The 144,179-nt window shown below is 38.7% G+C and overlaps 1 non-coding gene across 1 annotated transcript; it reads right to left on the minus strand.

Annotated features, from left to right (window-relative positions):
- Positions 1 to 31,502: 31,502 nt before the first annotated feature.
- Positions 31,503 to 31,605, minus strand: LOC121137317. The gene has a single exon (XR_005874575.1). It is a non-coding gene; the product is annotated as a U6 spliceosomal RNA (small nuclear RNA).
- Between the last annotated feature and the right edge of the window lie 112,574 nt (positions 31,606 to 144,179).

Consider the following 144,179-nt stretch of genomic DNA (forward strand, 5'->3'; position numbering starts at 1 on the left):
TCACTAGTGCTGGGAATACACATGCAGGCTCTATGCTTGGCTCTCATGTAGGTTCTGGAGACTGAACTCAAGACTTTATGCTTTCATGGCAACAGGAACTGGTTGAGCCATTTCCCTATCCCTTCATTTTTTGTTATTTTGACAAATCACTGAATTATTTCTACATGGATAGCAATATAAACTAAAACTTCCTAAGAGCTATGCCATCTCCATTATTTTAGTTAGATGCTGATGAAATGCCATATATATTTTAAGCAGACTTTTATTAAGATTCTGCATTGTAATATTGAAGACCATACAGAGAGGGAGAAAATACAAATTTGTTTGGAAAATGATTACCTCGTCTGAGGGGTAAGTAGTATTCACTAAGCTGAGCTCGGGTAGTAACTGTTCATATCTCAATGGAACTGAGCTTAGTCTACCCATTGGCATTTAATCTCCAATTGCAATTAAGCTTCTGAAAATAAACTTAAGTCGATGCCAACTAAGTTGTATAATCAACATCAGCTTTGACATTTACAGCAATCTCACTAAGCACAAGTTAACATGGTTCTGAAAGCTATGAGTCATGTTGCTTCTGGCACCAGAATGAGGAGTCAGTCTCTCAAACTTCAGAAAGGGATAGAGAGAAAGGCAGAGGCATGAAGATACTTGTTCTTGAGAGGATGTGTCTATTAAAAATGATCAATCCCATCAAAATACCTGAATTTCTGTTAAAGTATCATTGGGGTTGAATTATTTATTCTAGGGGCTAAGGAATCAGCAATACTGACAGTGTGTTAATGAGTTGGCATTTTATAGCATTATCAATGCTGTAACTCATTTGGGGACTTGATATGAATTTAAGATGACAACTGCATTTTTCTACTACAGATATCTCAAAATTCACTACGGGCTAGATGTAATCATTCAATTCCTCTCTGGGTGCCCTGGGTGCTTTTCATTTGTCTCTGTTTTTTAATATGTCTGTTTGTATATGAAAGGTTACTATATGTACATATGTACATGGATATGTATATGTTTCCATAAGGTTACATTCAGTGTCATCTACAATTATTCCCAACCTTTCTATATTAAGACATGTTTTTGTTGTTGTTGTTGCTTTTTGTTGTTGTTGTTGTTGTTGTTGAACCTGGAGCTCAATGATTCACCTGAACTAGCCAGCCAATGAGTCTTAGAAATCTGCCTATGTCTTTCTCCCTGGCACTGAGATTATAATTTTATGCCACAATTACGGGCTTTTAAAGTGGATTTTTGGAAAAAAAACTAAGTTCCTCATTCTTTCATGGCATAGGTAATCCCTCCAGTCCCTAGCTGTGGCGACTGTAAAGATAATTGACAGTTTTTAATCAAGGAAATAATGATAATAGGAGTCCAGTCTCAGTCACTCGCTAGACCTAAACATTAGTCTATCTTTACTAACATGGTATATTTTAGTTTTCAGATAAAAGTTAGAAATAAATCATCTGTTGTTCCTATCTTTCTATAGGGATTTACTAAGAAAGACATAAGAATCCAGGATGCTTTAGTTTATCATTATGGTAGCTCATCCTCAGCCAAATGGATATGATGTGGGTCTATTTTGGAATTGGATTCCTGGTAGAGGATCTTAAATGAAGCATCCTTCCTTCCTGAGGAGTGGGAGAGTAAGGCTGGGAGCCAAATTCCTCATATGAACCTCAAGGCTGTCCAAGACTAGCAAGCCACAGTTCCGTTCTCATGTCTGCAGCAATTGTGCAGCCACAAAGTTGATGGATATATTAGAATAAAAACAAAGAATGGGAGGTGGTGGTTAAAAGAAGAGGCTAAATTTAGCACACCTGTATTAACATTAAAAGGGAACACTACATCTATGGACTCCAGCTCTGACAGTCATGTGTGACAGTCAAAAGATGCTTTGCTGCTCGCTTGCATGTGGCATTTCTCAGGAACGACTGCCTCAGGCATCCTCACATGAAGCTTTACACATCTTCCCTGGCTGGCTGTGCTGTGCAGCAATTTGCTTTTATTCTATTTCATTTTCGCAATGACTTTTTAATATTAACTCATGAAGTCTGACGTGTCTAGAACTGTTTCGATACCTCCCTGGGTCCATGTTGTGTTACATCTGTTTTTGTTTGTCTACATCCTTTTCTTTTGACATAATTGTATTTTACTAAATTAATCCAATTTTCTTCCAATGCTATGAGAATCATATGCTATCAAAATTCATCTGTAATCTAAGGAAGTGGTTTGGCTCTTTTTTGTCACTTCAAAGGAGAGTTTGGCTTTCTTTGATGTTAGAAACAGCTGCTTCAGATAGAAATTATCACTTAGCTGATTTTTTTCTACATAGCAATGGACAACTTATATATTTCCATACTTCCTGTTTCTATGTGTGTTTGTGTGCAAGGAGTGTGTGTGTGTGTCTGGGTCTCAGTGGGTTGTGGTATGAAAGCAGAGGTCATAGAACAATTTCAGGTGTGGCTATTCACTATCCATCTTTATGGGGACAAAGTCTTTGTCATTCTACTGTGTATGCATAGCTTCCAGCAATTCTCACATCTCCACCTTCTATCTTAGCTCAGGGGTGCTGAGGTTGCAGATGCTTCTGCTATTGAGTCTGGCTTTTACACGGTTTTGAGATTTCAAACGAGCCCTCATTTTTGTGTGACAAGTTCTTTATCCCATCAACCATCTCCCCAATCTGATTTCCAGTTTTCCTCCCATCAAAATAGCAAAATAAAATAATAATAATAATAATGGTAAAATTGTTTTAAAGCATACAATAAGAATACCTTAATATAAAGAAACATTCCAAAACCTTTAAAGGAAAAAGAGGTAAGAAAATGACAATTCATTTTCCACCTTTCAAATACAGTGCTAAACATAAAAAGATGGGTTCTGATTCTGTAGCTACCAGGTGCAAAAGTAAACTCAGAGACAGGGTGTTATATTTTGAGTCTGAGTATGTTTCGCTAGAGTCTAAAGTGCAATAGCCATTATCTTTCATTATTCCTTGAATTTAGACTGCAGTTTTCAAGATTCCTTCCTCTATCTCTAGCCACCAAATGCCTTCTTCAGTGTTCTGTCTTATTATTAGTGTCCTTTATTCCCACATAACTTCCTAGTCAGCTAGAAAGTCTCTGCTTTCCCCCATCCTGGTTATCTTAGTAAAGGTTTGATTGTGCACCCTGCAACAGGGTATATTCTTTTATGTCCTTGGAAGTTTTTCCAGAATGATCTGGGAATTGGCAAATTAGCAAGAAATAAAGTATTCATACTTGATTAAAATGTGCATGTCCACTGGAAATATAAACCATGAAACACACAGAAAGGATGAGATGATGGTTAAAGCTTAAATACTCCCTCCGGAGTGGAGAGGGAAACATGTAGGGAGGTTTACAGCTGGATTTAAAGAAAATGGCTGAGCACAGAGAACTGATAATAGCTTAGAGGAGTCCTTTCTGTTATGGAGTAGGGGAAACCAGTTATAGAAAAATAAGCCCTGGATGATCACTGTGAACAAAGGGTAAACATGCAAGGTCTCCCAAAACTGGGCTCAGAATCATGGACAGACAGCATCATAAACCAGATTTAGAACAGAAAATCATTCATTTTCTTTTGCATGTGGAATCCACACTTTAAAAAATTTCTTGTGTACGTGTGTGTGTGTACGTGTGTGTGTGTGTGTGTGTGTGTATGTGTGTGTAGAGGGGTGCTCCCATGTGTGAGTTCAAGTATTTTTGTGGCATGTATATGTGTGAGCACACATGTGAGTATGTGTGAAAACCAGAGTGTGGTGGTTTGGATAAGAATGGCCTCTATAAGCTCATATGTTGGAGTACTTGGTCCCTAGTTGGTGAACTGTTTATGAAGGATTAGGTAGTATAGCCTTGCTGTAGGAGGTGTGTCGCTGGGGAGGCCACACCAGGCCTACTCTCCCTCTCATTATGCTTGCTGCTTGAGAATCAGAAACTAAGCACTTACCTATTGCTCCAGTGCCATGCTTGCTTGCCTGACACCATTCTCCTTACCTTACGGACATGGAATAACCCTGTGAAATTGCAAATGAGTCCCTAATGATATTTTGTTTTATAAGCTGCCCTGGACATGGTGCCTCTTCACAGCACTAAAACAGTAACTAGAGCAGTGTTTCACTTCTCCACCTTATTTCAAGTTAAGGTCTCTCATTAAACTTGGACCTTACCAGGTGACTGGCCGACTGGTCAGTGTTCCCAGAGATCAGCCAGTCTCTGATATCCAGTCCCATCAGCACTGGAATTACAGGCACCCAGTGTTGTACCATGCATTTGTGCACTGGGTATGTGAAGCCAGGATACGATGCATATGCAGCAACTACTTTCCCGCTGAACTATCTTTCTACACCCTGGAACTCAGATTTTATATATAGTCTAAGAAAGGAAAAGAATCAAAGATGGTGAGCATGTCAGGCGGCTGGGGGGAAGCTAGGGAAAAGATCAGAGACATGTGGTTTCTGAGACTATTTTTCTGGCTCAGCAGGTTAGAGCACCATATTTTAGGTATCATATTCTAAGCCACAATAATCATTGCATTATTTATCAGTTGTCTCTAGACACTGGTTAGATCAGAGGAAGTCAGCTGTATCTTATTATAAATATGGAGGAAAACCTTATTAAAAAACAGGACAATGCATTCAAATCATTTTAGGTCTGCAGCCAGCAGGGTTCGTTCACATCTCAATAATTTTTCTACCTACTGCAGAGTTTATATGTGGAACTTGAAAATTTTGTGTTCATTACATTTTGTGGTGTATCTGTGCAGGCAGACTTGAGATCCCTTATGTTAGCCTGATTTTTATGACTTAGGCTCCTCTTAGATTATTGGAAACCGAGTGGGTTTTCCTCATTTTCCTGTACCTACCTTTCCTGTACCTGTCCAACTTCCTAGTGTTGCTCCTTCCTCTCAACAGATGGATGTTCACCTAGGAATCTCCTAGCCTACAAGAGCTTCTGAGCCCCAACTTTAACAATTAACAACTGAAGCAATGTCTGTAGGAAGGTAGGAGGCGCCAGAGTGGTAGATCTGATGAGGTGATCCCCTAGTACACACAGCCAGGGTTGAATGACTGTTCAATACATCTAGACTGGTTTATTAATAAGGAGAATGGTGCCAAGAAACTTGGTTGAGGGCTAAGTTTAGAGCACAGAGAGAGAAGAATCAGCCATTATGGTGATGTATGAAGTAGAAAAAATGAAATATTATTCTTGCTATAAAACGATAAATCACCCCACCCAATCTTTATATAATCCATGAAAAAATTTAAATATGCTTATGTGTTTTGGGAAACATCATAGATTCAATGTCAATATATAACATGGATTGGAATGTATGTACATGTAACAAATAATTAGAAACTTTAAAAAAGTAATAGATATCATTCTAGATTCTATACATTATATTTTGAGTTTAAGTAAAAATTTGTGCCATATCATAAATTAAGAAAATGTGCTGAAATTCTTTATTTTGAAAGCAACAAAAGAAGTCAAAATGAATCTGAAAATAGGGATCATGTGTGCAGGTACTGGAGAAACTCTATCTTTTAGAGGTGTCATATTAAATTTATCAATAAAAGAAGTCAAAATGAATCTGAAAATGGGGAACATGTATACAGGTACTGGAGAAACTCTATCTATAAAAGGTGTTATATTAAATTTATGGGAAAATATGATAGACTTTCCAAGAAAAATTCCCTAAGTTATTATGGACAAGTTGATTCTAAAATTTATATCAGAAATCAAGTGAGCAAACAAACAAAAAAATGTGCTACAAGAATCCATTTTCCATCAATGCTCAAGTTCCCCAAAATGTATTGGCTTAATATGAGCCACATCACCAGGTGTTGGTGGCACACAACTTTAATCCCAGCATTAGGGAGGCAGAAGCAGGCAGATCTCTGTGAGTTCAAGAGCAGCCTGGTCTACCGAGTGAGTTCCAGGACAGGCTCCAAAGAAACCCTGTCTTGAAAAACCAAAAAATAAAAAAATAAGATGAGCCACATGACCTACAGTTTCTATGGGATAAGTATGTGGGAAAAGCTTAGCTGTGTTTTTACTCATTCTGTCAGACTGAAATCCAGATATTAGATTTTATTCACACTTTGTAACCATGAATGCACATTAATTGATGGAAACTCAAAAATACCGTTGACTAGGGAGAACCCAGAGAGATGACTCAGTGTGAATAGATGATTGTTGCCAAGATTGATCCCACCTGGTAGAAGGAGAGGATTGACTGATTTTCATGTATCATACAGAATCATTTGCATGCACCTCTACACACACACACACACACACACACACACACACGTAAACTAATGTAAATTTTAAATGTTGTCCTCTGACGTCTACACATGCACTGGGACAAATATTCACACAGAGATGAATAAATAAATAAATGTAATTACAAAAACATAAAAAATAAAAGCATCCACTGGAAGACAAGGTATTTCCATAAGAAAATGATTTCTTGGAAAGCCAGTGAAGATTCAGACATTGGCCTTCTCTCCATAACTGATTGTTTCCTTCACTGAGTCAGTAAGGAAAATCTGTTAATATCAAGGAGAGAGACATTTCATACTCCTGGTCATATTCAGCTTGTTAGAGGCAGATCAGAAAGCCTGCCTGCTATAAGGTTATTTCCAAGAACATGGAGAAAGAAGAATGATGCATGTCAACAGCCTGCAACAGATCCCAATTCTGAACTTGAAGTACAGTTTCTGCTGATTATCACTTCAGAACCACGTTAATGTTGAACCATCATAAGTTGATCACAGTACAAGCCAGAACCATCTCTACATAGCAGCTTTATTCATATCTGTCCAAACTAGAGACACCCAATGTCCTTCAGTATGTGAGTAGGCAGGCAAACTGAAGAGCCTCTGTTGAATAGAATGCCATTCAGCAACAAAAAGAAACACAGACTATTCATAGCAACTTGGATGCCACTCAAAGATATTTCAATAGCATAATACTGTGTGAATGAAGCCATTCTTAAAGGTCTTACACTACATGATGCCATTCATCATTCGCAAATAAAAGTCAAGTCAAAAGAAAGTAGAGTCAGAATTAGAAACAGCATGGGAGCCTTTGTGGAATCATAGTGCTCTGTATACTAAACATAAGGATCATGGTCAGTTCTACACATTTGTTAAAATGTAAGTTCCACACAGAAAGCTAGCCTATTCTGCTTTGTTTCTTTTAACTTGTAGGTATAAACTTGAAATTTCAGCAAATATTTATCCTGAAATAACCTTTTAAAGAGTTGCATGTTGGCAGAAAACCCTAATCAGCCAGTGGAAAAGTACTCTTACCCCTACACAGGGAATATGTTGCTCCAGGGCACTGAAAGAATGTAAGAGCCAAATGACGGGGAGCTATGCTGCCCCCAGAAGTCCATGGCCACTGACTGTACCTATGAATTCACTGAAAGCTTTAGCTGTTTTCACAAGATGGAGACGAGGTCATGAGGCTGCACCTCGCCCCTAGGGACTATTGGAAATTAATTGTAGTTGGGGGAATTATGTCATTTTATATATTGGTATAACCACAAATACATTTCCTTTGTCTAGTACAAAACCTCCCACCCATGTTCAGGTAAGAAATACCTATTAAAATCTATGGGTCACACACAAAGGAAGACATGAAAAAAGGAGGGAGACTTGTTGAGAAGAGTTTCAGCTGGAGAAGTGGGGGAAGGAGAGACCAGAATGATGAGACTAAAGAATATTGGTATTCATTATGTAAATGATGGACTCTCAAACAATAAAAGGCTGCTTCTGTTTGTTTAATAATATACTGGGTCCTGGGTTAAGGATTAGTATAAGGAGATTTGAGGCTGAGAGTATCATATTTTCTAATGGAAGGTATGGTAGAATGAAACTGTTAAGAATTGAATATTAAAGGTCAAACTTAGGTCTATTCTACAGAAGATGTCCCCAATTTAATGTACTTGGCAAGAGCCATCATTGTGACTCATTTAGTAACTTTTTCATGGACATTTGAGGGAACATTATAATTCTGCTATAAAACACTATCATATTAGGTGTCTATAAGTATTTTCAGGTATTATGGAGAAAGAGATTGTTTTTCTTAATTGATCTTGTTATAGTGTATTAATTAGTTATAGATATGTGTCTAAAAACTCAGTGCTTAAAGTCAAGAAGACTGAATGGTTGTGATGTGGGAGGAGAAACCTACGATGACATTTGATTAAAACAAAAGCAATCCAAAGAAAACTTTAGGCAGTGATGAATATATTGTTTGCCTTGACTGTGGCAAAGATTCTATGTTTGTATACATATGTTCATTTTTATGCATATGTACACATTTATACCTATATAAAGCTACTGGAAAAAGAATCCATCATTATTATGGAGCTGCTTGGGTTATTCCTAGTTCAGTAAAACTACCATAGAACATTTAAGTTATTTCTTTGTGCTAGGAACGTAGCTGTGTTAAAACTTCAAGTGTTTAGTCTCCGAGAATAAAAGGTTAAATTACACAGTTTGACAAGATCCACTATAAAGAAAATCTGGTATTCAGACAGTAGGCCCTGATTCCATCATTTCATGAAAGTTGCAGCTCAAGGAACATCCAGCAAATAAACACAACCATAGCCAGAGTCCAGGATAAATAACAATTACTTAATATCTTTAAAGGTTTCAAATATGTCTTGCATTATGCCAGGGGAAAATATGTAATTCATCCTTACCAGTATCTGGTTCCTAATTCTATACTCCAAAATCTTTAAGACACTCTTCCCGTTCATTGGTCAATAAAACAAGTGACTATGGCTATTTTGTAGTATCCCTACAGATACTCAAAGGATAGTAACTAAACTGCCAACAAGCTCTGGCCTAGGCCATGGAGGAAAGACACAAGCAAAGCATGTAACTTCTCTTTTAGGGAATCAGAACATGAGAGAGTTTTATAAAGTATTTGCAGAATAATACTTGACATAGTTGCAAGTTTTCAGAAGAGAACTATATTGTATATTGTATGATATTTATTAATGTTCATGAATCATGGGTGATAATTTTTTTCCTCTTTGGGCAAAAAGTTAAACACATAAAAGTAGAGAGAGTCATGCTAAGGATATTACAGAGGTTAAGCCAAGATCACCTTTTCCCTAATCCATTCCCTTCTACCTGCATATCACAATAACCAACTTCTGAGAAGACGCATTGAATTTTAATCCATCTCATGACTGAAATGTTTTGAGTTAATTATGTTTAATAATGAGTTAAGGTCTAATATGCACAATGTCAAGAACATGAGACAAATATTGACAGGGAAATGTGATTGAGTCAGTTCATTCTAAACGTGCCTTTTGTGGGGGATGAGGGTGAGGTAGAGATGACAGAGAAGGGGTATTATATTTTTACAAAACTACAGTGTACTGAAATTACAGAGATCATTTCCATTCTATTTTCAGGGCAAAACCACTTAATACCGACTCGGTGTGCTCTTATTAGAGAGCATTTAGCGAGCTCCAATATTTCAAGGCAGATGGTATTCCTCAAGGAAGTGAGCAAGAGATTTCTAACGGCATCCTGAATAAATACTGGTAATTTCTACCATCATTATATATGTCTTTTCCTCCCTAACCAAGAACTTAATACAATAATGACACATATAATTAATGTCAGTCTTAATTCTCTAATCTTAAGAGGCTTATTCACTACAAAATCACATTTGTCTACAGATGATTATCTTTTCTCCTAAACTAGCCTCAAGAATAAGCTGCTATAATTGAAATAAATACTCATAAATTCACTGTCTCTTTTGCATTTTGGATGCCATAAATTTACATGTGTTTCAGAGCTTCCTATATTATTGCAGCAACTGGATTTCAAGAAGAGCATTAAGGTGGGCTCTCCTTCTGAGATAGGTACTGCAATTATTGAGATCTTTGGTGTCTCACACAGGCCACAAGGAGACGGATCCATATGCTGTGCATACGTACTTGTCAAGTATGATTGTGTGGGGGATGAGGAATATGTGTAAAATCAATCTGATAAGATATTAAATTACTTCTTCATAGGATCCTGCTTTCTGCTGTGTCAGAGAGGGAATTTCTGAGTTTGGGTTAAGAGAGGTGGGAGGACCCCTTCTCAATGTGGGCAAATGTGCTGGGGACCTGGGCTGAACAAAAGATAGCAAACTGAGAATAAGCATTTGCCTCTCTCTGCACCCTGATTGCATATACAATATGACCAGGTACACCGGGCGGTGGTGGCGCACGCCTTTAATCCCAGCACTTGGGGGGCAGAGGCAGGCAGATCTCTGTGAGTTCAAGGCCAGGCTGGACGAACAGCCTCCAAAACAATACAGAGAAACCCTGTCTCATAAAACCAAAAAATAAATAAATAAATAAACAATATGACCAGGTGCTTAGGTTTCTTCTACCATGCCTTCCCTATTTTTATGGACAATACCTTCTTAAACCATGAGTCTGAGTAAGTTCATCCTTCCTAAAGGTGCTTTTGTCACATATACTGATTAACACAGTAGTGAGAAAAATAACGAAGACACTCAGTTGTGTATCCTCCTAAGTATGGCCGCAGAACAAGAGCCAAGGGGCTACAAAACTCCCCTCCCACCCAATCTCCTGCCTTGCTATTGAGGGGAACTTGGCATAGGAAGATGGTTTTCTTACCAAGGTGCCACCATGTGAAATTACTGTTCTTGGAACTGGGTACTAAGATAAATAAATAAAACCAAATGACAGCAGTAACCAAACCATTAACTACTCTATAAATAAGGCAAAGCTGTGCCAGGGAATGTTGTATACTAGTGAATGTCGTATGCCAGCTGCATATACAGGCAGCAAAGACCTGCATAATTCAAGTCTATGTGAAAGTTTAGCTGTAAAACAACTTCAGACACATGTCTTCCTCTAGATAAGTTCTGAAGACCTTCCAGAATTAAAGGACTTACACAGGTTTGTAGACAACAGGCTGTGACATGAGTAAGATCAGAAGGCCAGGCTCTTATAGTAAGTAAGGTAACCTGGACCCAGAAAGACATTCATGCATGTTCTCACCATCTGTGGTATATAGCTCCAAATCTTCAGACAGCAGTATATATCCTGGAGTAATCTTAGAAATGAAGAAAGTAAAGGAGCCAAAAGTATCGAAATAAGGAGTTCTAGAGAGTGAAGTATCAGGATACAGGTTATATGAAGGGGAAATGGGGAATATTAGTCAGGCTTCTCTAGAGTCACAGAACTATGGAATGCATCTCTCTATACGTACATACATACATACATACATACACATGCATACATGCATGTATAGACATAAATATAGATATAGACGGGAATTTGTTAGAATACAGGCTGCAGTTCAATGATGGCTAGTTGTGAATGGGAAGTCCAAGAAACTAGTAGCTGATCAGTTGTAAAAAACCAAGTTAATCATCCGATCTTCTCATAACTCAAAGAAGGAAGTGAATATGCTGAATGAGGTGCGGGCAAGCATTTGAAGAGCACTCCTTCTTTCCTACATTACTCTTTATTGCCACGTACACTGTGCAGCCTGTGTCTGAGAATGTGCAGAGGGTGTCTGGGATTGACAACACATAGACCCGAAGGCTCCTCAAGAAGGCTCTTTTTTATTCCTATTCTGGCTTGTTATTATATACCCTGACACCAGAGTTGGGGGTGGGTGGTCTGAAAAGGTAGATAGTCTTTGGGAAGGTCCAGGTCAGGGTGGTTCCCTTGGGCCAGCCCTTTTCAGGAACTTATTGCCCCAGGCATTGAATTGTTTTTAGTAAACATGTTTCTAGTAAACACTGTCTTATAGCTGCCTCCTCCCAGGCCAATGGGGAAGTGGGTCTCTGCTCAAGGTCTGTTGTCCCCACATTTTATAGTCTTACAACAGAAAGTGTGACCCAGATTAAAAGTATGCCTTCCGTTTTGGATTAAAGATGTATGTCATCCACCCTCAAGACCCAGGTCAAAGGCATGTTGTCATCCTGCCTCAAGATTCAATCACAAATATACCCTTCCTTTCTGGATTATATTTCATTCCAGATACAGTCAAGTTGACATCCAAGAATAGATAACACTGCGGAGGATTAAAAAGAGCATAGGGGAATATATTATTTGACATTTATCTAAAATTATATATATATATATATATATATATATATATATATATATATATATAGTGTGTGTGTGTGTGTGTGTAATTAACTTGCTCCAGATGGAGTAATGATATTCTCAGTAAGAGCCATAGACAACTAACAAAATTCTAAGTACCACTCAGAGAAAATCTTTGGAATTGTTGGTGAGGGAAGACCAGAAGACACACAAACAAGTATTGGCTATTTCTGGTGCCCTTACTTGCTTTGGAGAACTTGAATGTAAGGCCCTATGTTTCAATTCATGGCACACCAGACACAGGCCTTGAAGGATCAAGCTGGATCTGACTCAGAAAATTCTTCTCTAATGAATGCATTAGTGTTGGGGTACCCGAAATTGAGGGGTGCCCAAGCTGGATTCATCACCCCAAGAATCAAGAGTCCATGCATCAATTGATGCAACACGCAAGAGGCTTTAATTAGGCATCAGCAGATGGGCCTCTCGGTCAGCTTTTAGACCGATTGGCCCCAAGGTTCAGTTACAATCAGCATTTAAAGACAAAAACCACAAGCCTTTGCGAGGGATCCCTATCTTGTGACGGGGGGGAGGGGTACGTGACTATTGACCAGGGGAAGTAGATGTCTTCCTGACCTACATGTTGTAAATTCCTCAAACCTTGGTATGAGTTAATCATCTCTCCCTAAGTAAATGGTGGTTATCATCTCCTTGTTTCCCACGAATCTTGTTTGCCCATCTCTGATGCCCTGGTCAGTTCTTCACAGGTGGTCAGCAGCCCGGAATTTGGCCTTTTGTGGGTTTACAGCCCTTCTGCAATTAAGGTTGCTAAACCATACATCCCATTCTGTGGTTTGGCCAGTTCCTGGGATGTGGCCCTTTGTTTACTTTCTGAGTTCTCTAGTGGGGTGCCCACCCTGTTTAAGCTTATATTTTATTTCTATAAATTCGGGGTCTTTCATTCCTCCCTTTTCTCTAGGATATAGTTTTAATCATAAAACTTTTTAAGGGGGCCTTAATGTTAGATACAGCTTGATATTGTTGGGTACCAGATACATAGAGCCCATGTTAGTTTTGTTGTAGGAGGGTTTGGTTACAGAGGTCCTGGTGGGACCTGGGGACATTTCCCAAACATGTGCCCTTTCCCGAGACTTGGGTGAGGGTCAGCTGTTGGGGAGCATGTGGAGTTCCCTCAGTTGGGGTGGGGAAATGCAAAAGCATTAAGCATAACAGGACAATCAAGCAGTTTGTGAGAGTCTTAGCTTGAGCGGGTTTTGAGTGTGCTGTAACCTCCATTTAGTCGACCTGTCCTCTGCTGAACCTCCGCTGGCCATGGCCTTCTTGGCGTGAGAGGCATGGATCCATGCTGTAATCCCATCTACTTTGAGAGCCATGGGGGTCATCAGGATCACAGTGTAAGGGCCTTTCCAGCGGGGTTCAAGAGTCTTAGCTTGGTGGCGTTGGACATACACAGAGTCCCCAATCTGGAATGGGTGGGGCACTGTGGAATTTCCGGCCTGGTATACTGCAGCCAGTGGTTTCCAGATCTGATTCTGAATGAGTTGAAGGGCATGTAACTGGGCCTGGAGGGATGGGGGGTCAATGGAATGATTAGGGTCTATGGGAAGTGTACTCAGGATAGGCAGGGGCCCTCCAAATAGAATCTCAAATGGAGTTAGCCCATGCACTGAAGGGGTGTTCTGAACTCGGAACAGTGCCATGGGTAGGAGTTATACCCAGTCTCTAGTGCCAGTCTCTATGGTCAATTTGGTTAAGGTCTCTTTAATTGTTCTATTCATTCTCTCTACCTGTCCTTTACTTTGGGGTCTGTATGCACAATGTAGTTGTCAATCAATCCCCAATGTTTTGGCCACCAAAAAAAACCATTTTGACTCACCTGAGAGACAAAGGCAGGTCTGTTACCAGACCCCATTACCTTGGGTAGCCCGAATGGTGGGAAGATCTCGTTAAGGATTTTCTTGACTACCACCTGTGCAGCCTCACACTTGGTGGGAAATGCCTCAGTCCATCCTGAAAAAGTGTCTATGAAAACCAAAAGGTACATGTTTCTGAGGCTTCCAGGTTTGATTTCAGTGAAGTTGACTTCCCAGTTAGTTCCTGGTGGCTCCCCTCTGACTCTAATCTCCTCAGGCAGCTTGAGCTGCCCGTCCTGTGTTTACATAGGTGCAGGGAGCCCAGGAACTGGTGATTTGTTGAAGGAGGCTGTTGAGGTTGTGGATGTAATAAAATTGGTCCTCTCGTTGTAGAAGGTCTTTGAGTTTCTTATGTCCGAGGTGGGTCCATCGACGTAACTGGAGTAGGAGTTCTTTGGATGTTGGAGTCCCTCAAATTGAGGAGGGGTCCCTGTAGGAGGAAGTCTGTATGCCGCCATTAAACATGTGACTTACTAGAGGCGCATACAGATGAGGTAATAAAAGGGCGGCTTACCACACTGCTAACCACACCCACTTTAGGCATGACTAAAGACATATACGGCCAGACGTAAAGACGTATACGTACGTAGGAGGTGAACTATTTCACTAGCCAGGCCCACTTTTGGGCATGGCTAGGGGGCGTTATGGGGGAAGGCATAAAAGACAGCACTCAGGAAATCTCGGGCTCTTTTCCTGGAGTTCGGCTTCCGGTTCGGCAGCGGAAAACTACGTGGCTCATCTGGGTTATTTGTTTGGTATCTTGTGAGTAATTTCTACAATAAATACTTAGTTTTACTTTCAGTAAGTGTGTTGCTTATCGTTACAGCATCCTTTGGAGCTACAGGTCCCCAAGCTGGATTTAGGAATGTGGCTGCCCCAAACTGCAGCTTGTCACGGTTGAGGAGCAGCGCCTGACATTTGTGCATTTGAAAGTCAACTACCGGGTGGCTGTCGGCCACAGCTTCTATTGCATGAGGGACCACCACTGTGAGTGGCTGACCCAAAGTCAATTTGTCTGCATCTTTGGCAAGGACAGCCACTACAGCCACCATTCGGAGGCATGGGGGCCATTCTGACGCTACATTGTCCAGTTTCTCTGAGAAGTATGCTACCAGTCTCTTTCATGGCCCAAGATGCTGGATTAGGACTCCTTTTGCCAGTCCTACCCTTTCATCCACATAGAGGATGAAGGGCTTGCTTATATCGGGGAGACTCAGGGCAGGTGCTGACAGCAAGGCCCGTTTGATATTGTCAAAGGCCTTCTGGTGCTCCTTTTTCCATACAAAGGGGACCATAACTTTAGTCAAAGGGTAGAGTGGGGCTGCTAATTCTGCAAAGCCAGGAATCCAGAAGCAGCAGAACCCCATGCTACCCAGAAACTCACACACCTTCCTGGAATTTTTGGGTGGGGGAATCAGGGCTACAACCTGTTTTCGTCCCTCCATCAGCCAGCACTGACCGTCCTGAAGCCAATATCCTAGGTAGGTGACTTGCTTCTTACAGAGCTGAGCCTTTTTTGCTGATGCCCGATACCCCAATTCCCCCAACCTTTGTAATAACACCCCGGTACCTTGGAAGCAGTCATGTTCTGATTCTGCGGCCAGAAGGAGATCATCTACATATTGGAGTAAAATTATTTTGGTGTTCTGGACCCAGAAGTCCACCAAATCTCAGTGCAGGGCTTCACCGGAGAGGGTTGGAGAGTTCTTGAACCCTTGAGGGAGTTGCACCCATGTGAGCTAGCCAGAGAACCCGGTCCGGGATCTTTCCATTCAAAGGCAAATAGGGGCTGTCTCTGAGGGCTCAGTCTGAGGCAAAAGAATGCATCTTTAAGGTTGAGTACTGTATACCAGACGTGGCTTGTAGGCAGGTTGGGTACTGTTGGATGAATGTCCTCTGTCCTCCGATTCACTTCCGGGAGGTTCTGCACTGGCCTATAGTCCCCCGCGTCTGGCTTCTTCACAGGGAGGAGGGGAGTGTTCCATGGACTATGACAGGGTTTAAGGATACCCGACTGCATTAGCTTTGTCTTGCTTTGTCTCCCAGGTCTCTTGCCTGTCTAGGCCTATTTTTAGACTCCTGCACTACGGTGGCCAAATTTTTGTTAATTTCTGATTGTGCTTTCTATCTCTCTTGTCTGCTCTTTCTCCTGCAACTTCCATAGCCTCTCCTCCTTCTCTTCCTGCATCTCCCTTTTGTTAAAAATCTTTTCAGCCTCCTTTACTAAGTTCTGCAGGGTATATCCCTGCAGCCCCTCAAGGCATTGTAACTTAGTGCGTATATCAGGTGCTGACTGTCCGATGAATGACATGATTATGTCAGCTTCCCTCTCCTGGGCCTGGGGGTCAAAAGGAGTATACATTCTGTAAGCCTCCATGAGGCGCTGTAGAAACCCGGCGGGGTTTCTTCCTTACCTTGAGTTACTGCACGTACCTTGGCCAAATTTGTGGGGCGTCTCCCTGCCCCTTTGAGACCTGCCAACGGAGTCTGGCAATACAGACTGTGACGTTCCCTACCATGTGGTGTATTGAAGTCCCATTCCGGACAGGTTAAGGGAAAGTGTGCCTCTATCTCATTGGGAAGCTGGGTAGGTCTCCCGTCCGGCCCCAGGACGTTCTTTCTAGTTCCCAGGAGGACTCTTTGCCTCTCCTCTCTTGTGAGGAGAGTTTGTAGTAGCTGCTGGCAATCATCCCATGAGGATGGACTCGATGAGACCTGTTAGGGCCTGGGGGTCTTGTGAGAAAGAGGGGTTATGAGTTTTACAGTTATAGAGATCAGCATAGAAGGGCCAGTATTGGTAGTTCCCTCCCCCCCCCCATCTAGCGGAGTGGGAAAGCCTGGGAGGTCCCAGGCTTATCGACTCCCTCAAGCTGTTCGAACTTTCCATGGCTGCAGCCTGGTAGAGGGGGGTGGGTGACGATGTAAGGGACCTGGTCAGGATGGCCTTGGGGTTTGTGTTGAACAACCCGAGCTTTAACCTGCAAAATAATGGTGATATTAAAGGTACCATCCATAGGCCAGCCCACATTAAAGGTGGGCCATTCTGAAGAACAGAAAGTTCGCTATCTCTTCTTTCAAACCTCCATCGCTTCATCGTGGGCCCAGTCCAGGACGTCTGGCCGATGATCTAAAGTCAAACTTAAGGGGGTTGTTAGAGATTGTCCCATGGGTACAGATGAAGACAAACAGTACGAAAGATGACAGACAGGCCATGGCTATAAAGGAGATTCTGGTGCGGGCACAAAATACAGGTCCTGCAGTCACTTCAGGTCCTCACGACTTTCATCTGAGGCTCAAATACAGGTCCCTAGCACCTCCATCAGGGGCACAATACAGGTCCCTGGAACTTTCGTCCCAGGGCACAATACAGGTCCCTGGAACTTTCATCCCAGGGCACAATACAGGTCTCTGGGGCACAAAAACAAAACCCGGGTAATACAGGCCCCCCCAGAGCACAAATACAGGTCCGGCACCGGTATAGACTCAGACAGGAGAGAACACACAGAACATACATTTTGAGCTCAGTCTTACCTCCAATTGGCAGTGGAGTTCAGTCTGGGGGACACAATCTCACTGGGGCCTCCAATGTTGGGGTACCCCGAATTGAGGGGTGCCCAAGCTGGATTCGTCACCCCAAGAATCAAGAGTCCACTCGCCAATTGATGCAACACGCAAGAGGCTTTAATTAGGCATCTGCAGATGGGCCTCTCGGTCAGCTTTTAGACCGATTGGCCCCAAGGTTCAGTTACAATCAGCTTTTAAAGACAAAAACCACAAGCCTTTGCGAGGGGTCCCTATCTTGTGACGGGGGTAGGGGTACGTGACTACTGACCAGGGGAAGTAGATGTCTTCCTGACCTACACGTTGTAAATTCCTCAAACCTTGGTATGAGTTAATCATCTCTCCCTAAGTAAATGGTGGTTATCATCTCCTTTTTTCTCATGAATCTTGTTGACGCCCTGGTCAGTTCTTCACAGGTGGTCAGCAGCCCGGAATTTGGCCTTTTGTGGGTTTACAGCCCTTCTGCAATTGAGGTTGCTAAACCATACATCCCATTCTGTGGTCTTTCAATGAGGTATCCAACCACACTGATAGGTAGATTTACAACACCACCCTTCCATTTAAGGCTCTGGGAAACTCATGGAAGAAAGCATAGCATGGTAGTAAGAGCCAGAGGACCAGAACTTCTTTTGTGAAGTTGTATCTCTTATGTGGGACAGAGATGTTGCACCCATGAAATCACAATGTGGCTGCCTAAACAAAACATAAACAACAACAGCACCAGTTGACATGGTAATGAAAATTGAGTATATATGTGTATTTAAATACACATATATGCTCTGTTGCTTAGTGAAAACAATACTAAAGATATGGCAGATTATATATGTTTAAAAGAGAAAAGAGGTTAATCTTTGAGAGGAGTATGTAAGGAGGAGAGGAAGGAGAAAATGATGTAAACACAGTACAGTAGGTTCTTTATGGTAAAAGAGATTGCTTAAATATTTGGAAATACATGTGTGGTAAACAGTGCAAACCGAGTCTGGATTTTCAATGGGGACATGGCATTTTCCAATGTTTCTTGAGGTTGCTGTTAACTGACTTTAAATGATGTCACAGTCTTACAACTCTATGGGATGAATAGGCTATACCTTATTACATACAGAAAATGAGATAATAGAAACATATAAACTATTCAAAGCCTGTTTAGGAGGCTTAATCATTCATTCTCATTGGGATAGAAGTTGGGCAGGGCATTGCGGTAAATGGGTAGTTAAAGGGAAATCTGTGATTTCTGGTGGTTGAAGTCTTTTGGGATACCTGAGCAGGATTGTTCAGATGTCAGTCTGATTTGGAAGGAAATGCTACTGGCAGGGATGTTATGTTTGAGAGTTCCTTGGGTCAAAGAGCATGAGAAATAATATGATCAGGAAGAAAGGCAAAGGACATAAACCAATTCTCAAACTTCAGCTACTGAACCACCAGCAGCAGCAACTGAGAAACTTCTAGAAATGCATATCCTTAGCCCATCCCTGGCAAGTCATGGAGGAGGCTGAGTAGAGCTCAGTAGACTGAGTCTTATGAGACCATGGTTGTCCCCATACTTCCTCACTGTTGGAGATTCTGTACTAATACATGTCTTTATTTCAAGGACATCTTGAGTGATTTAATTCTGGATGAGGATAAGGTGCTTCAGGAAATGAGTAAAACATTCAGTACCTAGGATGTCATGAAAAGCCCACGGATGTTCATTGACTTTCAGGTGAGAAATGGAAACCAGAACTTCTATCACATCTCTTTGTTTTTGCATGAGTGCCATATCATATGCGCACAGGCTAGTCTTTACCACAGTGTTAGTTATTTTCCTATAGGCTTGTAAGCATCAGGGTTGCCTTCTGATGTGGCTGTTTTCTTTATCTGGACAGATCCTTTCCTCAGTGTGTGGTGAGAAGAAGAAAGTAATGATTGGAGGGAGATGGAGGAGGGCTATAGATGCATGAATGAGCCACTGTTCTCAGATGCTTTCCTCTTCACAAAATGACACTATTCTTTCCTGATTAGATGCTCATTCTTCCACCCTCATCTGATAATAATTATCTTGAGGTAAGTACTGTCTCACATCTGGTCAGAGTGCTGGGAAGAGGTGACTATTGAGTGGTCATCCCCAATGAAGATTTCTGTATCACCCTTTTCAATATGCAGGTAGCATCACACAATAGAAGGCAGAAAAGATTATAAACAGAGCCAAAAGATGAACAAGAATGCTCTGGAATGCTGTTTTCTGGATAGGGAATGGCCAGCACAACCATGAGCACAAATGAAATGTGGGTATGAAGTAGACTGAGTGGGAAGAAGGACATGAAGAGGGGTGCTAGATGGGTAACATGGAGACATGAGGGAGTTAATATATTCAAAATAAACTTTATAAATGTATACAGATGTCAAAAATTACATATGTGCATTCATATTGAAAAGAAATAGTATTTTACTGTATGAAGTTCACATGAACACAGTTTAGTCAATAATGACTCTTTTTATAGACTTTCTTTACAAAGAAAGCATTTGAGTAGCTAAGACACAATGAGAAAGTCGATGTTCTGGAAAACAGATTTTTCTCTCATTACTTTTGATGGTTTGCTGAGCTTAACTTTGGAAATTACCAACTACCATTTTGGAACTACCTAGACTGCATAAATTAGGTTGTCTTGGAGTGAGATGTATTTTGAGCATAAAAGTGTCAAAAATGTGCTTAAAATATTTTTGGAAATATAAAGTATTTACTACCTGATGTTTTTAACCCACTGAATAAGTAATTCCTGTTTTGTCCTAAACAAGTTAAAATGTTATTTGCTGTCCTTTATAGATTACAATTCAGTCAGAAGCAACTTTGAACTAGAAAGTGAATCCTCCCTAAGAACAACCATAGGGTCTTTCCCCATCTTTCTATGAAACTACTTCATTGTTCTCTAGATGCATACCAATTTACTGGCACTTCCCCATATACACTGAAGGCATAACTACTTAATTCCAGACCTGAGCTATCTCTTCCTACTATAAACAGCATGAATTGGAAAAACTGAAACCCACCTGTGAATATGCCAACTGCAAGGATTTCACAGATGTCTTAGTGTATTTTTCAGTTGTCATACAAACAAATATTTATGACTGAATAATTTATAAGAAACAGAGGTTCTTTGGATAAGACTTCATAATGTACTAGTCAGAATTTGGTGGAATAATGGAAAGGGGAACAGGAGCATGCCGATGAAACAGAATATAATAAGCGACCTCATTGCATAAGAATCCACTCTTGAGATCTGTAAACCAGTTCTGGGAGGAAGGTTATTTATCTTCCTTTTATCCTAGGACCTAACTAACATCTGATGACACACTTTTAGTTCCGCTTAGGTTTCAGAGGGAATAAATCACAATGCATCTTTAGCTTTGTCAATTTGACACAACCTAGAATCACTTGAGATTCTAAATATGGCGATTTATATACTGGGTTGGTCTGTATCTGTGGGGCACTTTCTTAGGTTAATTGATATTTGAACTCTGGCCCACCTTAAACAGCGCCATTCTCTGCATGGGCTTTCCTGACCTGTATAAAAGGGGAGAAACAGAACTGACTACAAGCAATAAATTTAATATATATGTGTATATTTTCTCTGCTTTATATGTGATATGACTGTTTTGAGTTACTGATTTAGCTTCTACTCAGTGGTAGACAATGACATAGAATTATAACCCAAATAAACTCTTTCTCCCTAGTGATAGCTTTTCTCAAGGTAATTTGGCACAGAAATAGAAATAAAACTATAGGAGCAAGACAGATTAACTCTGAAGTCCATGCTGGTGTTGGTAGTCTTGGAATGCCAAGACAGCACTGTTTGCAAAGACAAGTCCAGTTGTTATTACAGCTTGACAGTGGATGGGGAACAAAACACTTACTGCTATTACAAAAGGCTGCCTGACTACCAGCTCTTTGTCTACAATGGGAATGAAGGTTGTACTAGTCTCCCCACTTCTAGCTTTGCTTGCAGCTTTCATTCCTTGCAGATAGTTGAAATTATTACTCCTAGCCTTTTAGTGAAGGAAATCTCATGTGCAAAACTATCTTAATTTTTTTTTCTTCTTTTAAAATGTGTGTGTGTGTGTGTGTGTGTGTATGTGTGTGTGTGTGTGTGTGTGTGTGTGTGTGTGATTGGTCTATATCTTCTTATCTTGAGACAAAGGGCATTATTGATTGCGGATGCATCTATCAGGCTAGCTTGCCTACAAGCTTCCAGGGATTTGAGGATCCTCATATTTTGTTTTAAATTAGGAGTACTGGCTTTTCAGACATACTCTTCTGTATGCCAATACTTTCATTGGCTCTAGCGAGCCAAATTCAGTTCCTTAATCTTGTACTGCAAGTGGTTTCTCCACATCTAGATTGCAATTTATACATTTCAAGTTTCCATAGGCATCACAAGATACAACACTCAAATTGTATTTTGCTTTTTAATAGGAACTATATAAATGGCCTCTTCAATAGGGTTTTGAGACTGTGGCTTGCCTCCTTTATTGTAGGGTCCTTTCATATCAATAGAGACAAAACTAAATTACAAGGTTGGGAGTAGGTAATTAAACATGTGCTTGCACACACACACACACACACACACACACACACACCAGTGATAATAACAACAAAACCTATGTTTGGAAATACTTTAAATTTCAAAATAGTATTAAGGAAATATTATTATGATAATAATATTCTTTAGAAAATACTGTGTAAGAGCAGTCAGTGGGTGGTGATGTGTTTACACTTAGGTATAGAGGCATGAGATGAACACCTTGTCACCTGCCGTGAGATGAAGCCAGTGTGAAATGAGATGGTGAAATTGGACAGCTCATTAAGGAGGAGGAAAAGAGAAGGCCTGCATCCAGCTGGCTCTGGACATGAATTGCTTGGATATTACAAAATTATACAAGCAAATTTTTCTGGTCCTTTGTCAGCATTCCCAAGAGCAATACAGGAAATTGAAGCTCTCAGCTATGTCTTCTCTGCTTCTTCAAGAGAAGTCAGTAACAAAAGTCTTAATGCTCACAATGACTCTGATATACTCCATGTTCAACTAATAATATTTTATCTGAGAAAGATGTATCTGATATAAGTTAAACAAAACTTCATTTTTACATGATTGCTCTATTTCTGATAATTGGGATTAGTATTAGAAAAACAGATTTTAGAGGTAAGCAGGGTTTGTGTGTGGGGTGGGGTTGTTTGCAACATCACTAGTTTGAGATACTAGATTTGTAGGAGACTTTGTATCTCTGTGAGAATGTGGCCATGTATATAAGGTAGGGTACCCACAGAAGCTGGTACAGAGTGTTGTATCCTTTGGAGCTAGAGTTACAGGCTGTAAACTCGGTGCCATTTCTAGCATTATAAAGGAAAAGTGGGCTTAAGCATTTTTTTTTATAATTTTCTCCCTTTCTTTTAAATTATACATTTAGATGCAATCTTATCTAAAGAAAAATGGCTTCATATAGAAACTAGGACTACCTGAGCAGAGATGGCACAACCATTCATGGATGGGGACTCGGTCCTCCCTGATCAATCACTAATTAACTAAATACCCTACAATCACATTTTAGGAAAGTATTTTCTCAATTGAGGTATTCTTATTTCAGATAAATCTAGTTTGAGCATCAAGTTGGAATAAAAGTAACCAGAACAACTGATCCCTTTTCAGCTCAACACACAAACACATCACAAAGAAGTCACACCTTTCCTATTTATCCCCAAGATCTCCCATTAAACATATAAATAACTTTAAAAGTCTCACTGGGGATATTAAGTCACACTGTGGACACTGAGTTTGTATTTGTGTTGATTAAATAAAATTATCTTTGTAGTAAACCAAGTCATCTGAAAATGGATTGTAGCTGAGGTGTTCCTAAAAACAATGTATTTTCCAGAGATAATCCAAAAAGAAGGTCCCAGCCTTCTGGATTAGGAAGAAGTTGTGACAAATGTAAGCATTGAACTAATGAATGAAAATCAAGGAACAGGCAAGGTGACCCTTTGTCATCTGTGATTGCCTTCAGTGCCCTCTGGCAAACCCCCAATGTAAAATTTTATTTAATCATTTCCTGTCAACACTGGGGGAAAAAAACTCCATAGGGCAATTAAAAGACAATGCATGCTTGGTCATTCAATTCTAGCTACTTTATAAGACTAAAAAATTTCCTTTCATTTGCTCAGGTAAGAAAAACATATTATTAAATTTATAATACTTTTTTTCTGTTGCCAAAAAATATAAATGAAAAACAGCTCCCCAAAGTTAGTATTGTGAAAAGGTTTCTTTTTTTCTTTCTAGGGGAATTTAAACATCTAACTAAGAAATCTGAAAACCACTAGACAACTAAGACATCTAAAGTACAAGGATAAATCATCTCAAGAAAAAATGTTCCAAGTAAGGGATTAAATTTGGCCCAATGATATAGCATATTTCTGAAAGGATAATTTCATAAATCTTTCCAAATATTTGTTTCTGCTGCTCTCAACAAGCATAAAAACCAAATGGCCTTTTTATGGTCCCAATTCAATTAAAAATCAAAGCTGTCTTTGGAGTTGGAGTGTAGCTATCACCTTCTCTAAACCAAAGAATGATTATTAATCATAAAATCTACAACCTCTGTCCTATGTCAGAAGAGCCATCTGATATGTAACATAAGAAAAACAAAATTATATGTTCTATTGTCACTAACCTCATAACACTTTGGTTCTATTTTGACTCTTTAAAACTTTTCTTAAGGCTGAGACTGTCCAGCCTCACATACTACTTAGCCAAGGCTTTAGATAAGCCTACACTAATCCATCACACAGAGACTAAACAAAAAAATACTACAGCTAGATTTCCCAGGACATTACCATTATCTTAATTTTCTTGGGGTCCTCTAAAGGTGCTGTTTTTCTTAGACAATGGGAAGTAACTTTAAGAATATGGCACCCACATTACCAAGAGGTGGAGTGGGTGGTATTTGATCATTTGATAGGATGTGAATGTTTATATCACTTAAGGGTGGTGTGTTGGTTGCAAGTTGTTACTGGTAATGGTAAGGGAGGAACCTAAGCAAGGAGGTTCGATTGAATGATCTCTTTCTGAAAAAAAAGGGGAGGCAGTATGGAAAGGATAGGATAAAAGAGTAATCTACTTTAAATTAAAAAACCACAGATTTTTGTATATTGATAGAACATACTCTATAACTTTTGCTTGTATTTAAGATATTTATGTATACTGCTGCAAATATAAGGTTTCTACTTTTGTGTCAGGTATTGCACCTGTGCAACTCATTTAGAAATGTATGATTAAGAAATGAAAGTTAGTTGTTAATCATTTGTAATAATCAACCTTGTATTTATGTTAGGTTTGTTTTCAAGGTTAAACAGAGAAATATTTCAGATATATAGGTGGTCTTCAAATACTTCAGAGTTTTACAGAATATGGTATTTGAGATGCTTTAACAATTTAAGGCTTTTCATGACACTGAGACATGTCTGCTCCTTACAAGACCAATATACTTTGAAAAAGGATAATGGGCATTGAAGTACCTCTCTATGTAGTTTGCTTTTATTGTGACAATGTTAGTCACTTGACAAGAAATTGCCCTTGCCTTCAATGCTGACAGTATACTGTCAAAATTGAACAAGCAGTAAACAAAAGAAGGAAACTGACAAATTTTGCCAAGACAAGGTAGTACAGTCTTTCAAAATTCCTGATTCACAGAAAAGTCTGTCAGATATTTTAGGCCTGCATACTGAAGATGGATGCCCCAGTGTTACTGAGAAAATGTGGGTGATATCTGGGCATCCAGCTGCTTCTGTCATTTCTATAGTCTTGAAGTTGTTTGCTCTGCACTTTCTGTTTGCTCAGGTAGTATATCTTTCTTGGGTCTCTGATGGAGTAGAAGACACAATAGTTATACTTACATTTTTCCCAGTTACTAAATTCAGAAAAAGAAACTTTCAAAAAAGGTATAAGGTGTATAAGTTTGAGAGATATAAAAGCTTAAATGGTTTATTTAAGAAAATGTTTTGTGGTCTAAAAAGATAGTTTGGGTTGGTAATACAAGTTAGGATAGAAAGTGAATTAGGTAAAAAAAAAATGGATTCACCAAGATAGGGTAAATAATAGAGGAGCTTCAATGAATTTGCCGAATGCAACCAGACTAGACATTGTGAATGTAATTCTTATATTATAGTTGTTTTACTTATTTTTTATTTTTATTTTATTTTCCAGTTTAAATTTAGATAAGAAACAAGGTTGCTTCACAAGTCAGTTCCAGGTCCCTCTCCCTTTCCCTCCCCTCCTACCGTACCCTCCCCCCAACCCCCCCCGTTATCCCCTCATTCCCCCAGGGAGGGTGAGGCCCTCCATGGGGATGTCCATAGTCTGTCATTTCATATAGGGCAGGGCCTAGACCCTTCCCCAAGAGTTCAGGGTGAGAGTGCACCTCACATTGTTCTATGGGAGTCCAAAGTCCGTGTGTATACTTGGGAGGGGTACTGATCTGCTGCCCAAGGCTCAATAGATTACCTAGGCCTCCTCACTGACACCCAGATTCAGGGGGTCTTGATCAGTCCCATGCTGGATTCCCAGGCTGATGCCTGGGATTCAAGAGAACCTTTGTCTTGTCAGCTGTTTCTGGGGGTTAAACCAGCCCAGTCTTAATCCCTTTGATCATCAGTCCTCCCTCTCTGTTACTGCCTTTCTTGAGTTCAGCTCAGTACTTAACCAAGGGAGTCTGCCTCTTCTTCAATCAGCCACTAAATGAAGTTTCTGTTTCCCAGACTCTCTGGCCATAGGATTGTAGGCTGGCACTCCCCAGATCTATGTCTAAAATCCATATATGAGAGAGTACATGCCATGTTTCTCTTTTTGTGACTGGGTTACCTCACTCAGGATGGTTTCTTCTAGTGTTATCCATTTGCCTGCGAATCTCATGATTCCATTGTTTTTTTTCTGCTGAATAGTACTCCATTTTGTAAATGTACCACATTTTCTCTATCCACTCTTCAGTTGAGGGACATCTAGGTTGCTTCCAAGTTCTGGCTATTACAAATAAAGCTGCTATGAACATAGTGGAACAGACATCTTTGCTGTATGAATGGGCATCTTTTGGATATATGCCTAAGAGTGCAGTTGCTGGGTCTTGTGGTAGGTTTATTCCAATTTTTCTGAGGAATCTCCATACTGATTTCCAAAGTGGCTGAACCAGTTGGCACTCCCACCAGCAATGGAGGAGTGTCCCCCTTTCACCACATCCTCTCCAGCATAAATTGTCATTGGTGTTTTTAATTTTAGCCATTCTGACAGGAGTGAGATGGTATCTCAGAGTTGTTTTGATTTGCATTTCCCGGATGGCTAAGGATGTTGAGTACTTTCTCAAGTGCCTCTCAGCCATTTTAGACTCCTCTCTTGAAGACTCTCTATTTAATTCTGCAGCCCACTTTTTAATTGGGTCCTTTGATGTTTTGGAGACTTGCTTCTTGAGTTCTTTGTAAATTTTGGAGATCAACCCTCTGTCAGATGTGGGATTAGTGAATATTTTTTCCCATTCTGTGGGCTGCCTTTTTGTCTTGCTGACTGTGTCCTTTGCCTTACAGAAGCTTCTCAGTTTCAGTAGGTCCCATTTATGAATTGTTGATCTCACTGTCTGTGCTACTGGTGTTATGTTCAGGAAGCTGTCTCCTGTACCAATTCGTTCAAGGGTATCACCCTCTTTCTCTTCTAAGAGGTTCAGTGTGGGTGGATTTATGTTGAGGCCTTTGATCCATTTGGACTTAAGCTTTGTGCATGGTGATAAACATGGATCGATCCGCATTCTTCTATATGCCAGCCTCCAGTTATGCCAGCACCATTTGTTGAAGATGCTTTCTTTATTCCATTGTATATTTTTAGCTTCTTTGTCAAATATCAGATGTTCATACATGTGTGGGTTAATACCCGGGTTTTCAATTCGATTCCATTGGTCTACCTGTCTATTTTTGTGCCAATACCAAGCTGTTTTCAGGACTATAGTTCTATAATAGAGCTTGAGGTCAGGGATGGTGATGCCTCCGGACGTTGCCTTGTTGAACAGGGTTGTTTTGGCTATCCTGGGTCTTTTGTTTTTCCATACAAAATTGATTATTATTCTTTCAAGGTCTGTGAAGAATTGTGCTGGGATTTTAATGGGGATTGCATTGAATCTGTAGATTGCTTTTGGAAGGATTGCCATTTTTACTACATTGATCCTACCTATCCAAGAGCATGGGAGATCTTTCCATTTTCTGAGAGCTTCTTTAATTTCTTTCTTTAAAGATTCAATGTTCTTACGATACAGGTGTTTCACTTGGTTGGTTAGGGTTACCCCAAGGTATTTTATGTTGTTTGTGTCAATTGTTCTTATTGTATATATTTTTACTAAGTTACGTTTTCTTTTATTTAGACAAAAAGGGGGAACTACTGGTGAATATCCAATCATACTGTGAACCACACAGTTCACTTTTACGTTGATTATATAAAATTAACCTTTGGTCAGAAGGTTGAGTTAGCAATTATTTGGAGAATGTAATCACAGGATATTAGAGGTCAACCTGGAGAGGTAGAGAGAGACACACAGGAAATAGTTGGGAGGGATTTAGAGTGACTCTGTTTTTTTCTGATTTGATAGAGCAGAAGCTTAATCTTTCAGAGAAGCCAGCAAAGAGCTAGCAGGTTTCACCCCAGTCTTTGAATCTTAAGTCTTATTTGTAAATAGAACAATAGAGATTTAGTTTAAGCTACCTTTAGCAGCAGCAAAAGAGCTGGCATCTGCAGGAATAGAATTCCAGACAGGCTAAGGCCTAAGCAACCAGGCTGATGCTAATGAAACAGGCCAGCAACTGTGGAGTTGCATTTGCTGGCTAAAATAATAGATTGGGAAATAGCTCCTGTGCCAAAATTAAAACAATACCACTGTCTTTACAAACTGAAACAAATGAAAATTTCAGTGTCTTTATAATATCCAGTCTCTCTAAAAATCCAAAATCTCCTTTGAAACTTCAAAGTCATTCAGCTGTTGACTCCTTTAATAATCAAAACATAATGCCTTCTTCAACAAGGAAGTACTAGGGTACAGTAACATCCTGAACCGAATAAAACTAAACTCCAACACTGTAAATAACTCAATGTCCAATTATCTAGGATTTGCTCACCATCTTCTGGGCTGCTCCAAAGAGCTTGAGTCACTTCTCTCGCTCTTCCCTCAGCAACAACACAACTTGTATTCTTGCCTCCAGCTGGCTCCATTCCACTGATGCTGCTGTTTCAGCAGTCATCCCATGACACTAGGCTCCGCAAAACACTGGAGTCTTGGGCTTCACTTTCACCAAGAGCTTGTCATAGGCTCACTTCTTGGTGCCAAGCTTCAATATCTTTTAATGACCCCTTCAGTACTGGGCCTTCAACTGCCACTAAGGTTGCACTTTAACCAATGGCCCCTCCTGGCCTAACATAATGCCAAACCTTGGGTACTCTCCATGACTCTTTCATTCCTTCAATACCAATACACCCCCTGGATGCTTCTTAAACTACCTGTTCAGATGCCAGAGTAACTTGCAACCTTGGTCTCCTCTGGAACACAGTTTCGTGTGATGACTCTCAGGAAACACTTTCCAGAAGATTTCACCTCAGTGATGCGTGGACCTTCTGGATCACCACTAACTTCTCAGGTCCAGCTAACCAAAATCCGTGATCCCAGCATAGCAAAGGTCTCACTTTAGTACTGAAGAATAACAGCTGATTCTTCAGCCCTAGCTAACGAAAACAACGGAATTTTGAATCCTACTAGGAAACAGTCCTGATAGTCTTTAATCTTCCTTCTGAAAGGGAGTTCACAAGTCTATTCCCTGCCCCCTGCACTGTTCTCAATATTCTTATCATCCAAACTCCTATGTAGCATCACACAGAGTTCTCCATACTCTATACTTTGGGCTTTTCTTGCCCAAAATTCCAAGGTACTTCCACATTTCTCCACAAAACATGGTTAGGTCTATCACAACAATACCCCACTTCAATGGCACCAAGTAGCTAATGTTTCTATTTCTGTAATAAAACACTGTGACCAAAAACATGTTGGGGAGGAAAGAATTTATTTAGCTTACACTTTCTTATCATTATTCATCATCAAAGAAAGAAAGGACAAGCACTCAGACATTGTAGGAACCTAGAAGCAGGTGATTATGCAGAGGCCACAGAGGAGTGCTGCTAACTGGCTTACTTCCTTTGGCTGGCTCAACCTGCATTCTTCTATAACTGAAGACCAAAAGCCCAGGGATGATACAATCAACCACGGACTGCACACCCCACTCCTCTCATTGATCACTAATGAGAAAATAAAATGAAAATTGTGGAGGCATTTTGTCAGTTGAGATTTTTTTTCAGATAACACTACTTTGTGGCAGTTTGACATAAGGTTATATGTTTTTGTTTTAAACTATGGCTGTGCAACATATCTTAATATCTGTAATTTTTAGTAATAATTTATTATTTTATTATTTTATTAGGATTATTTTGGCTATATAGGTTATTTTGTGATTTCATATTAATTTTAAGATAGTTTCCTGTGAGGTGGGATGGGATTCAGATTTAGTTTGCAATGAATCTGCAATAGTTTTTGGTAAAACGATCATTTTTACAATATTAACTCTATGAATCCACAAGCTTGGGATGCCTTTCTGTTTATAATGTCTTTTTCATTCTCGTTCTTTAGAAGTTTAATATTTTTATTGTAGAGATTTTTTGCTTCTTTTGTTAGGTTTATTCCTAGATATTTTATTTTCCTTGAGGCTATTGTGAATGGGAGTATGGCCATGGATTCTTTCCATGTTTTCTTGTTGGTAGTGTATAGAAATGTTATTCCTTAGTGCAAGTTGTTTATCTAACCTGCTACATTGCTGAATTAATGATTTCAAGAATTTTCTGGCAGAATTTTTAAATTCTTTAATGTATAATATTATGCTATTTGCAATATGATTAGCTTGACTTCACTGTTTCCCTATTTGTATCCTTTTAATTTCCATTCATGACTTATTGTTCCAGCTAGTATTTCAAACAACATATCAAAAAAGAAGCAGAGATAGTGAATATCACTACCTTGTTCCTGACTTCAGTGAGATTGCTTCAACTTTTTTGAGGTTTAGAATGACGTTTACTGTGCATTTCTCATACATAGACTTTATTATGCTGAGATATGTTCTCTCTATTCCTATATTCTCAAAGATGTTTATAATGAAAGCACATTGGATTTTATCAGATTCTTTCTCTATCTTTTAAGACACTTAATTATTTTTTCATGTCAATTCATATGTTTTGTTGTATTTATCAACTTGAGTATGTTGAACCATTCCTGCATTTGAAGGAGAAAACCAACTTGATCCTGGTGAATAATCTTATTAACGTATCTCTGTATTGGGGTTACTAATGGGGGAATGTCTTCTGCATATATTTCTCTTGATGAATAATTCACAGATCAACTGTTTGGCCAGGCAGGAAGTATAGGTAGGGCAAGGAGATGAGGAGGATTCTGGGAAACATAGGCAGACAGAGTTGCCATGTAGGCCACCAAAGGATTAAGAGGCCCAAACCCTCCTCCAGTAAGATAAGACCATGTGGAAATATTTGGTTCATAACAATGGGTTAATAATTAAGACAGATCTAGCCAATAAGAAGCCCTAGCCACCACCTAACAGTTTTATAATTAATATATGTCCTGTGTGTTTATTTGGGGCTCAAGTGCAGTGGAACCAGGCAGGACAAGAAAACTTTCATCAACATGTTTACAGGTATCATAGTGAGCAGTTTTTAATGTATATTTGCAAGGAATATTGGTCCATAACCAAAACCAAGTAAAGACAGAAAAAAAAAAGAAAATTAAAGTATGGGATATTTCAAGAATGTGTGTGTCATCCTTGCACAGGGGTCATGCTAACCCTCTTTGTGCCATTCCCATTGTAGATATATGCCATTGAATGAACTTTACATGTATTTTAAGTTTAAGAAACATTGTAAAGCCGAGTGTTGGTGGAGCATGCCTTTAATCCCAGTACTTGGGAGGCAGAGGCAGGTGGATCTCTCAAGGCCAGCTTGGTCTATGAAGCGAGTTCCAGGACAGCCTCCAAAACAATACAGAGAAACCCTGTCTTAAAAAAACCAAAAAAAAAAAAGAAACATTGTAATATGTACGACTGTGCATACACTTAGGTATGTGACTATATACATGTATTTACAATATTTATAAATACTTATCAGCTTATCTATTGATAGACACTCAATGCTGTTTGTATCTCTGAGCTTTGGTGATGTGTTTTCAAAGTACATGGGTGTGCAAATAGCTCTTTCATATCCTGCTTCAATGATTCAAAACTTGCTCAGAAATATAATTGCTTGAATAACTGACAATTTTCTTTTTAATAATTTGATAAGCCACTGTGTTTCCCATAGCAACTGTACTATTATACATTTTTTTTACAAAGAGCACTTAGATATTCCAATTTCCCCATTCTCACCAACATATATTAATGAACTGTTTGGTTAGTGCCTATCTTGACAAATATGAAAAGACATTCTGTTTCTTAAGAATTAAGGAATATATATTTTTTCATCATATTCTTAGCATGGGCTTAAGCTTTTAGAAAGTGTTTAACAAAATAAAAAATCAATCACTAAGAAATAATTAATGAAGGAAATATTTTTACAGAAGTATGAAAATAAAAGATAAAACTTATAAACTTCAAAAATATTCCTTTTCAATTGCCGTATTTCCCATTCTATCTAGGACCACTAGTTCACAATGCGTATGACTTAGGAACAATTCAGGAATTCCTTCTTCATTATTCATCTCTTGTGGATATTTTCATGCTTCTCTATCTGATCCATAAATGCATGAGTTCTTAATTTAATCTGATGTCATTTGCTAAACTGATTCAGAACATTCTTGCTGTCTCACTCAGCGAGGTCAAAAGTCACTGAGAATAAAGGCCTGAGGATGAGTAGTTATTTATGGTCCACACATAATGACCATGCTGTTGTCAATATTAAATTTATAAATACTATATTCTCTCAGTCATCTATGTATTATTTAATGGAATCTCTGGGTCATTTCAAGCACATGTCTTTTGCTCTAGCAAAGCTGAGACTCACTAGGTATACAACAGAGCAAATTGCTCAGGGAGGGTTAATTTTTTATGCATGCTTTATGCATAAGTAAATTGGAACATGGAGATTAGATCACACTCCAGCTGTTTCTTTGTAAACTGGGTTGTATCTTTTGTGCAATTCCAAGACAATAATAACCTTCCATCTCCAGGGGTTAGACATGAACACAGCCCCCAAAAAAGATATTAAACTAAAACACATATGCAAATTGCTGTAGTGATTTCCTCAGGCAATGGTCCCCACAAATGCCTCCCATTACAGGTGCCATGAAATGGTCTCTGGGCTGTGTATAGAGTTCATTTATAAAAGAACAATTCAACATTATTACGCAAATCACCCATGGCTTTTTAGCCTGCTTCTGGATCAGGTATTACTATTTTATTCAGTAAGTGAGTTAAGCCTTTTCTACTCATAACCAGGTTATACTGAATGGAACACAAATGGTTTTCTCTTGAACCATTTTCATTCAAATCAGTATAAAATTTGTCTTTTGTGTGTTTTCTCTAGAAGGAATACTACAGAAAGTGATAGACATAGAAAAAGACCAATCTTTATATAAGAGTCTTAAAAAGAAGAGAGATGCATATAGGCATAGAAAGACATATATTAGATATTGATTGATGGATTAATGAATAATGGGTATTGCTTACCAATCTGCATTGATGATTTAAAGTATGCTAAGTAAATGTGGGCATTTTACTTTGAATGTGAATGTGTCACATAAGCTCATATATTTAAACACTTGTTCACTAGGTAGCTGTACTGTATGGAAAAATTAGAACCATTAGTAGGTGGAGCCTCACAGTAAGAAATAAATTATTAGAAGTGGGTCTTGAGGTCTTACAGCCTGTATTCACTTTCTGTATGCTTTCTGATTCTTCTTTCAAGACATGAGGGAGCCCAGTTGCTCACTCTTGCTACCATGGAGTCACATCCAACCATGGCTTTCCCATCAGGAGAACCTGAAATTGTAAATAAAAAGAAACTCCTCCCCTTCATTTGCTTCCTGTTAATCACAGCAACAATAAAAAGGTGAGTAATGCACATGATATGCAGGTTAATTGATTACATTTGTTAGATCTAGATCTAGTGAGAAGACAGGGTATTCCAAATACAGGCATCCTATATATAATCATTATTTTTCAATTGTGGTTTGAGTCAGAAATGTCCCTCACAGTCTCATATCTTTAACACATGATACCCAGCTGCTAATGCTGCTGCTGTTTGGGAAGATTGTGTAATTCATAGGAAGTGGAGCCTTGATGTGGGGAGTACATCACTGAGGGCAGGTTTGAGTTTCTATGGCCTGGCCTCACTCTCAGATGTTTGTCTGTGAATCCTGCATGCAGATAGAATGTGGCAGTTTCTTTCAACTCCTGCTGCCATATGCATCTTTTGCCATGCTTTCTCCAACATGGTGGAGTACATCACCTCTGGAACTATGAGATTAAATAAAATCATTATTCCTTGATTTTGTTACGGCATTCTATTATAGCAACAGAAAAATAATTAATACACCATTCAAGGGACACTGTATATAATGCCTGGCTTCTCCTAGTACCTCAGTTCTTCATCTGACTCAATGCCACACCCAAATATTGTACTTCTCAAAATGTCAAGTTTTATCCATGAGATGTAGAGAGGGGATTATTGAATGTTTAAATGTGATTCAAAATCTTCAGATTTGCCTTCTTAGTGAAGCCAAAAGAGTTGTGAATAAGTCAAAAATGAGTACTGTGCTATGCCTCATGGGTATATGAGAATCAAGATGTTTCATATGCAATCAGCATCCAATAAAGTGACTATACTACATCAATAATGCAGAACCTGTACATAATTTAAGGTATTCCTTAGGAAGCAGATGATTACACCCAATAGAGAGTTAAAACAGCCACTTCAATATGCTTCTTCATTTTCCTTGGCAGTTATGGTGAACCCACATCTGCTTGCCATTTTTCTCTTACAATCTGAAAGGTTTTCCATGTTTCCTACTTAGAACTTATAAGACCAGCACCTCTAGCAAGGATTGTCTATAAACATTTAAAGTGAGTCACCACTTTACATTCAGAAGCAGAGATTTCCTTTCTATAATTGTTACTCACTCTACCACCTTCATGACTCAATATGGGTCATTCTTTCATTATCAGTGAATACCTCTAATATGATTTTCTATGGAATTTTCATTGTATCACTGAGTATACATCAAAACTGATGTATTGATATTTTCAAATGTCTTGGTGATTTGTATGAGGAAAGTTTGCAAAACTCTAACTATCTGGTGCTTTTAAGTTAGACTAAAATAAGTGAAATATTGAATTATGCATATTTGTGAGAAATCTTCAAACACATTATTTATTCATCTGTGACTATTGTAGTGGGGAAAATTTGCAACAACAAAATAGTCATTGTTTTCAAAAGGTTTGTTTATTTGCCTGGAAAACCAAAATACTGAGCCACTTAGATAAATGAAGCACAAATAATGTTAGCAATAAACTACAAAGCACTGCTATGGAGATTTTTAAAAAGAGAATTATAAAATAAATTCTAAAATATAGAAATATATTTTATGTGGAATTTTTCACAATTAATTTTATTTTCAGCAGACCAATCACATTTTTCTCACTCCTCCCAGCCCCTTCTCCTTTCCACATCCACTCATCCTTTCTCTTCAGAAAAGGACAGGCCTCTTATTTATATCAGCCACCATGGCATATAAAATAGCCATAAGACTAGCACCTCCTCTCCTAATAATCTGGATGAGGCAACCCAGTAACAGAAAAGGGTCCCAAAAGCAGGTAACAAAGTCAGAGACAGCCCCTGCTCCCACTCTTAGGAGTCTCACAAGAAGACCAAGTTGCACAACTGTAACATATGTCTAGATTCATCCCATGAAAGCTCTCTTCTGGTTGACATTTGAATACCTGTGTGTCCCATGAGTCCAAGGTAGTTGATTCTGTGAGTTTTCTTGTAGTGTCATTGGGCCCTCTGGCTCTCACAATCCTACCCCCCCTTTCAGAGGATCCCTTTAGGTATGCCTAATATTTGTCTGTGGGTCTATGCATCTATTTCCATCAGATTTTGGATGAACAGTATCTGATGACAATTGGGCTAGGCAATGATCTATGAGCACGTCGGAATGTCATTAGGAAACATTTCAATGACTTTTTTCCAGTAATGTTTGATTCTATTCTAGTTCTCTGGGCTGTCCAACCTCTGGGTCCTGTAAGTCTAAAGCAGTTTCAGGGGTATGCTTACTCCCATGGTATGGGTCTCAATATGGGTTAGTCATTGGTTGGCCACTCCCAAAATTTCCACTCTATCTTTACCCCGGAACATCTTGTGGGCAGGGCAAGTTATAGGTCAAAAGTTTGTGGTTGTGTTGGTGTCCCAATCCCGCCAGAGAAAGACTTGTCTGACAGCAGAGATGGCAGGTTCAGGCTTCTTATCCACCATTGCTGGGAATCTTGCCTAGGGGTCACATGAACCTCACAGATTTCTGGCAGTTTCCACAGTGTACCCACTTCCCCAGGCTCCATATCTGGCTCACAATTTGTGCAAAAGATTTCTACTTTACCAGAGGTCAGACACTGTTCAATACCTGTCAAACATTCCTTAAGAGCACCCCTCCTGAGTTCCATAACCCCACATACAACTCTGACTGCTTTACTGAATACCAGACTTGTCCTAGGAACCCTAGGTAAATCATCACACAGTGGTTGCTAACACTCTTTAAAGCCATACAAACATGTTTCCCCTCACTGGGGCTCCATATTTTGTCCTCCAATTTCAGCAGAAGATTTTTGCTTTACCTGACACCAGGGCAATTATAGGGACCCAATGTAAGACACTGCCTACAGCTAGCTAACACTGCTAAAGCTGGCCCAAAAGTCCCCAGCTGCACCTTCTCCCCTGACCTCCATATGTCAGCCCATAACCTTTGCAAGAAATGTATAATGTACTGAGGCCATGCTACACTAGGTGGAAATCCCAGAGACAAAGCAGGTTCTCATAAACCTGGAGGATCTACAGATACTTGCAGGGTCAAAAATGGCTCCCAAAATCCCAGAGGTCTTGCAAGGCACAAAAATCCCAAAAGAGACAGCCTACTGGATCTGAAGACTCAGGAGTTGCCAACACTACTGGCCACTTAGGCCAGTAGACCAGAGAGGAAGGAGAAGCCAAAGAACAAAATACCAGTCCAACAAAGAGAACCTCAAAATCAACACCTAGATCTGTAACCATCCCAAACCCAGATGGTGAAGCATATTTATAATTTCATACAAATCCCTATCTTACAATAGAATTCAATAAGAAAATAATTGATTTTACAAACGTCAATTTCCAGAAGAGTTTCTATGTTCTAGGAACAATGTATCTGATTTTAAAGAATATAGGTAGAGGAATGGATGTAGATGCTGGATATGTAAGTAGTTAACTTAAAATATGTGTGTGTGTGTGAGAGAGAGAGAGAGAGAGAGAGAGAGAGAGAGAGAGAGAGAGAGAGAGAGAGAGAGAGAGAAGAGAGAGACAGACTCATTCATTAAGAGTACTGGCTGACACTGAACCTCTTAGAAGAGAAAGTGGGTGGTACCCTTGAACGAATTGGTACAGGAGACAGCTTCCTGAACATAACACCAGTAGCACAGGCAGTAAGATCAACAATTAATAAATGGGACCTACTGAAACTGAGAAGCTTCTGTAAGGCAAAGGACACAGTCAGCAAGACAAAAAGGCAGCCCACAGAATGGGAAAAAATATTCACTAATCCCACATCGGACAGAGGGTTGATCTCCAAAATTTACAAAGAACTCAAGAAGCAAGTCTCAAAAACAGCAAAGGACCCTATTAAAAAGTGGGCTGCAGAACTAAATAGAGAGTTTTCAATAGAGGAGTCTAAAATGGCTGAGAGGCACTTGAGAAAGTGCTCAACATCCTTAGCCATCCGGGAAATGCAAATCAAAGCAACTCTGAGATACCATCTCACTCCTGTCAGAATGGCTAAAATCAAAAACACCAATGACAATTTATGCTGGAGAGGGTGTGGTGAAAGGGGGACACTCCTCCATTGCTGGTGGGAGTGCCAACTGGTTCAGCCACTTTGGAAAGCAGTATGGAGATTCCTTAGAAAAATGGGAATAAACCTACCACAAGACCCAGCAACTGCACTCTTAGGCATATATCCAAAAGATGCCCATTCATATAACAAAGATGTCTGTTCCACTATGTTCATAGCAGCTTTAATTGTAATAGCCAGAACTTGGAAGCAACCTAGATGTCCCTCACCCGAAGAGTGGATAGAGAAAATGTGGTACATCTACACAATGGAGTACTATTCAGCAGAAAAAAACAATGGAATCATGAGATTCGCAGGCAAATGGATAACACTAGAAGAAACCATCCTGAGTGAGGTAACCCAGTCACAAAAAGAGAAACATGGCATGTACTCTCTCATATATGGATTTTAGACATAGATCTGGGGAGTGCCAGCCTACAATCCTATGGCCAGACAGTCTGGGAAACAGAAACTACATTTAGTGGCTGGTTAAGTACTGAGCTGAACTCAAGAAAGCCAGTATCAGAGAGGGAGGACTGATGATCAAAGGGATTAAGACTGGGCTGGTTTAACCCCCAGAAACAGCTGACCAGACAAAGGTTAACTCTAGAATCCCAGGCATCAGCCTGGGAATCCAGCATGGGACTTATCAAGACCCCCTGAATCTGGGTGTCAGTGAGGAGGCCTAGGTAATCTATTGAGCCTTGGGCAGCAGATCAGTACCCATACCAAGTATACACACGGACTTTGGACTCCCATAGAACAATGTGAGGTGCACTCTCACCCTGAACTCTTGGGAAAGGGTCTAGGCCCTGCCCTATATGAAATGACAGACTATGGACACCCCCATGGAGGGCCTCACCCTCCCTGGGGGAATGAGGGGATAACGGGGGGGGATGGGGGGAGGGCACGGGAGGAGGGGAGGGAAAGGGAGAGGGACCTCGTACTGACTTGTGAAGCAACCTTGTTTCTTATCTAAATTTAAAATGGAAAATAAAAAATATTAATAAAAAAAAGAGTACTGGCTGATGTTCCAAAGGACCAATGTACAATTGCTACCACTATGTTGAGGCCTACAACCATATATAACTCCATTTACAAAGAATTCCATGTTTTCTTCTGGCATCCATAGTTACCAGGCACCCACATGTTTCACAGACATACATATAGGCAAAATACTCATACCAATAAAGTAAAATAAGACAAAAAATTAAAAGATAGAGATAATGTATCAGTGTTAGGTAAAAACAAAACGCTAAGTTCAGTACTGGCTTTAACAGGTTAAATCAAAATTGTTCCCATGCACAGACTGGACACGTGCACAGACACTAAAGATATGGCTAAGTAAGTGAAGTTCTTGCTTCTTAAGCATGATTATCTGGGTTTGAACGCATGGAATTCCTCTGAAGCAGAGCATGACAGTCATACATGCATCTGTAATCCCATAACTCCTAAAGGTAGATTTAAGACAGAGTTAAGAACATTCACAGAAGCCAGCAGACCAGCTAGCCTGATATGTGAGCTGATGAATGAAAGACACAGCTGCAGTATAAACACAAATGTCAAGAGAAAAAGGTTTTCAATAGCCTAGTTGAGTTATAAAGCCAATGAACCACAACAATGAATAGCCTGGCCAGATATTCCAAGTGATGCAATAGTGGCATTTTCATCTTGTGGTAACCAACAGCTCTCTAATTGAACTTAAAGATGCTCATTAGGAGGAAATTCATTTCTGTTACTACAAACCTAACCTACGACATATGACTAAAGAGGTCATATATCCTAGTGGGAAAACTTTATTGTGCCATTTTACTGAGTCAATTTATTTCCAACTATATTTTACATATTTACCTTTTTATCAATAGATGATTGTAGTTCTCAGTTCTCATCAAGGAACCTTATTTTGCAGCAGATACACGTTTTTTAAAGAGATCCACAACTATTCAAAATGAAGACACTAAGTGCATATGAGCACATGTATTGACCTGATATTCATGTTTCTTTCCCCTATTTATCATGTAATATAACATTACTTGAAATAATATTAATGATCAAATGTTGTAAAATCTATGTTTTTATATGTAAAAGGCTAGGTATTCCTCAATAACCCCACCTCTATTCTACAATATATAGGCAATTTGTGGTTATACATAGGGTAGTTCTTCCCTGTTAGGTGACATTATGAGCTGGTTACTGCTTTCATTTGGAAAATAAGGATTGCAGGAAGATACATGATTATGTCAAATTGATAACTAGTCTTGCTTATCAATTTGACTGAGTCTGAAAAAAATAAAACACTAGCTACCTAGCACTCCTGTGAGAGATTTTCTGGATCACATTATTTGAGGCCTTGGGACACTCCTCCCCCTGTAAGTTGGGAGGTACCTTTCAGTGGCAGCCTAGATAATGTACATGAATGAAAGAAGGGAATTGATTTTGACTCCTTGTCCTCACTTTCATTGGCCAGGTCATCAACCCACCTGCTTTAGAATTCCTTAATTGATATTAGAACCAACATTTTCCATTTTCAAACTGTTGTGGTCAGATTTTCTTTGCCACCTAGATAGAAGTGATAGTTACCTGGGAAGAAGAACCTCACCTGAGAAAATTACTCCATTAAATTTCTTATAGGCATATCTACAGGGCATTAATGTGGGTAGGCACAACCCATTGTGGGTGCTGCAACTCTTGGCAGTTAATATTGGATGGCATAAGAAATCAAGTTTAGCAAATCATGAGGAGCAAGTCATAAGCAGCATTCCCCCATGCTTCTGCTTCAGTGTCTGCCTCCAGGTTCCTACTTTGAATCCCTGCTCAGATTTCCCTTAGTAGTAGAGTATGACTTGCAAATTGAAAAAATTAGATACTACCTTTCTTCCCCAAATTGATTTTGGTTGTGGTGTGTTAGCACAGTAATAGAATTCTACATAGGACACCAATATATAGTGAAGGTCTCTTCAGATATTGCTCAGTGCTTCATCACCAAATTGAAACAGCTGAGACATCTAGCAGATGGACTAAAAAAAACACCAACTTGTCAGTCTTTTCACTATAAAACAGCCATTAGTGTACTACATGATCTACAACCTATAAGTAAGCTGATAAATTGCCTTTACCCACGCTTGGGTATGACTTCATAGACAAACATAATATATCAATGAAATAAATATAATGCACACAGATCTGCATGTATAAATATGCAAGTATGTGATATCTATATACATGACTACTATATAAAACAAGTTTGTGTGAAGAAATATTTGGCAAACACCTGCTGATGAAAAGAATGAGAGTTCAACTGATTTTGTTATACATGTTTTTTGAACTGCTGAACTTCAGAAAGTATACTCTAATATAGTGACTGTTTACAGTGAATGCATCAATTCAGTCTTTTCTTTTAGTGAAATCATAGTTAAGCTATATGACAATCTTACTCTCAGCATTCACCATTCTCTCCATTCTTGAACACAGGAAACAGATACAACAAACAGCCAGCTGAGCTTAATTATGCATGAAACTGAAGCAAAATGAAGGTATTTTCCACCTTGTGTCCACTCCTGCAGTACAAAATACTGATAGTTCCTCTTTATATCTCCACTGGTGTGTGTACATGTAAGTAATTTATATGGGTTGTGTTTTTAAAAAATTGACAATGTGACAGTTTTCTTGAAGTGTCCTAATAGGCAAAAGCTGATAGAATGAGTAAGAGTTCTGTTTGAATTATGATATTGTTCCAAGGAGACACAAAAGCAATAGACACTGTAGCCATTGTCATTGCCTAAGATAAATACTTTTAAAGAGATGGTCTGTGTATTCTGTTTCTCTGTAAGGCAAGTACAAAAGGGGTTTACCTCAAAATGATAAAGCAAGGCACTCTCCAGTGTAAACTTAGTGTATGGGATTTTGCCTACAAGATGTTCAATGGTCAAAATAAGTCTAATAATATTAACTGGCCAGGTTTTCTAATATAACAACTCTCTATGAAGAGACCCCCTGGTCAAGAAACAGCACAGGATATACTAGCTAAGGGTACAATGGAATGAAGGATCAATGGGGCTCTGATGTCAAAGTTAATAGCTTTTTTGACATATGGACATTAAAGTATCTGCAATATATTGATATATATTGAAACAGGAAGAATAAAGCAGTGCATGCTGTCTTGGGGCAGTATATCAGAAGCTCCCACTAAAGAGGAGTTTTGTGGAAGATTTTACTTTATCATCTTGCTCTTAGGTATTTGGAAAGTTATACCTGTGATTTATTTTATTCAAGATTCCTTTATCTTCTTAGTATTTGAAGAGTTGACAAATATTTATACAAATTGTCTATATAATTTTTCTAGAAATTAAAATTTAGACAACTTAATTCACTTAAAACCAGTATGATAAATATGTATATTTTGAATGATATTTCATAGAAATAAATGTATGGTAAAGATACCAATTTAGTCAATAGTGTTTTATGTTATATTAAAATTATTATATCCATTTTGTGTGTGTTTGTGTGTGTGTGAATGAGAAAGAGGGAAGATGAAAAGGGGTAGGGTGAGAGGGAGAGGGAAGGAGGCATGTGCCACAGAAAGTGTGTAGGGTTCCAAAGACTGGCTCAATATTAGTGTCTCTAGCCACTGCACCATCTCATAGGCCCTGGCCTTAGCTTGCTTCTTATGTGTTTGATATCTGGCTTAATAAAATCAATAATATTCTCAAATATGCATCTACATTCAATCAACGACAATTTGTTTTTAAGTACATGAGGAAAATTTAGCCAACAAATACATTTACAACATAAAAATATATTTGAAAATAACATTGATATTACATGATAAATTAGTAAATAATAGTTTCCTAAATCCAATTACAATGTGGATTTTTAAAAGTTATATCATTATATAATTCATATTTTCTGAATTTTTATTAAAGCTTCATTAATTCATTGCAGTGTTTTCTTTTAAAGAGTATCAAGTCACTGTGACTGCATTTCTTATGAAACTGGAGGTCAGAGAGGTATTCATGATAAAGGCTGTGTGAGATAACAAGAATTGAGCATGTGCAAATTTTTTCCTTCCCTTTTATTTTTATTCCTTTTTATTTGCAGGCTTTTGCCTTATACTACCAATGATGATTGGAAGTGTAGTTTTTGTCTTTAACTAATTTTAAGTGTGTTTCTATGTATCATTTGGTTCAATTCATTGCTGTCACAGCAGTTAGTTTGCTTCTCTTGAGTGGCAGTGGAGATTGAACACACACACACACACACACACACACAAAGACTGCTCACTAAGATGATTCCAATAATAATACAAACAGAAGTGATATCCAAACTATCATATGCACAAGACAAAAGGCATAATAAAAACTTGAAAAGGCTAAGCAACTTGTTCCTACCACAGATCATAAATCCTCAATTACCAAACCCAACGATTCTAACATAGCTCAAGGGATGGACAGAGGATTAAGAAATGTGTTTATAAAAATAACCTATGATTTCAAAGCAGAAACAATGAATTGGATGAATCAAACAATGAAAAAAATTTCAGGACAGATATGAGAAAGCCAACCATGTGAAAGAGAAATACAGAAAGGAAATAGAGATGTCAAAAGATTACACAGAAGCATTGGAAATAAAAAGAATAAAGACATCAAAATCTTAAAGGCACAGTAGAAAGCATCACCAATAACTAACTCATATAAAAGAAGAACATGTGTGCAGAGGACAAGGACAAGGAAGTATCACAATTAGACATAAATGCAGGAAAAGAGAGCTTTGTTGATCAGAGAAATCTGGGTTATGGTCCAGATATTCAGCAAGGAATCCAGGGGATAGAAGAGGAATCTGAGATGAAAAGAAAGCATAGAAAACCTAGTCATATAGATCTCACAAATCTAGGATAAGTCTATGGTCCATTTCCTTACTAGTCATTCAAGAGTAAGGAGCCTTTTGAATCCCAAATATACATGTTCAGAGTGGAGCATCTTTGCCTCACTGTAATCAACAAACAAGAACTACAAAACAAAGAGTTATTAAGCACTGCAAGAGGGAAGGATCAACACAATTAAACTGTTTTAAGTCAGACTTCTTGGCAGAAAATTAAAAAGGCAAACATGCATGGAGTGATAGATTTAGAATTCTTAAGGTAAATAACTAGGTAGAAATATTATTTTATATATAGCAACACTACCTTAAGAAAGAATAAGTTATATTCAACTTAGTCAATAAGCAAACACCTTAAAATAAATAGACAAAATTAAATAACAAAAACAATTAGCTCAAATTAGAAATATCCTAACAAATTAAAAAAGGAGCAAAGAAAAGCCCAGTCCCAAGTAGATTTGCCTGCAAACTATATAAAACCTTAAAGTATAAACTCACACCAATGACTCTCAAACTGGTCAATGAAACAAAGGAAGACACCACCAAACTCAGTGTACAAAGTTTATTACTATGATACAAATGAATAAATAGATAAATGGGGAGGAACTCCCCTCAAGAATCTGAGCTTTGAAGCAACCAGGAGCCTGCCCAGAGAGCTGGTCCACTTCTGCCCAAACACAGGGCAGAGGGCAGAGGTGAGCACCAGGTCCCCATCTTAGACCCCATTTCCTCCAGCTTGCACTCTCTTAGACCCCCTGGCTTGCAGACTGCAGCAGGGTCAACTCCCCACATGCAAGATGGATGACCAAGCAACCAGGAGCCTGAAAGAAAGCTAGTCCACTTCTGCCCACAATCAGGGAGGAAAGCAGAGGTCAGAGAGCAGATGCCAGAGAATATTGATTGGATTTGCTAAAAACCACCAAAAGGGAACCCTGGTCACCTACACACCAAGTGAGGAAGAGTCTCTTTCTACAACCACTGGAAGAAGTGATGGGCAAGAGGCAATATAAGAACACACTCAGCAACAGGAAAACAAATATGACACCACCAGAGTCTAGAGATTCTACACCAGTAAGACCTGAACACTTCAATGTGGATGAAGAAGAAGGGAACAACCTTAAAAACACCTTCATGAAAATGACAGAGGCCCAAAAAGAGGATGTGAGAAAATCGCTTAAAGAAACAGAACGAAATACTAACCCTAAAATGCAAGAAATAGAAGAAAAAACAAACCAAAATTCCAGCAAAAAAAGGGAAGAAAACAGGAAGCAAAAATTACAAGAAACAATTCAAACAGTGCAAGGGTTGAAAGCTGACGTGGAGACAATAAAAAAGAACACAGTCTGAAGTAATTCTGGAAATAGAAAAGCTGTGGAAATGGTCAGCTACTACAGATGCAAGCATAACCAACAGAATATAAGAGATGGAAGACAGAATCTCAGGTGTTGAAGACACACTAGGAGAAATGATTAATCAATCAAAGAAAATCTTAAGTCCAAAAATCTCTAACACAAAATATCCAGGAAAATGGGACACCACAAAAAGACCAACATAAGAAAAATAGGAATAGAAGAAGGTGAAGAAAAACAACTTAAAGGTACAGGAAACATATTCAACAAAACCATAGAAGAAAAATTTCCCAACCAAAAGAAGGACATGCCAATGAAGGTACAAGAAGCTTACAGAATAACAAATAGAGTGGATCACAAAAAAAGTCCCCTCGCCACATAATAATCGAGATCCACAGCATACAGGATAAAGATAAGGACAAAGGTCAAATAACACATAAAGGCAAACCTATCAGGATTACACCTGACTTCTCCATGGAAACTCTGAAAGCCAGAAGGTCCTGGATAGATAGTCTATTAACACTAAGAGACCATGGATGCCAGCCCATACTACTATACCCAGCAAAGCTTTCAATCACTATAGATGGAAGAAACAAGGTATTCCATGACAAAACCAGATTTAAACAATACACATTCACAAACCCAGCCCTACAGAAAGTTCTGGAAGGAAATTTCCAGTCCAAGAAAGTTAGGTACAACCAGAAAAACATAAGAAATGGATAATCCCACCTTACCAACACCCAAAAGAGAAAAGGGGTGGAAATCCACATATAATTCTACCAAGAACAACCATTCCAAAACAAAAGAGAACGAGCAACCAAAGGTCATTACTATCCCTCTATATTAATGTTCTTCACTTGCCCATAAAAAGGCACAGGCTGACAGAATGGATTGGAAAACAGAACCCATCCTTCTGCTGCATACAAGAATCACACATCAGCCTCAAAGACAGACATTTCCTCAGAGTTAAGGATTGGCAAAATTTTTTCCAATCAAGAAACAAGCAGGGATAGAATTCTTTATATCTAACAAACTAGACTTTAAACGGAAATCAATCAAAAGACATGAAAAATTCATTTCATATTCATCACAGGAAAAATCCACCAAGATATAGTCTCGATTCTGAACATCTATGCCCCAACTACAAAGGCATCCACATTTGTAAAAGAAACATTACTAAAACTCAAACCACAAATAAAACCACACTCACTCATAATGGGAGACTTCAACACCCCACTGTCACCACTAGACAGGACTACAAGACAGAAACTTAGCAAGCAAACAAAGAAACCAATAGAAGTTATGACCAAATTGGGTTTAATTGACTTCTATACAACATTCCATCCAAACACAAAAGAATATACCATCTTCTCAGCACCACGTGGAAGCTTCTCAAAAATTGACCACACACTTGGCATTATAGCAAACCTCAACAGGTACAAAAAATTGGAATAACTCCATGAATCTTATCAGACCACCATGATTTAAAGTTATAGTTCAACAACAACACAAACTGCCGGAACCTCACAAAGTCATGAAAATTGAATAATGTGCAATTGCACCACTCATGGGTCAAAGAAGAAATAAAAAAAGAAATTAAAGACTTCCTAGAATTCAATGAGAATGAAGACACAACATGTACAAACTTATGGAACACTTTGAAAGCAGTGCTAAGAGGAATGTTCATAGCACTTAGTGCCCACATGAGGCAACTGGAGAATAGTTATACTAGAGAATTAAGAGCTCAGCTGTAAGCTCTAGAACACAAAGAAACAAACTCACCCAGGAGGAGTAGATGTGAGGAAATAATCAAATTGAGGGCTGAAATCAATAAAGCAGAAACTAGTAAAACAACACAAAGAATCAATTTAACAAAGAGTTGGTTCTTTGAGAAAATCAATAAGATAGACAAACCTTTATCCAAACTCACCAAATGGCAGAATGTGAACATGCAAATTAACAAAATCAGAAATGAAATGGGGGACATAACAACAGACACTGGGGAAATCCAGAGAATCATCAGGCCATATTTTGAAAACCTATACTCTACAAAATTCGAAAATTTAAATGAAATAGATGACTTCCTGGATAGATATCAACCGTCAAAATAAAATCAAGAACAGGTAAGCAATTTAAATAGACCTATAACACCTAAGGAAATAGAAACAGTCATCAAAAGTCTCCCAACCAAATAAAAGCCTAGGGCAAGATGGTTTCAGAACAGAATTTTACCAGAAATTCAAAGAACAGCTTATACCAATTCTCCTCAAAGGATTCCGTGCAATAGAAGCAGTAGGGTCTTTGCCAAACTCTTTTTACAAGGCTTCAATAACATTGATACCCAAGCCACATAAAGACACAACTAAGAAAGAGAACTTTAGACCAATTTCCCTCATGAACATTGATGCAAAAATACTCAATAAAATCCTGCAAATAGAATCCAAGAACACAATCAGAAAACTCATCCACCATGATCAAGTAGGCTTCATTCTATGGATGCAGGTATAGTTCAATAAATGAAAATCCATCAATGTAATCCACCATATAAACAAACTGAAAAACAAAAACTCACATGATCATCTCACTAGATGCTGAAAAAGCCTTTGATAAAATCCAACACCTCTTCATGATAAAGATCTTGGAGAGATGCGGGATAACAGGAACATACCTAAACATAATAAAAGCTATATACAGCAAACCAACAGCCAACATCAAACTAAATGGACAGAAACTCAATGCAATTCTGCTAAAATCAGGAACAAGACAAGACTGTGCCTCCTCCCCATACCTCTTCAATATTGTAATCGAAGTTCTAGCTAGAGCAACAAGAAAACAAATGGAGATCAAGGGGATACAAATTGGAAAGGAAGAGCTCAAACTTTCACTATTTGCAAATGATATGATAGTTTACATGAGTGACCCAAAGAACTCTACCAGGGAACACTTACTGCTGATTAACACCTTCAGCAAAGTGGCAGGATACAAGATCAACTCAAAAATATCAGGAGTCCTACCATATACAGAAGATAAGAGAGCTGAGAAAGAAATCAGAGAAACATCACCCTTTACAATTGCCACAAACAACATAAAATACCTTGGGAAATGCTAACCGAACAAGTGAAAGTACTGTATCACAAGAACTTTGAGTCTTTAAAGAAAGAAATTAAAGAAGACACCAGAAAATGGAATGATCTCACATGCTCTTTGATAGGTAGGATCAATATAGTAAAAATGGCAATCCAGCCAAAAGCAATCTACAGACTTAACTCAATCCCCATCAAAATTCAGCACAATTCTTCACAGATCTTGAAAAAATCTCAAGTTTATATGGAAAAACAAAAGACCTAGGATAGCCAAGACATCCCTGCTCAGCAAAGCAACATCTGGAGGCATCAACATCCTGGGCTTCAAGCTTTATTATAGAGATATAGTCCTGAAACTGCTTGGTGTTGGCACAAAAATAGACTGGAAGAACAATGGAATTGAATGGAACACTCCAAGATAAATCCACAAATGTATGAACAGCTGATTTTTGACAAAGAAGCTAAAATTATACAGGGGAAAAAAGATAGCATCTTCAACAAATGGTGCTGGCATAACTGGTTATTGGCATGTAGAAGACTGCAGATAGATCCATGTCTATTGCCATGTACAAAACTTAAGTCCAAATGGATCAAAGACATCAACATAAATCCAGCCACACAGAAACTGTTAGAAGAGAAAGTGGGAGGCTCCCTTTAATGAATTGGTACTGAAGATTGCTTCCTGAACATAACACCAGTAGCATAAACACTGCGATCGACAATTAATAAATGGGACCTCCTGAAACTGAAAAGTTTCTGTAAGGCAAAGGACACAGTCAGCAAGAGAAAAAGGCAACCCACAGATTGGGAAAGTATATTCAGTAAACCCACATCCGACAGAGGGCTGATATCCAAAATTTACAAAGAACTCAAGAGGCTATTCTCCAAACTCCAAAAGACCCAATTAAAAAGTGGGGGACTGAACTAAACAGAGAATTCTCAATACAGGAGTCTAAAATGGCTAGGAGACACTTAAGAAAGTGCTCAACATCCTTAGCCATTATGGAAATGCAAATCAAAACAACCATGATATCTTACTCCTGTCAGAATGGTTAAAATCAAAAACACCAATGACAGCTTACACTGGAGAGGATGTGGAGAAAGGGGAACACTTGTTCATTCCTGTTGGTAATACAAACTTGTACAGCCACACTGGAAATCAATATGTAGATTCCTCAGGAAAATGGGAATCAATCTACCACATAAACCAGCAATTCCACTCTTAGGCATATACCCAAAAGATGCCCATTCATACAACAAGGATGTCTGTTCCACTATGTTCAGAGCAGCTAGATCCTGGAAGCAACCTAGATGCCCTTCAACTGAAGAGTGGATAGAGAAAATATGGTACATTTTCACAATGGAAATTTACTCAGCGGAAAAAAACAATGCAATCTTGAAATATACAGGCAAATGGATGGCACTAGAAGAAACCATCCTGAGTGAGGTAAGCCAGCCACAAAAAGACAAACATAGTATGTACTCACTCATATATAGATTTTAGACATGGATAAGGGGATTATAAGCCTACTATCCCAGGACCACTGAGTCTGGGAAACGGGGAAGTTCCCAGGATATATGCATTATACCCCAGAGAACTGGAAAGTGACAAGATCTCCTGAGTAGATTGGGAACATGGGGTAAGAGAAGATGTAACCAGGAAAAAGAGAGGTTGATAAGAGGAGGGTAGAAGAAGACATTCAGGAGCAGGATGGTTGAGTCGGTGTAATAATAGAGGAGACCAGGATGAGAGATATCACAATAGATCAAGTCATTATAGCTTTGAGGAGAGAGCTGACACGAGTGAGATTTCCAGAGATCTACAAGGATAACACCAAGTTGAAAACTAGTAGCAGAGAGACTACACTAATAGCTCCTACCTGATGGTAAGGTTGATGACTACCTTATATGACACCCTAGAACCTTCATCCAGTGACTCATGGAAGCAGAGACAGATACCCACAGCTAAACACTGAACTGATCCCCTGGAACCCAGTGACAGAGATGGAGGAGTGATGAGCATAGTGGTCAAGCCCATGCTGGTGAAACACACAAAGACAACCGACTGGATAAGGGGGAGCTCTTGAATGCCAGACTGATGGCTAAGAGGCCAACAGGAGACAGATCCAGACTCCATGAATGCAGTGTCAGTGAGGAGGCCTCAGGAATCTCTGGGGCCTTGGGTAGTAGATGAGTGTTCACCATGGCATACAAATGAACTTTGTGTGCCCAGGGATGCTCTCTCAGCCTGGACACATGGGGAAGGGCCAAGGTCCTGCCTTGGATGAAATGACAGACTCTGGAGATCCCCCCAAGGAGAGACTCACCTTCCCTGGGGAATGATGTGTGGATTGATTGGGGGGTGTGTGGGGTGGGCGTGGTGTGGTGGAAGGAGGAGGGGTAGCTGGGATTGACATTTGAAGCATGCATGTTTCTAATTTAAATAAAAAAGAAAAACAAAACAAAGCAAACAAAACAAAACAAAAAGACACTCACCTTTATTGGAGGAGCTACAGAGAATTAAAGGCTAGTAAGCGAGGAAGAAATACTCTTGTTAATGCCCTACTGGATGATAAGACACTCACATACATATGAGTAATACTAATTGGATGTATAATTATTAGTAGCAAAATGAAAAAACAATTATAAAAAGCCATTATATTTTGATGCAACTACAGGGAGGTGAATGACAATGGCAGAGGATATGATCAATTATATTACATAAATATGTGAAATTTTCAGAAGGTAAATTATTTTAATTAATTAAAACAAAAAATCCAATATATCACAATATCAAAAAAAACCTACAGAGAAAATGAAAGTTATAGACCAGTTTTGGGGATGAATATAAACACATATTCCTTCCAAATTAACTCAAGAACACATTGAAAAGTCCATATATTCTGATCAAGTTGGTCTCTTTTTTAATTGTAAAGCAACAACTTTATGCAAACCAGTAATTTTAATTAAGCGTTTACTAGACTTAAGGGCAGGGATCACATGATCATTTCAATAGGCACAGAAACAGCCACCAGCAGTATTCAAAATTGTTTCATAACAAATAGAAACAGAAGGAGTAGAAATAGACAAAACACACCTTGACATAAAAACTGAAAATCTATACCCAACAAAATATTAAATGGAAACAACTGAAGGTGTTTTCTGTATTATAGCAAATAAGAAAAATGCATCCATTTTCTCTATTCTTCATTAATATAGTGCCTATGAAGGCCAGGGATAAATGTTGCATGCCCTGCCTTGACTTCCTATTTCTTGTTTCTTAGTGATAGCCTGTGTAATTGAATCTGTATCTTTCCATTTTGAATAGGCCTTCTGCCTGTTGAACTCTTGCAATCCACCTGTATCTATTCTCTAGCACTGGATTTCCAGGAGTACATCTCTACATCCATGTTTGACACAGGTGCTGAGAATCAAAACTCAAGTCCTCATGGCTACACAGAAAAGTGTTCGTTTCCAGTGATCTATGACAGCCCCATCTATATTAATTTGTCATCTGTGTTTTTTATTTTCCCAAAAACCTTTTTTGGACATGAAGTTCAGTATTTCTTAAGTTATTAAACATGGAAATAAAATTCTTTGTCTGATTTCTGACAGTTTTCTTTTTGCATACAAGACTCTATGCCAAAACCAACCAGGATTTTTTTAAGTATGTCAGTGTTACCTCTATCAGAGAAATTAATTGAGTACCCAAGAGGCAAGCTACTTTCTCTGAATTTCCACTTTTCCACAGTAAACTATGATATATCAATTACTAAATGGGTTTGTAAAACACTGAGCACAAGCATCCTTGGTTTCCTAAAAGAGGAAAAAACTAACATTTCTTATCCCACATATTTCTTTACAAGAAGTACACATCCAAGCTAATGTTTCCCAGACAAAAGGTGATGAAATCATTATAACTGGCCAGTGTCACTTTCCTAAGTCAATTGAATCTGAGAGGCATGGAATGGCATGTAAAAAAATCATGAATTACTGTCAAGCACCATGGAGAGTAAGAGGGATGGAGAAGAGTAGTCCTACTGAAAATGTGTATGTAAAAATATGCATGTAAACCTGAACTCTAAGGGAATCAAGATGTTCATTAGGGTAAGTAGAGCCAGCTCTCCCATATGAGTACAGTAGAAACAACACCGACTTTCAACAATGTCAAGTTAATTAAAAAATATGACCAACAAATCTGATATAACACCTTAAAATTACAAAAAAGTATAAAATTGATTATTTTCACTCTAATTCTCTTTAGAAATCACCAGGTCTTATTTTATAATATATTAAGGCAATCATATACTAATCACTATGTTTTTAATGATAATCATCAGAAACATGGAATTGATCGTGTTTAAAAAAGGCAAATTCTGACCTTGGGAAATCTTTGTTCTTTAGCCAATCATGCACAAATAGAAAGGACATGAGTAGTTTTTATTGTAAAGTTTGCATGTTACTGTCATCTTTTCAAGTAATTCTACTTATGTCACTGATTTTGAGCCAAGAGCTACAGAGTGTAATGTGCTTATGCTTCTGTATCTTCTGTGGACTGAGATGTGAAAGTCCTTTTTCTGACATCGTTAAAAGTCAATTTAACAAAAGACCAGAGAAAAGACTCACTACCTCTACCCAGTACCCTCTGCTCTCAATCCATGTGAATCAGAACCACTTAGGTTCATCTTTTTTTGTGGAAGCTGAGATATTCTGGATCCTAATTTGAGATGTTGTTAGCTCAATATTTATCATGCTATCATCCCCCAAAAAATATTAATGAGGATTCCACCAAGTTATTCTCAGTGTCCCATCAGCTAAGCTTCTCTAGGAGCAATTTATTAAGCTGAGAAAAAATTGGTAGACAAGATTAGATACAGGAACCTTGCTGAGTATGTAGTCTGTGTACATCTTGTGAAAAACATTGTAGATTCCACACTCTAAAATATTTACAACCCTGCAAAATACAGTGGTCATTTCCAACTGAAAAGAAAAACCCATTTCCTTTTTTTGTTTGTTTTGTGTTTTTGTTTTGTTTTGTTTTGTTTTGTTTTCTAGACAGGGTTTCTCTGTTTTGCTTTGGAGATTGTCCTGGAACTGGAACTTGCTCTGTAGACCAGATCCAGGTCAGGGATATATAGTTCATCCTGTTGGGGAAGGCATGAGAGTAGGAGCTAGTAACATGGCTACAATCAGAAAAGAGAGTGGACAGGAAGTAAGGTTGATTATAAAGCTCTACCCCCAGAAATGCAATTCCTCCAAGGTCTCTACATTCTACTGTTTCAACAACCTCCCAGAGCAGCATTACCAGCTGTGCAGGAGAGGGTTAACATTCTAATCACAAAACTAATTTGCATATGTTTAAGCTGTTTTACAATAGGGACTAAGTCCCCTTGTTCATGGTGTATGACCCTTTTTATGTGCTGCTCTATTTTGTTAACTAGTGATTCTTGTAAGATTTTTTATTAGCATTCATAAAGGAGATGGGTATGAACTTGTAGCCTTCTTTCACGAGTTTGGTATTAGTATGTTGACTTCTGTGAATGACTTAAGGAAAATTTCCTTTATTCATTCATTTTTGTTTGAAGGCTCAGAGAAGCATTTACAAGCTTTCATTTTAAGTGTTCACTAGCCTTCACAAATGAAGCATCTCTTTCAGAGTTCAGCTTATTGAGTCAAATTACTTAATAACCCAAGATGTAGTCCATCTTTCTCTTAAATATGACCCTGTCTTGGTTGGTTGTCTTTTTGTAAAAATTGTACACTTCTTCAAGATTGTGAAATGTGTATTTCCATATTATTGTTCATATTGTCCTCTTATAAGACTTTGTTTATATACTCTGTAGTAATGTCCTCACTCTCAGTTCTGATATAGTCATTTAATAATTCCATCTTCTGTCTGAAAATAAAATAGTTGAATAAATTTCTTGATATTTTTCAGTCTTTTTTTCTCTTCTTCCTAATTTTTCCTTTGAGGTATGGTTTCGCTAGGCCAGTCTGTCCTCAAACTTGCTAGGTGTCCAAACATGACCTTGCACTTCTGATTCTTCTGTTCCCACCACCACAGTTTTATAAGATGCTGGGACGGACCACATACTCTAGGCAAGCACTCTACACACTGAACCACAACACCGAAACTTTTCTTAATCATTTCCAAAAAGAAAAAAAAAACATGCTGGGCAATAGCATCACAAGCTTTTAATCCCATCACTGTGGAGGCACGTGAATCTCTGTGAGTTCAGATCTAGCCTGGTCTAAAGAGTGATTTCTAGGACTGAATCCAAACCAACACAGAGGAACCCTGTTTCAAAAAGCAAAAAAGAAAGACAAAGAAAAAAGAAAAAAACATGATTTAGTGTTTATCTACTCTGTTAGTTTCTGTAGGGTTTGTTTCATGTCCTCTTATATGTTATTTGTGGTTGAATTTACTCCTAGTTTCATGGTTAATTGAGATACAATGTGAGGATTTTCTTGAATCTTCCTTATTTTTGGTTTCCAAGTTTTACATAGCCCAAGATGGCTTTGAACTCTGTTTTGTCTCAACCTCCTGAGTGCTGGGATTAGAGGCTCCTATTGCTGTTTGCTTTTGTTTCTAGTGTATGTGTTCTCAGAAATCTTTTCAATACTGCTTTCACACCATTGCAAAATTTTGGCATATGATGTTTCATTTTCAGTTGTCCCATTGTTGTTTCTGTCTTTCTGAACATGAAAGAGTCTAACTAATTGATACCCAATACATACTGGACAACATCCATCTCTATCTAGTTTTTCATTTTCTGGTTATGATTTATTTTGGGCTTCATTCATTCTTATTATAAGACACTTCAGACAACTTTGATATTCCTTAATATATTGCAACATGTATTATATGGGTCACAGCTAAAACTATCAATCTATGTCCATTTATTAATAACATTAGAGCTGATTTGAAAGGTCATATAAAGGCACCTACTATCAAACACAATGACCTGAGTTCAATTCCTGGACAAACATACATGTTTAAAAATAGATGTAAGATGTAATGGAATTAATGATAGGTAAGATTTAGTCTTCTTTTCATGTGTTTTGTATGTTCTATTACTCCATTGTTGCTTTATTTTGTATTTAGTTGGGAGAATAGATTTGTTTCTATTTTTGCTTCTTTTGTAGATACTATATACTTTCTTTCTACTTAAGAAAAGACTCACACTTATGATGATAATAAATATGAATGGTACTAATTTAGTTTTAACTCTCTGTGTAATCTTTTGTAAACTACATCTTTTCCCCTTTTATATCTCTTATGTGAATAATCCAAATACACATCATCGTATTTATTTTGATAATTACCCAAAGATTCCTGTGGAAAATTTAAAGCAGTGTTCAGAAAGAAAATCACAATAGTAAATGTGTCTTTTCTCCTTTTCTTCAGTGAGTACAACTTCTTACAGCATTTCTTGTTGATTACATGCAGACTGGTGTGTTAAGAGAATCTTTTTCTTTGCTAACCGCTTTGGTTTATCCCCCGCCAGTCGCCTGGGCTCTGCCGCGCCAGCCTGGTTCTAGAGCCGCATTAGTCCCAAATAAACACACAGGAGGCTATATTAATTATGAAGCTGTTGGCCTTGCTTGTCCCTTACTGGCTAGCTCTGCCTTAAGTAATTACCCCATAATTGTTAATCTAAGTATGTTTCTTACCGGAGAATAGTTCCCGGCGTCCTACACCCATGGCTTCACATGGTGACTCTCTTGTCTTTCTCCTTCCCAGAATCCTCCTGGACTCCTAGCCCCACCTATTTAGATTCCTATTGGCCAGCAGTAATTTATTGACATATACACAGGACTTCCCCAACATCTCCTCTTTTCTGTTTAAACAAAAAGAAAGGTCTTAACTTTAACATAGTCAAATTGTATATGACAGAACAGTTATCAAGTAAGAACATAGTTACAATATTTTAGCAAGATTTAAAGAAAATATCATCCATCCCATCCTTGTGAGTCCAAAGTCCTATATGTAGCTTATCTTTTATCATAACTAAGGAAAACTATAATTATAACTATCTGTCTTCAACTCCATCAAAGACCACAGAAGGATAATATACAAACACTAGGAATAACAGAGATATCTTACTGCCTGGACAGTCACCCGAAGTTCCTCTGTAACATTGGGGCATCCATCTTCAGCCCATAGGCCAAAATGTGTCCAGAAGATTTCTCAGCAAAGCAGGAAATTTCAAACTGTCCATCTGCGTTGGCAGTCTGTCAGTCATTTTTCTTTGTCCTGCAGAACGTCTCCTAGACTCTTCCGTGAAGCAGGAACCCTGTAAGACTGAGTTCAGCAGTCACTTTTCTGTGGGTCCTGCATGTCCAGATTATACATGATAAACTAACTGACAGAATATCATTTGTAGAAGGCAGTTTACATGCTACTGAGGTACTTGCTAAGGATGAGAATATTAGAAATTTGGAATCACATGTAAATGATGAATGTAAAAAATGAAAGATTCCATGACATCCTTAGAAAATTATTTGTCCCAAGAACTTCAAAAGCTCAGAGAAACAATGATGAATAGACTGCAGGATTTAGAAGACGCTCAATCTGATACTTCAGAATCAGAAATACAGGCAACAGGTCAGGACAGGAGTTTCCCAAAGCTTCTCAAATGCCGGAATGATTTCCCTAAGGTTGCTATGCGTTCCCCTATGGTTTTTCCAGTATCTGTATCAGAAAAACCAGCAACGAAAAAACAATCAAATGGTCCCATTGCTTATCACTGGGAGCCTATACAGATGAAGGATCTAAAAAATATTAAGGAGGCCATTGTCATGTATGGTCTTCATTCTCCCTTTGTCAGAGAGCTCCTAACCTCATGGGCTACTGTAAATAAAGTAACCCCAAAAGACTGGGCCCAATTAGCCTCTGCAGTGCTCGAAAATTCTTGTCAAATTCAATGGAGAGCTTTACGGCGGCAAGAAGCAAAAGCTATAGAAATTCAGGAATTACAGAACGGTCATGAAGTACCCCAAGACAAGATTCTTGGGGAGGGTCCTTACTCTGAAACGCAGGTTCAATCTGCATATGACGAGCGCATGTTGTCTTTGTGCCGTACAGCTGCTTTAAATGCCTTGGATAAGTTTTGTGAAACAGGAGAGATAATGCAACCCTACACCAAGGTATTACAGGGCCCAAGGGAAAGGTTCACTGAATTTTTAGAGAGATTATCCAGAGCAGTAGAAGTACAGGTAACGAACCCAGAATCCAGGCGTCTCCTTATAGAATCTTTGGCATATGAGAACGAGAATCCTCAATGCAGGCAGGTAATTTGGCCATTAAAAATAAGATCAGCGCCATTGGAGGAATGGGTCCTACATACAGCGAACATGGAATGTAAAAGTCAGGATACAGGAGCTTGGGTAGGTGAAGCTATTTCTACAGGCTTGAGGAGGCACCAGGATGCCAAATACCCTACCTGTGATGATATAAAGGCATGGGTAGGGAAGGCAATCTCAAAGAATTTAAATAGGCGTAAAGATGCAACATGCTTTAACTGTGGTAGAATAGGACATCTTAGTAGGAACTGTAGACAACGCATTCCTAGAAATAATGCTTTTACCAGGAATGCATCAAACAGAAGGCCTAAGCCTCCTGGTCTATGCAGGAGGTGTGGGAAGGGGCGCCATTGGACTGATGAATGCTTTTCCACAATAGACAGACAAGGTAGATCTCTACAGCAGGAAAACGGGGTTCTGGGGCTCAATGGAGCCCCGAAAAGGAAGATTATCCGGTCATTCCCAGTGACAGTGGAGGACAGCCTCTCCCAGGACAATTAGAAGATCCACTGCCCATTGTTAATAATACGGCACTGGATAATACATTAGCTCCAGAGGATGAATTAATTACATCAGGAGGAGACACAAAACATATATTTTGGCAAACTTCTATACAATATCATAGACCCAAACTTCCAGTTAAGGTAAATAATAGGGTGATTTACGGATTACTGGACACCGGAAGTGACGTCACTATCCTTAATCAGCAGTCCTGGCCACACAACTGGGCTTTAAAACAGGTTAAGGTTCAATTCTTAGGGATTGGAACCCTATCTGAAGTTAAACAGAGTGTCAGATGGATTGACTTTATTGGGCCAGAAGGACAGAGGGGAAGATTAAAGCCATATGTTGCAGATATTGCTATAAACCTCTGGGGTCGTGATCTACTCCAGCAATGGAATACGCAGATTAAAATTCCTCCTGTATCGGCTAGGAATTATAGACAAGCTCTTAGTGGTAGTAAGAATATAGTAAGACAGTACAGAAAACAGATGCCAAATGTACAGGCTGTACAGAAGCAAGATGCTCGTGCCAAACCTACAGAGCAACCGAAAGCTCTACCATTAAAATGGCTGACAGATGAACCCGTCTGGGTGGCTCAATGGCCTATGACATCTGAGAAGTTAGAGGCTTTGGAGAAGTTAGTTCAGGAACAGCTAGATGCTGGACATATTGAGGAATCAATTAGTGCATGGAATTCGCTTGTTTTTGTTGTCAAGAAGAAGTCTGGTAAGTGAAGAATGGTTACGGATCTTAGAGCCATCAACAAGGTAATCAGCCTATGGGGTCTCTACAACCTAGGATGCCGTTACCTTCTCTAATTCCTAAGGATTGTCCAATTATAGTTATAGACTTAAAAGATTGTTTCTTCACCATACCGCTACAAGAAAACGACAGAGAAAAGTTCGCCTTCACAGTACCTACCTATCATAATTCCCGTCCGGTACAGAGATTCCAGTGGAAGGTACTACCTCAAGGTATGTTAAACAGTCCAACTTTGTGTCAATATTTTGTGAATAAACCTCTAGAAATAATTCGTAAAAAATTTCCACATTCGTTAATATATCATTATATGGATGACATATTATTGTCTGATTCAAATAAGGATACTTTGGAAAAGATGTTTGAGGCAGTAAAGGAAAATTTGCCTCGCTGGGGATTACAAATTGCCCCAGAAAAAATACAAAGAGGAGATTCTATTAACTATTTAGGTTATAAAATAGATGCTCAGAAAATTAGACCACAGAAAGTACAGATCAGAAGAGATCGTTACCGGACTCTTAATGATCTTCAAAAACTATTAGGAGAAATCTCTCAATTACAGACGATTATTGGTGCAGAAGGGCATGATTTAAAACACCTGAAAATGGCTTTAAAAGGAGATAAAGACCTAAACAGCCCACGAGTACTATCAGCTGAGGCTGAAAAAGAATTAGAATGGGTAGAAAAGAGAATATTAGAAGCACATGTGGACCGTGTGGATCCAAATCTGGACTGTATTCTTGTTATTTTAGCATCTAGAGAATACCCCTCAGAATATTAATGCAAAGGGAAGACATCATTCTAGAATGGGTATTTCTGCCACATAAACAAAATAAAAAATTGAAAACCTATATAGAAAAGGTCTCAGATTTGATATTAAAAGGTAAATTAAGGCTTCATCAACTGACTGGGAAAGACCCAGCTGAAATTATTGTACCTTTAACGAATGAGGAAATTTCCTCCTTATGGAAGGATAATGAGTATTGGCAAATAGCTTGCAGTGACTTTTTGGGAAGTATTAGTAATAACTATCCCAAAACAGAGAGAATCAAATTCATAAAGAAAACAATTTGGATTCTTCCACATATCGTGAGGCAAACACCTATTTCTGGAGTTCTTACCTTCTACACGGATGCAAACAAATCAGGTAAGGCAGGGTATAAATCAGGAAATATAAGTAAAGTAGTTCAAAGCCCTTACAACTCCATACAAAAGGCAGAGTTATATGCCATTCTCATGGTACTTAAAGACTTTACAGAGCCTCTCAATATAGTCACGGATTCTCAGTATGCAGAAAGAGTTGTCCTGCACATTGAGACTGCAGAATTTGTTCCTGATAATACAGAATTAACCTCATTGTTTTTACAATTGCAGGAAATCATCAGAAACAGGACTCATCCTATATATATAACACACATCAGATCCCATACAGGTCTGCCAGGTCCTCTGGCACAAGGCAATGATGAAATTGATCGTTTATTAGTAGGTAATGTGTTGGAAGCTTCAGAATTTCATAAGAAACACCATGTTAACAGCAAAGGTTTAAAGAAGGATTTTTCTATCACCTGGCAACAAGCCAAAGAAATAGTAAGAAATTGTCCCAGTTGCTCATTGTACAATCAAACTCCATTACCAGCAGGTTGTAATCCTAAAGGTGTTCACAGAAATGAACTTTTGCAAATGGATGTATTTCACTTCCCAGAATTTGGCAGTTTGAAATATGTACACCATACTATAGACACATACTCAGGCTTCCAATGGGCTACTGCCCTCAGCTCTGAAAAAGCTGACTCTGTTATTACACACCTCTTAGAGGTCATGGCTGTTATGGGTATACCTAAAACAATAAAAACTGACAATGGTCCAGCATATGTCTCCAGTAAATTGGAACAATTCTTCAAATATTATAATATAAAACATGTAACTGGTATACCTTACAATCCCACAGGACAAGCAATAATTGAAAGATCTAACCGAACCTTAAAAGAGATGCTTCATAAACAGCCAGGGAAAACAAAGACACCTAAACACAGGTTACACAATGCTTTACTAACGTTGAATTTTCTTAATGCTGATGAAAAAGGACAAACTGCAGCAGAAAGACACTGGACTACAGAGAAGACTTCTGAACTGAACCAACCGGTGTATTTTAAGGACGTAATGACCTCAGTCTGGAAACCAGGATATGTGTTACGTTGGGGAAGGGGTTATGCTTTTGTTTCCACAGGAGAAGAAAAGGTTTGGGTTCCATCAAAATTAATTAAAATTCGATCAGAACAGAAAACATCTCAGGAGGAGGAAGATAACAGCCCATCTACAAATTCATAGTCCACCATGGGTAAAGTGACCTCCTAAAAGGAAAGAGAAGTGTTTTGTTTTTTGTATTCACAGGTAAACTCAGCAAAGAATACTGGACTTATGGATTCCTGTAGAAGAATGCATAGCTACCCTGAGGACCATCAAACAAACAGTATCTCACTGTGTGGTATCAAAGTCTAAATCTCCCTATATTGTTTTTTCATAGTACCCTTTTATCTTTATTTCTTCACATACCTCAGTTCCCATTCATTTACCTGAATCTGGCTTTGGAGTTGGATTGGCTCTCCTACTCTAAACCCAAGCATATTATTTAAATACAATTCAGAATTTCTGTATTATATCAAAGAGCCATTGATATAAGACAGAAGAAATAAAATGAGGGACTCTTATGTATGGATTTCTTTTTCTGAACAGTCTAATTTCCTCCAGGTTTTCCATCTTCCCTATTGTCACCTCTTCTGTATGCATACATATGAAAGTTAAAATATTTCTTTGTTAACAGTAATGTTTGTGTTTTCCAGAGAACAAGGGATTTCCTGACAGCAATCTTCAACTGCTTCCGAAAGAGAATGAGGATCCACTTCCTTGACTTCACCTGATTCGACTGGAGGCATCTGAATTGCCCCACATCATTGACTCCACCTGACAAGCACTATCCTGAAACTGGCTTGAAACTACATCACTCTACACATCTCCGGACCAAGAAACTGAAACAGCACATCTTCTACAATCTGACCAGAGCTTCAAGATAAGAGCTTCAATCAACACTAGAACCCTAGTCAGGAACTTCAATCAAGCATCTCCTGCCATACTGAGACTGTCTGATCTACTGAGATTTTGTTATACTAACATTTTCTTTTCACAGGTCCCCATGAGATTATCATCGTCCCATCTCAGCAGGAAGTAGTTTTGAGAATTCCACGCCCCCTTTCCCTACTATTGATATTATAAGATAGTTTACACCTGTTAGTGTTAGTTTTCAATTATTTTAGAGTTGGGATTGGAAGGAGGTGTTCATATCTGGGTGTTTCTTTCAGATAAGTTTAGGTTTAGATAGAAGTTTGATACATTTTGTTCATGGACACAAGTTAGTTGTCCTTTTTTAGACTAAAAGGGGAATTGTAGGAGGAAGTCTGATGCCGCCATTAAACATGTGACTTATTAGAGGCGCGTACAGATGAGGTAATAAAAGGGCGGTTTACCACACAGCTAACCACACCCACTTTAGGCAGGACTAAAGACGTATACGTACGTAGGTGGAACTACGTCACTAGCCAGGCCCACTTTTGGGCATGGGTAGGGGCATTACGGGGGAAGGCATAAAATACAGCACACAGGAAGTCTCGGTCTCTTTTCCTGGAGTTCGGCTTCCGGTTCGGCCACTGAAAACTGCTCCTCTGGGTTTGGTATCTTGTGAGTAATTTTCTACATTAAATACTTAGCTTTACTGTCAGTAATTGTGTGTCGCATATTGTTACAGTGTCCGGTAAAGCCTACACTGGTGAACCATTCTTATATTCTCTATATAGAATTGTCTTCATTTTTCTTTCATTTGAAGAACACTTTTGCAAGATGTAGGATTCTCTCTGATAGTACTTTTCTTTGTCAGGATTTTTAAGTATATAATTCACAATGGATACTACCTTCCATCTCCAGGGTTACATTTTAAAAACATAAATTAATTTATTAAATATGTGTGTGTTTTTATGTGTGTGTGTGTGTGTGTGTGTGTGTGTGTGTGTGTGTATACATTTTGGAGAGATACCTTTACTTCAGAAGGTGATATATTCTATCTACCTTGTAAGTTCTGGCAATGGAACTCACATCATTAGACTTGGCAGCAAGCGCCCTTACCCACTGAGCCATCTCACAGGCTCCAAAATACTTGTAAGCCAACAAAATGGTTTGACATCTTGGTAAGTACTAAAAAAAGACAACTAGGACAGAAAATAAAAGATTACAAGAAGATGTTTCACTTACACTTCCAAAGACATATACACTTGTCCCCAACAATACCCAAAGCCTGAGTATTTTACACAGAGCCTTTATACATTCATGTAGAGGTGTGCAATTTCTTTTTTTTTGTAGTTTTGTTTATTTAAATTAGAAATGATCTTGTTTTACCTGTAAATCACAGTTCCCTCTCCTTCCCTTCCTCCCCTGGCCCCCACTGACTCTTATCTCATCCTCTTTCTGCTTCCCAGGGAGGGTGAGGCCTTCCATGTGGGATCTTCAAATACTGTCATATCATTTGGAGCAGGACCTAGGCCTTCCCCATTGTATCTAGGCTAAGAGAGTATCCCTTTATGTGGAATGGGCTCAAAAAGTTCATAACTACAATAGAGATAAATACTGATCCACTACCAGAAGCCTCATAGACTGCCTAGTCCTCCTAAGTGACACCCACATTCAGGTGGTCTAGACAGACATATGCTTATTTCCCTGTTATCAGTCTAGGGTCTGTGAACTCCACTTGTTCAGCTCAGTTGTTTCTGTGGGTTTCTCCAGCCTGGTCTTGACCCCTTTTCTCATCACTCCTCCTTCTCTACAACTGTATTCCAGGTGTTTGACTGTATTTAGCTGTGAGTTTCTGCTTCTGCTTCTATCAGTTACTGGATGAAGACTCTACGATAGCATATAAGGTAGTTATCAATCTCATTATCAAAGAAGGGCATTTAAGGTAATCTCTCCATTATTGTGTAGATTCTTAGTTGGTGTCATCCTTATAGATCTCTGAACATTTCTCTGGTGTCAGATTTCTCTTTAGACCTATAATGCCCCCCCTCTATTATGATATCTCTTTTTTTTTACTCTCCTGTATTTTTCTCCCAACTCAATCTTCCTGCACTGTCATATCTTCCTCTCCCCTTCTCTTCTTCCATTCTCTTTCTCTTAGCAATTTCTAAGCATGCTTAGTTTAGATATACATTCCTTTGTGAGTTCAGTTTTCTCTATGAATATTGCCAAAAAATTAAAGAAGTGTTATTTGGAAGGTTTATTTGCACAGGAACCTGTCTTTGATGGCACCTGTTTCCTTACTCATTTACAATTAATTAACAAATTGATGAAGCTGTCTGTCAGTCAGTTGTCCCCTCTATTGCATTTTATTTTGTTTTTATATCTATGTGGGTGTGCATTAGTCACAACGTTCATGTCATACACACCAGAGGACAACTTATGGGAATTTATGTCAACTTTCCATACTGTGGGCCCTTGGGAGAATACTCAGGTTGTTAAATTTATTGGTAAGAGCTTATAACCACAGAGGTATCATGCTGGCCCAAGTTGCTCTAACTGCATTCAAAATTCTTTCAGCAGAAATAAACACTGGAAAAATTACAAATCTTCAGCCAATGCTGCTGGTCAAGCTGGATATCTGCATGTAGAATAGATCCTTACTTATCACCCTATGCAAAACACAACCCCCAAAGAGTTAAACACATCAACATAAAAACAGATACACTACATTTCATTGAAGAGAAACTAGGGAATAGCTTTGAACTCATTGACTTGCTAGACAGAACACTGATAACACAAACACTAAGAGCAGCAATGGACAGCAAAGAACACCATCATTTAGACAATGCAGCAGCCTATGTAAAGGAGAATATATGTATATATATATATATGTATATATATATATTACAAACTACATATCTGATAGGAGCTAATATATGAAGAGCATAAATAACTAGATATCATAAAACCATAATCCAATTGATAATTGAGGTTCAGATCTAAACAGAGAATTCAAAGGAGAAAAGTCAAATGACTGAGAAAAACTTTTAAAATGTGCCTCATTCTTTGTCGTCAGGGAAATGTACATCAAAAGTCCTTTGCGATCTCATCTTATACCAAACAGAATGTCCAGGATCAATAAAACAAGTAACTATTTATGCTAAGGATATGACACTCATTCGTTATTGGTGGGAGATCAAGCTTGTACATGCACTATGGAAATCAGTGTGACATTTGATTTTAAAAATGGGAATTGATATACCTTAAGTTCCAGCCATACTACCCTTGGACATTATATTCGAAGAACTTTTCATCCTACTATAGAGACACTTCCTCAATAATGTTCATTGCTACAATATTCATAATAGTTAGGAATCAGAAACAACCTAGATGCTCATCAATAGATTAATGGATCAGGAAAATATGGTACTTTTGTACAATAAAGCATTACTCAGCTGTTAAAAAATAACACCTGAAAACTTTTATGGAAATGGATGGAACTAGAACAATATCATCTTGAGTGAGGTAACTGAGACCCAGGAAGACAAACATGTTATTTATTCACTTATATGTAGATGGTAGCAGCTAAGTCACTGATAAGCAAGCTACAGTCTATATAAACAGAGAGCTTACATAAAGAATAACAGATTAGGTAGGGAGGTTGGACCTCCCTAGGAAGGGGAAATAGAATGAACATTTATGGATGTGCAAGGGTGAGGGAACTAAAATGGGAGGATCAAATAGGAAGTGAGAGGAAATTTGGGGAATAAGGGAGAAAATAAGAAAATGGACAGCTAATATATACATCTATGAAGGTGATCTAAATGAAATTGCCAAATAACAGGGAGATAGAGCCCCAATAAGACATCTTTTGTCGCCAAATAAAATTTCCAGTATAGGAATAGGTTATGCCTAATACAGTAGTTTGCCAAAGTGGTCCTATGGAAATTCCCAAAGAACTCAGGCTATTATCAATGCTGTGAGTGCCTTTCTACAAACTGACAGTAAGACCCTGTTACTGAAGGCAACAACTTCACTTTGAATATGGTGCCTACCTAGAACCTTCACCCTGTGGTGCTACCAATAAAGAGAGGTAAACACTAATGTAGCTATATACCCACAGATTTAAAAGAATTATCTTCCTGTAAGATAGGTTCATGTAATAGTGGCACAAACCTTATGGGACTACCAACCAATATCTGATTTTATATAAGATCTACTCCATCAGATCAAACCCAAACCTAATGCTGCTTGGGTATCCAAGGGCCTGAGACTAGATAGCTCAGGGACACAGGGGGAAATCAAATAATATTGTTCTACTAAAGGGGGCATAGCAATAAAATGACTCCTAACCAAACAACATAATGGTACTGATGGGTGGATTCCTTGCTCAACCACCATCAGAGTAGCTTCCTTCTACAGTAGGTGGGAACAAATATAGAGACCCACAGCCGGACAATATGCAAAGAGTGAGAAACCTTGCAATTCATATCTCTAAATGGGATGTCTCTAGCAAACATCTCACCACAGAGCTCAGGGAAATCTGAATAAGAGTAGGCAGGAAGAACATAAAATCCAGAGGGGAGGGGGGGACACCAAGACCTTCTAGACACAATAGGGCTTTGCAAATATGAAATCAAAGACACTGAAGCATCATATGTAATGCTAGCACATTATCTCCACCAGATGGACTACTAGAGCTGAAAAGTGAAGTGAATATATAGCCTATCCTTGATCCAGAAGCTATGTCCAATTGATAGCCATTTGCAAGAGAGTCTCACTAAGGATACCAACCACTCTTAAGCATAAGCACCATGCCAGCAGTAGACGGATAACACAAAATGAATTCAACTGCATCTTTTGAGGTTCTTTGTCAAGGATTGTTAAGTCAGATTAATTGTTATCTCTACCTTACAGGTCCTTTTCATAAATATTAAGGCTTACAGTTTGGGGTTTTAATGATAGTCTTGAATGTGTAGACATGTGTTCCTCTGTGTATCTATGTGTTTCTTGTCCTTTTTCTTTGGCTATTTTTCGTGTTTTTTGGTTATGCCACTTTCTAATTTGAATTTTTATTTGCCTATCATTCTGTATTTTGCTTTATTATTATTATTCCTTAGATGTTGATTTTTTTTAATATGAGACAAGGAGTGTGGAATCAGATGAGAAGAAGGGAAGGAGAAATAATAATCAATATATTGTATGAAATAAAAGTTCTATTTTCAATAAAAGGAAACGATTCTTCCATTCTTGCTATCTTTGCAATAAGGCAGAGGCTGAATACCTGGACTCCTGTTATTTAGAGTTCATTGCATTTCTTAGATTTGGTGATTCATATCTTCCTCAAATTTAGGAAGTTTTCTCAAATCAATTTTCCTCAATTTGTCTTCTCTCTCCTTCTATATCTCCTCTATTTCCAGTATTCCTAAATTACTAGTGTGGTCATCTTTCCGGGTTCCATCAACTCTTCATTCTCAGTGATTACTTTGATATCTGTACTCACTGACATCTATCCATTCCTGAGGAGGAAGCAGGCTTTGAGACGAGAAGGTGAAAGTAAGAAAGCCTGAAGCACTGGGTGCTCCCAGCCTGTTAGGGAAGCGTGCTTGGAAAAATGAAAGAAGAAAATGGAAAGCTACATTTTCTGAAAATTTTAGAAAAGTGTTCTGATTCAGGAAGTTCCTGCACTCAGGGTGAGATTCTTGTAAAGAGTGGTATATTAGCTCATTAAGGGATGAATTATTTTTTTTCTCTTAACATGTCTTAAAGTCAATCTTCCTTCTTGAGAGTGTTCTAATGATCAGGTGATTGAAATAACTCAACTTGAGTAGTAAGTTTCTGCCTAGGACTCAGACTCTATTATCTTGATAAGCAATTTTTTCTGGAACTTTATTGCTACTCTAATATTCACCTTTCTTAAGTCATAACATCAAGATCATGCAGGGATAAGGTCAGAAATCATCATCCTCAAATACTGCTGGCATTGATGCTCTCTGACAAGGATGAGGCTTCCAAGAGCCTTGAGGATAAATGAGGATTTTAACCAAGAAAGAAAATGGATACGTTTCTTTGAAGTCTTTTTACGCTCAAATGTCTAGTCAGGTTTTACCTCCTCATCCCATACTATCCTCTCTCTGAATTAGTAACCTTGTCACCATGGGATTGTAAGAATGAATTTTCTGGCTTCTTACAACTGAATATGAGCATCATATGTGGTGGTTGGGGTGCCCCTCCATTGACCTACCTGAAAGACCTCAAAAGTACCTCAGTTTTTAGTATAACTGACAAATATAAGGAGGAAAGGAAGTCCTTGCCTGGAGCCTGTTAAGATATAAGAAAGAGAATTAATGACAAGGTTTATTAGAATTATAGGTTCTGGGCAGGTACCAGGAGAAGCCCAAACAAGAGTTTTTAAAATGTCCACTCAAAGCCCACTAGAGACCCTTGAAGGATGCATAACAGCATCCATTCGTTGAACACCTCGTTGCTTTATTTTGGCATCCAATGCCAAATTATACACTACTACACTCTATGATTTATAATTTATGCACAAATTTATTTTTGTAAAGCTTTTCATTTTTACATTTTTATTAAAAAAAACCTTATTTTACATACCAATCCCAGCTAACTCTTCTTCTAATCCTCCCATGCCACTCACCAAGAACCTAGTCTCTCCCATTTCTGCTCCACAGGGAGGAGGAGATCATCCATGGGGGATCATCAAAGCCTGTCACATCATTTAGAGCAGGGCCTAGCCCCTCCTTTGTGTGTCTAGGGTGAGAGAGTATCCCTCTATGTGGAATAGGCTCCCAAAGTCCATTTATACACTAGGGATACATACTGGTCCACTACCAGAGGCCCCAGAGACTGCCCAGGCTTCCAAACTGACATCGAAGTTCAGAGGGTCTGGGATATGTGAGATCACACTTCTTCAGATCAGCTGTTTCTGTGGGTTTCCCCAGCCTGGTCTTGAACCCTTTGCTCATCACTCCTCCTCCTCTAAAACTGGATTTCAGGCATTCAGCTCAGTGTGGTTGCCTGCTTCTGCTTCAATCAGATACTGGGTGAAGGTTCAAGGATGGAGTATAAGGGAGTTATCAATCTCATTTTTGGGGAAGGGCATTTAAAGTAGCCTCATCACTACTACTGAGATTCTTATTTGAAGCCATCCTTATAGATATCTGGATATTTCCCTAGTATCACATTTCACTTTAAACCTATAATGGCTCCCTCTACTATGGTATCTCTTTTCTTGGTCTCCTCTGTTCTTCCCTTGATTCAAACTTCCTGCTTCCTCATGTCCTCCTCCTCAATCCCCTTTTCCCTTTCTCTGTTTCCTAACTCCCTTTCCCCTCCTCCCTTGCTCCCAGTTCTTTCAGGAGATCTTGTCCCTTTCACCTTCTCCAGGGGTACCTATATAACATTCTTAGGGTCCTCCTTGCTTACTAGCTTTCCTGGCATTGTTAATTGTAGAATGGTAAACCATTACTCTATGTCTAAAATCCATATATGAGTGAGTGCATACAATTTTTGTCTTTGTATAACTGAATTACCTCACTAAGGATGGCTTCTTCTAGTTCCATCTATTTTCTTATGAATTTCAAGTTTCCATTGCTTTTTTCCCACTGAGTAGTACTCTAGTGTGTAAATGTAACACATTTTCTTTTTCTAGCCTTTGACTGAGCATCATCTAGGTTGCTTCCAGGTTCTGGCTATTACAAATACCACTACTATGAACATAGTTGAATAGATGTTCTTGTTGTATGAATGAGCATCCAATGGGCATATGCCAAAGGGTGGAATTGCTGGATTTTGAAGCAGATTGATTCCCATTTTCATGAGGAACCGCCATAATGATTTCCAAAGTAGTTATACAAATTTACACTCCCATCAGCAGTGGAGGACTGTTCCTTTTTCTCCACATCCTCTCAAGCATAAACAGTCATTGGTGTTTTTGATTTTAGCCATTCTGAGAGGAATAAAATGGTCTCTCAGAGTTGTTTTGATTTGCATTGCCCTGATGGCTAAGGATATTGAGCATTTTCTTAATTGTCTTTCAGCCATTTTAGATTCTTCTATTAAAAATTCTCTATTTAGTTCTGCAAAACACTTTTTAACTGGCTTATTTGGTGTTTTGATGAGTAGCTTCTGAGTTTGTATATTTTGCAAATCAGCCCTCTGTCAGATGTGGGGTTGGTGAATATCTTTTCCCGTTCTGTGGGCTGCTCTTTTGACTTGTTGTTGACTGTGTCCTTTGTATTACAGAAGCTTCTCAGTTTGAGGAAATCCCATTTATTAATTGTCAATCTCAGTGTCTGTGCTACTGTTGTTATGTTCAGGAAGTGGTCTCCTGTACTTCTCACTTTCTCTTGTAAGATGTTCAGTGTGACAAGATTTATGTTGGGGTCTTTGATCCATTTGGACTTAAGTTTTGTGCATGGTGATTGATAAGGATATATCTGCAATCTTCTACATGCCATCATCCAGTTATGCCAGCACCATTTGTTGAAGACTGTTTCTTTTTTCCATTGTATAATTTTAGGTTCTTTGTCAAAAAGTGTTTGTGGGTGTATAGGTTAATATCAGGTTATTCAATTTGTATACATTAGACTGCCTGTGTAATTTTGTGCCAATACAAAGCTGTTTTCAGTAATCTTGGGCATATGCCTAAAAGATACACATTTATACAACAAGGACATCTGTTAAATTATGTTCATAGCAGCAGTATTTTTAACAGTCAGAACCTGGAAGCAACCTAGATGCCCCTCACCTGAAGAAAAGATAAATAAAATATGGTACATTTATGCAATGGAGTACTACTCAGTGGAAAAAATAAAAAATGGAATCTTGAAATTCACAGGCAAATGGATGGAACTAGAAGAAGCCATCATGAGTGAGGTAACCCAGTTATAAAAAGACAAAAAATGGTATGTAGTCACTCACATATAGATTTTATACATAGAGCAAAGGATTACCAGCCTACAATCCACACTGACAGAGAATCTAGGAAACAAGGAAAATGCTAAGGGAGACATACATGGTCCCCCAGAGAAGGGGAAAGGAACAAGATCTCTTGAGCAAATTTGGATTATAGAGGAGGGAAGAGGGAGTTAGTAGAAAGATAAGGGAAGAAGTGGGGGAGAGAGGAGCACATTAGGGAACAGGAAGATTGACTCAGGGGAAGAATATAGGAGAGCAAGAAAAGAAATACCATAGTATAGGGAGCCATAATAGATTTAAAGAGATATCTAACACTAAGGAAATGTCCAGAGATCTACAAGGATGACCCCAACTGGGAATCTAAGCCGTAGTGGAGAGGCTCCTTTAAATGCCCTTCCCCAAAAATGAGATTGATGACTACCTTATATGCCATTCTAGAGCCTTCATCCAATAACTGATGGAAGCAGAAGCAGACACCCACAACTAAACACTGAGCTTAACTCTGGAATCCAGTTGCAGAGAGGGAGGAGTGATGAGCAAATGGGTCAAGACCAGGCTGGAGAAACCCACAGAAACCTCTGATAAGAACAAAGGGTTGCTTATGGACCCCAGACTGATAGCTGCAAATCCAGCGCATTATTGTCCCAGAACCCCGGAACGTAGGTGTCAGTTAGGAGGACTAGGCAGTCTATGAGGCCTCTGGTAGTGGATCAATATTTATCCCTAGTGTATGAATGAAATTTGGAAACCCACTCCATGAATAGGGATACTCCAGCCTAGAAGCATGGGGATGGGCCTAGGCCCTGCTCCAGATGATATGATAGACTTTGAAGATTCTCCTATGGAAGGCCTAACTCCCCAGGGATAGGGGATTGATGGGAAGGCAGGGGAGGAGGGGATGGAGAGGGAACTGGAATTGACATGTAAAACAATCTTGTTTCCAATTGAAAAATTTAAAAAGGAAATTAAATAAATGAAAACATTTTATTTTGCTTGCTTACAGTTTTTCTTTTGTAATAATATGAAACATAGAACATTGTCCATTGTAATAATGTTCTCCCTGTGGGCACTAAGCACTCTCTATTCCCTTTTAAATTATCCCAATAACAGATAAAAGTTCTCTTTCACCAGAGTTCACTCTGGGAGATATTACACAATAAAATAATCTTTCATCTTGAAGTGAACAAGAGTTCATTTATTCTGGATCCATTGTATGTGACCATAGCTTGGTAACAGTTTAGGTCATCCTGAATTACATAGTCAAACCTAGAAGTTTCATAAAGGTTGTATAGTTTTACAGAACAAATAAAGTCATAAATTAAAGTCACATTGATGGGTGCATCAGAATGCTAGTTAAAGGAAGATGATGGAAGCTTTTTCACAGTTTTAAGGATAACAGGAAGACATGACTCATTGAATCACAAAGTAGGACTCACACAGACTAACAGAGACTGAAATGGCAACTATGGAGAGTGCATGCATCCTTCATCCCCTCTAACACCTGCAATCATTCCCCTAGGTTCTCTGAATTCTAAGGGGGAGAGACCCAATGGATACTTCCAATTTAGACTCCTTCTCCACATGTCCTGACTATGGGTCTCTATACCCTCTCCCATCTGCTATCAGTTGTAGCTTTTATGATGACAGCTGGACAAGGTACAAAATGAGAAGTATACCAGAATAGCATTAGGAATAATTTCATTGCCCCCATCCCTCTTTTTTTTTTTTTGGTTTTTTGAGACAGGGTTTCACTGTGGCTTTGGAGGCTGTCCTGGAACTCGCTCTGTAGACCAGGCTGGCCTCGAACTCATAGAGATCCGCCTGCCTCTGCCTCCCGAGTGCTGGGATTAAAGGCATGCGCCACCAACGCCCGGCTTCCCCCATCACTCTTTTTGCCAGTGTGTTTGGTTTTATCCCAAGTCTCTGTGTTATCCTGTCTCTGGTTCCTGACCATCCAGGCAGAGTCAAGCATGGATGGGCTTCCTTTTTTTGGTGGCATGGGCCTCAAGTGAAACCAAACATTACTTGACCATTCTCACAAGTTCTGTGCAACCATTGATCCAGCACATTTTATAGGCAGTACAGATTGTGGGTTGAAGGTTTTCTGTTTGGTTTAGTTTCTCTTTCCATGGATTGCAGAGTAGCTTCCCACAATAAAAAAGACTAAAACTTATGGGTGAAGGCTTCTTTAGGCCCCAGCTCATTCTCTCTACATTCAGTGACCTGTGCAGTTGTTGTCCTCAGCAATGGGATTCCACTCTCAGTATTCAGAGAGCAACCTCTAGCATTACATCAGTCTGTCATGTCCCCCCCCCAGGATCATCAAAAAGACACTGTCAGTCAACAATTCAACCAAATGCAAATCTGGCCAATCACTGGAATCCTTAGGTCGCTACAAGAGATGGCCAGTTTGGGCTCCTTATCTCCAATACTAGTAGTCTTCCCTAGGGTTACCCTGATGTACTCCAAGAAGTTTCCAGTGTACTAGATTTCCATATTACCACCCAAATGTCCACAAATTCCAGTCTCCTATCCTTGAACTTTCTCTCTCCATCCCTAAGCCCCACATGATCCCTCACACTGCATCTCCACCTGTGGCTCAAATGCACCATCTATTGAATTTCCCATTCCCAGGAATATCCACCTGTCCACCCCAGATAACCTCTTTTTACCTTGGGTCTGTAGATTTTAATTTGATTATCATTTACTTTACAGCTAATGTCTGCTTATAAGTTAATACATACCATTTTTGTCTTTCTGGATCTGAATTATATAACTCTGGATTTTTTGCTGAATTCCATCTATTTACCTGATAATCTCATTGTGTTGAGTAATACTCCATTATGCAAAAGTGCCACATTTTTGTTAACCACTTTTCAGCTGAGGGAACTAGATTGTTTCCAATTTGGAGTTATTGTAGTTAAGTATTAAGGTATATCAATTTCCAATTTTCTGAGGAACTCCCATATTAACTTCCACAGTGCCTACAGAAGTTTGCATGCCCATCAGCAATGGAGGAGTGATCCTCTTTCTCCACATCAATGGCAGATTGAAGTGTCACTTGTGTTATTGATCTTAGCCATTTTAAAAGTTATAGGGAAGATGGCTAAGGATGTTAAACACTTGTTTCTCAGCCATTTGAAATTACTCTATGATGAGGGTTTTATTATTATAGCTCTGTATTATAGCTATAATTTAGAGATAGTGATACCTCCAGCAGTTCTTTCATTTTTCAGGATTGTTATTTTTTCAGAATTGTTTGTTTTCTCAAGGTCTTTAAATAATTATATTGGATTTTGATGGGGATTGAGTTGAATCTAAAGGTTCCTTTGATAGGATGACCATTTTTACTATGTGAATCCTACTAATTCAGGAGCATAGGATATCTTTTCAACTTCTCATATCTTCTGCAAATTCTTTCTTCAAAGACTTGACGTTTGTAGCATACAGCTCTTTCACTTGCTTGGTAATAGTTACTTCAAGATACTTTATATTATTTGAGGCTATTGTTATGACTGTTGTTTCCCTGAATTCTTTGTCATTTGTATATAGAAGGATATGATTGATACAATACAGAAACTCTGAATTTCATTTTAACAATATGCTTGGATTTAGAAGAGTTCCAAAGTGAGTGTTGGTTTAAGAAAATTGGGATGAAAAGAGTATTAGGAAGTAAAGAGAAATAGATTTTATAAGGATCTAAGTTAACAGAATTAGACATTGATACAAAATATCAGATTCTTCCTTGTCTGATGGTTCTTTTTGGCTAACCATCCTCTCTTCTTTAGGTATCTACACTTTCAGTGTCTTCTTACCTTTTGGAGATGGATATTCCCGTTAAGACAAGATCAAAACACTTCCCTTTCCTTTACGAGGGCTCCTTACCTCTCATGGGATGTGACTTTGTAGATGACCTGACATTTCTCCTCCTCCCAAGGTTTCTCCTGTTCATATCGAATCTTGATTAGTTTTGATGGCATCCAAAGCTTTTCTTCTCCTGGTAAAATACAGGCAAACCCCCTTCCCCAACATAACACATATCCTGGTTTCCAAAGGGAGGTCATTACATCCTTGAAATACACCATCTGATTTAGTTCAGATGTTTTTCCTGTAGTTCAGTCTTTCTGAAGCTGCTTGTCCTTTCTCATTAGCATTGAGAAAGTTTAATGTTAGTAAAGCATTATGTAATCTGTGTTAGGGGTTCTTTTACCCCCCTGGCTGTTTATGGAGCATTTCTTTTAAAGTGTGGTTAGATCTTTCAATCACTGCTTGTCCTGTGGGATTGTGTGGCATACCAGCCATGTATTTTATGTTATAATATTTGAAGCACTGTTTTAATTTGATGGAGACATTTGTTAGAGCATTGTCAATTTGGATGTGTGCAGGTACACCCTTAATGATCACCACCTCTAAGAGGTGTGTGATAACAGAATCAGACTTTTCAGAGAGAAGAGAAGTGGCCCATTGAAACCCTGAATATGTATCTACTGTATGGTGCAAATATTTTAAACTTCCAAATTCTAGTGAGTGCAACACAAACATTTGCCAAATTTCATGTCTGTGAATAACTTTGTGATTACTGCCTGCTGGTAATGGAGTTTGATCACAGAATGAACAGGTGGGACAGTTTCTTATGTTGCCAAGTGATAGAAAAATCCTTTTCAAATCTTTGCTATTAACATGGTATTTTTTTATGATACTCTGAAACTTCTAGCACAATTCCTATTAATAAATAATCAATCTCATTATTACCTTGTGCGAGAGGACTTGGCAGACCCGTATGGGATCTGATGTGTGTAATGTATATAGGATGAGTCCTATATCTGATAGTTTCCTGTAATTGTATAAACAATGAAGCTAATTCCTTATCATCAGAAATAAATTCAGCAGCCTTAATGTATAAAATGACTCACTCTGCTTATTGAGAGTCTGTAACTATATTGATATGTTTTGTAAAAACCATAAGTACCATGAGAATGGCATATAACTCTGCCTTTTGTGTAGAATTGTAAGGGCTTTGAACTACTTTACTTATATTTCCTGATTTATAACCTGCTTTTCCTGACTTGTTTGCATGAGTTTAGAAGTAGGGACTCCAGAAATTGGCATTTTTATTATAACATGTGGAAGGATCCAAACTTTTTTCTTTATGAATTTGATTTTCTCTGTTTTGGGAAAATTGTTACTAATTGTTCCCAAAAAGTTACTGCAAGCCCTTTATCAATATTCATTATCCTTTCATAAGGAGAAAATTTCTTCATTTGTTAAAGGTACTATGATTTCTGTTGAGTCCCTTTCAGTTTGTTAACCAAGCCTTAATTTACATTTTAAAATCAAATCATACATCTTTCTATATGTGTCTTCAGTTTTTTATTCTGTTTATGTGGCAGAAATATCCATTCTAATATGATATATTTCCTCTGCGTCAAAATCCCTGAGGGGTATTCTCTAGATGGTAAAATAACAAGAATACAGTCTAGTTTTGGATCTACATGGTCCACATGTATGGGGGAAGCTTAAGACTCCGCCATTATCCACGTGGCACTCTAAAGACAAATACAGATGTGGTAATGAAAGGGTGAAACTGCTCTGCTAACCACTTGGGGCATGACTAGAGACAGGGTGGCAGAACTATACCACTAGCCAAGCCCACTTTTGGGCATGGCTAGGGGCATGTACGGAGGAAGGAATAAAAGAGTGAACAGCAGAGTGCTCACTTTTTTGGGGGATTCCAGTTCAGTGGCAGAAAACTATTTGACTCATCTGAGTTGCTCTTTTTCTCTTGTAACTTCTACAATAACCAGTTGCCTATACCTTCCTCAAGTGTACCGTTTATCATTGCAGCATCACACATGTGATTCTAGTGTTCTCTTTCCTACCCATTCTAATTCTTTTTCAGAATCAGCTGATAATATTCATGGACTATTTAAGTCCTTGCCTCCATTTAGAGCCATTTTAGGTGTTTTAAATCTTGCCCTTCTATTCCAATAATTGTCTGTAGTTGAAAAATATCTCCTAGTATTTTTTGAAGATCATTAAAAGTCTGGTAACAATCTCTCCTGATCTCTAATTTTGTGGTCTAATTTTTTGTAAACCTATTTTATAAACTAAATAATTAATAGAATCTCCTCTTTGTTCTTTTTTCAGGGGAAATCTGTAATCCCCTTTACTGCCTCAAACAGCTTTTCCAACATTCATTCCTTCCTTCAAATCAGTCAACAGTATATTATCAATATACTGGTAAATTATGGATTGCGAATTATTTCCAAAGGTTTTTGTACAAAATACTGGCACAGAGTAGGACCATTTAAAATTCCCTGTTTCAAAACCTTCCATTGAAATCTCCTAACTGGTTGGGAATTGTTATAGGTAGGCACTGTGAAGGCAAAATTTTCCCTATCTTTTTCTTGCAAAGGTCCAGTGAAGAAGAAATCTTTTAGATCAATGGGTATAATAGGCCATCCTTTAGGTATCAGAGAAGGCAATGACATCCCAGACTATAGAGAGTCCATAGGGTGAATTATTTCATTGATGGCTCTCAGATGAGTAAGCATCCTCCATTTACTGGATTTCTTTTTTATGACAAATACGGGAGAATTTCACAGACTGGTAGATTCTTCAATATGTCCAGGATTCAGGTGTTCCTGAATCAGCTTTTCTAAAGCCTCTAGCTTCTCAGAAGTCATAGGCCATTGCCCTACTCAGACAGGTTCAATGTATATCCTGAATATACCATCTCCTGTAACCTGGTAAGATTTCCAGTGGAGGGACTGAGACATCAACCCAGCCACATAACCTTTTACCTACTATTTGTCCTGCTTACAAGATGTGAAGAAGTAAAGGCAGTACAGAAATTGTGGAAGTTACCAATCAATGATGGATTCAGTTTAAGACACATACACTGAGAGAGAGCTCACTCCTGACACTGCCTGGAGGCCATGACCCAGAGTCAGGATAGCTCAGAGACCTTGAATAGGACCAAACATGAATAGCAAAACAATTAATGAAATTATTCCTAGTGATATGCTATATTAATAGATTGGTACCTAGCCTAATTGTTTCTGCATTTGTTTCTATCAGTTGCTTGGTGAAGCCTCTCTGGCAACAATTAGGCTTGTTACTAGTCAACTATAGGAGCCAGGCAGTTGTGGCACACATCTTTGATGTCAGAACCTGGTATCTCATGACTTTGATCACAGTACTTGGGAAGCACACACCTTTATACCCATAAAAGGAGAAGTGGAGACAGGAAGTGATATGGCTGGGCAGAGAGGCAAATATAAGGTGGGAGGAGACAGGTGCTCAACCCTTTTTTGTCTGATAATTTCATAGAGGTAAGAACTTTAGTCATTGTTTGCTTTCCTTCTCTGATCTTTCAGCTTTCACCCCCTAATATCTGACTTCAGGTTTTCATTATTAAGACCAATTAGAATTCACATTAATTTCCACTGCTTTTCAGATATCTTACAAAATTAGTTCAGAAAGTTTTTGTGCTTGTTTTGGAGTCTTAATGTAGAGAGCTTGCTGTTTCCTCGAGTGGTATAATCCCCATTCTGCTATCACTCTTCTGCAGCTCCTATTTTTAAAGTCACCCTTCTAAAGCACACTTAATCTGATTAGAAGATGATAACATGTCAAAGTTTTTTTGAAAGTTTAAAACATTCCAGAGATACACTGCATGTTCCATAATTTTTCCAAGGCAGTACACTTTTCATTTTGTGCCTTTTAATTATTAAACTTGAAACTTTGCTAATTGAAGTTGTTCAAACTTGGGTGTTTTACAAGATAAAATACTATCATTCTTGCTGAGTTTTGAGGTAAATTGCCTTCCAGTTTTCTAAGAAAGAACAATACTGATTTCCAAAATGACTGTAAAAGTTTACACTCCCATCAGCAATGGATGACTGTTCAGCTTGCTCCACATACTCTCTAGCATAAGCTGTCATCAATGATTTTGATCTTAGCCATTCTGATAGGTATAAGATGGTATCTCAGAGTCATTTATTTTCTAAGATGGGTTTCTCTATATTGCTTTGGAGCCTGTCCTGGAGCTCTCTCTGTAGACCAGCGTGGATACAGACTCAGAGAGATCCACCTTCATCTGCTTCCTGAGTGCTCACAGAGTCATTTTGATTTGCATTTCACAGATGATTAATGATGTTGAACAATTCCTTAAATGCCTTTTGGCCATTTGAGTTTCTTTGGTTGAGAATTCTCTGTCTATACTTATACTCCATTTTTAGTTGGATTGATTGATATTTTGTTATCTAGTTTCTTGAGTTCTTTATATATTTTGGAGATCAGCCCTCCATCAGATATGGGGTTGATGAAGAACTTTTCCCATTCTGTAGGCTGCCATTTTGTCTTACTGACCATGTCCATTGCCTTACAGAAGCTTTTTAGTTTCAAGAGATCTAATTTATTGATTGTTGCTCTCAGTGTCTATGCTACTGGTGTTATATTTAGGAAGTAGTCTACTGTGCACCAGAAATACCACTCTTAGGCATATACACAAAGGATGTACAATAATACCACAAGGAAAATTGCTCAACTATGTTCATAGCAGCATCACTCATAATAGTCAGAACTTGGAAACAAGCTAGATGGCCCTCATCCAAAGAATGAATAAAGAATATGGTGTATTTATACAATGTAGTATTACTCAGCTGTGAAAAGCAATTACATCATGAAATTTGTAAGCTAAAATGTGGAACTAGAAAAAAAATCATACTGGGTTAGGTAAGCCAGACCCAGAAAGGCAAATATGGTACACATTCATTCATAAGTGCATATTAGATATAAAGCAAAGGATAGTCAGACCATAGTCCACAGCTCCAGAGAAGCAAGGTAACAAGGAAAACCCTAAAAGTGATATATGGATCACCCTGGGAAGGGAAATTAGATGAGATCTCCTGGGTAAACTTGGGGTGGGGGAGTGTTAAAGAGGAGAGGATGGGAGATCAGAACATGAGGGAACAGGATGATCAAGTTGTGGCGTGACAGAGTAGGAGAGTATTGAAAGAGAGACCTTGATAGAGTTAGCAATTAGGGGGTTAGAGAGAAATGTTCTCCTAGAGAAATTCCCAGGAAGCCACAAGGATGACCCCAGCTATGCCTCTAAGCAATAGTGGAGAGGGTGTCTGACCAGGCCTTCCCTTGAATCAGATTAGTGACTACTTTAATTATTATTCCAGAACCTACATCCAGTAACTGATGGAAGTTGATTCAATGCCCCACAGTCAAGCACTGAGCTAAGGTCCTGGAGTTCAGCTGAAAAGAATGAGGAGGGATCATATGAACAATAGGGGGTCAAGATTAAGAGGAGGAAAATCAGGGTATCTGAGCTATTGGGAACTCAGGACTATAGACTGATAGCTGGGGAACCTGCATGGGACAAAACTAGGCCCTCTGAATCTGGGTGACAGCTATGTGACTTGATCTATTGTCTGGCCCAGTGGTACCAGGACCTATCCCAGGTACATGAACTGGTTTTTTGGAGCCCATTCCCTATGGTAGGATACCTTGATCAGCTTTGAAACTGGGGAAGAGGCTTGGTCTTGGTATGTAGACTTTGTTGACTCCCCAAGGAAGGACTGACCTCCACTGAGGAGTGGATGGTGGTGGGAAGCTAGGAGGTAGGAAGGCAGAAGAAGGGAAAGTAGGGGGAACTGGGGTTGATATACAAAATGAAAAATAAATTTATTAAGTAAAAAATAAAATTATAAAGAGCAGCAAACATTCTTATGACAGATTTCAGCTTTTTAAGCTCACAAAAGGTGGGACTTTCATATTCTGAAATTTTGTACAATGTATTAAATAATAAATAAATAATTTTAATGTAGGATTTGTTATTTCCCTAGTCCAAGTTTCTCCCTTATCCTTTCAGACTAAAGTATATAATTTGAAAGGTTTTTATTTCAACTTTTGTATATTATAAAGTTTGCTACTGTCTCTATGTTCCCGTTTCATGTCTTCTTTTGCTGGGAAAAACGTATTTAAAAATGAGAGGTACATTTGCATCTTTATTGTTTATTCCTCTTCTGCTTATGAAGGCTGCCATTTGTAGGTTGTCAGCACATGCTGCTGCCCAGGCTGGGAGCTGAGATAGTCAAAAAGAACTCTTCTGAACTGTGCTTCCCAGACTGACCAATGACTTCATCAGGTAGGCTGCTAACTTTACCTGTTGCGTGAATTGACTTTGATTTATTCATTCATTCAGTGCTCATATAAGCATACATTAATTTTTCATAAAGCACATTCTTTCTGTAAATTGAGCAAAGAGGACAATTTGGATATCCAATGAGTGAAAGTATTTATTGCTGCTAATTTCCTTGAATTGGGAAATATATGCAGAATGTTGGAATATCAAATATGCATGCTCTTAATTTGTTTGTTTTGCTTGGACCAACTGATAATGTACAAGAACGATTTCAGTGATCTTACAAGCTTAGTGGGGTAGGTGAGAAACCCTGATTTCAAGTTTGGATAAAAATAAATATTCTCAAAATGTGAATGGTATAATTGTCTTCATTGCATAAACATTTAATGACCTGCTCATCTGTTTTTCATGTGTCGGTGACTATTATTTTAAATATTTGAATATTATGTATGCATATGTGTGTATGTCCATAGTTGTGTGTGAGGCACAAATACACACACACACTCACATACACACATGATAAATAAATGTAATACAATTTTTGAAAAAAAACTTGATCAAAATGTTAAAAAAAATATTCAACTCCATAGCCTAACAAACACCTGAGATATGCTTCATAATGAAGTAAACAGCAATATAGTTAAAATAGGGTTCTCAAATGGCTATTGCCAGAAATTTTATAATCCAGTGTGGAGAATTGATAAATTTCTTTGAATAGCATTTTTAGGTAAATGAGAAACTACAGAAATGCTAAGGAAAAAGAAGTGTTCAAAAAGCCATGGTAAAATATTTATTACAAATAATCATTGTACTCAATGAAATATTGATATGCAAATAGAGTTTTTGTTTGACCCCTAACTACACCTTTCAGAGTAGAGCATGCCATGCCTCAAGTTCCTATTTCCTCAATTACCATTTAGAAATTGCTGTTCAGGTGAGAATAACAACAGTGAATGCTGGAGTGTCCCTCCAACATCACTGAAAAGGAGAAAATTATGGAGATTTGGATGGTTATATTCATCAAGAATCACTGAGATTTTAATGGAACAGCATGAACAATATGTATCCGTGATAGATTTCTCATTTTCTTAGATGCTGGTGATCACTTATTTAGGTATGTTGGATTATCCAATTCCAAACATGATAGACCCTCCACTGTGGTAGCTGATGCTTCCTAGGCTATAATCTGCAGCACACTACCAATATTTGTTTGTTCTGAATGGAATCAAAATTATGGACACTATAATAAATTATGTTAAAACTTCCTTGATTCCTCTGTAGAAATTTTCAGAACACTATTACACATGCTTACACACATCAGTTATTTATATTTCTTCTAAAATAAGAATTTAAAATATACCTGAACACCCATCATCCTAGAATGATAAATTTAATATACACGTACATTACATATTCTTTTTAAAGAATAATTGATATATAATGTAACACCACAAAAGAACTTGATAGGAGGTAGGAAGAAAACATCATAGTTCCTAATTAGTCAGTGCAGGGACTAAGTAATTATATTTGTCAGAACCAGTAGGATATAATATGTAAATATATATTAAAATTAATTATATGTAATACAAATTATATGTTATTATGGCTACATGTACAGATGTATATATATATATGTGTGTGTGTATGTATTTATGTGAATATACATGTATGCATGTGTATGTATTGGTATGTTTGTGTGTACATGTTTATGGCAGTATAGGTAGAATAGTCCCACAATGTTAATCTGTAGGTCATGTTTATTGCAAAATATTTGACTTTTTCTTAAATGCAGTTTTTATTCTAAATATTTCCATGTAGGATGGGAATTATAAAGATACATGATGGAATGTTGCCAAAGAGAATCAATGAAATGGTAGCCATTAAATCAGTTAAGGCACAGAGTTTCAGATATGTTACCACAAAAGTTTGTGAGATACTTAGGAGAAAACCAGCTGCTATTCAACCTAAGACATAAATGAAAGATTCATAAAGACAGAGACTGTTGTTAAGATAAACATCTGGAAAGCCATAAAGATACTGGCAAAATAGTTTGTCTACTGAATATGGACCCTCATATTCAGGGATGAGACCAATAGGGCACTCTTTTTTTTTTCTTTTTCCTTTTTTATTTAAATTAGAAACAAAGTTGTTTTATATAACAATCCCTGTTCCTTCTCACTCCCCTCCTCCCCTGTCACCCACTGACTCCCTATCCCATCTCATTTATGCTCCCCAGGGAGGGTGAGACCTACCATGGGGTATCTTCAAAGTCAGTGCTATGAGCTTTCCTCTTAGAACTGCGTTCAGAGTGTCCCGTAGGTTTAGATATGTTGTGCTTCATTTTGATTGAAGTCTTTGATTTATTTCTTTATATCTTCCTTTACCTGGGAGTTATGCTATTTTGCATTGTTCAATTTCCATGAGTTTGTAGGGTTTCTACAATTTGTTTTGTTGTTGAATTTTAATTTCAAGCCATGGTGGACTGGTTAGACACAGAGGGTTATTCCAATACTTCTTTATCTGTTGAGGTTTACTTTATTGCCAAGTATGTGGATTATTTTATAAAAGGTTCCATGTGGTGTTGAGAAAAAAGTATATTCTTTTGTGTTTGGGTGGAATGTTCTATAGATGTCTCTTAAACCCAATCTAGTCATTACTTCTGTTAGTTTCTTTGTTAAATCTCTGTCTGGTGGTCCTGTCTAGTGGTGATAGTGAGGTGTTGAAGTTTATCACTATAACTGTGTGGGATTTAATGTGTGATTTGAGTTCTAGTAATGTTTCTTTTATGATTGTGGGTGCCTTTGTATTTGGGGCATAGATATTCAGAATTGAGAATTTATCCTGATGGATTTATGTTATGATGAATATGAAATGTTCTTCTTCATCTCTTTCAATTAATTTTAGTTTGAAGTCTAATTTTTTTTAGATATTAGGATAGCTACACCTGCTTGCTTCTTAGGTCCATTTGATTGGAAAATCTTTTTACAACCCTTAACTCTTAACTCTGAGGTAATTATTATCTATAAACTTGAGATGTGTTTCGTTTCTTTTCTTTTTTTTTTTTTTTGGTTTTTCGAGACAGAGTTTCTTTGTATGTTTTGGAGGCTGTCCTGGAACTCACTCTGTAGAACAAACTGGCCTCCAACTCACAAAGATCCACCTGTCTCTGGCTCCTGAATGCTGGGAATAAAGGCGTGAGCCATCATGCCCAGCTTGAGGTGTATTTCTAGTATGCAGCAGGACGATTTCTGTCTTTCTATCCATTCTGTTAGCCTTTGTCTTTTTATAGTTGAGTTAAGATCATTGATATTGAGGAATATTAATCACCATTGACTATTCATTCTTGTTTGTTTTGGATTGTTTTTGGTGGTTTTATGGTGTGTGAGTTTTTCCCCCTATTTCTGACTTTTGGTAAAGTGAGATTATCTATTGCCTATGTTTTTTGAGTGTAATTAACTTCCTTGTGTTGGAGTTTTCCTTCCAGAACTTCCTGTAGGACTAGATTTGTGGATATGTGTTTCATAAATCTGGTTTTGTCATGACATACCTTGTTTTCTCCATCTATAGTGATTGAGAGTTTTGCTGGGTTTAGTCTGGACTGGAATCTCAGGTCTCTTAGTGTTTCAGAGTTTCACGGAGAAGTCAGTTGTAATTATGATGAGTTAGCCTTTATAATGTACCTGGCATTTTCCTTTGCTGCTCCTAATAATCTTTCTTTATTCTGTATGTTTGGTGTTTTGATTATTATATGGCAAGGGTGCTTTTATTTTTTTTTTGTCCAGTTTATTTGGTTTATTTGGTGCTCAGTAAGCTTCTTGTACTTTCATATTCATGTCCTTCTTCAGGTTTGGAAAGTTTTCTTCTATGATTTTGTTGAATATGTTTTGTGCACCTTTGAGCTTGTCTTCTTCGCCTTCTTCTATACCTATTATTCTTTTTTTTCTTTTCAGAGACAGGGTTTCTCTGTATTGTTTTGGAGGCTGTGGTCCAGCCCAGCCTCAAACTCACAGAGATCCACCTACCTCTGCCTCCCGAGTGTTGGGATTAAAGTTGTGCGCCACCACCTCCAGGCCTATACCTATTATTCTTTTTTTTTATTTGTTTTTTCGAGACAGGGTTTCTCTGTATTGTTTTGGAGACTGTGCTGGAACTCGCTTTGTAGACCAGGCTGGCCTCAAACTCACAGAGATCCGCCTGCCTCTGCTTCCCGAGTGCTGGGATTAAAGGTGTGCGCCACCAACGCCCGGATGGGAGACCTATTATTCTTATGTTTAGTCTTTTCACAGTGTCCCATATTTCCTGGGTATTTTGTGTTAAGAATTTGTTGGATTTAAGAGTATCTTTGGTAGATGAATCTATTTCTTCTAGTTTATTTTCAGCACCTGAAATTCTGTCTGTCATCTCTTGTATTCTGTTGGTTATGCTTGCTCTGTAATTCCTGGTTGTTTACTCAGATTTTCTCTTTCCAGCATTCCCTCAGTTTGTGTTTTCTTTATTGTCTCTATTTCAGTTTTCAGGACTGGAGTTGTTTGAATTGTTTTTTCTTGGCTTTCCTTGCTTTCTTTAAGAGATTTGTTGATTTCTTGCATTTTTTGGTTTGTTTTTTCTTCCATTTCTTTAAGGGATTTTCTCATATCCTCTTTGAGGGCCTCTACCATTTTCATGAGGTTGATTTTAAGGTTATCCTCTTCTGTTAAATGTGCATTGGGTTGTTCAGGTCTTGTTGGCATAGAGTCCCTAGACTTTAGTTGTGTCATATAAGTCTCTCTATTGTTGTATGTATTCTTATACTATTGTCTTCCCATATCATTTTCCAGTGGGTATAGGTGGGACCTCTCCCTCTACTGGTGGATATGGGTTTAAGGGTCTATCCTCTATTCTCTCTCTCTCTCTCTCTCTCTCTCTCTCTCTCTCTCTCTCTCTCACCCAGAGGGTGAAGGGGCAAGCCCAGAATGGTGGCTTCTGTGGTCTGTGTCCAGGTCCCTCTGAAAAGGAGTTTTTAATACTTAATTATTCTACTAAGACAAAAAATTCTCATTATAAAAGTGACATATAAAATAATTCTCTGAAATGAGTTATAGATTAAATAGTAATTGGTGTAAATAATCAAATAATACAGTTATTTATCCAACTCTGAGTCACGTGTGTGTATGTTAGTTTGTGTGCAGGGGGGGACTTGTGCATATGTATACATTTGGTTATAGAAGAACCTCAGGTAAATTTTCTTATGTGCCATTCACCTTGAATTTTTTTGTGACGAGGACTTCATTGGTCTGAGACTCACCAACTGACCTAGGATAGATAACCAGTCATTCTGCTTGTTTTTCCTCCTCCAATGGGTTTATAAGGATATAAAGCTTGTCCTTATTTCCTTTGTGTGAATTCTGAGTAATTACACTCAAGACTTTCTGTTTTCCAGGCAAGTGTTTTATTGACTGAGTCTCTTTTGGGGAAACACCTAAAGGTAAAGGAAGGACTACAGGAGCACAGTACCCAAAGTGAAATGTGTTCAAGCACAGTCATCATTTCCCCCTGACACTTACATGACTGCAAGTATGTTATTTTTCATTTGAATAGCTATAAATATCAATGATAGGTGTTTAACAAAATCTACACGCAGAAGAAATATTTACATTACTTTTTGAAGAGTCAGAGTTGAACAGTTTTAAGTTAATTTTAAATTGCCTCTTCATGGGATGGTTAAGCACAGATAATACTGTTGATGTGCAGTGGTAGCTCAGTGGCTAACACGTTTGCTACTCAGCATTGAGATCAGAGTGTGGGTGCACAGTGTAAATACTGGGTGGTTGTAGCACTCCACCTGCAATTATAGGCCTCAGTAGTTAGAGAGGAGGGACAACAAGAAAAACATGCTAGTCAGCCTATCCCTACCAGGAACCTCTGGGTTCATATCAGTGACCTTACTTCAAGAAATAAGATCAATTTAGAAAGACACCAATAAGGTGGATATTTTGGTTGATATTACATATGCATAGGCATCCAACTCACACATGCATCTGGACCACTGCACATACAAACAAGTAGACATAAATATATGTATACATAAGAGAAACGTATGATAAATGAGTGAGTAAATGGTTATCCCTTTTTGATGTTGCTATTTGTTTTGTTTTGTTTTTGAGTAAGGGTATCCCTGTGCAGCTCTGCGTGTCCTGGAATTCATTTTGTGGACCACAGATCCACCTGCCTCTGTTGTGGAATATTTGTGCACTGTCTTAAGATGTGTGGTGATTGGTGTAATAAAAAAAACTGAGTAGTCAATAGCTAGGCAGGAGAAGAAAGCAAGATTTCCAAGGAGAAGAGATGGAATATAGGTATCCAGAGAGTCAGCAGCCAGACACAGAGGAAGCAGTATGGGCAATATGGAGATGAGGTAATGCCTCATGGCCTAACAAAGATTAATGAAATGGGTTAATTTAAGTTATAAGAACGAGTTGGGGACAAGCCTTAGCTAAGGTTAGGAGTTCATAACTAACGAGTCTTTGTGTTGTTATTTGTGAGTTAGTGGACCAAGGAAAAGTGCAACTACCGAACTGAGTGCTAGGATTAATGACATGTGCCACCACTTCATGGCAAGACATGGTATTTATGATAGGGCTTCAAGTTGTTGAGGAAACGCTGAGACATGTTTATGAAGAAAGCAAATCTGCCCTCACTTCTAAGTATCTGAACAGACTTTAGAAATTCACAGATATTAAATTCAGATTCTCAAAGTCCTTAGCGCTCCAGTTTAAAGGTCTGCATCTCTTTCTAATAGCATGCTTATGAATGCTAATAAGATAAGCTTTGAAAGTAAGTTTAGATAATTGTTCTTGGATTATTTTAGATCAACCAATTCACTATGTTAGTTGATTTATTCAAGAATTTTGCTTGTTTTTTGAGACAGTATAGGGAGTGGCAGTATTAGGAGGTGGGACTTTGTTGGAAAAAATGTATCACTATGGGGTTTGGTTTATATGCCTCTTATGCCCAAGCTACATGTAGTTACTCAGTTAACTTTTTGTTGCCTAGAGATCAAGATGTAGAATTCTCAGCTCCATTCTCCAGCACCATGTCTGCCTGCAGACATGATAATAGACTAAATCTCTGAAACTATGAGACTTGCTTTATTCTCCCTAGTGCTGGGAATAACAACACCCTACATATTTAGTGATTTCAAATAATAGTTGTGCAATTGTTTTTAAGTAGAAATAAGTAGGTTGAAAATGTGTGCAACAGTATCAGTGATTCAAAAATAGCTCAGTAAATATTTGCATAATAAATAATAATAGAATGGGTTTCTCTACACCGATTTCCTACCATATCCAATCTTTGTTGAGATATAATTTATAGGAAAAACTACTTGTCTGCTTTAAAAGAAAATGTCTATGGGTTTTTCATATTTACAGACTAATCTTTATAGCAGTAGTTGTTTTTGAACTTTTGTACTACTAAAAATAATAACATTTCTATCTGGTACATTCTCAATCAGTCTGTATCCTAATCCTGGCTAATATTTAATTTACCTTCTTTCTGTAAAATAATTGTCAGTTTTTTATATTACATAAAATGAAGTCATACAATGTGAGATAAATCAGAACAGGTTTCTCTAGTTACATTTGTACCACTGAAGTTCATCCATATCAAAGAGTATACCATAGAAGGTACATAACTCCTACTTTCAAAATAATGATTGTTTAAAGATGGATCTACTACAGTTTACTTATCCATTTGCTTGTTCACAAATATTTCAGTTGTTTTCACTTTTAGATCACTTAAATAGTATTGCCATAGGAATTAACTCACCCGTTTCTGAATGAACATATGTTTCTTTCCATTCCCTTTGACCAACACCCAGGATTGTATTGGGTTGAATGATTTAGCGTGAAATATTTTGCAAATCTACCAGCAATCTGTAAGCAACACAGTTTTTTGACATATTGCTAACTCTGTTTCCATTTTCATTATATGTGTTAGATCTCAAATGGCTAATGGAGGTCCCTATTAGCATCAAAGCAGACAATGGCCACCAGATCTCCCAGCATAGAGATTTCCTGTTAAGAGTCTTTGCTTCTCTCAGCATTTCTCACTCCTGCTACCTACCATAAACCTTCTCAATCCCTGAGCTTTGCTTCCCTTCTCCTAGGTTCTCTTTCCTATATAACAGCCATTTTACTCACTCGTTGTCTTGGATATTCTTTTGGTCTTCTTTCACCTTCTCTCTTCTCTTCTTCTCTCAATCTTCCAACCTTTCTCCTTTCATGCTTTGGTCTATTCTACTGACCACATTTACTTTGGATTCTTCCAGATGCCTCTGGCTGTCCCTCCCTTGCATGTACAATAGAATTCTCCTCAAATATTACTTGATGTGGTCACATCATCATTTCTATTCATCTGGTACAGAAACACGGATTGGCATACAATAGCTCCCCTCCAAGGAACCCAGAAGCTTTTTGGGAAAGGAAAGGATTTCATAAAGGGACTTGGGTAGTGAGTAATTAAAAATATGCCCAAATGGTGGGACCCAGTAGGGTATAGTAGGCTCTAGCAGACAGAGTGAGAACATTTACCAGGTAGGAGAAGCAAAAAATGCTTTGTTATAGCAGGTTGAGGAAAAAAATCAGTTGAAAAGATGGACTCTACAATTTTAAATCAAATGTGGCACATTGTAGGAGCCAATGGAAACAAATGATCATTACCTACCTTCAAAAGTCAAATCACTGGTTTAGGTTCTCCCAGTCTGCCTCTTCAACTGATTTCTCTTCTCCTCTATTGGATACATATCACCTTGGAGGTGCCTGCTTTTCTACTAATACTGCAGAAGCCACATTGGTGTGCTATGATGCTCCTTTTTGCCCTACTTGGCCCCTATCTTGTAGAAGGGGCTACCTCTACTCTTTTATTTGGTACATTTCTGCTGTAGGATAACACTTCTGTATGCTATGAATATATGCTACTTTCATTGGTGGATAATAAAACCTATGGCATGGCAGAATATAGCTAAGCAGGAAATCAAAGCAGAGATAGAAGGAGAAGGGTAGAGTCAGGGGCAGATGCCAGCCAGAGCAGTAAGATGTACTAGGTCACAGGTAAAATCACGAGCCATGTTACAATACATACATTAATAGAAATGGGTTAATTTAAAAGTAAGAGCTAGTTAGAATAAATGTAAGCAATAGGCCAAACAGTTTGTAATTAATATTAAGCTTCTGTGTGATTACTGGGGACTGGGTGGCCAGGAAACAAAAGTGACACTTCCATTTACATGAGACATCCACTGTTGGACAGAAATTTCCACTTAAGATCTACAAAACCTTTTAAAAGGATTCTAATCACCATAAAATGCAATCAAAGGCAGCTGCTTGGTAACCTGCTTCTCGCTAGTAAGTTCTGTTTGCTAGTTGTGAACAAAGTCAGGGCTTCTGTAAAATGTGACTCTCTGGTTTGTGCTGGCAGCAAGAATGGCTCTTTTGGTAGTTTCTACTATGGAACATTTAAAAAGGGTTTGTGTTCCTCATGCTGTATGGTACTTTGTGGCATCATAGACCCCACAGCTAACCAGAGTTTGCAGGTAAGTGTGACACCTGTTGGTATCTCATGTTGGGAAGCTGAGCAGGGTGGGGCCAGCAGCCAAAGCCAACTCTTTGTTCCTAGCCATGCCAGCTTATCAGTTTAAACATACTTGTGGTCAGAAAATCATTACAGATACAGAGTGAAGACAGAGTCAGACAAAAACAAACCCCTTAACAGGTCACAGTATGTTTAAAAAATGTAGTTAGGCTTGAGAAAGAGAGGAAAAAGGATAGAAACAGTCATAGAATAAATGAGTAACTTAAAGATAATAAAGTGAGGTCTTTGAAAAAGGATGACAGAAGTAAACATTATAAGTCATGAAAAGATGGAAATTAATGTGAATATTGTTGTGTTTTCTGTTTGTACTATCAATGAGCTAAGTGCTGAGAGGAATTTGATTTAGGTGATGCTAAGTTAAACTAACTTACATATTTAATAGGTATCTTGACTTCAAAGTGTGAGTCTAAAGATATGTTAATTTAGAAAAGAGGTTCTGCTTTTATTTCCAGAGGAAATGAGAAGCTGTAGATTCCTTCCAGGTTAATATGGTTTGATCAAGTAAGATCTCCCTGAAAAATCTCAGGTGGGGAATCAAATACCAAGATGATCCAATGTTTCAGAGAACCTCTGGTCTGCTGAAGTTTCCTATGAGTTCTATATCCAGAAAAGCTTCAAGGCTGTAGGCTGAGATAACACAACCTCTAAGTCAGTATGTAACCATAATTCTAAATTTTCTCACAGTCCCTCAAAGATAATAAGCATCCAACAATCCTCAGTAAGTAGTTAGAGAACTGTGCCCAAATTCCCAAAATATTGTTTATATTTTTTTTAATTTAAAGGGGATTGGTTAAGAATTGTCACCTCAAAACAAATGATCCCAAAATCTCTTTATCTATATCTTTTCTGGTCTACAATCCCAAAGGTCTCCACTTTGCACTTTTCAAAATCTTTTACCTCTATGATTTCTCTGTGCTCTGCTCTCAAAAAAATCTTGTAAGACTAGTATGTAAGTAATTTTTATCACAGCATTTATAAGTTCATTTTGTGTGGTTAAAAATATGTAAAATTTGTAATGAAATGTTAGCTTAAAACTTGCAACAAAAGGTTGAATCTTAATTTGTTGCATGTGATTTAACTGTAGTTTAGAAATTATGGATTTACTTACTGTATACACGAATTAAACTCTTGTTTGGGAAATTTGATGTTTTCAAATAGCAACCAAATGACTTTCCTCCATCTTGGGTGATGACTTCATCAGGATGGAAACAGCCAAATGGCTGGCAGCACTCTTTAATTGGGTTAAAAGAGTACATGCAATGTAACTTCACCATCTTGAATAAGATGGCCATATTGTTAAAGACAATTGACTCAACTGTCATCAAACTTCTGAATCTTACTTATCCCTCTACTGACCACTGTTTATCTTCTTTTAGTCAAAGTAGGCAGCAACAGGTCTCAAAACTTTGGGATTAGAATGGAGTTTTATATGATGATAAATTTCTAAGGTTATAAAGATATATTCAAGTTAACAGAAATAGAAGGAATAACACAGATCAAATGAGTGAGGTATATTTGATCACTAAGGTTTGCAAATGCCTAAAGTCTACTCAGGTTCACAGTAACTAACCTAAATACTTTTGTCTAGCTTCTTTGTCTTTGATAACTTTGCTAAGGTTTAGCTACTTAAATAGACTGAATTACAAAAATCAGATATTCTGTAACGGTACTTTATAAAAGGGTCAAGGAAGTTCCAAGTCTCCCTAAGAACTGAGTTTATGGTTAAACTTTATTTATGCTTTGAAATTTATTTTAGTGCTAAAGGATCTTCAGTTAAATCTTCAGGTCAATTTTTTTAATTTTTATTTTTAAATTTAAATTAGAAACAAGGTTGCTTCATATGTCATTCTCAGGTCACTGTCCGTCCTATGCCCTCCCACCAACTCCTCTGAATACCTCCTAATTTCCTTAAGGAGGATGAGGCCCTCTATGGGTGTGTCCATAATCTGAAATTTCATCCAGGGCAGGGCCTAGAACCCTCCACCAAGACTCGAGGCTGACAGTACATCTCTCATTGTGGGATGGGAACGCAAAGTCCATTTGTATGCCAGAGATAGATACTTATCTGCTATCCAAGGCCCCATAAATGGCCTAGGCCTCCTCACTGACACCCACATTCAGGGAGTTTGATTCCCAGCCATCAGTCTGGTTTTCAAGAAAAAAAAACCTTGTCAGTTCAGCTGTTTCTGATGGTTAAACCAGTCCAGTCTTAACCCCTTTGCTCATCAGTCCTCCCTCTCTGTCACTGTCCCACAGTGTTTAGCTGTGGGAGTCTGACTCTGCTTCCATCAGCCATTGGATGAAGGTTCTGTTCCCCCAGACTCTCTGGCTGTGGGATTGTAGGCTGGTACTCCCAGATCTATGTCTAAAATCCATATATGAGAGAGTATATACCATGTTTGTTTTTGTGACTTGGGTTACCTCAGGCAAGATGGTTTCTTCTAATGCCATCCATTTGCCTGCATATTTCAGGATTCCATTGTTTTTTCTGCTGAATAGTACTGCATTGTGTAAATGTACCACATTGTTATCTATCCACTCTTTAGTTGAAGGGCATCTAGGTTGCTTCCAAATTCTGTCTATTACAAATAATGTTGCTATGAACATATTGGAAAAGATGTCCTTGTTGCATGAATGTTCATCTTTTGGATATATGCCTAAGAGTGGAATTGCTTGTCTTGTGGTAGGCTTATTCCCATTTTTCTGAGGAATCTACATGCTGATTTCCATAGTGGCTGTATGAGTTGGCATTGCCACCAGCAGTGGAGGAGTGTTACTCTTTCTCCACATCCTCTCATGCATAATCTGTCCTTGGTGTTTTTATTTTAGCCATTCTGACAGGAGTAAGATGATATCTCAGAGTTGTTTTGATTTACATTTTCCAGATGACAAGGGATGTTGACCACTTTCTCAAGTGTGTCTAAGCCATTTTAGACTCCTCTAATTTGAATTCTCTATGTAGTTCTGTAGTCCACTTTTTAATTGTATCCTTTAGAGTTTTGGAGACTTGCATCTTGAGTTCTTTGTGAATTTTGTAGATCAGCCCTCTGTCAGGTGTGGGGTTAGTGAATATCTTTTGCCATTCTGTGGGGTGCCTTTTTGTCTTGTTGATTGTGTCCGTTGCCTTACAGAAGCTTCTCAGTTTCAGGAGGTCCCATGTATTAATTGTTGACCTCACTGACTGTGCTACTAGTGTTATGTTCAGGAAGCTGTCTCCTATACCAATTCGTTCAAGGGTACCACCCACTTTCTCTGCTAAGTGTTTCAGTGTGGCTAGATTTATATTGAGGTCTTCGATCTAATTGGACTTCTTCTACATACTAGCATCCAGTTATGCCAGCACCACCATTTGTTGAAGATGCTTTCTTTTTTCCATTGAATATTTTTAGCTTCTTTGTCAAAGATCAGATGTTCATACACATGTGGTTTAATATCAGGGTTTTCAATTCAATTCCATTGGTCTACCTGTCTATTTTTGTGCCAATAAAAAGCTGTTTTCAGAACTACAGCTCTATAATAGAGCTTGAAGTCAGGGATGGTGATACCTCCAGGTGTTCCTTTGTTGAAAAAGGTTATTTTGGCTATCCTAGGTATTTTGTTTTTCCAATTGATTATTATTCTTTCAAGGTCTGTGAAGAATTGTGCTGGCATTTTAATGGGGATAGCATTAAATCTGTAGATTGCTTTTGTCAGAATTACCATTTTTACTACATTGATCCTACCTATCCAAGAGCTTGGGAGATCTTTCCATTTTCTGATGTCTTCTTTCATTCAAGACTCAAAGTTCTAGCAATATAGTTCTTTCACTTGTTTAGTTTGCGTTACCTCAAGATATATTATGTTGTTTGTGGCAATTGTTAAGTGTGATGTTTATGTGATTTCTTTCTCAGCATATACTACAGCTACTGAATTTCTTGAGTTAATCTTGTATCTTGCCACTTTGATGAAAGTATATATCAGCTGTAGGATAGTGTTTTTTGGATCACTTATCTAAACTATTATAACATCTTCAAATAATGAAATTTGGCCCCTTCCTTTCCAACTTGTATCCCCTTGATCTCCTTTTATTGTTGTATTTCTCTAGCTAGAACTTCAAGTACAATATTAAAAAGTATTGGAGAGAGTGGATAGCATTGTCTTGTTCCTGATTTTAGTGAAATCGTGTTGAGTTTCTGTCCATTTAGTTTGATGTTGGCTGCCGGTTTGCTGTATATAGCTTTTATTATGTTTAGCTATGTTCCTGTTATCCCAGATCTCTCCAAGACCTTTATCATGAAGGGATGTTGCATATTTTCAATTCTTTTTCTGCATCTAGCTAGATGATCTTGTGATTTTTGTTTTTCAGCTTGTTTATATGGTAGATTACATTGATCAATTCTCATATGTTGAACCATCCCTGCATCCCTGAAATGAAATCTACTTGATCATGGTGACTGATTATTTGATGTGTTCTTGTATCCAATTTGCCAGTATTTTATGGAGTATTTTTGCATCAATGTTCATGAGGGATATTGTTAGTTGTGTCTTTGTGTGGCTTGGGGATCAAGGTTATTGAAGCCTCATAGAAAGAGTTTGGCAAAGACCCTTCTTCTTCTATTGCATGGAATACTTTGAGAAGAATTGGTATAAGAAGCTCTTTGAATTTCTGGTAGAATTTTGCACTGAGCCCACCTGGACCTGGACATGTTTTCATTGGGAGATTTGGATGACTGCTTCTATTTCCATAGGGGTTAAAGGTCTATTTAAATTGCTTATCTGTTCTTGATTTAATTTTGGCAAGTGATAGCTACCCAAGAATTTGTTCATTTCCTTTAAATTTTTTAATTTTGTGGAGTACAGGTTTTCGAAGTATGAACTGATAATTCTCTGAATTTCCTCAGAGTCCATTGTTATGTCCCCCTTTTCATTTCTGACTTTGTTAATTTGCATGTTCACACTGCCGTTTGGTGAGTTTGGACAAAGGTTTGTCTATCTTGTTTATTTTCTCAAAGAACCAACTCTTCATTGCACTGATTCTTTGAATTGTTTTCCTAGTTTTTACTTTATTGATTTAATCCCTCAGTTTGATTATTTCCTGGTGTCTAATCCTCCTGGGTGACTTTGCTTCTTTGTGTTCTAGAGCTTTCAGCTGTGCTGTTAATTGTCTAGTGCAACTATTCTCCAGTTTCTTCATGTGGGCTCTTAGTGTTATCAACTTCCCACGTAGTAATGCTTCCAATGTGTCCCATAGGTTTGGGTATGCTGTGTTTTCATTCCTAGTGAATTCTATCTAGGCAGTCTTTAATTTCTTTTCTTATTTCTTCTTTGACCCAGGAATGGTGCAAATGTGAATTATTCAATTTCCATATGTTTTTAGGGTTTCTGCAATTTGTGTTGTTGTTGAATTCTATTTTTAACGCGTGGTGGTCTGATAAGATGCATTGAATTATTCCAATTCTTTTTTTTTTTTCATTTATTTTTAAGTTTAAATTTAGATAAGAAACAAGGTTGCTTCACAAGTCAGTTCCAGGTCCCTCTTCCTTTCCCTCCCCACCTCCTGTGCCCTACCCCCAACCCCCCCCCCCATTATCCCCTCATTTCCCCAGGGAGGGTAAGGCCCTCCATGGGGGTGTCCATAGTCTATCATTTCATATAGGGCAGGGCCTAGACCCTTCCCCAAGAGTTCAGGGTGAGAGTGCACCTCACATTGTTGGATGGGAGTCCAAAGTCCGTGTGTATACTCGGGATGGGTACTGATCTGCTGCCCAAGGCTCAATAGATTACCTAAGCCTCCTCACTGAGACCCACATTCAGGGGGTCTTGATGCTGGGATTCAAGAGTTAACCTTTGTCAGGTCAGCTGTTTCTGGGGGCTAAACCAGCCCAGTCTTAATCCCTTTGGTCATCAGTCCTCCCTCTCTGTTACTGGCTTTCTTGAGTCCAATTGTTTTTACCTGTTGGTGTTTGATATCGTGCCAAGTATGTTGTTGATTTTTGAGAAGGTTCCATGTGGCGCTGAGAAGAAGATATATTCTTTTTTTATTTGGATGGAAGTTCTATAGATGTATGTTAATCCCAATTGGGCCATAACTTCTATTAGACCCTTTGCTTCTTTGTTAAATTTCTGTCTGTTATTCCTGTCTAGTGGTGATATTGTGGTATTGAAGTATCCCACTATTATTGTGTGGGGCTTTATATGTGATTTGAATTTTAGTGATATTCCTTTTATCAGTTTTGTCAGTTCTCAGAAACGGACCTTCTGTCCTCACATCATCCTGGAAATTTTTAGGGATCTCCATGGGACACCCTCAGTCAATGTCTCAACTGAATGGAACTCAGTTCAACGGCTGGAATAGATGTTCAGAATTTAAACTTCATCTTGATGGATTTCTCCTTTGATGTGTATGTAATAAACTCCTTCATTTCTTTTGATTGATTTTATTTTGAAGTCTAATTTGTTGGATATTGGGATTGCTACCCCTGCTTGTTTCTTGGGTCCATTTGATTGGAAAATCTTTTTAGAACATTTAACTCTGTGGAAATGTCTGTCTTTGAGGCTGAGTAGTGTTTCCTGTCTTCGAGTACATTCTGTTAGCCGGTGTCTTTTTATGGTCGAGTTAAGACCATTAATATTGAGGGATATTAATAACTACTGATTGCTCATTTTTCTTTGATTTGAAATGTTTGTTGTTGGTGGAATTATGTGTGGAACTCCACCCCTTCTTATTCTTTGGTTCTTGGTAAGGTGGGATTATTTAATGCCTATATTTTTTCCTTGCAGTTAACTTTCTTGGAGTGGAATTTTCCTTCCAGAACTTTCTGTATGTCTGTGTTAGTGGATATGTATTGCTTGAATCTAGTTTTCTCATGGAATATCTTGTTTTCTCCATCTGTAGTGATTGAAAACTTTGCTGGGCATAATAGTCTTGGCTGGCATCCATGGTCTCTTAGTGCTGGTAGAATATCTATCCAGGACCTGCTGGCTTTTAGAGTTTCCATGGAGAAGTCAGGTGTAATTCTGATAGGTTTGCCTTTATATGTTACTTGACATTTTTCCTTAGCTGCTCCTAATATAGTTTCTGTAGTCTGTATATTCTGTGTCTTGATTATCATGTGGTGAGGAGATGTTTTTTGTTGTCCTCTCTATTTGGTGTTTTGTAAGCTTCTTGTACTTCATTGGCATGTCTTTCTTTAGGTTGGGAAAGTTTTCTTCTATGATTTCATTGAATATGTTTTCTGCCACTTTGAGGTGGTTTTCTTCACCTTCTTCTATACCTATTATTCTTAGGTTTGGGCTTTTCATGGTGTCCCATATTTCCTGGATGTTTTGTGTTAGGGGTTTGTTGGACTTAAGATTTTCTTTCATCGATGAATCAATTTCTCCTAGTGTATCTTCAACATCTGATATTCTCTCTTCCATCTCTTGTATTCTGTTGGTTATGCTTGCATCTTTAGTACCTTACCATTTGCCCAGCTCTTCTATTTCCAGCCTTTCTTCAGATTGTGTTTTTTTATTTTCTCTATTTCAGTTTTCAACCCTTGCAGTATTTGAATTGTTTCTTGCAATTTTTGCTTTGTCTTTTCATCCATTTGTTGCATTTTTTGAATTTTTGGTTTGTTTTTTCTTCCATTTCTTGCATTTTTTGGTTTGCTTTTTCTCCCATTTCTTGCTTTTATTGGTTTGTTTTTTCTTCCATTTCTTTGAGGGATTTTCCTATATCCTCTTTTAGGGCCTCAAACATTTTCATGAAGTTGTTTTTAAGATCATTCTCTTCTGGTTCATTTGCATTGGAATGTTAGTGTCTTGGTGGTGTGGAGTCTCTATAATCTGGCTTTGTCATATCTGTTAGTCTGTTGCTGAGTGTGTTTTTTTATTGTCTCTTTTCCATGCCTTCATCTAATGTGTGCAGAAAGAGGCCATTACTGGTCTGGTGTTTAGGAGATCAGAGTTCCCTTACATTGGGTACATGCAAGTTCAATACTCTGGTAGTTCTCCTCTTCCTGGTTCTAATCTTGGTCCCGTGGGTGGAGAAGAAGGTCATGAATCTGGGGTGTGTAGGCTCCCACTTGTGGTCTGCAGGCACTGGTACAGTGGGTGGAGAAGAAGACCAGGAACTGGGGTGCATATGCTCCCACTGGTAGGGGAGGCTCCCTGGCAGTCTCCAGGCAAACCCCAGACACTGGAAAGCAGGCTCAGAATCAGGTTCAGGTTTACCTGGTTCCCTGGTCCCCTGGTCCCATTGTTGGAAGAGAAGACTAGGAATCTGGTGTGCAAGGGTCCTGCTGGGAGGGTAGTTTCTCTGGCATTCCCCAGGCAGTCCTCATGCACTGGAAGGCAGGCTCAGATACATGGCCTGATTTACCTGGTCCTCTGGTCCCATTGATGGAAAAGAAAACCAGGAATCTGGGTTACTTGACTCCTGTCCAGAGGGGAGGCCCTCTGCCAGATACAGGGCCTGATTTCCCTGGTCCCCTGCTCCTGTTGCTGGTCCTCAAGTCAAATTTTTAAGGTTCAAATTTATCAGGAATAAAGTTGTAAAATCCAAATCTTATAAAAACTACTAACTTGCTAAGACTGTTAACAATAATTACGCAGTTCAAGTTAATAGGCACCTTATTAATGATGAAATATTTAATGTTCTTAGAGCTAGGCTCATAGTCATACTAAGGACAATAAAATTCATTTACAGTGACAAACTTTAGCCTCTTGTACATGTTTTTCATGGTTAAGCCTAAAAGTGTTAAAAAAGGAGTAAAGTAGGTTTAAAATAGACATGTTTAATATCTGCTGAATATGTCATTAAAATATTTAATGGAAAAGCTTCCTGTGATAGAAAGAAATGGCAGCTCCTAGCAGTGACTCTAAGGTCTCCAAAGTTGCTGGGGCACAGTCTGGAACAGAACCTGGATTCATGCTAATTCTGAACACTGGAAAATGAAGTTCCCCATGCCTCACCTTCTGCCAGGAATGGGTCCAAACATTGGACAATGTTGGGTTGCCTGCCCTAGTATGCCCCATCAAAGTAGTTCAGTATTTCCAGTTCTTCCTCCACCTGAAAATCTCTTAGAGCTTCTGGGTCTGGCAGCCAAAGGGCTAGACCATCCTCTGCAGCAGCTAAAGATGTCTGCTTTCTTCTGTACCAACAAAAGACCTATGACCATAGTACACACAATTAAACCATCAAGAAATCCTTTTCAGATTTTTGGTGTTGTTGATGGCTAACTGTAGTTTTATGTTAATAACAACAAGCAAACCAAGTCCTCCGACAAGCCTATATGTATCTGGTCAGTTCATTTCATATGTGAAATCAGGCCTCATTTATTTTTCTGGAGCTACTAGGACTCCTGCTAAGAAAAGGCAAACACAGACCGTTTACCTTGCTGTCAGACTCTGAAAGAGATAAATTCATAAAACAATTATCAATATAACTTTCTACTGTTCCTTTATTTAAAGAAACTTGATTTACAATGGCTGCTCCAATTCATGAACAGCTTGTGTCTCATGGTAAATGATTACACTAAAAAAATAAACTTTATGTCAATTTTGAGGATCTAAGAAAGTTTTTCAAGATTTAAGGTATTATTTTTCTATTATTTGTTTCAAAGTGTTGCAAGTTGCTGTATGCCAGCATACCATGTGCTTGCAGTGTCTACAGAGGACACTAGATCACCCAAATCTGCAGTTAGAGAAGGTTCTGAACCTAAATATTGGACACTGGTCTTCTGAAAGAAATGTAAATGTTCTTTTTTTCTTTTTTGATGTTTTTATTTAAATTAGAAACATGCATGCTTCAAATGTCAATCCCAGTTCCATCTGCCACCCCTCCTCCCTTGTCCCTCAACCAGCCCTAACACCCCACCCTCAGCCCAATCTGAACATCATTCACCAGGGAGGGTGAGGGGAGATCTCCAGAGTCTGTCATTTCATCCAGGGCAGGACCGTGCCATTCCCCACGTGTCCAGGCTGAAAGAGCATCCCTCCATGTGTAATGGGTTCCCAAAGTTCATTTGTACACCATGGTGAATACTACTTACTGTTGAACTTTTTATGTCTCCATATCTATAACCTAATTTAAAGCAGACATCATTTCAAAATGTAACTGGCCATGAATGCACTCAATGAGTTTCATTATCATTGGACATTAGGGAAATACAATATGGTAAACTAATTTGAAATGAGTCACATCCAGCAGAATGCTTGTAATAATGAAATAAATATTGAGAAAATAAAGACATGATCACATCTAGGTATGGTTTCAGTACTGTAGACATGAGGGAAAGAATGGACAGAGGCATGTTTAAGTGTCCAGACTGAACATGGCCAACATAATCAACCCAGCCATGAAAAGAGGGGCATGGGAATAGCAAGAGAGAAAGAGAAAAATGAGACAGAAGACACTAAGAGGTACAAGTGTGAAGCCAAGAAAGTACATGGCTATTATATGGAAAGAGAAGCTGTGGGTAAAGAAGCAAAGATCAGGAGCTGCAGAGATTGAGGGCATGGGTGTGGTGAGAAGTGCTGGGACTCCATATCTCTTACTTTCTATGTTGGGAGACCTGGTGGCCAATGTCTTCTTTGATATGGTAAGAGACAACTCAGTTAGTTGTCCTGGGTCTCTTTGAGATATGTTATTCCAGCCTTTTGTGGATGATAAAAGATGACATAATTACTTCTATAACTGTCTCTAAGCTGAAATAGTTGGAGGATCATTGTTGGTATCACAGAAGTTTGGGGTGATGGACAAAGAATAGGAAGGGAGGGAGGAGTACAGGCTGGAGGATACTGCCTAGGACTTGTGGGACCTGGAGCTAGGGAAGTGCAGGCTACATTGGAACAGTCTATAACACTGGAATATCTTGGACTAGATTCTTTGGAACAGTTCAGGTGATTGACAATCTGCTGGGACTGATATAGAGTAGGAATAGAAGACAAAGTTAATGAGCTTGGGGAGCAATTTTTATCTTGAGTGTATACCTGAAACTTCCTGTCATGGTAGTTGGGAAGAAGTCCAAAGACCAGAGGGAAAAGATAGATTCCACCCTCTGGAATAATGAAATTGGATTTTATATCTTCATATTTTTACATGTTATTTTTTATGTTTATAATACACAACTATTCAATAAGTGATTTGCAAATATTATCTTCATACTTCTGTTTTGTTATGTTCTCTATTAATGAGTATGCTTTATGCCATAAGAGTTTATGTTTTCATCATTAAAATAAAAGAGGGCAGGGGTGATATAGAGATGGTTCATTTGAACTGGGTGGTGTTCCTGAATGCCTTTAATTCAAAAACTCCCGAGGCAGAGATAGGTGGATCTTTCTGAGTTAAATGTCATTCTGTTCTTTTGAGTGAGTTCTACACAGTCAGGGCTTTTACACATAGAAATTCTGTCTGAAAAAAGTAAAAGAAAAAGAAAATAAAGGAAAAAGAGATGGTCTGTTTTGGTATAGTGATTACTGACAACCATTAGAAATTGAATTCAAATCCCCAGAACATGAAATTGAAAAAAGGAGTGCACATCTGCAATCATAGCAGTCCTACAGGGAGATGGTGGATAAAGATAAAAGAACCCCCAGAAAGTTGTGGGCCAGCTAACCTGTCATTCACAGTATAAAACAACAGGATACCTTGTTAAAGAAGGTGAGAGATGGGATTTGAAACCAGGAGTTGGCCTTTAACCTACACATTCAGTTCTTGTCATTTATATACACCCCGACACAAATAGAAACAATGATATATTTGTAGAAAATGGACACCAAATGATCATAGACTCTTATAAATTCACAATATATTGAATAACGTTAACACATGTTTTTAACATGAATTTTGCACATGCTTGCAACACGTAAGTGGCATGCTAATAAGTCAATAATGAGATTATAGGCAGATTCTATTCCACCTGATGATTAATACTTATTGTCAATTTTAAAGATCTAGAATTACTTAGGATAAACACCCCTGGTCACATTTGTGAGTTTCAAGATTAGGCTGTCTGAGGTGTGAAGACCCTCTTTAACTACTCCATGAGATGTGGTTCTGAACTAAAAGTAAAGGAGAAAGGTGGCTGAGAGTACAGATTAACTTCTCTCTGCATCTAAATTGCATATGCTATGTGACCAGGCACCTAAATTCATGACAACATATCTTTGTGCCATTAAATGCGAGCCAAAATAAACTTTTCCTTACTTAAAATGCATCCTTCCAGGTATAATCTTACAACAATGAACAAAGTACTTAACAAAAACCATGAGTATTTATTGAATTCATTTTTAGTGTAACTCTTCTGAAAAAATAAAATAAAGTTAGAAAATAAAATGAGTAATACCTTAATCTCTTACAGTTATCCTGGAATTGAAGAGTTCTTCACAGATTCCCACACAGTTTTCCATACTTCTTCTTTACTGCTGCATATTAGAAAAGAGGTTTAGTCTCTACATCTGTGCTCATTTAGCAGTTTTATGTATGAATTTCATATGAGTTTGTCTCTTTCTAATATACTTTTAAATTTTCTATGTCTAGGTACCTTGTCTGCATGCATGTATATGTACAGCATCTGTGCCTGGTGGAGACATAATTCAGAAGAAGGCTTCTGGTATCCTGAAACCAGAGCTGAAGATGGTTGTGAGCCGTCACTCAAAACTAGGTCCTCAAAAAGAACAGCAAGGGCTCTTAACTGCTAAGCCAATTCTCCAGTCTGTAAGTTCTCTTCACGTTCGTAAAAATAAATTATTTATTTTTCTATTTATCTGTTTGTCTATTTATTGTGTGTGTGCATATGTGTGTGCATGCATGAGTGTGTGTGTGCGTTTTGAGAATGGGAAGGTAGCTCAATGACTAAAGTTCTTGCCTTCCAAATAAGAGGTTCTGAGATCTGATTCTCTGAACCCTTGTAAAAAGCCATACATAATGAAGCATGCCCATAGCCAAGTGCTGGAGACAGAGATACAAGAATATCTCTGGAGCTCACTGACCAGATATTCTAGCCAATGAGTGAACAGCGAAACCCTGTCTCAAATTGAAGAACAATTGGGGAAGACACCCAAATCAACATTAACCTCTAGCTTCTGCACATACATTCATGCGTGTGCACATCTGTGCAAGCACATAAACATACACACATCAATACATACAAAAAGGTTAACAGTTATCCAGCCTTTATTCATGCATCACTTCAAAGAGTCAACAAAGCGTGTCACTCTTGACAGGAAACGATGACAAAAAAATAGCAAGTTCACACAGTACTGTAATAAAAGCAAGGTTCAATAATCTCAAGCAAACTAAGTTGTATCTTAATTATATTTATTGATCAATTACAATAAGCTCAACTTTAAATAAATCCAGCTAAATATAATTTAAATGTGAAAAAGACAGTATTGAATAATCATTAATTGATAGAAAATATTTTACTGAGATTTATGAAACATCCCAGTAAGAATATTTATAGATGAAGCACAAGCTAACACTGTGCAATGTGACAATTTTGCCTGGTAACTGTGTAAGTACCTCATATCTTCTACATTTATGAATGTAATTTATGTTATCAACATCTGAAGAAACACCCACCTGTGGCTAGGAAAATACATCTATATTAATAGACTAGCAGAAAGTATGTTAGTATATGATGTGTTTTTATTTTTTCAAACCTTAACAAGAGATTATAAAATCACCAATTTTCTAAAGGTTTAAAAGTATGGCAAAGAGCTGGGGAGACAGACAGTTCAGTGGATAAAGTACCTACTGTGCAGACACGAGGACCTGGGTTCAAATTCTAAGAAGTCATTTTTTTAAGATACATGAAATCATGTACATCTAAGATCTCAATATTCCTATACCAAGATGAAACAAGAGCGTAGAATTCTCCAGAAGCTATTGGGCAGCTAATATGTTGTACAAAAAGACATAAGACTCTGGGTAAAGAAGGGGAAAGCCCAAACCAATACCAGATGTCTCTCACTACAATGTGCATACTGTGACATAAACATACTCACACTCATGCACACATGAATACATAGGTATTACACACGTGAACACACACTTACATATCACATACTTACACACATACATAGACATCACTCACAATGCATGCATGTGCACACACACACAGGCAGCACTCAAATTCACACATACACAAAGGCATGACACAACACGCAAAATTACAAATACAGTCATCCCTCCTAGGCACACATATATATGTTTCACATATACAAATAAATAGCTTCGTTTCTGAATTTCACATTTTATTAGGCAAACATGGTTTTATAGACTCAAATTTTGCACAAGAATGAGATTTTGAACTTCTAGTGATGTAGCTGTTATTGCCATGCTGCAGGCCAAAAATAAAAGCCCAAAAGCAAACAGTTTGGAACCATTACAGCTTTAAGGATTCTTGGAAATGACCTGGATGAATTCTGCACTGTGGGACAGACATACACTTCTAGACAGTTAGAAGAGGAATGACAGTGATTTAAAGAGATAAGCTTGGTGTTAAGCTGAGAAAAAGGCTTAAAGTCACATTGTCATCTAGGGTGTTGAGAAGTGATGAGAGGCTAGTAAAGTCATTCCTGTGGGTAAGTCTGGGAATAAGGAGAAAGACCTGCTCTGAATGTAAGCAGCAATTTTCCAGAGAAGGGAAACAGAGGCAAGCCTGCAAGCTCAGGCATGCTCCTCCATATGCCCTGACTTCCTTGAAGTAAGCAAACTTGTTCCCCCACAAATTGCTCTCTGCCATAATGGGCTGCAACTTCAGAGAGTGTAAGCAAAGCCAAACCCTCCTGTAAGTTACTCTCTTAAGCATTGTAGCCAGTAGTGAAGAGCATATCCTGCCATATGGTTCACTTGATATAACAGAGTAGAAAAAGAAAAAAGGAGAGATACACAATCTAATGTTTACACTGAGGTTGGCTGTGCATATTCTGGGTAACACTTATTTAAGCGATATTTTTATTACGTTTGAGAGTTCTGTGCAATATATGATGATCATATTTATCATCCCACTTCTTCCAGATCCACCCCTTCCTCACTGATCCTGTTTCTTCTTCTTCTCTCTCTCTCTCTCTCTCTCTCTCTCTCTCTCTCTCTCTCTCTCTCTCTCTCTCTCTCTCTCTCTCTCTCTCTCTCTCTCTCTCCTCTCTCCCCTTTCTCCCCCAAGTAGAGTCTCTCTTGGTCCAATATTCTTGGGCATGGGACCTATGCTGGAGTATATTTGATATACCAGAAATCACACTGTTAAAAACAAAAACAAAAAAACTGACTTTGTCTTTCCAAGCTGTTATTAAAAACCAATATCCTTGTGGCTGAGGGTGAAGCCATGTGCCTTACCCACACACACTCATGGTGAAATTTTGTATGGCTTGAGCTTGTGCAAGTATTGTTTTTGCTGTTACAAGCACTGTGAGTTCATAGCAAGAACTGTCCAATTTTTTCCAGAAAACTTGTTTCCATGAGTTCATATGCTGTTAAAATCTTTCTAACTCTTCTTCCACAGTGGAGGGGTGTGATATAGAAATCTTAGTTATGGATGAGCACTCTGAAATCTCCCCCATCATGCCATAGGATATTGTCCATTTGCTGGTCACTGTCTTAACTGGCATCTACTTCAAGAAACTTCTCTAATTAGGGTTGAGAGACACACTAATCTACAGGTATAGTAATAAGTCATTTAGAGACATTTTAATACTATATCCAATTAGCAGGGTAGCAGTGGTAGGTTCTCCCTGAATGTTTATAGCCTTTGTATCCAAAAGTTCTCAGATTGGCATGGTTGCAACTCATTGAGTAGGCCATAGATATCATCAGAAAGTGATTGGATAACTCCATATTTGTAGCTTTATTATAACAGTAGAGATATCTTACAAGGTTGGTAGTTTTATAGTTATCAGGGTTTACAGTAATGTGAGACTTATAATTATTTTTATTCCCTGTTAGTGTGCATAACATCTTGCAGTATTGTGAAAGCTATCTAGTAGGGCTGGCTCTTCTAGGTCATTTCCCACTTCATATTTTCATACACATACCTCAAATTTATGGTATCTTCAGGAATAGGATCTTGCTATCAAGTTATAGATGTAGCCAAGAACAATGGCAATTGCTTTTAATGTTTAAGGGTTCTATGTCAATCCATTGGCTAATAATTCAAAACGAGGTAACTCATTCCTGGTACTGGAGATTTTAATTGACAGAATGAGATGTGTTGTTGGTGTATTCTCTCCCTGTTAATCAATAATACCACTTAAATTATTTTATATGCATATATTTAAGATGTTTCTACTTTAGTAGGGTTCCATAAGATTTTCAAGATTTTCCATGTTAATTTTCCCTCCCCATATTTTCTTCTCCTCTGTTTCTGATCATTCCCCATTTCTTTGAATCCTGGGTAACACTTTAGCGGAAATCACCTGACATTATCCATTTATAAAGGTGTATAGAAATAATAATCTAAGTGCTATTTTGTTGTTATGGCAAAGCACCCTGACAAAAACAACTTGGGAGAGCAAAGGAGTATTTTATCTCAACATCACTGTATATAATCCATTATAAGAGTCATGGCAAGAGCAGCAAAATCAAGTGTATACATAATGAATTAATAGTTGCATGCTAGTGCTCAGCTGGATATTGTTTCTATTGTAGAGATCAGAATACCTTGGCTAGATAATGCTGCTACCCATAGGTTTATTCCAATTTTTCTGAGGAATCTCCATACTGATTTCCAAAGTGGCTGAACCAGTTGGCACTCCCACCAGCAATGTCCCCCTTTCACCACATCCTCTCCAGCATAAATTGTCATTGGTGTTTTTGATTTTAGCCATTCTGACAGGAGTGAGATGGTATCTCAGAGTTGCTTTGATTTGCATTTCCCGGATGGCTAAGGATGTTGAGCACTTTCTCAAGTGCCTCTCAGCCATTTTAGACTCCTCTATTGAAAACTCTCTATTTAGTTCTGCAGCCCACTTTTTAATAGGGTCCTTTGGTGTTTTGGAGACTTGCTTCTTGAGTTCTTTGTAAATTTTGGAGATCAACCCTCTGTCAGATGTGGGATTAGTGAATATTTTTTCCCATTCTGTGGGCTGCCTTTTTGTCTTGCTGACTGTGTCCTTTGCCTTACAGAAGCTTCTCAGTTTCAGTAGGTCCCATTTATTAATTGTTGATCTCACTGTCTGTGCTACTGGTGTTATGTTCAGGAAGCTGTCTCGTGTACCAATTCGTTCAAGGGTACCACCCACTTTCTCTTCTAAGAGGTTCAGTGTGGCTGGATTTATGTTGAGGTCTTTGATCCATTTGGACTTAAGTTTTGTGCATGGCTATAAACATGGATCGATCCGCATTCTTCTACATGCCAGTCCCCAATTATGCCAGCACCATTTGTTGAAGATGCTTTCTTTATTCCATTGTATATTTTTAGCTTCTTTGTCAAAGATCAGATGTTCGTACGTGTGTGGGTTTATACCCGGGTTTTCAATTCGATTCCATTGGTCTACCTGCCTATTTTTGTGCCAATACCAAGCTGTTTTCAGGACTATAGCTCTGTAATAGAGCTTGAGGTCAGGGATGGTGATGCCTCCGGACGTTGCCTTATTGAACAGGGTTGTTTTGGCTATCCTGGGTCTTTTGTTTTTCCCTACAAAATTTATTATTGTTCTTTCAAGGTCTGTGAAGAATTGTGCTGGGATTTCAATGGGGAGAATATTGAATCTGTAGATTGCTTTTGGCAAGATTGCCATTTTTACTATGTTGATCCTACGTATCCAGGAGCATGAGAGATCTCTCCATTTTCTGGTTGTCTTCTTTAATTTCTTTCTTTAAAGACTCAAAGTTCTTGCTAGATAGGTCTTTCACTTGGTTAGGCATACCCCAAGGTATTTTATGTTGTTTGTAATTGTAAAGGGTGATGTTTCTCTAATTTGAGGCTCCACCCAATTTTCAACTAAATATAGTAGTGCTGTTGATTTTCATGAGTTGATCTTGTATCCTGCCACTTTGCTGAAGGTTTTTATCGGCTGTAGGAGTTCCCTGGTAGAGTTTTTCGGGTCACTTATGTAAACTAACATATCATCTGCAAATAGTGAAAGTTTGACTTCTTCCTTTCCAATTTGTATACCCTTGATCTTTTGTTTTCTTATTGCTCTGGCTAGAACTTCAAGCACAATATTGAAGAGGTATGGAGACTGTGGGCAGCCTTGTCTTGTTCCTGATTTTGGAGGAATTTCTTTGAATTTCTCTCCATTTAGTTTGATGTTGCCTGTGGTTTGCTGTATATAGCTTGTATTATGTTTAGGTAAGTTCCTGTTATTCCAGGATCTCTCTAAGACCTTTATCATGAAGGGGTGTTGGATTTTGTCAAAGGCTTTTTCAGGATCTAGTGAGATGATCATATGATTTTTTTCTCAACTTGTTTATATGGTAGATTACATTAATGGATTTTCATATATTGTACCATCCCTGTATCTCTGGGATGAAACGTACTTTATCATGGTGGATGAGTTTTCTTATGTATCCTTGAATCCGATTTGCCAGTATTTTATTGAGTATTTTGTATCAATGTTCATGAGGGATATAGGTCTGAAGTTCTCTCTCTTAGTTGTATCTTTGTGTAGCTTGGTATGAAAGTGATTGAAGCCTCATAGAAAGAGTTTGGCAAAGACCCTTCTGCTTCTATTGCATGGACTACTTTTAGGAGAATTGGTATAAGCTGATCGTTAAATTTCTGGTAGAATTCTACACTGAGGCCATCTGGACCTGGGCTTATTTGGTTGGGAGACTTTTGATGACTCTTTCTATTTCCATAGGGGTTATAGATCTATTTAAATTGCTTATCTGTTCTTGTATTAATTTTGTAAGGTGACATTTGTCCAGAAAGTTTTCCATTTCATTTAAATTTTTGAATTTTGTGGAGTAGTTTTTCAAAATATGACCTGATGATTCTCTGGATTTCCTCAGTGTCCCTTTCATTTCTGATTTTGTTAATTTGCATGTTCACATTCTGCCATTTCATGAGTTTGGATAAAGGTTTGTCTATCATGTTGATTTTCTCAAAGAACCAACTCTTTGTTACATTGATTCTTTGTATTGTTTTCCTAGATTCTACTTTATTGAGTTCAGTCCTCAATTTGATTATTTCCTGGGATCTACTACTCCTGGGTGTGTTTGCTTCTTTTTGTTTTAGAGCTTTCAGTTGTGCTGTTAATTCTCTAGTGTGACTAGTGTTAAGTTTCTGTCTGGTAGTCCTGCCTAGTGGTGAGAGTGGGATGTTGAGGTCTCCCACTATAAGTGTGTGTGGTTTTACGTGTGGTTTGAGTTTTAGTAATGTCTCTTTTACGAATGTGGTTGCCTTTGCATTTGGGGCATAGATGTTCATATTCAAGACTTCATCTTGGTTGGATTTCTCCTGTGATGAATATGAAATGACCTTCTTCATCTCTTTTGATTGATTTCAGTTTAAATTATAGTTTGTTAGATATTAGAATTGCTACCCCTGATTGTTTATTGGATCCATTTAATTGGAAAAACTTTTCCCAACCCTTCACTCTGAGGTAACATCTGTCATTGAATCTGAGGTATGTTTCTTGTATGCAGAAGAAAGATGGATTCTGTCTTCGAATCTATTCTGTTATCCTGTGTCCTTTTATGGGCAAGTTAAGACCATTAATATTGAGGGATATTAATGACCTTTGATTGCTCATTTTATTTGTTTTGGAATGATTGTTGTTGGTAGAATTGTGTGTGGGTTACCACCCTGTTTCACTTTTGGCTGTTGGTAAATTGGGATTATTTATTACCTATGTTTGTCTGTTGTAGCTAACTTCTTTGGATTGGAGTTTTCCTTCTATAACTTTCTGTAGGGCTGTGTTAGTGGATATGTATTGTTTAAAATTGGTTTTGTCATGTACTTAAATTAACAATTATGCAGTAATTACTTAAGTCAGAGCTAGCCAGTAAGAAACAAGCAAGGCCAAAAGCTTCATAATTAAAAAAATTGGTTTTGTGATGGAATATCTTGTTTTCCCCATCAATATTAATTGAGAGCTTTGCTGGGTAAAGTAGTCTGGGCTGGTATCCGTAGACTCTTAGTGTTGACAGAATATCTATCCAGGACATTCTGGCTTTCAGAGTTTCCATGAAGTCAGGTGTAATTCTGCTATATTTGCCTTTATATGTTATTTGACGTTTTTCCTTAATTGCTCTAAGTATCCTTTGTTATTCTGTATGCTTGGGGTCTTGATTATTATGTGGCAATGGGACTGTTTTTTTGATCCACTCTATTTGGTGTTCTGTAAGCTTCTTGTACCTTCATTGGCATGTCTTTCTTTAGGTTGGGAAAGTTTTCTTCTATGATTTTGGTGAATATGTTTTTTGCCCCTTTGAGTTGGGTTTCTTCACCTTCTTCTATATCTATCATTCTTAGGTTTGGTCTTTTCATGGTGTCCCATATTTCCTGGATGTTTTGTGCTAAGGATTTGCTGGACTTAAGATTTTCTTTGGTCGATGAATCTATTTCTCCTAGTGTGTCTTCAACACCTGAGATTCTGTCTTCCATCTCTTGTTTTCTGTTGATTAGGCTTGCATCTTTAGTACTTGACCATTTCCCCAGTTTTTCTATTTCCAGCATTCCTTCAGATTTTTTTTATTGTCTCCACATCAGATCTTAACCCTTGCACTGTTTGTTTTCTTCTTCCATTTCTTTTAAGGGATTTTCTCATATCCTCTTTGAGAGCCTCTATCATTTTCATGAAGTTGTTTTTAATGACATTTCCTTCTGCTTCATCTGCACTGGGGTGTTCAGGTCTTGCTCTTGTAGAATCCCTGGACTCCAATGGTGTCATATTTGTTTTTTGGTTGCTTAGTGTGTTCTTATATTGCTTCTTTCCCATCTCTTCTTCCAGTGGGTGTAGAAAGAGCCTCTTCCTCTCCTGGTGGGCAGGCAATCAGGGTTCCCTTTCAGTGGGTGCAAGCAAATCCTATACTCTCTGGCCTCTGCTCTCTGCTATCTGTCCTCTGTCCTCTGTCCTGAGTGTGGGCAGGAGTGGACCATTTCTCTGCAGGCTCCAGGTCACTTTTATGGCAGTCCCAAGGTCAGCGGATCCGAGATAGGGCAAGCAGGAGGGATTCAAGCCTATGATGAGGACCCAGAGCTCACCTCTGGCCTCTTCCCTGAGTGTCGGTGGAGGTGAACCAGCTCTCTCTGCAGGCTCCTGGTTGTTTGGTTGGCAGTCCAGCGGTGAGTCAACCTGGCTGCAGTCCCCAGGTCAGGGGATCTGAGAGATGGTGACCAGGAGGGAATTGGGCATAAGATGCGGACCCTAGTATTCACTCTTATGAAGATTTACAATGGAAAGAAGCAAGTTAAATAAGAAAAACACAAAGTATACAGTTCGCAAGGAGAAAAGGAGCACCAGGGAATGGAATCAAGCTTAATCTTGTGTTCCAGGAGATGAACCGATCAAAGAAAATCTTGAGGTTAAACAGAATAAAGCAAGTTTGAATTTAGGGCAAAATCCTAAACAGATAAGCTTTCAATGTGTGAAAAAGAATTAAAGGTTAGCAATGAGCCAGGTTTAGTGGTGCACACCTTGAATCACAGGACTCCAGTGGCAGATGCAGGCAGAACTCTGAGTTTGAAGACAGCATAGTCTACAGATCAAGCATCATTATGGCTAAGCTAGACAGTGCAGAAAATCATCAAAAACAGAAAGCTGGTGAAGATGTAATTGAAAGATCTCTGAGGTTAAGGCCAGCCTGGTCTACAGAGAAAGTTCCAGGACAGCCAAACTTAAGTAGTGAAGTAAACCATTGAGAATATAAAGCTGGTGAAGATGATATTGAATGAATCATGTTCCAGCCCCAGCAAGCAGGAGAACATGGCAGTTTGGGCACATTGTTCCGTCATTAGAATCAAGGATAGAAGAAAAGGGTTATAGAATCTCCCTCCAAGACTAAGGAAAGGAATTGAAGCCTGGCATGTGCTAGGGGTGTCCCTGAAGGAGGCCTAGTGAGGCTATTTTATGAAACTGTGAAGATGAAGCCTGGATTGTTTTGGGGACCAGAAAATATTGGAGGAGTACTGCTAACAGGAAGTTGAACCAAATCCCCCCCACAAAAAAGAGTAGTGAAAATAATTGGAAATATGAAGAACATTTTGACATCAGCTATAGAGATATAGAGTTTGGAGTTTGCCCAGCTGGTTTTCAGTTTTGCTTTGGTCCAGTATTTCCTCACTATGCTCTCTGTCTTCCCTTTGGCAATGGTCATATATATTCTGATTTTACAGGGATTACAGTTAAGAGATTGCATGAGTCTTGGAAGGGACTCTGGACTTTTTACATTTAAAAAACTTTGAGACTGTTACAGACTATGAAGACTTTTGAAGTTGCACCAAATGTGTTTTTCAATATGATATTGCCACAAGCCTTTGTGGTTCAGGGAGTAGAATGTGGTAGTTTGAATAAAAATGTCCCTTCTAGGTCAATAGGGAGTGGCAATATTAGGATGTGTGGCCTTTTTGAAGTAGGTGTGGTCTTGTTGGAGGAAGTGTGTCTCTGGGGGTAGGTTTTAAGAACTCAGTTGCTCAAGCCAGGCCCAATGTGCCATTCACTTCCTGCTGCCTGTAAAACTCCCAGCTACTTCTCCAGCACATGTCTGCCTGCATGCTTCTATGCTTCCCAACATAAAGATAAAGGAATACACTTCTGAACAGCAAGCCAGTCTCAGCGAAATGTTTTCATTTATAAAAGTTGCTGCGGTCATGGTATATCTTCACAGCAACACAGCCCTACAAAATGCTGGCTTAGAGTTTCACGGGATCAGTCTGTTGCCATCATGGCTGGAAGCACTGCAGCACACACGAAGCCCTTATTTGATTATCTGGAACTAGTTGTGCTTATATGTCATGGATTCCAAAAATACAGGGCACCATAGATGGGTTTCTGTTAAGGAAATCCCAGTCTGAGAATGTCCTCACATAACTCTTTCATGTGAGTGACAGCTTGGCTGGTGAGAATGTTTTTTGAGAAGTTAATTTATCTCAAAATTCACAAATGGTTTAATTGCTTTCCTGAAAATGGTGCTGGAGGGAAATATAATGTCACTGAAGTTTTTCTTCTATGAGGTATTGGAATTGTTGTACCTGTTGCTTCAAGATTTTAATACATTCTTAACAATGTGTTTGATTGTTCTTTGAGATTTCATACAATGTATTTTTCTTCATCTTAAAATTTATTTTTTAAATTACATAAAATTCCATCATTAGTGTAGTTTAAAAATTCCTGTCAACTTGTTCATGCTGGTAAAATGGCATATGCCTGATTGTGTGCATTTGTGTTTGTGTGTGTATAGGCCAGAAAGATGTCTTTTCTGCCCATGCCCATCTTCTGCCTTGCTTTAGAAATGCTGTACTCAGCAGCTCACCAATGCATGATGCCTATAAACTTCTGGAGATCCTCTTGCCTCTGCCTCCCAGTATATACCTCTGCACTACTATGCCTAACTCTACATGAGCATGCTCTTTATTCATTGAGCTATCTCTGCAAACAAAGAATTTTATATTGGATCTCAGAGCTTTTGTTTTTCACAAAGACCTATGCATTTTCCTACTTGCTGGTGTATTTTGATGAAACAACATACTCCAAAACCATATTTAAAACGTGTTTTGTGTACCATCAATTTGGAATATGGAATGTTCTTCATGATATATGTGAGAAAAGCTAGAATATCATGGGGCTAGAGAAAAGGTTTGGGAGTCAAGAATGCTTTCTGGTTATGATAGGTCCAGAGTTTGGCTCCTAGCACCCACATAGAGACTGACAACAGCTTGTAACTCCAGATCCACAGAATTAGATGCTCTCTTATGGCTTCTGGGTACAATTTCTTGCATAATCTCTGTCTCTCTGTGTTTCTGTCTCTCTCTTTCTCTACCTCCCTCCCTCCCTCCCTCCCTCTCTCTCTCTCTCTGTACGTCTGTCTGTCTGACTCCCCAACCACATAAACACAATCTTATCTTTAAAGTTAGAGTATAAAGAGGCTGAGAGGCTGTACACTAAGGAAATCTATCAAATTCTACTTTATCTGAAGATCTTTGACCTCACTTCATTGTATATACCGCTTTTTCAAATAATTGCACCTTGCCATTTCTACCAGTATCCAGGCTAAAAACAAGACATTTTTAAGTTGTTTAAAAATTAAATTCTGGGACCTACAAAGAAATGGACCAGTTGGTAAAATATTTGTCATACAAGAATGAGGACATCAGTTCAATCCCCAGCACACCTGAAAAAAACTCATTGGACTTTATTCCAAGCTGGTCATCAGGGGCCAGGGAGACAGAGTAAGAAAGATCCCTGTGATTTGATTGTCAGTCTAGCTGAATTGGTAACCCAGGTTCAGTTTGATACCTTGTCTCAAAAGTAGTAAAGTAGATGGTAACTGAGGAAGAAATCCAACATTGACCTGTGGCCTCCCCAATCACACATGTGCCTGAACACTTGCAGACACAATCATGCACACGTGTGCACAAGTAAATACTATAACCTTGGAACTAGGTCCCTCAGTGCCTAATAAAGTTCTTCAGTTTGAAAATTCCCTTGCTGTTTTCTACAATTAGAAAGATCTGGTACAGGGTACTTTTGCTTATTGATTGCATTTTAGCTTTTCTTATTTCTGGATGAACATTTTACGACTGTTGTCTGTCTTTTACAATAGAATCTCATTTTTACATGTTACTCTAAATTTCTGAAAAAACCAAGATCCATCTTCAGAATCATTGAACTAATTCAGCTTCCTTGGGTTTAGGACTGGAAATCATTTTCATGAGGGACTGGTGAGAAGACTGAGAAGTTAAGAGCACATACTACTCTGGCAGAGGACCAGACTTAGATCCACAAAACCCACCCAGGATGGTTCATAATCACTGGTGCTTTTAGTTTCTGGAATCCAATTCCCCTCCCCAGCCTCCAGAAACAACTTCTCTTGTATGCCAATACTCCACAGAAGCAAATATTCTACATATAACTAAATAAATAAGATAGATTAAAATTAATTTTAAAGAATTAGGCTGGAAAGGTATTTGTAGAAAGCATACCCAGAAACTCTAGTCATTCTTGCATGGAGTGATTGGGGGAAAGATCAGGAAAGCTCTGACAGGAAGCACCTACCTGGATCAATTTGGGGAAAGCCCTACTGCTGAGCATGCCCCTGGGTCACAATGCCTTAAAAATAGACAACTCCTGACTGTGTCCTAAGGGGTCACAATGTCTCACTGACAGACTCCTCTTGACTGTGTCCTATGGGGTCACAATGTCTCACTGGAAGGCTCCTGGATGTGTCCTGTGGGCTCTGCTCTTAAGAATGCTCATACAAGCATCAATGATGGATGCCTGCCCTCCAGACATCTCTTCCTAAATCATGTCACTGCTCCATGAGGCTCTGACTCCTGACTCATAGTGTATATATTGTTATCTACTTGTCCAAGGTCAAACAATCTGGCCCTACCGTTTAATCAGGATGAAGAGGGGAATATTATTCACCTCCTTCAAAATTCTAAATGGGAACCACACTTTGTCATCTCTTGGACATTTCCCACACCCACGACCAGCGGATTTCAAGCATCCAAGTTCAAGCCCTCACAAATGCCCACCATATCATTTAATGTGCTTTTTCAATTGTCTTTTTCTTTAGTATAATGGGTATTTTCTGCAATTGTGCTTGTGCATATTTAGTTCTGTAACAGGCTTCCTTTATGTTATCTAGCTGCTCTGCTTTTAAATGTCTCCTGTCTCTCAATTAGATTCTCACCCCACATTGTTGTCCTATCTCATCTCTCATTTTATAGCAGCCACGCTCCATAAATTTGAGTAAGATAACAACAGATGCTGCTTAAAGTACACTTCGATTCCCCACCGACAATCTGCTGAAAACATGGACTTTTGGTTTGTTTCTTTGACATGAGAGCAGATTTCCTTTGGTTTAATAATATTGTTTTACTCTTTTAATTTATCCTTCCAAAGTGAAACAACAGTAAAATTGGGTGTTTATTCCCAAGGGAAATGAGGGTGATTTTCTGTGACCTTTCTTGTCTATATTTTGATGTCTTCTAAGTTTGCAAATAGAGTGCTGATTCAGCAACTCAACCTTGCACAGAGGATCACAACTGTGGGGAGTCTAATGGGTATGACCCATGAACCTAGGAGGGTGCCAGATCTCATGGGACTTACTTGCTTTATTGTCTGTGTAGAAACTTCTATTATTTCTCACCTGATTCATTGCCCCACAACAAGGTTGCTGGTAGATTCTTTTCTATTCCACTCCATGCTTTAGCAGGAAACATCAGATGTTTTAGGTCATCCTCAACTACGCAGCAAGTATGAGGCCAGCCAGAGATATATGAGAGTATCTCCCAAATGAAAATGCCATATGATTATCCATATCATTAGCAATACTATAAAAGTAGAGAAACCTAGTGCCTAATGATAAGTATCTGGTGCATCATCTGTGATCAACAGGGCTCCTGAAGAAATGGCATGGTGATGCTCAAGAGGCATACACAGTTCTGGCAAAGAATTCAAAATTTTATTAAATTGAAGTGAATGTGTCTGTGTATAGAAATTATTTTCTTTTCTCAGGGTCGTTGAACAATGATTAGAATAAATTTACTTAATAAAATATGTAATAGAAATGAAATAACAGTACATGTTAAATGGGTTTCATTAAGATACACTAAGGCTGCCCTAGGAGATGTTCCAAGCAAACTTCTAAATCTTTGGGTTTTAATGTAGCAGAAAGTTATATTAGTGTAACAGTCAGTTTTCACTATTCTGCAACAATAAGGAATTTAGCAAAATTATTCATAGTCATGACAGTAATTAACACTACTGTTTATTTGGAGGCTAATCTACCACAGACATGCTATGATAGAATACTGAATATTTTTTATCAGCAGTCTCATAAAGGTATGCCAGGATAACATCTCTCTCTCTCTCTCTCTCTCTCTCTCTCTCTCTCTCTCTTGCTCTCTAATATACATTGTTTAAAAATGCATATACATATCTATTACAGCTGTTGAAACTATTAGAAAACTGAAGTCATTGCCAAAGCTTATTTTGCAAGCAAATAGCAAAGCTTAGATTGCAGGTGACCGCTGAGGCTATAGGTGGCCTGGGGTAAAGTGTTTGTTAGATAATTACAAGAACCTGAACTCTAGACCCAAAGCCCATGTTAAAGAGTAGGATATGGAAAAAAACTGTGTGTGACAGCACAAACTTGTGAGTTCAAGCACATATACTCACAAAGACTACATGCGTTTGACTCCAACTTCATTTTACCCCTCCATGTACAGTCACTATTCTTAAGCATTCATTATTTCATCTTAAAGAGAGGCATTTAAGAGCCAGGATGAGGAAACTCATGGTTGTATTGCTGAAGGTCCCCTTCAGGACACAACAATTAAGCTGCCTTCACCTTGGCTAGTACTGGGAACTGTTTTCACACTATTTTACCTTCACACTATGAGGAAGCCTCCATCAGATTAGCCATCACTATCCTGTGATTTAATATAGTCATTACTTGGAGCTTGTCACCTTTATGGCCACCTATGTTCCAATGAAATGTTTTGTCCATGGTTGTATATAATTACAGTCTAATTGGTTCAGGCAGGGACCATCCAAGTGCTCAGACACTCATTTTATCTTCAACCTTGATTTGAGTTTTAATTAAATAATAATTTACTCAGTATCTCCTTTAGAGGATCCTACTGCGATTCATACCCATACATCTCTCTCAGTGTCTATACATACTGTGTAAACTCAATAAATGATGCTTACAAACTTCAGGCCCAGGAAGAAGAGAAATATTGTCATACATACGTGATCAGAGCAAAGCCAGTAGTAAGATGGGTAAAATAGAATCTGCTATGCTTTAGTAGGCATTATCACCAGACCAAGGGCTGGATTTGAAGTCATATCACACTGGAAAATCAGCTTGAACTCAAGTGCTGTGTCCACTGGCTCCTTTCACTCCCAATTAGAACAGTAAGTGCAGATTTGACCACAACATGCTGACCTTTGATATACAGGCTTTCCTGGGTGCTTGAGTCTAAGTCATGCCCAGTATTGCAAGTTAGCACTCCGATACACTAGATTCCATTGGAAAATAGAAGGCATATGCTCTTGCTATTCACAGCACTTTGTTTAATCCTAGAGAAAGGAGCTGAGGTTCAGCTACAAGAGGAGGAGCTCCCAACACATTGTGACAATATAAACAACCAGTTACAAATAAAATTAGAAACAGAAAAAATGAAGATATCAGATCGCATGCATAGCACACACACACAGAGAGATAGAACCAAAGCATTAGCCCCTATAATTGGGAAGTCTAAATGGAAATGAATGTTTAAGATGTGACTTGCTTTATCAGTGGTTAAATGCTTACATAGATAAAGAGCCTGCCATTCATCAGGAGAACTACTTTCAGCTAAACATAAGAATGGATCAATATACAAGGCTGTCTTCCATTTATGGCTGTGGTTCATTTGTTCCTAAGGGACCAAGGAATTTTTCTACTCCTTTGCTTCGATTCAAAAATATTCTCTTTCCCTCTCTTAGATAAGGCAGTGATAGCTTTCCCCATGGTCACACATATCACCTGATTTTCCTTTAAGGTGAATTCTAAGTCTCATTTACCCATAGAATTTCATAAATTTCTGAGATTAGACAAGAATTGTGTTTACTATTAACATGAAATTGACAGGATCTAAAAATCACTGAAAATACCTGTCTCTGGGAATATCTGAGATGCATTTTTCTATATTAGATTATATGAGGTGTGAAGGCCATACTTACTTCTTGATAGCACTACTCCATGGGTTAGGGCTCTGGGCTGGAGAGGAGAGAGAGAGAGAGAGACAGAGACAGAGAGAGACAGAGAGAGAGAGATAGAGAGAGGGGGGGAGGAGGGAGGGAGAAAGGGAAGGAGGGAGAGAGAGAGAGAGCAAGAGAGAGCGAGAGAGAGAGCGAGAGAGAGAGCGAGAGAGAGAGAGAGAGAGAGAGAGAGAGAGAGAGAGAGAGAGAGGAAGCCGGGTACCAGCATTCATCATTTCATCATTCATCTCTCTGAGTCTCTGAGTTTCCTGACTTGGGGTACCATGTAAGTGGCCACCTCACTCCAGCCACTGTGACTTAACTATCATGATAAACTGCACCCTCAATTTGCTACCTTGAGTTACTTTTTATCAGGTATATGATCACAGCAACAAGAAAAGTAACTCATATGGGATGTGAAGAACAAGTTCCGGTTCATATATGGTTTTAGGGGGTCCTTGGGGTCCAGAACTTATCCTTGTATCATTGATGTTCTGGTGACCCTCCTTGAAAGAATGGCCTGACATGCTCCATGTAGGACCTGATGCAGCTTTGAGTTTGATCTCCAACTCTTTCATGGGGATTGAACTTCTGCTACCTGTAGAAAAACTTATTGAGTCATGATAATGCCCAAGCAGTTATTGTATCTTGTCTACACTGCCTGCCATGTTCTCATGCTCCCACAGCAGAGAGAGCACCTCAGGATTTAAGAGACACAGAAAACTTAAACGTCTACCTCTCATCCCTCCACCCTGCTTTTGTCAGTAGCCACTGATCCCAGATCATATTTTTCCTACTTAATAGGCTTTTCTATGACAACAAAGGATAGGCTCCTGACTATTTTCACAACTCCCAAGAAGTTCTTCTGGAATGGTTACATTATAGAAATTCCCTGTCACTACAAGTATCTAAGTAGGAGGTGTAGAATATGTCATTTCTTTTTCCTACCATCAGTTCAAGATTTACCCCCACAAGCAGCTGTAATTACCCTATTTGGATTTTATATGTATCAGATGATATTCCAAATTGGGGGAATATCTGAAAATCACCTTTAATTATCTTCTGCATTTTCTTTTTTTTTAACTTTCTTATTCCATTTATTTAAATGACTTGTACATAAAGGGATTAACTCAGTGTCCATTACTTTTTAAAAATTTGTTATGTGGCTTGGAATTTTATATGTGTATATCTGTGGTTTTAGTAACAACAAATACATTACTTGGAAACTTTTGACACAAATTATACCAGAATAAGAGCAACATCAATAAAACTGACTTAACAAAGCATCCTTATAAAGACATCAACAAAATGTTTGTTGATTTGCACAAAGAAAAATTTCTCACATTCTGCTTTAAAATATTAATACAGATGAGATTAAAAATTCTGAAGGCATTTTTGGATTGCTGATACAAATGCATTTCCTATAATTTGGGGATCTGTGTCTCCTCTGACTTCAATATTTTTACTCTAGAATAGAATATTTGATTGATTCAGATTAGGTTGGCAATTTGTCAGACTATAAATAGGACCACAGCTCATTTAGCAAAGACACACCAATGCTGATTCCCTTTTTGACCTTGGGAAGAATCTGGTCCAGTTTGTAATGACCACTTGAATTGCTTAACACAGGTGATTATGTCAAGTCTCCAGAGCCATTGACAACTCAAAACCTCTGACTCTGCCTCTTCCATTATATGTCCTTCCCTCTTTCATTTGCAAGGAATTCTGTCATCCTATTTTGCTGGAATCTGTTACACATGATAGCAAAGAACAAAAGTAATCATCATTATCACTCACCCCAGGAACCTAAAATCTATCACAGTGACCAGCATGTAAAATATACTTATGCAACAGTGCTTCTTAATGGAACTCATACCTGAGGTGAACAAAATGACCCCAAACATGAGACTACCTACATCATAGACTCTGAGACAAAACTTACTGCTATTATTGTTATAAACATAGCAATAAAGTTACTTTTAATGGCATATTTATACCAACAAATAAGGGCAATGATGAACACTTATCAGAGAATTTCTTGCAGGAAATTGTAGTTAACACCAAGATGCATAATTGGGTAATACACCAAGAATGAGAGAGTTTAGAGTACTCATCCCCAAGTGGGGTGTCTTTATCAAATGTCTTCTCCTAACGTCTTGGGGATCTATGTGGAAAAGGATTGGTGGGAAAGATTGCAAAGGCCATCTTCTGCATTTTCTATGGTATTTAAAGGACTGGTTTTGGAAGGGTAGTGGGTGATTGAGCGGATATTTCTTGCCTCTCCAATCAGCAGCAAACTATCAGAGTTCTCCCAGCTTTATGATGGAGATCAGTTCTCCCTGCACCACTACTCTTTCCTTCTCGCCAAACATTCTGATCCTAACATTCAGTTCCCTGATGCCATTGACATGTCTGCTTGCAATATTGACCTTCAGATTATCTGTGCTCAAAATAAATCATTGTTTTCTTTTGAAATGAGGACAGACACGCAATTATTTTGCTCAAAACCTCTTACGACACTTATGACAGTTTTTTACTACTTTCTTAAATTTCCCTTTCTTCCTACAAGCCCTCCCATATATCCTTTCCAGCTCCTTTATTTTCAATTGTGACATTCTTGATTAGAGGAAACACAGCCCTTCTAATAACATAGCCTTGTCTACCTTACTGGGTCCCTCCTCACAGGGCATTCAACTCCTTGAACTATTTATCAGTAGATGCTTTTTCCCTTTGTTTGCAAACTCACTTCTTTGTAGGTGACACTCTTCTTGGACTATTTTGTAGAGGTGAATCTTTTCTTTTCATACTTGAATATACATGATATAAATTGCCATTCTGTTCATCCAAATGTTTAGAATTTTACTATCAAGCGATGTTAAGAACTTTCAACATTTACTACAACCACACTGCACTTCCAGAAACTTTTACCATCCTATTCGGGACACCTACCAATGAAATAAAACCTCCTAATCTCAGGCTTCTATCCTCTCCTCTCTGTCTTCTGTCTGGGTGACTCTACCTCCTCTAGGGACCTCATGTAATGTGATCCCACTTTGTTTGTCCTTGTGACTATGGCTACATCCATTTACCACATGTCAGCTCCATCTCCTTTGTTCTGCTGCTATTGTCTCTCTGAGTCAGGGCCTCATTATACAGACAACAATGGCCTACTGATGTTGTTTGTCTATCTATGTCATGAACTCATTATGTAGCTAGCCTGCTGGTCGTTGTCTAGATGTTTTCCAAGATTGCCCCTGACAGACAAAGAAGTCAACACCTTGGAAGAGAGAAGACCAATCTGGAAGGGAAGTAAAAGTAACCACTCTATTCTTTCAGTGTGCTACAGGTCCTAAGGCTCAGAGGGCACTAAAGGAATACCTTTTTGGGTGTTTATAGGGACTTTGGCTCTTCCCCTTCTCGCTTTAGGTCCTGTTCAGATGTGTACCCCCATGTCTTCCTGCTGTTTCTCCTTGCAATATTTTCTGGGAACAAGAAGCTGCCACCTCAAGAATCCCACTTTTGCTTTTCTTGTTTACTTATGTCCCTCTAGCTTTACTTCAATTATGTAATCCAAGACGTACTATTTCCTTAGCCTCTCAAGTGCCAAGAAGACAGCTGTGTGGCACCAAATTCAAATAAGTAAATCTTGTCAAGATTAACTCATGTTATTAGTTTACAGAACAGAATTTAATTCCTTTGTAAGTCTGAGTAATGCTCATGTCACTTGTTCTTTACACCTCTATCTAGGGATGAAATGTCATGCTTCTTTACATGTTTTAACTGCAAAAATAATGTTACAGGGAATAGAGTGGTAGTACAGTGAGTAATAATGTTTGATGTAAAAATCACAGGCACCTGAGTTATGATCCTAATACCCATGGAAACATCAGGCCTTGATTGTGAGTGTGTCTATGAGCCCAGTACCATGATGGTATAAATATGTGGCAAAAGAGAATAGTCAATATAATGGTGGCCAAGAATCAGATATTGTGGGAAGGGGCTACCCCAGGATAGTCCCAAGAGCATGCTTCTATTGAACTTCTTCATCTGTCGTAAAGACAAGGATAAGTTTGATTCAGACACAGTATAGAATGTAATTATGACATTTGATGGGAAATAGATACATCTGGCATCATATTAGGCAATATAAAATAGGACCAGAAGGCAACATGTTTTCTCTCACATGAGTTTCCTTGAAGGCAAATAAATTCATAAAATCATATATGTTTTTCATGTATCTCTGTGTGTGTGTGTGTGTGTGTGTGTGTGTGTGTGTGCGCGCGCGCGCGTGCGTGTGTGTGTGTCCATGGATTCTTCTACCAATCATCCCCTTCTGGCCTTAGAGAACATAACTGAAAGGAAACTGGTAGAAGTAAGGAGATTAGGGAGTAGCTTTAAAAAGGGGGATGACCATGTTCAAAGTACCAGACATAGAAAGAAAACATGTTTTAATGAAATCCTTCACTATGTAAAATGAATATATACAAATTTTCAAAAAGAGACTAAAACAACTATAAAAACCTAATCCCTAGAAGACATGAATCATGCAGCTTCCAAAATAGCAAAACATAGAAGAGTAAATGATACAGTAATATTTCCCATTCTTCTGCATGAAAATGTTTTTCCTTACATTGTACATAATATATGATATTGTGTTCTGCTTTTAATAAATTATATGATGTCACTACATGTTGGGGAAGACCTGTGCATTTGTCAATAAAGCACTGTCTGGCCAATAGGGAATCTAGATAGGAGGGACTAGGAGTCCAGAAGGACTCTGGGTAGGAGAAACACAAGGAGAGTCAAGATGTAACGCCATGGGGTAGGAAGCCTGGAACTATTCTCTGGTAAGAGAAATACTTAGATTAACAATTATGGGGTAAATACTTAAGTTAGAGCTAGCCAGTAAGAAACAAGCAAGGCCAACAGGTTCATAATTAGTACAGCCTCCTGTGTGTTTATTTGGGACTGATGCGGCACTAGAACCAGGCTGGCAGAAAGGCTTCTCTCAAAGAAAAAGCTTCTCATTACAACTACATTTTAAGTCAAAGTGATTATTAAAATTTATCTACATATGAAGCTTCATTGTCACTTTTTAGAGATTTTAATTTATGTATGGATGTGAGTGCAGTTCCTGAAGAGACCAGAAGAGGACATCATATTGTGTGGAAATGGAGATGTAGTCTATTGTGAGCTCCCAGTGTTGGGCACTAAAATCAAGTTGTCTGCAAGAACAGAAAATTCTCTTAACTACGAAGTCTTCTCTCTGTCTCTCAGTTTGTTACTCAGCAGTTAATTTGCTACAGGAATCATGATTTATGTAATTTCCTTATTGATGCAGCTCAATTCTCTAATTTTCAATACTAAGTGATATTGTTCTGATTTTAAAACCTTTTACTTAAAACTCAGTTTGTTAAACACCTCTGAAAAAATTTGCTGTTGAGTGTTTTGTGAATTCTTCTTTGCCTTGTCCTTACATCCCATCAGAAAGCACTGCAGGCTATCTAGACATTTTGTGATAAAGAATGAATGTATGCATCGATACATGTAAGAGTTTGAAACAGTGCTATGTATCTTGGTATTACTGACTGTTTCAAGGAATTGTTTATGTGGAGCCTTGAGTATTACCTGTTTGACCTGTGTATCTACACTTATTGCCTTAGGCAAAGTGATATTTATATCCAACATTAAATTGTGGATATAAGACAACAAAGGAATGATGTCTTCCCTAGATATGTTACAATTGAAAAGACATCTTCTGATCCATCTGGAAAACCTGAAAGCTCTATGTCTCTATTAAATGTGTGTATTATTTTTCATCCTAGGCACTTACCCTGAGCTTATAAGATTGACTACCAACAGCACTCCCTGCGTGTATTATTGAATTTAGGAGTTTCCTTCTGTCTTCAGGAATGTTGTAATTGTGAAGAGTGTGGAGATGTAATAAAATATAAATGGACCCAGCCTTGTCTTGAGATCACTGGAAATGGGCCTTAAATTTAGAACTCTCCTTCCCTTCATCCTGAATATGGTTTTGAAAAAATGAAACACAGACCTTACCATTTAGACAAAGCATTTCCCTCATCATGTTGTCAGTGGATGATAACAACACATGAACTCAAATTCAAAAGTTTAAAACTCCACTCAAATGGACAGGAAGCTTCTCATGGTCTTGGCATCTGTTCATTTTTTTCATTATTAGATGTTAATTAAGATCCAATGACCATTTAAATAGATGAAAACATAGGTTTCCATCTGTTTTGGATAATCTACACTGTAAATACTGTCTGTGTACTATACAGACTTGCGCCTATAACTATAATTACAGCAAGATTGCTAATAGTGATGACTATATATTTCAGCAGTCTCTTAGTGTGTGCATGTGTACATCAGTGTAGGTATAGGCCAAAAGTCAATTTAAATGACTTCCTCAATCCTTGTCATCTTATTTTGAGACAGGGTCATTAGCTTAACTTGGGTTTAGTAATACTGATAGGCCAGTGTGTCCCAGGGACTTCCCAGTCTTTGCCTTCCCAGCACTGAGAAGACAGACACATAGCTCTAGACCAGTCATTTGCACAGTTTCTGGGGACCAAAAGCAGATCTCCATGCTTGCATACCAAGTACTTAATCCACCAGGCTCTTCCCAGCCCATATTGAATATTCTTTAAGTATTTTTATATTTTGTTATCCCTGGGAAGACCAACATTTAGCTTTACATGTTTCTGAGACATAAAGGTTAAGTCACTTGCCCAAAGCCAGAGAAAACTGGCCCAAGACATCTTCTGTTTAGACTTCCATTGGAGCATGATATATCCTCCTACAGTATCACAAGTGTAGCATTCACTGTTCAACAGAGATGATGGTTCCATATAAGCAAAAGCATGACCTTTTGGATGAGACAGGGGGAATGTAAGCATGTGTGTGTGTGTGTGTGTGTGTGTGTGTGTGTTTGTGAGCACATAGCTATATGTATGTGTGGGGTTTGAGTGTGTATGTATGTGTGTGTGCATGATTGCATATTTGTGTATATACGTTCATGTGTGCATGTATGCGTGAATGTGAATGCATATGTATATGTGCACATATGTGTGTATGTATGTGTGTGTTTGCACACACACACACACAAGTGTAACTCTGCTCTTTTTCTCTTATTTAAAGTCAGGTATAAACCCCAGGCTTTTGTGCATTTTTGATAAGCACTATTCCCCAAGGTCTGTCCCCAAAGCTTCCTCTATTCCAGTTAATAGGGAGATTCAGCTTCAATAGATTATACCTATGAATGCAAAATATGATGAACCTTTTCAGCTTCTCTTTTCTGAAATATTGAAAGAAAAATTGGTTCAAGTCAACAATAATTTTTAAGCTATAGATGAGCAGGCAGGAACCATGCTAAACACTGAGCAGACAAATGGAAGTGAGATAAAATTAGCATTGAAGGCTTTTATAGTCTAGTGGTGGCACAGGCAGGTCAATACAATGTATTAAAGTATGAAAAATTTTGAGAAAAATTGCAGGAGGTGTGGCGGGGTTAGGATGGATGTCCATATACCCTGTTTATATCTATCATTGTGTGGGGGCTATCTAAGTATGTTCTGAAAAGAGATAATAATGGAACTGAGCTTGGAATATAAATAATAGTTTTCAAACAGAGAATAGCCATGGGTTCTCAAGGCAAGAAAATAACAGCATTATAAAATTTTGCTTGTGTAACTGCCTTGTTGAATTTTAAGAGAATTGCTCATTCCTTCAACAAATGTGTATTGTGTTGGTGCCATAATTTGGGCATCATGCTAAGGTCTAGAAATGTAGGTACTGTAACACAAATCCCCATCATATAAAGTAGTTAGTGTGAGATAAAGCTAGTTACAAGACCTGTCTTTGATAATCAGAACATGCTTTGCAGCAAAGTGAGGAAGTAAATGTTTAGACTATGTAGGTGAATATGTTTAGTGACTGGGGTACTAACAACAGCCATTACACATTTCTGTAGAAGGTGAAGGTGATGACAAGCCTTTGACTGCTTGAAGGGACAACCAAAAGAACAACTGTGCCTAAGAAATGAGGAAAGTGAAAGAAAATGGATTCATGGAGGTAAGATCACACTGGTAAGATTTTATATTATATGGCCAGTTATGGCGTCACAGGACTGCAGAATATGATAGAGAGAAGGTGTAACTCAAAGTAACGGGAAGTTAGGTTGAATCTTGTGAAAAGATCAGACACAAAGAACTCACTCTAAACCACACATACCATGTCAGTGCTAGAATGGCCTAATTAGCTAAAGCCTAGGCTGTAGAAGCATTCTGATCTGAGTTTCAATCCCCAATCCTATGAAAAATAATCCCATATAAAAAGACTGGGCATGGTTGATGTGAATCTATAATCCCAGGGGCCCTGTGCTATGGTGTAAAGTGAAGAGAAGAGAATCTTTGTAGGCTGGAGGCCAACTAGACTACATACTGGCAACAGCTAGTGAGCCTGCCCAAACAAGGTAGGATATTGGGGCACACATGACCATCTCCCACCTTCACATGTGTCACGGCATACATAAACATATACACATCACACACACACACACACACACACACACCTTTCACATACATTTATAAAGCAAGATTTTAAAAAGAAATATTATACGAACAGGGTCTGGCTGGGACCTTCCCAGTTGGCAGAAGAAAGCCATTCCCTAGGCCTGAGGACAGTGTCATCCACATGATGAGGATCTCAAAGAGACAGGGCCTAGGAGGAGCCTTCATAGGTGGGCAGAAGAGAGACAACCTAGGCTGGCAGGAAGACACCTAGGACCTTCTGAGTGCCTAACAGCTCTTGAGTGTGAGCACCCTTATTTAAGTAAACAAGGGACTGAGAATTTGGAGAGCAGGAGAAGCAGAGTGGTTAACACAACATGGAAAGATATATAAAGAAATGAAGACAAAGGTTTCTCTTCCAGCCTGGTGCTACAGCTGTTTAGTACCAAATAAATACACAGAGGCTTATATTAATTATAAACTATTGGCTAATGCCTCAGGCTTCTTAATGGCTAGTTCTCTCCTGATTATTAACCCATTTCTATCAAACTATGTATTGACACAAGGCTGTGCTACCTCCTGGGGCCAAGATCAGTTGCATGAGGTACGCTGCCACTGGGACCTTACTGATCTGGCTGGCTTTTGCCATCATCTGGGGCTAGGCCTAGACTGATGCCAAGGACCATATCTTTGCCTATGGTCCAATCATAACTAAGATATATTTTGATGCCCATGTCCCTATGGTGCCACCAGGGGTCACATGAAACCTGGGATCTGGGCTGTATCCTGTGGCTTTGTTAGTGTTCAGGGGCCATGCTGCCATCAGAGCAATCTTGATCTGAGTGCCCAGAGCTACCACTCAGAGCAAGGATGTCAACCAGGCTAAGCTTCTGCTTGAAACTTGTCTGGGTCTGTGGCACTGTAGCAGCCAGGGCCAGGATTGACATATGTAGCTGTGGTTTCCACCAAGTGTCATGAAGAAGTCCGGGGTCAAATCAGCAACCTGAGTCCAAGTTGGTGACCAAGGAACAGGATGTATTCATATGTGAGTGACCTATGCTGCAACTTAATGATATGGCAACATCTGGTTCTGAACTACAGCTGAGGGTCGTGTCAAGGTCCATGGCCCAACTGCAGCCAGGGTCTGTGCTGATGTCTGATGTTCCCGCTACTATTGAAGGCTGTGCAGACACCAAGGGCCAAGTATTGTCTCAGGGCCACACTGCCGTTGGGGACAGTGGTGATGTCCGGATCCAGCTGTTGTTAAGGACCATGTTGTAGTCCATGGTCCTACCGCACCTGGGGGTCTAACCTGAAGTCTGGGTCCTGCACTGTCAATAGTGGTCACTTTGAGGCCCAGAGTTGGGGCCACAATATGAGGTCTTAGTTGTGTTCAGGGATCACATGCTGCCTGAACCATTCCCACCAGAGAGGCCATTCCCTCCACCCAGAGCCTGGATGCATTCCGATCCTAAGCCACTACCAAGGACCATATCTGGGTCCATGATCCAGTCAGAGCTGGGGTCTCTGTTGATGTCTGTGGCCAGTGGCAACTTAGGAGGCCTTAGGAATCACGCAAGATAAAATCAGACAGCTATACTGAGCCAGTCCCGACATTCTCTGCCATGGTTAAAGCTGGTCTTACTTTTAGATTCCCACTATAGTAAGAGAACTGTCCCTTGTACTCAGGAGAAAGGGTCTCCACCCTTCACCACAGATAAGGGTGAACCTACCTTGACAACATGTATGTAGGGGATTTGAATCCACCACTATGCCAGAGGCAGGTAGCCCCAGTGGCTCAACCTGACCTGACTAGTTACCACCCATACCCACAGCTGGGCCTTGCTTTGACCCACCCTAGGATCTATACCATCTAGGTCCTGCTGGAGCTCATAAAGGGACTGGTTCTATGGAAAACTACCTAAAACATCTCCAAGATACAGAAGAGCTATGCTGAGGATCCAGCAAGGATGGTGTACCAAAATCCACAGGCCTTAAACCAGACCAATGACTCATTTCAACGCTCTTTGTCCTACCAGTCAAACTGGTAGGACAAAGAGGTATACTATATGACACACAGAAGTCCCCAATGCCATCAGGATGGATGAAGAGATTATGAAGAGGCAAGAAAGAAAGACAAGCAGAGATTTTGCTGTTTAAGATGTATTTTTTTTAATTCTGTTTTGGTTTATTGGATTTTTCTTTTTCATTTTTCCTTGTTTTGTTTGCTTGCTTAATTATTTTATTTTGTTTTCTTTAATGGGGGCAGGTAGAGAATACAACATGAGTGAGGGTGAAACATGGGGAACAGGAAGTGAACATAATCATGGTGCATGATGTGAAACCCACAAAGGTAAAATAAAGAAGTTTTTAAAAAGAGAAATACACAGGACAAGGTTATCTAAAAGCATGAGTATAACCCACCCATACACTTACATATGTGCATATATGTATATGTGCATATTTTTTAAATTTTCTATCAGACATCAGGAAATACACAATTTATTTAGATTTGCATACACACGGGTATGTCTGATACATTTTCATATACATACAATAAGAAATCTATGTATGTAAATGTTTACATAAGCACATTATCTACACAAAGGAGCAACAGTTAGAAACAGTTTGAGAAAAATAACTTTTGATTCTCTAAATCTCTGTGAATATTCCAGAAATTTCTTCTGTTGGGCTTTACCTAATAACTATGCACTTGATATATGAACTTTGTGTCACAATTGAAGCATTAAGCTTGGTGGTAGCTCACTTGATATTTGGCTGTATGTCTTTTGGCTGTTATTGACCTGACTATGGACTTAAGTAGGAAATACCTCGTACTTGAAAAAGGAATCTTTGTGGGTTTTTAATTAATAGGCCAAGCACATGCCCAGCACACCTGCCAAAGAGGAGTATGGAAAAAAATTTCATAACAGGGAGTGTTGTGAAGCTTGAATGTCTTATTTCTGTGTTTTCAAGTTATCTAGAATTACAGATAACTGCTTTTTATCAGTGGTGTGGCATTGTCATGATTTCCACTGACCCCATGAAGCAAAACATGACACAGAAGCATGGCGGTAGGGCAACACATTTGAGAGACAAATTAATTGTAGGATGGGTAAAACCTGCATCTCAAATGAAATGGTCTTCAACGACACAATGAGAAGATGAGGCATTCTTTAGACTGCATTAGAAGGAAGTAGACATGTGTTGTGCAGAGTAGATAGTCATCTCCCTAAAACAATTGAGTCAAAAGGATTAACCAAGCAATACCATTCAAGAACATGATTTAGGAAGGGAGAGAAATCTAAGTCAGATAAGTGCTGGTCTTGTGAGCCTAAGGTCCTCAATTTTGATTCCCAGCATCTATTTAAATGTGGGTGTGTGACGCACATCTGTAAACTGAGTGATAGGAAGGCAGAGGGCAGAGGATTCCTGGGACTCCCTGGCCAGACAGACTAGTTGATTTTTTTTTTTGAGCTTCAGTTTCAGCCAGAGATGCTGTCTCAAAATTCAAAGTGGTGAGAGACAAAGGAAGTCAGATTCTATCAATCTCCTCTCATCCACATGGACACAAGTGGGCACTTACACACATGCAAACATGTACACACACACACATACACAACACAAACATCTTATATGAGTATATGTGAAGAAGGCAGGAAGAAGGAGACAGTGGGTAAAGGAACTTCTACCAAGTTTAAGTACGTGAATTAGGTTCTAAGAGCAGATGTGGTAGATGGAGAAAATCTACATCTTCAGGTTTTCCTTTAATTTCTACTTGTATATCTTGGAATATAAGACCACCTCATGTGAGACAGAAAGGCCCAGTCACTGGGACTCATTCTTGGTTAAGTAAGTTCATGCTAGTTTCCTTATTAATTGCTTATTTAATATGTTTCTCAAATTTTGGTTTATTAGTAGACTGTCCAAAATAGTACAGTGAATAGTATCACCTGCTAATGACAAATATCATACTGTCTTTGCCATATTCATTAGCAGCTTCAGAAAGTAGTATGTGCTATGCAGTCTATCACATCCGTGACCAGACTTTCTGGAATAGAGGCTCATTTTACCCTCTAAATGCTTTACAACAGTGGTTTTCCACCTGTGGGTCATGACCCATTTGGAAGCCAAATGACAATTTCACAGGGGGCACCTAAGGCCATTGAAAATCACAGATGTTTACTTTACAATTCTTAACAATAGCAAAAGTACAGTTATGAAGTAGTAATAAATAATTGTATGGTTTGAGACACCACAACATGAGGAGCTGTATCAAAGGGCCACAGCATTAGAAAGATTGAGAACCACTGCCTTACAAGCTTGAGGATTTGCTAAGCATCAATTCTTCTGGGATCCAGGAATATTTACCATGAACTTCTGAATTTAATCTTTTTAAAAATCTTAGTGTTTGTTAGCTATAAAACTTGGTCATTTCTAGCATTTAATAAGGGCAAAACTCTAAACATTACTAGAAAAGTTGTATTATTTGTGAATAATGCATAAAGGTGAGATAACAAAAATATACAGTTTCATTGCTAATTGGTTCACAGTTATCAATTGCTAAAGCCATATATAAATATGTTTGCGAATGTTTACAGATTTACATTGGCGCCTTTGGTCTATTATCAATCCTACACTGTAAATATTTTGGTCTCTTTTTAATTCTGATTTTGCATCACTGAGTTCTTACTATCAATTTCATAAAATGTACAAAGAACACCATAAATGAATGAATTAGGAAGCAAGTAAAAAGTGGGCAGGAGACAAGGAAGGAGAGAAGAAGAAAGAGGATATAGTGGAAGAAAGGAGAAGAAATAAGGGGAAGAAAGGGAGAGAAAGAATGTCTTGGTGGTTTATTCCCAACTGGCAGTTATTGGATCAAAAGCCATTGGATTATGAAGACACTTACCTCATGCTAAATCTGCATGGGCTCACTTTGTCAAAGTGAGGATGTCACTGTGCAAGTCTTAAAGAAGTCTATCTTGTCCTGGGATCTTTTTTAATTTACATGCCTCTCTGCTTCCTAGCTACTATGATGTGAGCCAACTCTTTTCCTTCACATTCTCCCAATATGAAGTTCTACATTGTCTCAGGTCCAAGGCAATGAATCCAGCCAGTGATCTCCTTCAATATCTAAAATCATGTCTCAAAATAAGCCCTTTCATTCTTTAAGATGTTTTCTTGGATAGAGGAGAGCAGGATAAGAGATGCCATAATAGATGAAGCCATTCTAGGTTTGAGGGGAGATCTGGCACAAATGAGAAATCCAGAGATGTACAAGGATGTCACCAACTGGCAAACTATCAGTAGTGGAGAAACTACTTTAAATGCCCCTCCCTAATAATGATTTTGACGACTATCTTACATACCATCCTAGAACCTCCATCCAGTGACAGACAGAAGCAGAGGCAGATACCCACACCTAAAAACTGAACTGAACTCCTGGAACCCAATGACAGAGAGTGAGGAGTATTTAGCAAAGAGGTCAAGACTGGGCTGGTGAATCCCAGAGAAACAGCTGACCTGAACAAGGAGGAGATCTTGGACCCCAGCCTGATGGCTGAGAGGCCAGCATGGGACTGATCCAGACTCCCTGAATGTGAGTGTCAGTGAGGAGACTCAGGCAATCTATGGGGTTTTGAGGTAGTAGATCAATATTTATCCCTGGCATACAAATGGACTTTGGGGACCCACACCACAATGAGGGATACTTTCTCAATTTGGACACTTTGGGGAGGGCCTGGGCCTTCCCTGGAACCAAATGACAGACTCTAGAGATCCCTCATTCAGGGCCTTACCCTCTTTGAGGAAAGGAGTGGGGATTGAGTGGGGGGCTGGGAGGCTGGGGGAGGTAGTGGGCATGGAGGGGATAGAGAGGGAGCTGGGAATGACATGGGAAGCAAGCTTGTTTCTAATTTAAATTTATAATAAAAAGTGCAAAAGAGATGTTTTCTTGGATAATTATGAGGATCAAATGAGCAAGGAGGGATTAAAAATGAGAGGAAATGAAGGCAGACATCTTAATTTAGTTGTTGCCCACGCACCTAGTTTTCCCCATATAGTAATTAGCAGGCTGTCTTTCAAATATCAGCACTGACTTAACAGAAACACAACCTTCCCAGTTACTGATAAATTCAAAGCTCACAACCAAAAGCAAGAAAACAAAGTCTAGTATCTTACCCATAATATTTCTCCTTTGTATAAGGACTCTGTATGTTTCCCACAGGGCCATCCCTAGAGAAATAACCTCTCAGCAAGTATTGTTTCTTTCCCAGATTACTCTAATAACAATCTGCACAAGACAAAACAGTTTGAGCCTGAACAGAAAGATATACATAAAAGGTTCTCAATATGTTAAAAACAAAGTTCAATCTTCTTATTCCTACATTCAAATTAACTCCCCAAACTTCCTTAACACAATTTCTGGTTGTTCTTTTAATTGTGTTGATGAAATGCGTTGCATGTTGATGTAGATAATCATACAGAGAGGGAGAAAGAGAGAGATAGAGGGGGGGAGAAAGAGAGAGAAGAAAAGACAACTTGATTTGCTTGCTACCGCTTTTATAAACAACATAAAAATTGGAGGGGAAAGCGTTTATTTGGTTTACAATCTATCATCTGTGGAATCCAAGGCAGCAAGTTTGAGGCAGAAACTTGGAGGCAGTAACTGAAGCAGACATGATTGACTGTTTACTGGCTTGCTTCTCCTGGCTTACTTAGGTTGCTTTCTTACACGTTAGAACCTCTTGGTAGGGGATGACACAACCCACAGTTTGAGGTTCACTTCCACAGTCTGAGGGTCACTTCCGTACCAATAATCAATTAAGAAATTGCCCCTCCTTATGCTTGCCTTCACGCACATTTGATGGACCCATATCCTCAATGTTGGTTTCTTTGTTGCAAATGACTCTACAAATCACAGTTCTCTTTCCCACCCATCCTCTCTAGCCACCTTTCACCTCGCCCAGTCAAATCCCAAATGGTACAGGAACCCACTGAGAGTCAACAAAGGCTGGCACATTAAATTGAGTTAGGACCAAGTTCCTCCTCCCTGGATTAGACTGAGAATGGCATCCCACCATAGGAAATGGGCTACAAAAAGCTAGTTCATACACCAGGGATATACCACAGTTTCTTAATTGAAAGAGTTCACAAATAGCCTCGTGCAATCTTTGCTTCCTTCGGAAAAGTCACAAGGCAAGCCTCCATCATCTTCACTGCTCTCAGCATTGTTTTTAAATTACCTACTACAACTGAAAACCATTAAGCTATGGTCACTCAATGGCTTTTCCAGTCCAAAATTCCAAAGTTCTTCCACAAACCTCCCAAAATACATGGTAAGGTCTGTCACAGCAATACCTCATGAACCTAGGATCAATTTCTGTCCTATTTTACTTTTTATTGTTTTAGTAAAATACCATCATCCAAATCAACTTAGGAAGGAAACAATTTATTTGGCTTATGGGTTACAGACCACCATCACGGAAACCAAGGCAGGAAACTAGACGCAGGAACTGAATCAGAGACCAAGGAGGAATACTGCTTATTGGTTTTCTCCTCTTGGCCTTTTCAGTTTGCTTTCTTATATATCCCAGAACCACTTACCTAGTAATGGTACAGTGTACAATGGGTTGGGCACTTCCAAATCAGTCATCAATTTAGAAAATGCACAATAGGCTTGACTACAAGTCATTTCAGGTCCATCCTTCCCAAGTGACCTCAACTTATGTCAAGTAAACCAAAAATAACCAACATAGAAAGAAAGGAAAAGAAATCAATCAATCATGGTTTAAGACTATATGATATTTATAAATTACCTGTACCCTTTGTGTCTCACTGTTCATACAGATAAAATGCAATCTCTGTGTGAGAACATGAAAAATGTGATAGTTACTTAAAGTCACACAAAAATTATCTTAAAACTTATATTTGTGAACAATTATAAAAAGTATTAGACTTTTGACTTACAACTCTACATTTTATTTTCTGTAGTTGTATGAAGATAAGAGAATTAAAATCCATGTGAAAGTTACCTGGATATATAAGAATATAAGATATAGTGTCACTAATGTCAAGTGTCTGGAAGTCAACAAACCTTTGCAATGAAGTTGAAGTCCAGTTGGCATCTTAGTTAGAGTTTCTATTGCTGTGATAAAACATCATGATCAAAAGCAACTTGGGGAGGATGAAGTTTATTTCACTTTACAATCCTTACATCACACTTTATTCATGAGGAAAGTTGGGGTAACTCAAGTAGAGCAGGAACGTAGAAGCAGAAACTGAAGCAGAGACCTTAGAGGAGTGCTGCTTACTGGCTTGTTCCTCATGGTCTATTCATCCTGCTTTCTTACACAACTCAGAACCATCTTCCCAGGGTGGCACCACCTACAGAAAACTGGGCCCTCCACCATCAATCACTAATCAGAAAATGATTGACAGATTTTCTTTTAGGCCAATCTTAAAGATGATTTTTTGCAATTGAGGGTCCCTGGTCCCACATGATTCTACCTTCTGTCAAGTTGACATAAAACTACTTAGGACGGTTGCTATTCATTTTAAATGGACTAGTAAAACATTATGAAGTTACATGTAGCCACATAATAAGAACAAATAATACACTTATTAAGTATGTGTAAAAGGAGAAATAACTCCAGGGGCATAGGGATGTCTCAAGCATGTAAATGACCTGCTGAAGACCAGAGTTTCATTCCTGGGAACCAACATAAAAATGGAAAAAGAAATCTAATTCCCCAAAGTTTGCCCTTACACTTCCACACATGTGCAATAGCTTTCACAGAACCAACACACACATCTTACCCATACATACACACACAATGAAAAAAATTAAAAATCATTTAGAAAAAAATGTTTTCCATAAAATAAATAATAAAGAAAATGAAGAATAACAAAGTAAAATAAACAAATGGAAAAACACAGTAAAACAAAAACAAGTTACCTCCATCAGGACTTTACATGGAAGTGACTCAAAATATTCAATAAAAAATACATGAGAGAAAAAAAGATGAGAAAAGAGAGAATTAAGTATATGCTGTCTGTACAATATTCACCTAATATCTAGGGACACAGGTAACGTAAGAACTGAAAGACTGGAAAGTTGTGTTCTATTCCAATGTTACCTGAATAAAAGCATGATGAGTACAGTCTAAAAATGCGACAGGTTTCATGTCAAAAAACTCTACAAGGAGATAAAAGAATGAGGTCTTACACTGAAAATAAAACTGTAAACTCACAAAAAAATCTTTAACAATTGAGAGCAGTGTTGAAACAAACATCAGTTACAAAATACAGGTGGGAATATTGACAGCCTTGAAAGGATAAATAGTTCTACAATAAGACAATGGGGCATCAATACACTGCTACCAATGATGTCTAGAAAACCCAGACAGATCATCAATAAGGAAACAGAGGAATTTAACAGCACTGGAAAAAAGAAACGAATTTGATAGCAGTGAAAAATATTTCAAGACTATCTTCTGACCAAAATCTCTGAAACAAAACAGAGAAGTTCAGAAACAAAGCAAAAAGAGAAAATTAGCAAGTTTTGACAATAAGTGGAGAGACTGGACATCTTTGAGCCTTATTGTAATGTAAAACAGTATACTCACAATGGTGAGCTGAGTAAACTATTGTTCACTATGAAATCCATCATAGAACTACAGAAATCGAGTAATTCTTCTGTGTATACATGTCCCATATTACTTATTAATTTTTATTTATTGCTGTATTATTTTCTTTCTTCTTAAAATTTAACTTCTTTATTGACTCTTTGGGAGTTTCACACCATGTCCTTCAATTCTGCTCACCTCCTGGTCCTGCCACATCCTCCCCTCACCCCTGCTGCACCTCCCCAAAAGAAAACAAAGTAAGCAAGCTCTTGGCTTCCCCTTCTTTCCTGCCTCTCCAACACCTCTTTATTTGCCCTAATGACTTTAGGGGCTTCAGTGTGTCATATAGTACACCTCTTTGTCCCATCAGCTTTTCTAGCAAATGTTCATTGCAATGAGTCCCTGGTCTGGTTCAAGGCCTCTGATTTCTGGTACACCATCATCATTGGATCCCCCCCAGAATTCCTCTTGGATATCCTGTGACTTGCCCCAAGTCTTAGAGATCCTGCAAGTACTGTTTCACAGGACCAGGCCTTTCATAAGGGAGGGCCAACCCAAGGTCCACTCTGGTTGTCGAGCTGGTCAGTTCGGAACTGGGGCTACCTACCTTGGGTGAGGGAGCAGGGCCAGCAAGGGGTGGGGCAATTTCTACACAACCCTCTGATTTTATCTTGCATGTTTCCTAAGGCCTCCTTAGGTAACACAGGACATGGACATCAAAACAGGCCCCAGCTATATCTGGGCTATAGACCAGACATGGCCCTAGGATGCAGCTTGTGCCTGGACAACATCCTGGCTCTGGGTGGAAGGAATGGCTACTCAGGTGGGAATGGTTCTGGTGGCCACTAGACACCATCAATGCCTAAGTTTTCAGCCCCAACCCTGGGTCTCTAAGTGACCTTGAAATACAGGACTTGGATTTCAGCACAGAACTAGGACCCTGGACTCAGACATGGTCCTTGGCAGCAGCTGAGTCTGAATGTCACAACTGCCCCACCGGTAGTACGGCCTTGAGAAACCAAACATGGCCCTTGACCTTGGGTGTCTGTCTATCCTTTGATGGTAGCAGGAGCCTCAGCCATTAGAATAGATGCTATCTGTAGCAGGGCCACAAACCCTGACATGCCCTTCAGATCTGCATGCATCCTGGCCATCAGACACCACCCTGATCTCAGGTAACTGATAGGACCCTGGAGTTTTCACACACTCAGTGGACATAGGAGGTCAATATAGACCATGGCCACTATAGGGCCATGGACTCAGATATGGCCCTAGGCATCAACCTGGACCTGGAAGACACCGTGGCCTGGGAGGCAGCACAGGCCACTCATGGTCGTATGGCTCCAGCTGTGATGTACGGTGCCCAGACTCCAACCAAGCTCCAGGCTCTGGCCCAGATGCCAGGCTTCTGTGTGGGCCCTTGTGGCAACTTGGGCAACATACTTCAACACTGATCCCTGCTGCAGCTGGGCCATAGACCCCATACATGACCCCAAGCACGAGTTTGCCTGGTCAACATTCTAGCTCCAAATGGTGGCCCCAGCCACTAAGATCATATGGCTCTGGCAGCAGCATGGCCCTGGACACCAAAAAGACCACAGAATGCACCTCAGACCCTAAGCTTCATGTGGCCTTAGGCAGCAACATGGGAAATGGACATCCCCAGAGACCTCGGCTGCAGTAGGAACATAGATCCAGACGTGGTCCTTGAAAATAGTCAAAGTGTGATTGTCACCATAGCTCCAGGTGGTGGTGAAGGCCACCCAGACCAGCTCTGTCCCACAGCAGCATGGTTCATAGATGCAAACACAGCCCAAGGAAGCAGCCTAGTCCACTGGAATAAACATGGCACTTGATGGCAGTAGGAGCCATGGACATTAACATCAACACAGACCCCAGCTACTGTAGGACCAGGCAGCAGACAGCCCAGACATTATCATGATTTGGGTCACAAGCAGATCTCCCCCAGTCTACTCCACATCTCTCTCACCATAGCTCCAGGTGGCAAACAGGCCTCCAACATCTTCTCACTCCACGCTGTCTACATTTCTTTTTTTTTTTCAGTGTCTTTCAAAAAGTTCAAGAACCATTCTGCTTCTCTATCTCTTCCATTTCTCCACCATTTACTTCCTTATTATGTTGAGACCACCTGCCCAGTGCTGCAAAGCACCTGATTGGCCAATGAATGTTTTCCCTCCAGCCAGGGTCTTGAGGGCCTCGGCTGCCTAGTCCCAGTCTGAGCAGAACTGCTGCTGTATTATATTTCAAAAGCAAAATGATGGAATCAAGTCCATTGTCCATCTGGAAATGGATGGAAAATAAGTGCACACAGCAGGGTTGCCTGAACTCACTACACAATATTTGATCTTGATCTGCTGATGGTCCTTCCTCCATCTGGATTATAGGGTTTATGGGCATGGCATGCAATTCTACTGTATGATTCAACAGGAAGAATGCAAAGGAAACTCTGGTAAGCCCAGGTACCAGCAAAGAGGGATTTAATTTATGTGAGGCATTTTTAAGAGCAGAGATGGAAGCAGCAGCATATTTTAGCTACCAATGGTTCTCATTGCAAACCTGAAGACTTGCATTTGATCCTGATGTCCACGTGACAGGAGATAATGAAATAGTGGTGATGAGAGAAAATAGAATACTAGCTGCTGAAATCTGTTCAAAGAGGAGAATGTGACTTTAGAGTTTGATGGATTTCAGTTTGCAAGGATATAGGAATGCATAGGGAGGACTGCAAAGGTATAGGAATGTTTAGAGAGGATTAAAATGATATAGGAATGCAAGGATATAGGAATGGCTAGGAAGGACTGCAGGAATACAGGAATGCTTAGGGAGGACTTCAGGAATACAGGAAGGCTTAGGGAGGATTGCAAGGATACAGGGATGCTTAGGGAGAAATGTAAGGCTACAGGAATGCTTAGGGAGGACTGCAAGAATACAGGAATGCTCAGGGAGGACTGGTAATGAATATTGCAAGGAATGTGGGTGCTTCATGCCCTGAACTTACAACCAGTGATATTCGAGGAGCTACAGTACATTCTACCCTAAAATACCACCGTCGGGGGACTGGTGGTCTAAGATAGTAGACAACAAAGGTATCAGTCGTGGAAGGTAGATATATTGCCCAGTAGTTCTTAAAATACAACAAGTATGTGTTGTATTTGTAAATTATGTATTTTGAATTCACATCCATTAAATGTGAAGTATGTAGTATAGATTAAATTGTAAAATTTTAGATGGAGGGCAGCTAAATATTGTATAGAAGAAGACCAAGAAAGACAGAGACAGAGAAGATGCATTATTTACAGAAGCTAGACTAGCTAATGATAGTGATGTCAAACTTTTCTTAGTAAGAAAAGATGGCTCTTTTATGCAGGATTGTGGGTGTGCTTCCAGATTTCCACACAGGTGCTGCTAATGTCAGAGGATTGTGCCTTCTTCTGACCCTTTTGTTATGAGGTCCAATGGCCTGCATTGAAGAGATGCTTGCAGTCCCCTCTATACCATCACTGCCTGCTATCCATACCTGCTTACCACCCAAGACAACTTATTCTGGCCTTGGTGGCTAAAGGCCTAAGCTCTAAATCGATGTTTGCAAAATTGTTCTGAAATCCTTTAAAATGAGGAAGGCCGAGCTCAACCCTGTTCGCTCTTATTCTATTCTAGGCTTACACAGGCATCTGTGAGGGGTTAATCACAGGTAACACAAAGAGACATTCTTCCCACTGTTCATGGTTTTAAAGGGTCATTGTGTAAAAACAGCTGAATTAAACTCCCAAGGGCAAAAGCCAGCCATGAAAAGAAATGGTCTATTACTCATTCAGTTCTCCCACTTTCTAAATAGAGATTTTCATCTTGCACTGGCTACTTCTTTGTCTATTAATAAAGAAAATTACAGAACTCCATGTATAGTTGATACTTAACTACAATGCCACTCAAAATGTGCTGATTGGGCCATTGTCAAAAGGTTCTTAGAAACCCTGTTTCCTGTCTGCTTCACAAAATCTGTCAAAGCTGCTACTTTGTCGTGTGAAGTAGCTGCCAGGAGGTGTGAGCACAGCGCTGAGTATTGCTTCTATTCACATTCAGTTAAGAGAAGCAGCTCCCCACCTCCCATCTTATCCTGAAGAATTTAATATAGAATCTATCATGTGTGTGCACATGTGTGCATGTGTGTGTGTGCCTGCTTGTGCATATGCATGTACAGTTGAAATGTGGAGGCCAGTAATAATATGAAATGTCATCCTCAGGAACAAAGAGACCAGCTCTCTCACTGGCCTGGAGCTTGCTCAAATGTCCAGGCTCTCTGTCCATTGAGACTAGAGGAGTTGCTTTTTTTCTGCCTCACCAGCATTAGGATTAAAAGTGTGCACCTGCGTCCCCAGGGTAGTTTTTCACATTATGTTTTTTATTTAAATTAGAAGCATGCTTGTTTCACATGTCAATCCCAGCTCCCTCTTCCACCCCTCCTCCCTTGTGCCTCCATCAGCCCCCAAACCTCAACCCAATCCCCACACCATTCCCCAGGGAAGCTGAGTCCCTCTATGGGGGATCTCCAGAGTCTGTCATTTCATCCAGGGCAGGACCTAGGCCGTCTCCCATGTATCCAGGCTGAAAGATCATCCGTCCAGGTGGAATGGGCACCCAAAGCTCATTCCTTTGCCATGGTAATTACTGATCTACTACCCAAGACCCCAGAGACTGCCGAGGCCTCCTCACTGATACTGCATTCAGGGGTTCTGGATCAGTCCCCTGCTGACCTCTCAGCCATCAGTCTGGGGTCAAAGTGCTCCCACTTGTCCAGTCAGCTGTCTTTGTGGGTTTCACCAGCATGATCTTGACCACTTTGCTCATCACTCCTCCATCTTTGTCACTGGGTTCCAGAAGTTCAGTTCAGTGTCTATCTGTGGGTATCTGTCTCTGCATCAATCAGTCACTGGATGGAGGTTCTAGGATGGCATATAAGGTAGTCCTCAATGTCATCACCAGGGAGGGGCTATTAGTCTCTCCACTATTGCTTAGTTTGCCAGTTGGTGTTATCCTTGTAGATCTCTGGCAATCTCACTTGTGTCAGCTCTCTCTTCAAACCTATAATGGCTCCCTCTACTATGGTATCTCTCATCCTGCTCTCCTCTATTCATACCTGGACTCAACTTCCTGCTCCCACATGTCTTCTCCCCTCCTCCTCTCCCCTCTCTTTTTCCAGGTTCTCTCTTCCCTACCCCCATGTTTCCAAACTGCTCAAGAGATCTTGCCTCATTCCACTTCTCTGGGGTATCATGCACATCTCTCTTGTGACCCTTCCTGCTTCCCAGACTCACTGGCAGTGGGATTAGAGGTTGACATTCCCCTGATCCATGTCTAAAATCCATATATGAGTGAGTACCTACCATGTTTGTCTTTTTGTGACTGCATGCCCAGTATTTTTACATAGATCTTGGAGACTAGAACCTAAGTCCTCATGTCTTGCAGCAAGCATTGTATAGGCTGTTCTATCCAGAGTTTCATATCTCTAGTTTTTAATAGAGTCATGTGGTTTAGGGCTATTTGTATGTCTTGGTCTGGGAAAAAGTATATTTTCCCACAGAGGCTTACCATTAGATATTCTCTGGTAAGATTGGCTGTGTGTGTGTGTGTGTGTGTGTGTGTGTGTGTGTGTGTGTGTGTGTCTGTATGTGTGTGCATATGTGTGCATATGTGAACATATGTGCAGGTGCATGTGGAGAACAGAAGTCCATATCAATCATTATTTCTTCTCAAAAGCAGCCCATCTTGATTTTGGAAACAGGGTCTCCTAATGGAACTTAAGGCTCACCAATTCAGCTAGCCTGGCTGGCTAGTGAACCTCGGGCATTTATTTACCCGTTTCTATGTCCCCAGCACTGATAATACAGGTGTGTACCACCACCTTTGTTTTCACACAAGTGAGGCATTAACTTCATGCTTCTTACTGACTGAGCTATCTCTCAAGCACCTTACAATAATTCATTTAAAAACTTTATAATTTTTTCTTATCACTCTGTGTGTATGTGTGTGTGTTTGTGTGTTTGTGTGTTTGTGTGTGTGTGTGTGTGTGTGTGTGTGTGTGTGTTTGCATAGATTCCCATACAGGCCACAACTGGGCTTTAGTATCCTAGAGTTGGGTTTCAGGCAGCTGTGAGCCACCCACCATGGTCCTGGGAAGTGATTCCTTATCCTGACAACAAATTTTCAGGTGTTCCTAACTACTGAGCATCCCCCCCAAAAAAACCCAGATGAGTATAAGCCCACAAAAAAAACCCCAGAACTTAGCATTTTATAGATTCCATGACTTGTAGATCAGTCAACTTAGTGTTTAGATTCCAATGGCCCCTTAAAAGCAGCCATGCTTTTAAGGACTTTTTCTCTCAACAGATACCAAACTCCACTGAGCAAGTGAAGATTTTAGAATATTGAACTACAATAACGCAAACAACTTTCAGTTCACCATTAAACATTTCCATGATTGTGACTCTGTGAGTTAATTGCAGATCCCAATTCTTTAATGTCTTCTTCTCTCTCTCCAATGCTTTATTTCCTCATTTAACTTTCTCTCCAGTATAGGTTGATCTTTTCTACATAGTGTTTTTTCATATTAATCTTTATTTTCTAGAATAAGCAGAAGGTAATTTAGCCACTTATCATTGCAATCTTTTCCCTAAAACTCAT

This window comes from Mesocricetus auratus, unplaced genomic scaffold (assembly GCF_017639785.1).
Source record: "Mesocricetus auratus isolate SY011 unplaced genomic scaffold, BCM_Maur_2.0 Super-Scaffold_100676, whole genome shotgun sequence".
NCBI classification, from domain to species: domain Eukaryota; kingdom Metazoa; phylum Chordata; class Mammalia; order Rodentia; family Cricetidae; genus Mesocricetus; species Mesocricetus auratus.